This window comes from Salmo trutta, chromosome 28, assembly GCF_901001165.1.
Source record: "Salmo trutta chromosome 28, fSalTru1.1, whole genome shotgun sequence".
Taxonomy (NCBI): domain Eukaryota; kingdom Metazoa; phylum Chordata; class Actinopteri; order Salmoniformes; family Salmonidae; genus Salmo; species Salmo trutta.
In genome coordinates this window covers 42,538,550-42,666,722 of record NC_042984.1, presented here as the reverse complement: position 1 = coordinate 42,666,722, position 128,173 = coordinate 42,538,550, and the positions used below count along the sequence as shown (strand labels likewise).

At 44.1% G+C, this 128,173-nt stretch overlaps 4 protein-coding genes across 15 annotated transcripts; 3 read left to right on the top strand and 1 right to left on the bottom strand.

Moving 5' to 3' along the window:
• Window positions 1-8,184: 8,184 nt before the first annotated feature.
• LOC115166295 (myelin transcription factor 1) lies at window positions 8,185-40,368 on the top strand. Of its 10 annotated transcripts, XM_029720161.1 has the most exons (24): window positions 8,187-8,272; window positions 16,932-17,026; window positions 17,720-17,774; window positions 17,898-17,928; window positions 18,179-18,244; window positions 18,430-18,674; window positions 18,849-19,360; window positions 19,400-19,898; window positions 20,000-20,119; window positions 20,216-20,306; window positions 20,483-20,608; window positions 20,734-20,948; window positions 27,212-27,420; window positions 28,186-28,410; window positions 32,094-32,248; window positions 32,460-32,522; window positions 32,885-32,953; window positions 33,432-33,494; window positions 33,617-33,700; window positions 33,872-34,096; window positions 35,183-35,274; window positions 38,540-38,643; window positions 38,808-38,951; window positions 39,129-40,368. In XM_029720161.1, the coding sequence occupies exons 1-24, from the start codon at window positions 8,248-8,250 to the stop codon at window positions 39,270-39,272; spliced, it is 3,657 nt and encodes a 1,218-aa protein (XP_029576021.1). In that variant the 5' UTR covers window positions 8,187-8,247; the 3' UTR covers window positions 39,273-40,368. The 10 variants fall into 10 exon arrangements, with proteins under 10 accessions (XP_029576019.1, XP_029576027.1, XP_029576024.1 ...); XM_029720159.1 differs by having other exon boundaries at window positions 8,185-8,272; window positions 18,849-19,898; window positions 39,132-40,368; XM_029720164.1 differs by having other exon boundaries at window positions 8,186-8,272; window positions 18,849-19,898; window positions 28,303-28,410.
• Window positions 40,369-60,262: 19,894 nt separating this feature from the next.
• Window positions 60,263-70,570, top strand: LOC115166294 (protein-L-isoaspartate O-methyltransferase domain-containing protein 2). 2 transcript variants are annotated; one of them, XM_029720157.1, is made up of 7 exons: window positions 60,263-60,420; window positions 60,583-60,615; window positions 66,928-67,247; window positions 67,417-67,519; window positions 67,890-68,061; window positions 68,642-68,765; window positions 69,150-70,570. In XM_029720157.1, the coding sequence occupies exons 3-7, from the start codon at window positions 66,941-66,943 to the stop codon at window positions 69,581-69,583; spliced, it is 1,140 nt and encodes a 379-aa protein (XP_029576017.1). In that variant the 5' UTR covers window positions 60,263-60,420; window positions 60,583-60,615; window positions 66,928-66,940; the 3' UTR covers window positions 69,584-70,570. The 2 variants fall into 2 exon arrangements, with proteins under 2 accessions (XP_029576017.1, XP_029576016.1); XM_029720156.1 differs by having other exon boundaries at window positions 60,263-60,490.
• Window positions 70,571-72,891: 2,321 nt separating this feature from the next.
• Window positions 72,892-100,783, bottom strand: LOC115166293 (putative Polycomb group protein ASXL1). Of its 2 annotated transcripts, XM_029720153.1 has the most exons (12): window positions 100,334-100,783; window positions 89,741-89,823; window positions 89,281-89,401; window positions 88,966-89,125; window positions 87,408-87,538; window positions 87,179-87,263; window positions 84,640-84,762; window positions 83,615-83,781; window positions 83,292-83,388; window positions 77,556-77,661; window positions 76,430-77,396; window positions 72,892-76,113 (listed from the first exon to the last, which is right to left on the bottom strand). In XM_029720153.1, exons 1-12 carry the CDS (start codon window positions 100,388-100,390, stop codon window positions 73,390-73,392), a joined length of 4,821 nt encoding a protein of 1,606 aa, XP_029576013.1. In that variant the 5' UTR covers window positions 100,391-100,783; the 3' UTR covers window positions 72,892-73,389. The 2 variants fall into 2 exon arrangements, with proteins under 2 accessions (XP_029576013.1, XP_029576014.1); XM_029720154.1 differs by lacking the exon at window positions 84,640-84,762.
• Window positions 100,784-101,677: 894 nt separating this feature from the next.
• On the top strand, window positions 101,678-107,260 carry LOC115166292 (zinc finger protein PLAGL2). The gene is made up of 2 exons (XM_029720152.1): window positions 101,678-101,814; window positions 102,736-107,260. Exon 2 carries the CDS (start codon window positions 103,243-103,245, stop codon window positions 104,512-104,514), a length of 1,272 nt encoding a protein of 423 aa, XP_029576012.1. The 5' UTR covers window positions 101,678-101,814; window positions 102,736-103,242; the 3' UTR covers window positions 104,515-107,260.
• Window positions 107,261-128,173: the final 20,913 nt, after the last annotated feature.

The following is a 128,173-nucleotide window of genomic DNA, read 5'->3' as shown; positions in this document are numbered from 1 at the left end:
AGTCAGGCTCTGAAGAGGTCCACGTTTCACCTCTTTCCTGGTGAGAGAAGTTTGTCAGTGAGTGGTAAGAGAGAACATGGACATGTAACACTGTCAAGAATACTTCAAATTCACACAGATGCATATGTATACATTCAATATATACTGAGATAATATATGTTTAGGCCTGTTGCTCATGCAATATGTAATAAATTATAAGCAGGCGATATGTGATTATTAGGGTTGTTTAATTGAGTTGTTCTATGTTGGCAGTGTCTCCCCTCACCCCTTAGGAGAAAGGTACATGTGGCACATTCAACTCCAGTAAATAATCAAGCAGCCCTTTCATTCTCTTCAAGAGGTCAGCCCTGTTCCAACACCTGAGCTCCCACTGGAGGATAAAGAGAAGCCCCCTGGGGTGGCGACCTCTGTTTTCATGTACCTCTGTGTGGACAAGCAAGGGTCAAAGAAATACCAGTGCGAATGCCCATCGTGACACTGCTTCTCTCTACTCAACCAGAGCATGACCTGGAAGTGCTGCCCAGTGCCCCCAACACTCTGGCAGAGGTGTACTGTTTCCCTGTGATCTCAAGGGGTGGAACCAGAGGAAAATCTGTATCAGGAAATGGTGGAAAGGGAGTTATGATCAGAAGACAGGCTACGGTGTTTCAGATCTTACATTATTGTATAACGTTAAACATTTTTGAAAGCATTAATACATTTCCTCAATCTGTGCGATCTAGACAAACATTTCTCCACCCATTGTAATACTGTATATGAAAACATTGTATGCAATATTGTTTTGTTTATTGTGTTATTTGAGGCGTTAGATTTGTGTGTAAAAAAAAAAATAATAATGTTGGAACATGCATGAGGAAACATTTATATTTTAGTCATTTACTGGACGAATTAGGATTACGTGCCTTGCTCAAGGGCACATCGTCAGATTTGTCACTTAGTCGACTTGGGGATTTAAACCAGCAACCTTTCGGTTACTGGCCCGATGCTCTTAACCGCTAGGCTACCTTCTGCCGAAACATTAATAACAAACACACAGAAATGCCCATTTTGGGCCTCCCGAGTGGTGCAGTGGTCTAAGGCAGTGCTAGCTGTGCTACTAGAGATCCTGGTTCGAGTCCAGGCTAAGGAATTGTGTGGCCGGCAGGGATGTTCTTGTCCCATCGCGCACTAGCGACTCCTGTGGTGGGCCATGCACAATGCACGCTGACACGGTTGCCAGGTGTACAATGTTTCCTCCGACACATTGGTGCAGCTGGCTTCCGGGTTAAGTGGCCGTTGTGTCAAGAAGCAGTGCGGCTTGGCTGGGTTGTGTTTCGGAGGACGCGCGGCTCTCGACCTTCGTCTCTCCCGAGTCCATACGGGAGTTGCAGCGATGGGACAAGATACCACGAAATTGGGGAGTAAAAAATAAATGTATAAATATAAATGCCAGTTTTGAACTACTGTTTCAAATATGTACACAGATTTACTCATTTTAAGTATTTTTTTCATTTGTAACAATTTCATAATCGATATCTTAAAAATGTAAAGTGCGTCTCTGGATGACAGCCATAGAAAGCTGGTTATAATCTCACACAATTTACCTCTTAGTGCACAAGTATGGGGGAGTCCATACATCCCCTCACCCTCCATACATGATCTATATACCATTAAAGTAATTTGGATACAGATGCCAACTCAGCCCAGCTAGTTGGATGAGAAGGGGGGGGGGGGAGATCAGCACCCCTGGTTACCGATTTACGGGTGCCTGATGGCCTATACACCCAGTCCTTTGGCCCTGTGGCATGACAACAGGAATGTATAATTCAAATTACCATGGATACTTCGGTGGGTGGGCCAGTGTCACTCAATCTTTGAGGATGTCAGGACCAACAGTGATAATGTCTGGGCTTGAGCAGTCTGCAAGTAGATTTGATATTTTTCCAGAGGCTTTATTTTTTAAGGAGGGTGAATGGGGGCAGCTGTATTGCCGGGGGAAAGAAATAAAAATGATCAGGAGAACAGGAAGTGAGTGTGCTTAAATAGGGAGGTGTGAAGTGGGGTTGGGGAAGGGAGGCACTGAGCTGGATGGAAGGGTGTATGAGGGCAGGTGGCATGAACATCTAGACTAGAGAAGAAGGCAAATTGTCTTATTGGGAAGCTGAGGGATGAATAAAAAAAAGAGGACTGTTGGCACATTGTCATATTCACGCCTAGGGTTGCACATTTTGGGGAATATTCAGAGGTGAAAACTTTCCGTGGGAATTAATGGGAATTAACAGAAATATGCAAATGAATATTAATACCATTTAATTGTAGATGTTTTTTGCATTGGATATGTTTACCATATTACCTCATCATAGGTAGACATAATTGCACATTTATTAAATCCTTCCAATAGAAATAAAAAAACAATTTAGTTACGAATTGAACTTTAATTAAATGAGTTGACTCTCCACATGGGATGATTTCACTGAACAACAAAAGAATATTGAATGATCCCCAATGATCCATCGTATCTCCCAAAAACATTTTCAACATACATCTGTTAAATGATAGTCTAGAAACTAAAGCTTTGGTTGTCTTCCTCTCAGGCTTCCACGTCTTCTCCCTGCACCTCCTCAATGTCCCCCTGTTGAACATCAGACTCTGAGGCCTCATCTTCACTGTCACTTTCCAACATTGTTGATGGATGGTTCGCTGTCAGGCTCAAAAATCCTCACATTTTCCCGATGGCCAATCATTTTATATATTGGTCAACCTGTTGCGTACTTTAGTGCGTGTGTTCCCAAACAAGGACCAGTTGCGCTCTGAGGTTGGTGAGATTTGGAGGATGGTGGAGGCAACAAGGGAAAGGGCCTCAGATCACAAGCCCCTTCCACCAGGTGGTTGATGAGATATGTTGGCACGACTGCCATATTGCATTTCCATCCCAAAGCCCTTGCTTGGAAGTGTACTTCGCCAGACTGTCAAGAACCTTGCCCTCATCCAGGCCAAGGTGGCGAGACACGGTAGTGATGATACCATAGGCCTTGTTGATCAGGATGCTCTTGCCAGCATACTTGGGGTCCAACATGTACGCTGCGGTGTGTATGGGCTTCAGGCATAAGTCTTCACGCTTTTTGATGCATTTCAGAACTGCAGTTTCCTCTGCTTGTAGCAACAGTGAAGTGGGCAGGGCAGTACAGATTTCTTCTCTTACATCTGCAAGCAGAGTCTGAACATCAGACAGGATGCCATTGTCTTCCTCAATCCTTGCAATGGCTACTGCTATAGGTTTCAGGAGTTTCAGGCTGCTAACCACTCTCTCCCAAAATACATCATCCAGGAGGATCCTCTTGATGGGTCTGTCCATATAAGCAGACTGTGATATGGCCATTTTGTGGAGAGACTCTTTCCCTTCCAGGAGACTGTCAAACATGATAACACCACTCCAATGGGTGTGGCTGGGCAGCTTCAATGCGGTGCTCTTATTCTTCTCACTTTGCTTGGTGAGGTAGATTGCTGCTATAACTTGATGACCCTTCACATACTTAACCATTTCCTTGGCTCCCTTATAAAGTGTATCCCTTGCTTTCAGTGCCATGATGTCCTTGAGGAGCAGATTCAATTCATGAGCCGCACAGCCAATGGGTGTGATGTGAGGGTAGGACTCCTCCACTTTAGACCAAGCAGCCTTCATGTTCACAGCATTGTCTATCACCAGTGCAAATACCTTCTGTGGTCTAAGGTCATTGATGACTGCCTTCAGCTCATCTGCAATGTAGAGACCGGTGTGTCTATTGTCCCTTGTGTCTGTGCTCTTGTAGAATACTGGTTGAGGGTTGGAGATGATGTAATTATTCCTTGCCCACGAACATTCGACCCCCCATCATAGACGATTGCAATACAGTCTGCTTTCTCTATGATTTTCTTGACCTTCACGTGAACTCTGTTGAACTGCATCCAGCAAATGAGTAGATAAAGCATGTCTGGTTGGAGGGGTGTATGCTGGGCGAAGAACATTCAGAAATCTCTTCCAATACGCATTGCCTGTGAGCATCAGTGGTGAACCAGTTGCATACACAGCTCAAGCAAGACATTCATCAGCATTTCCCTGACTACGTTCCTCCATTGAATCAAAAAAACTTCTGGTTCTGTCACGGTCGTCGTAATGATTGGACCAATGCGCAGCGTGAGTAGCGTTCCACATCTTTAGTATAACGTGAAACTTCAGCAAAATACAAAAACAATAAATGAGCAAACGACCGTGAAGACAGTGAAGTGCAAATAGGCACCTACTCAAAAACAAGATCGCACAAAACACAGTGGGGAAATGGCTGCCTAAATATGATCCCCAATCAGAGACAATGCTAAACAGCTGCCTCTGATTGGGAACCATACCAAGCACACCAATATAGAAATAAACAACATAGAACACCCCCAGTCACGCCCTGACCTACTATACCATAGAGAACCAAGGGCTCTCTATGGTCAGGGCGTGACAATAAATTACAAATAGACGGCTATAATGACATTTAGCGGGGCGGGTGGGTCTTTGGATGGCGGCTATATGTTGTCTTACCTCCATTAGTAATATCAGTAATCGCTTTTAGTCATTGGTCCATTTCTCAATTGGCAGGATTGTCCTTCAAAAAAATGTTTACCTCTTCGGGAGTTTTGAAGTGGGCGTGACAGGTTCCAGGAGGACCATGAGCTGTTGCTATCGATAAGGTGTCTGATTCATCATTTTCACCTAGAATAGAAGTAGAGGGACTTTTGTCAGAGGTTGCTTGTTGTGAGCACTAAGGGAACTTTATGCACTTGGCCAGATGATTCTGCATCTTTGCTGCATTCTTCACATATGATTTGGTGCAGTATTTGCAAATGTACACAGCTTTTCCTTCTACATTAGCTGCAGTGAAATGTCTCCACACATCAGATAGTGCCCGTGCCATTTTCCTGTAAAGATTAGAAAAAAATGAGTAAAAAAAACAACAAATACAATTCCATGTACAGATAAATAGTTAAGCAGTTAGATTAAACAACTCCTTTGTAAGATAAATGTTTTAAAATGAAACATGTATTGAAACAGGTGAATTAACACTCCTCAGTTAGCAGGCTCAAGCAAGCTAAAACCCACATGGTAGCAAAAACTAACTGCCAGAAATTGTTAAGTTAGAAATGATTTAAACGCACCTTTCTGTAGGCTACTATTTACTAGTTAACAAATAATAATGTACGTCATGTAAAATATATTCACCCCACCCAGTATTGTAATCAAAACTTACCAGAAAGCATGTAGTCCTTGGCACAGACAGTGTAGTAGTGTGGGCTCAATAGCATCTCGTTGGTGTGCAAGATCTTGAGAATCAGCTGTACATGTGGTGGAAGAATGCACTGGACATGCAGAGGGTTGCAATTCCATTGAATTGGGGATAGTTAACCAAAATATGCCACAAGACCTAGAATTGCCTTGTGTATCCCACCCCAAAAAATTAACTGTTATAATGTAACGGTCATCGTGAACACAGGACCAAAACGCAGCGGGAATATAAATGCTCATCTTTTTAATGTTAAGAAAAGTGAACACTTACAAAATAAACAAAACAACGACTACACAGTTCCATAAGGCAAAGTAGCTATACAGAAAACATCTACCCACAAAACCCAAAGGAAAAACAGGCTGCCTAAGTATGACTCCCAATCAGCAACAACGATATACAGCTGTTCCTGATTAAGAGCCATACACGGCCGAAACAAAGAAATCCCAAACATAGAAACACGGATATAGAATGCCCACCCAAATCACACCCTGACCTAACCTAAATAGAGACATAAAAAGGTTCTCTCAGGTCAGGGCGTGACATATAAGCTAACTTTGTTGATGAATTTAAGCAAAATTCCTAAAATTTCCAGGCTTAACTTCCCATGGAAAATTTCAAGAAATATTCTAGAAATTTACCGAAAAGTTTCCGACCCTTTGCAACCCTATTCACGCACCACTAAAAAGTATACTTTGGGACATCTGCTAACCTTATTTGGCAGGGCTTGGCAGAATACTATCCACCCACTACTAAAGCTTAGAGAGCAAAGCCAAATATGCCATCAATATTTTGTCATTTTAAGTGTGGTTCATTTTTTAAGAAAATAACATTTGTCATTGTTGTTATATTCTTATCCGAATGTAGGTTTCTGTTTACCACATGGTGCCTTTTTAACCTATAGCTTTTAGAACAGTCTTCCGACTTTGAGTCACTTCATAGATTCCTACGCACAAAATCCAAAAACAGACATTTTAAAATACTCAAAGTTTTATTTTTGGGTATGTGATCTTCAAATAATAATTTAATTGTTGCAGGGATATTGATTCAGTCCTTATTTTTACATTACATTTAGATAGACTAGACTGATATTACACTGGAGTGACAGCTGTGGCAAAGGGCCTTTTTAGCACTATTCACATACACACACACACACACATGCGCAGCACACACACGCTCATTAAGCAGCCTCATGCTCAATGGCCTGGAAATCATCCTGCTGGCTCCACCCCAAAGTGTGAGCAGCCTTTGTTATGGTAATCAGACTCTTACTTGAGTGTGTGTGCAGGGGGCAGGGGGTGCATGTGTGTGCAGTACAACAGGACTTGGCCATCAGTCATCAAGCCTCCTCACAGCGCCCATCCATAGGCCCATACAACATCAGATTAAAAAAAAAGTATTTTGATGAAAAACATAAATATAGTTTCTTTACTACAAAATAAAAACAAGTTACTTTCAAGGTAATCCTAATCAGGTCTCAGCAATACATGTCTCAACTCTCAAAAGTTTGAGCCTGCAGAATGCCTTGCCGACAACCAGAAGCCCTGTCAGAAAGGAGGTGGGGGAAGGGGGGCTGCAGCCTGCAGTCATCAATATCTGCAGGCCATCTGTCATAGGGGTCTATGGGGGGAGGGGGGGCACTCAGTCTCAACTCACAGAAGAAGGACATATTCATCCCTATTTGAGTGAATTTCAACAACTTTCTGTAGCATGTTGCAGTGCTATAGTACAACATTATGTGGTGTATTACCTTGAAAGAAGAACATAACTACACTGAATTTAAGGGTATAGGGCAGGCTATCAGAATTTGTATTAGCCTATGAGTAGGCCACTAGACCTATAACTTGTTCCACACTATTACCATGTTATAACCACAAGTGCTACCAACATTATTTTATTGACTAAATTAATCTGATTGTACATTTTTGCACACAACTTCAGTATTATAATCAGTTTCATTACATACTGCAGCACCTACCTTTCACCTGCTGATACAATTCTGAGGGAGTCATTCTGAGAAATGAAAGCTTCCTTTCAGTCATTGGTGGAAAAATGACCCAATTGTCAAACTTGAGTAAAAGTAAAGACACCTTAATAGAAAATGACTCAAGTAAAAGTGAAAGTCACTCAGTAAAATAATACTTAAGTAAAAGTCTAAAAGTATTTAGCTTTAAATATACTTAAGCATCAAAAGTAAATGTAATTGCTAAAATATACTTAAGTATCATAAGTAAATGTATAAATAATTTCAAATTCCTTATATTAAGCAAACCAGACAGCACCATTTTTGTAGTTTTTTTAAAATGTACTTACGGGTAGCCAGGGCACACTCCAACACTCAGACATAATTTACCAACGAAGCATGTGTGTTTAGTAACACTGCCAGATCAGAGGCAGTAGGGTTGACCAGGGAGGGATGTTCTATTGATAAGTGTGTGAATTGGACCATTTTCCTGTCCTGCTAAGCATTCAAATAGTAACAAGTACTTTTGGGTGTCAGGTAAAATGTATGTCATTTTCTTTTGGTATGTAGTGAAGTAAAAGTAAAAGTTGTCAAAAGTATAAATAGTAATCTACAGATACCCCAAAAAACTACTTAAGTAGTACTTTAAAGTATTTTCACTTCAGTACTTTACACCACTGTTTTCAGTAACACTTTGAAAGCTAAAGCATATTTAAGGAGTTGCAATGAGAGAAAGGGAAGAAGTCGGATTAGATTTGTGACTTGCTGGGGTCCGTGTTCCTTTTCAATGAGCATTGTTTTGGAACATTGACAGTGTGCACCGCTCTCATTGGCTGTTTTAGGAAACAATAACAGGACCGGTGGCCTCTGATTGGTTCAACCCGACAGCTGCCCAATACCCCTCTCCGTCTGATAAGTTTCTCTAACCAACTTTATTTAGTATGAAGTCAAGTTGCTTGTGTTTTGAAGCAGTGTGCAAAGGGAAATTCCACCGCAAAGAAGATGAAGCTGTGTAAAACGTTTTTAGGTGAGTAGCCTATGTATTATCTGTTTTTCTCTATCTCTTCTGTAAAATATGTGTTGATGGCTAACTGAACTCAGGTTAGGAGCAGAAGTGACGGTCTAAGCATTGTTCACTAATTTATCTGTTAGGATAGGACTTTGTCCTTTGTTGTAGCCTAAACTTGCATGTTTTTTATTCAATCATTTGAATTATGTTATAGTCTGTTTATGCTGCATTATTTGATATAGGCTATAGATGTTTAATCCAATACTTGTTAATTTCGTAGGCTGTATAGCCAAGTGGCCAATTTAAAGACACAGTAGCCTATTGGTTGTAAGGAAAGTGTCAATATCTGCCTTGGTTTATCACTAGGATAGATAAACGGGTTGGTTGTTTTACCAACAAAACCGACGCGTGCGGAACAATGGGGAGAAAACAGACAGGGTTGGCTTAGAATGATGCCAACATGTAAACTAGTGAATATTTAGTCTCCACTGTTTATTGAAAACATAAATACATTTGCACAATGGGCACTTGTAGTCTCTCTCATCGTTACAGCTTTTGTTTAGCTAGCTAGCGAATGTCATTCAAAACACCTCAAAACAAGACATGGTGGCATCAAGAACAAGATTAAACGATCCAATTCCTCACATGGCAGTTTGTAATTCCTGCTAGCAAACTGGCCATCCAAGAATCACAACAACAAGCTGACTTCTGCCCCATGGATGCGCGCACGTCAATTTCGTGAAGTTGTCAGCTAACCCATCTACTGGCTAGCATCTTCCAGTCACTAGGCCTACTAGACACAAACAGGTGGCGTCAACGTTATTTAAACGGTCTAATTATGTCAAGGTGACTGCTTTGTATTTCATTTACAATAACTCATGAACTCTACTTACACAATGTAATTTTAACCCAAAATGTATGGCAGCTATAGAGTAGTGAGGAGGAGGAGTCTACCATCAGGAAGCGACTTCACCATTCATTTTCTGTATTCAGGGTTCACTTAAACATGGTTTAAGCTTTGTTGTAATATTGACAGTTACAGCTGATTTCAGGATTGTATATTGATTCCCTGTCCTTAAATATAGGTAATCTGATTTAATTCAGTCTCCGAATCGTTTAATCAAAGTTTTCGCCTCCAGCTCCAGATATCAGGGCATGACAACCACAATCTGTCTCCTGAATTGTGCACTAAACCCTAACTATTTTTCTCTGCTTTTCCCTCGTTTACAATATTTACCAAATCTACAAAATCAAAATTGGCTCTATCGTAAACATTCAGGGAAACAAAACATTTGCTTTTTGGTCTTAATTTAAGGTTAGGGTTAGGTATAAGCTTAACACGCAGTGAGGTTAAAGTTAGGGCTAGGTTTGAAATCCTATTTTAAGATGCATTGTAAATGGAGTTAATGACTTTATGGCTGTGGTAACTAGTGACGACTGTTTTCCCTGGCTAAACTAGCTGGCTAGCTGAACTGTGCTAGTTTTCGTCCTCATTTCCAAACTTCATAAACGTATACAATCATGTAACAAAACAAATCGCTGGAAATAAACTTAAATGATTTATTGTTGTATTGTTTTGATGAAGCTGGTCGGAGATATCAGTCGTAAAACGACGGTAGCGAAGGTAGCGTAGTGGTTTGGCCACTAACCGAAAGGTTTCTAGATCGAATCCCCGAGCTGACTAGGTAAAAATATGTCGTTAACCCATTCCTAGGCTGTCATTGTAAATAAGAATTTGTTCTTAACTGACTTGACTAGTTAAATAAAGGTTAAATAAAATAAATATCACTGTAACTTAAATTGGAACCAAGTTCAGATTTGAGATCCACCGGCGTTATTGGCTTAGGGTTAGCTGGACGTTTCTGACTGTTCTTGGAACTGTGGCAACGGGCAGCCTCTCCCCGCTTGGCTCGACGGGATATGTAGTGATTTTGCCAACACAGCTAGAAATGTAGGCCTACACAGTCTTGTACGGAGGAATGAAGTGCTGCCAGAGCGCGACCCTCACCTTTTTCAATTTGAGAATACACGGAGCTGGTAAAAAAAAAAATGTCTGGAAAATTAGCCTATTTCTGAATCAATGTCACGCAAGATCAAATAGGTTAATGATGAATGAGTATTTTACATAACAGAACCGAATATAATAACATGGCATAACACCTCGTTTCTAGTGAGATTTTAGGATAGTTAACTGAAGCTGAATAGTCGTATCTATTTTCTCATGCGGCTCAAAGCTCAACAGCGCGCGCCACTAGACAATATACATGCTTCGATTTGTTTGTTAACACCATCTGCTCTAACTTGCTCACGAAACAGTAATCTAAATGCATATTCGCATGAAACTGATTAAGATCAAATGATTGGCATGCAGACGCAGTTTGGGCATTTCACTGGTAAATTGTGAATAATTGTCATTGACAGTGATGATGGCCTATTTTGAAATTAAGTAGACCAATGCCGAACTTGGTGTTTGAGGGTTTTAAACATATAACATTTCTCGAGACAATATATGTGGGTACAGGCAGACATTGCAATTGGAGGATGCATTTTATGCATATTCTATAGGCTAATGATATTCAATGCTACATCTGTCAGTACAAACTTTGATTGAGAAATGATGATGAAATAAATAAATACAGATTGTACTACACCACTGCTTGTAACCTTAACCTTTTTTTAAAACTGACTATCGTATTTGTTGATGAAATCGGAATGTATTAATATCACGAGTAATCCAGGAATGTCACGAGTTAATTGTCATGAGAATATAGCAACTCGACAGAGTGCATTGACTACAATGAATGGCTAAATTACTTCCGGACACGAGGGGTCAGCGGAGCTCCTCTGTCTCCTCACCACTCTATAAAACTAGTCGACAAGGTCAATAAAAAAATACAAAAAATGAATTGCACAGTTGCTGATTTTCAGCTGTTTATGAAAAGTGTTTCTGTAGCCTACATGACCGAAATTATATCAACAGAAAAACAATGTTGAGTCCTAACCACACAAGGCCCTTTGTGCTGACCAAAGATTTCCTGAACTCACATTCCGTCCAGACACTTTGTTAGACAAAGGAAAGTTGTGTCCCTTCAGGGATTAGTGGCTCTTAACTCTGTATAGGCGACGTCAGGCTGCAGGCGTATTAAAAAAGTTTTGTGCGGGGTGGGGGAGTCTGTCAGATTGGTCCATCTGTTGGTGGGGAGTCGAAAGTGTAGCCTACCCTCTCGTCGGTCGCCCCCTATGTAATATTTATACAGCAGGGCCTAGTCACAGCAGATCCAACGCTAATTGTATCCCAGAGCAGGGCTGTCCATCTGCACTGGGGCTATAAAATGTGCCTGAGATTAGATGGGGGAGAAAAAGGCCCCAGCTGGTAACCGAAGAGGAGGTGAGTCTCTTTAAATATGCAAAACTCTTTCGAAGTTACTTCATTTTTAACAGTGCCAAAATGTGGATTCTTTTTTTCTAGATTTGCAACCGGACTCTGATGGGTATAGACTAGGCCTGCTAGGCTATAGACCTATGCCCAATAAGTAAAAACATTTAGTTACATGCACTCCAAAGTGTAAACTAATAAATCATTTTAGCCTATTCGTATTGTTTAAGTTATTGATTGGGTTTCGACATTTGTATAGGCTGCATGATTTGATGATTAGACCTAGATTACTGTCATATATTCGTGGCTATGTTAGCATTTATTAACATATATTTAAACCTTCTTCTGAAGTTGATGCTTTTTTTGCTGTTATATTATATTATTTTCATCAAAACAAAAGTTTCTCGTTTGATACTTTGGATGCCTACACAACGTGCTACGAAGACGTTGTCTATAACAGACCCCATGCAATTCGAATAAATTATTCAATGAACAAGTGGCGCAGCGGTCTAAGGCACTGCACCTCAATGCAAGAGGCATCACTGCAGTCGCTGGTTCGAATCCAGGCTGTATCACATCCGGCCGTGATTAGGAGTCCCATAGGGCGGACACAATAGGCCGTCATTGTAAATAAGAATTTGTTCTTAACTGACTAGCCTAGTTAAATAAATGATAACGTCAAAAGCCGATGTTAAGTTAAAATTTAACTTTGAAGGGTTTTCTATCGGTGTGCATTGGAAAGTGGTTTATATTGAGCTGTAAGAGTAATTACCACACTTATAAGACCAAATGTCATGTTTATGGACGTAGTTTTAGCAGAGTGGTCTAGCTACTGTCCATGGTGCTGAAACTAAGGCACGCGCCACCCAAGCGCTGTCCGGGACACTGAACTGTTCAAGATCCCTGCACGGTGCTTAGATTTGCCTCAATACTGATGTTGATTGAGGGTGTCGAGTCTAAAGATAATTTATGATTGATGCAGCATGATAAGTGATATCAAAAATTAACTGGAGTACCCGAAGCCCTGCCCCTCTTGGCCTATGTTGTGGGGTTTGCTATGGTGATGTCAGAGTATGGGGGAGGGGTGAACAAGGGACCATGAGCGAAAGGTAAGGCAATATTACGTATTCTCGCTGACAAAGGCAAATGAAGCCATGTTTTTTTGCTTATGCATTTTGGAGTAGGCTATTCTACATTTAAAGTTGGAGTAATGCCGCATTTGTAAACTGGAGACTGGCGGAAGAGCACTCAGCTCCGGATTATGTTTGATGTCTCTAACCGTCAATGAGGGCGGTGCGGGGATGTTGTGGACGTTGTATCCAATGCTGAGCAGAAGTTGTTGAAATAGGGATCAGAAAGCCCCTTTTGCCTACTTGAAAACAACGAAGCAACCTGAACCATTCAAGAATGGTAGGCTATTTATAAATCATATTACGTTTACAATTCTGCAGTATATAGTTACATTATTATGTTCCCCAAATTCGTTTGAAATCAGATTGTAAACCTATCCTTTCGCGAATATATTTTGGTTTCTATAATGGACGTCCCGGTCCTAATTCTTAAAGATGCAGTCTCTTTAGGCTGCTCATTTATATAAAACACTAATCTTATTTTACATAACCTTCAGTATCATATACATTATGGACTGAAAAAGCAGAACGCACAGTTCTGTTAATCCAAAGGTAATCCAAAGGTAATCCAAACGACCAGAGAATGTCAATTCGGACAAATGACGAAACTCTTTTGGATATTCCCCTTGAAATAAACGTTTATCGTTTTGATATGAGTTTCAGAATAAGCTATAATGTTCACAGATTGTAAAAACATTCATGTGTGATTTGTAGCCGATTTAGTGTTGCTTAGGGTTCCGGAAACTTGGAGAAAAGCATAATGTTGATAAGTTTGAAAGCTGTAGGCCTTGTACAGTAGCCTATGCCATTGTATTTTGTGGTTTACCCTTTCTTTCCATTATGAAGAGCCTATAGAAAAAGTAGGAGATACCAAATAATATTTGAAGCTAGGCATATTTGTTTCGATTTAGGGTGCTATTGTGAAAGTCCTTTATGTTTTTGCAACCCGGAGAGGCAAAGGCCTTTAATAAACGCAATGTTGCCTACTTTTCTTGTTCCTATCTCTTCTTCAGTTTTTTGTCTTTGTAGTTCAGTTGTATGCGGATGTTCACTCGATGACCAATTAAGGCCCAAACCTGCATGTTATTTTGTTACAAAGTGGCTTTGCAATGGGCCTACTTGCTGCGTAACTATATCATTTGCCTAGTGCTTTGCTACTCGGCTCGCAGGAGGTTGTGTGTCGATGACTGTAAAGTGTGTCGGTAGCAGACCGGGGGAGGTGGAGCCACATTTCCGAGAGCTCAAATGTCACCATCTCCCGGGGCTATGTGCGCTCAGATTGCCATTTATAACGAGTTTATTAATATAGTAGCACTAGAAAAACCCACCCAAGCTTGATATTTGAAGGCTCTCTCTCTACAGCAAGGACTGATTAAATCGAAGGCGTGGTGCTATAGCCTCTCATACAGAGTGAGTGTGTTAGGTCGTGTTAGCACCATGGACAGCGAGCGCCGTGGTGTTTTTGTGCAATAACGATAAACAAAGACGCGAAGCCCCGTTCTCTTTAAACCCACAATCCAATCCAAAGGTCTATTTCCATTATGTGCAATACAGAAGGGCTATGCTTTGGGTAGGCTAGCTGCTCTGGTAAGCGGATATGCATTTCCGTTGTACAGTTAAATATTTTAGCATATATGCTTCATGGCTGGTTTATTAAAGGCTATTCCTCAAATAACACAATTACCAACAGTTACATGGCTAACTCTCCATCCATATAGTAGGCGTAATCGTAGGTAGGTCTAATATGGTATAACATTTTACATATTTTTTGCACATTGCTGCATGTTTTACGCAACATGATCTTAAAACACTGTCGGCGTTCCCTTAATATCAGTGATTAACTGAGAGATCTAGTGATAACACACGTGCAGACCTTCTGTATTGTTCTCTTATATTTCTCAACCCTGTTCGTGGAGAGCTAACCTCCGGTAGGTTAGACATTTTTTTCGTTACATTTTAGTCATTTATCAGACGCGATTTACAGTAGTAAATGCATACATTTTCGTACTTGTCCCCCGTGGGAATCGAAACCACAACCCTGGCGTTGCAAGCTGCATGCTCTACCAACTAAGCCACACGGTTGTAACTAACAGTTTTAACTAACCTGATTCCGTTTATCAACCAGCTAATTATTAGAAACAGGTGCGCTAGATTAGGGTTGTAGCGAAAACCTACAGGATGGTAGCTCTCCGGGCACAGGGTTGAAGAGTCCTAATGTATGGGGAGCTCCAAGGTACCAGGTGCCCACATGAGGCAATAGCTGTGTGGATATAGTTCGTAATGTATAGTAGGCCTAAAATAAAACAGCTGGGTCGAGTGCCCATACAATACAGTACCAGTCAAAAGTTTGGACACACCTACTCATTCCAGGGTTTTTCTTACAACTTTACTATTTTCTACATTATAGAATAATAGTGAAGACATCAAAACTATGAAATAACACATATGGAATCATGTAGTAACCAAAAAAGCTTTAAACAAATCAAAATATATTTTATTTTTGTGATTCTTCAAAGTAGCCACCCTTTGCCTTGATGACAGCTTGCACACTCTTGGCATTCTGTCAACCAGCTTCATGAGGCAGTCACCCGGAATGCATTTCAATTAACAGGTGTGCCTTGTTGAAAGTTCATTTGAGGAATTTCTTTCCTTCTTAATGCGTTTGAGCCAATCAGTTGTGTTGTGATAAGGTAGGGGTGGTATACAGAAGATAGCCCTATTTGGTAAAAGACCAAGTCCTTATTATGGCAAGAACAGCTCAAATAAGCAAAGAGAAACAACAGTCCATCATTACTTGAAGACATGAAGGTCAGTCAATCCGGAAAATTCCAATAACTTTTAAAGTTTCTTCAAGTGTAGTCGCAAAAACCATCAAGCGCTATGATGAATCTGGCTCTCATGAGGACCTCCACAGGAAAAGAAGACCCAGAGTTACCTCTGCTGCAGAGGATAAGTTCATTAGATTTTCCAGGCTCAGAAATTGCAGCCCAAATAAATGCTTCACAGAGTTCAAGTAACAGACACATCTCAACATCAACTGTTCAGAGGAGACTGCGTGAATCAGGCCTTGGTGGTCGAATTGCTGCAAAGAAACCACTACTAAAGGACACCAATAATAAGAAGAGACTTGCAAGAACCACACACAATGGACATTAGACCAGTGGAAATCTGTCCGCATGTGTGCTTCCCACCTTGAAGCATGGAAGAGAAGGTGTGATGGTGTGGGGGTGCTTTGCTGGTGACACTGTCAGTGATTTTCTAGTTTGCGCTTAGTGGGACTATCATTTGTTTTTCCAACAGGACAATGACCCAAAACACACCTCCAGGCTGTGCAAGGACTATTTGACCAAGAAGGAGAGTGATGGAGTGCTGCATCAGATGACCTGGCCTCCACAATCACCTGACCTCAACCCAATTGAGATGGTTTGGGATGAGTTGGACCGCAGAGTGAAGGAAAAGCAGCCAACAAGTGCTCAGCATATGTGGGAACTCCTTCAAGACTGTTGGGAAAAAGCATTCCAGGTGAAGCTGGTTGAGAGAATGTCAAGAGTGTGCAAATATGTCATCAAGGCAAAGGGTGGCTACTTTGAGGAATCTCAAATATAAAATATATTTTGATTTGTTTAACAACTTTTTGGTTTCTATGATTCCATATGTTATTTCATAGTTTTGATGTCTTCCCTATTATTCTACAATGTAAAATAAAGAAAAACCCTTGAAACTTTTGACTGGTTTTTGTACATTGTTCACGGGTGTAACTCTGTGTCATCGTAGAATTAGAATAAGGTTCTATAGCCTAGTGGGTGCAATAACAATAATAATATAATAAGAGTCATGGTTAGTTATCACCCTCTTATGAACCATCCACCTGTTTTACCTATAGCTCTGTCCAGATTGAACATGAGATGATTTCTGGGGTGCTTTACAACGATACTTTTGTGTACACGTTAAAAAAACTAAAAAAACATTTCGTAAAAAATAAGATCAACAACAAACAACACCGCCAATCAAATTTCCATTATGTAATGAAATGAACTTGCCATACATGGAAAGAATATAGTAAGTAACGGGTTAGGATGTCACCAGTGCAGACAGTATAGGCCTGTCTGTATGCTTTATGCTGGTGATGTATAACCATGACTTTGTGTCCAATGTCTCTCCTCTCCAATAGAAAATGAGTTCAGAGGCCAGCTGCTGAACCAGAGGTGGACACGAGGGGACAGAATAAGCAGATTCTGTGAGACCAAGAGGAGCCTGCGAATCAAAGTGAGAAGCTGTGTGTGTGTGTGTGTGTGTGTGTGTGTGTTTGTGAGCGTGCACGTGTGTGCCTGTGTCTTTGTGAGAAAGAGCGAGAGAGAAATAGAGAGTTAATGCTTTGTGATAACAATGAGTACTGTCAGAAACAGTGACCCTCCCATTTCACACAAATCTATCTCACTCTACTCCTCTCTCCCACTCTCTTCCTTCCCTCCCTAAACAGAAGGAGGTCATACATTTTTCCTTTTAAAAGCTTTTATTAGAGTTGATAAGGACTCTGCTTTTGTAACCAGATCTTGCTCCATTGAGGATGAGGGGAGGTTCCACCCCACTTTGAAATCAGTATGAATGTTATGTGTATGTGTTTGGTTATGGGTGTATCTGTGCTTTAAAATACTTGTGTGTGGGAAGAGGAAGACAGGGGGAAGATAAAATTATACTGCTATGGTACTTGCAATGAGGCACTGTGTGGATTGATGATGTAGAATAATTGTAGAGAAGTCACTCAAAAAGTGAAGCTGTGTGTGTGTGTGTGTGTGTGTGTGTGTGTGTGTGTGTGTGTGTGTGTGTGTGTGTGTGTGTGTGTGTGTGTGAGCATCAAAATGTGTACCTGTGTGCCTATGTAGTGTGTGTGTGTGAGTGAGTGAGTGAGTGAGGTAAAGAGAGGTAGTGAGTGCACTGTCATGACACTTTGTGTTTCAGATGAGTCAGGAAGCAGCAGAAACAAGAACACGGACCCGCTCAAAAGGCATCAGAGGTGAGCTGGGGCCACACAAATGCACGCACAAACGCATGATACTAATGGAAACAGCTTCATTTGGAGTGCATTTAGGATAAGTGTGTCTTTTGGATGTTCACCGTTTGTCTTTTTACTCCCCAGTACCCAGTGAACTCGTGGGAACAGAGTTAAGGTGAGAGAGGACGATGTTTTATGCTACGGCATTAAATTCACAGACCCAGTTTTCCTATTACTGTATACATGTAGCCCTGCCCTGATAAATGTAATATTTAGACTGGCCCAGTGGACTTAAACCAGAGCATGCAGATATTCAGAGCAAATAAACTGGGCTGGTGATGAACTGGAAAGCACATACAGAGTTTGAACGTATCCATTGCGCAACTGAAGAAAACAAGTGTTTGTTTTCTGTTTGTATCACTAAGTAGTTGCCCCACCCCTGGATGTGATGGTTCAGGCCATGTCAGTGGGAGATATTCACGACACAAAAGGTATGATATACTAACTATACTAACTACCACTAACTCTTAGCACTCAAGTTCACAGTTTTTTTAAATAGATCTCAACTTTGGGTCATTGATTAAAAGCACCATAACAAATACAACGTATAGTGTAAAATATACATTTGAAGGGGAATTCAATAGTCTCTTACCATCTCCTCACCTTGCACCCACAGCGTTCTCGGATGCCCAATAGTGAAGAAGAGGAAACTTGCGGAGGCGGAGGCAGAGGCAGAAGAGAATCAGCCCGCCCCTAAGAAAAAGTCCCCGTCCCTGAAGTTGGCTATGGACGAGGGTTTCAACGCAGCAGACAGTGATGCTGGCAGTGAGGTGGAGCATGAGGAGGAGGAGGAGTCAGAGGATGAGGAACAGAAAGAGAAAGAAAACAACAAAACGCCAAACCCACTGGAGTCCATGAAAGGTGAGTCAAGAGAAGACCACGATCCAAGGAAAATATCACATTTATCATGGATTGTTATTGGCTATTACAGCGGTACATATTGATAATGATACTAAAGTAAGTAATGATGGAAAGACAAATATAGGGAACAGTTTTCTCTTTAGCAATAACCTATCAACTCTGCACTGTACACAGCCAATTGCGCACAGGTGTTACCCGAAGACACAGAAAAAGAGAAGTCTGTCGAGTTCGACACCATAGCTGCACCTGAAGCAGAGGCTCTGCAGGAGGACACAGAGGCAGCCACCACAACCCAACAGCAGGCTTCCACAGAGGCAGAAGGAGAAACAGAGGCAGAGACAGCGACAGACAGACGCAAAGAGGAGGTGCAAGAAGTGGCAGAGATACAGGCCGCAGAGGAGGAGGAGGAGGAGGAGGAGGAGGAAGATGAGGGGACAGTTGAGGAATACAGAACAACAGAGCAGCCCAAAGGCAACGATGAAACAGGGAGAACAGAGATTGAGGAGAAGCAAAAGGAGGAGGTAGGAGACGAGGAAGAAGAGGAAGAAGAGGGGGTGGAGGAAGAGAAAGAGGAGGAGAGGCAATGTGTGGGTCAGGAGAACTCAGATCATCAGTACTCCAGTGGAGACTACAGCAGGCATCAGGCAAAAGTTGAAGGAGATGAGGAAGAAGAAGAGGAAGAGAAGGAGGGAGAGGAGACTGAGAAGAAGGTAATGGAAGAGAAGGAGGAGGAAGAGGAGGAGGAGGTGGTCCACGTGGAGCCTGCCATCTCTCTTGCCTCTAGTACGCTTGCTCAGGGATGTGAGGATACAGAAGTGGCACCGGAGGAGGTAAAGATTGGTACCCCGTTGACAGAAGAGGAGGAAGAGGAGGAGGAAGGAGAGGAGGAAACAGAAGCAGGGGAGGTGGAAGAAGAAGACCAAGAATCTCACAAAGCCTCACCTACCACAGTGGTCATTGAGATACGATCTGAGGAGGAGGAAGAGGAGGAGGAAGATGACTGTCTCTCACAGGGTTCAGGCGTGACAGATGACTCTGAGACCTGGGATATGACCCGGGGGAACTTGGGGCTGCTGGAGCAAGCCATCGCCCTGAAGGCCGAGCAGGTGAGAGGGCCGCACGACGACCAACAGTCTCCCGAGGACCAGCGCTACCACAGCCCCGAGGACAGGGCCAGCAAACCCATGGACCCAGCCATGCGACACAGAGGACACCACAGCAAAGGTAGGACAGTTTATGGTTTATCAAGATATCTTTTAACCCACCATAGATTAATCTTCCAATTATTATCCTGCTCACTCAACTTCTCTCCCCTTTCCATCCAGACAAGAAAGAGGTGAAATGCCCCACCCCTGGGTGTGATGGGACGGGCCACGTGACTGGGCTGTACCCCCACCACCGCAGCCTCTCTGGGTGCCCTCACAAAGACAGGATCCCACCTGAGAGTGAGTACTAGCAGAATACTAATACGGTACTACCAAAGGGAAACATTACTGCTTGAACAATATGCTGTCTGTGTCTCTTTGCCTCCGTTTCCCTAGTCCTGGCCATGCACGAGAACGTGCTGAAGTGTCCAACTCCAGGATGCACAGGCCAAGGTCACGTCAACAGCAATCGCAACACGCACCGCAGGTATTATACTGTCCAACGATTATAACCTCACATTTACCTTTTATCCCTACACTTAAAGACTATCATTGAGTGTATGGTAAATGAGCTGTTGATGAGCTGTAGTTCTAGTCACAAAGTTAGTCAATGAAAAGGGAAACAATTGATTAATTATCACTATCTCTCTTTGTCTGTCTCAGTCTGTCCGGTTGTCCCATCGCAGCTGCAGAGAAGCTCGCCAAGGGGGGCCAAGTCACCCTCAGTCACCCCCAGCCTTCAGTCAGCGAGCCCTCAACTGGGAGCCCCCACTCAGACAGAGTTCTCAGGTGAGCCCCCTCTCCTCCTCCCTTTCTCCCCTTACTTAAATAGCTGTCCGTCTCCGATAAGTTTTACTCATATTTTACCCTTTCTCTTGCACATAATGTTCTGACTCTCTCTCTCTCTCCAACAGACCAATGTGTTTTGTGAAGCAGCTGGAGATCCCTCAGTATGGCTACAGACCCAACATGGTGCCCACCACACCCCGCGCCAACTTGGCCAAAGAGCTGGAGAAATACTCCAAGGTTTCCTTCGACTATGCAAGCTTCGACGTCCAGGTGTTTGGGAAGCCTATGCTGGTTCCAAAGATGCCCGCCACCAGTCAATCCTCACCCAAAGCCATCAAATGTAAGATGATCTTGGCAGAAATAATTACAAACTATGAGAATGCAGGGAAAGCAGATATAATCTTTATAGCACATTAATAATAAGGTTATTTATTATGGTAATTGAACGGTCATCAGATCTGATAACATTAAGGGGCTAAAAATGTATGTATTAGAGACAAAAGTTCTCGAATCCTCAATCTTCAACCTTGAAGGGCCTTAAGATAAGATAAAATTATTAATCCCCCAGAGGAGAAATTTGATTGCACCAGCCAATACATATATTACCAATAAATACGCCATAAAAATACAACAAAGACACAAAGACATTAAAAGCAGCACATCATCAATGGATATAAAAACCGAAGTGTTCGTGTTAAAAGCCTCATAGCATATGGTAAAAAGGATCCGCGGAAACGCTCTGTTTTAGGAAAAATAAATCGGTCTGCCATCGCACTGCGATGCTCCAGCCAGATACTGTGGAGGGCGTGGCTAGTGTTGGCCTCTATACTCCTGAGCTTCTTGAGGTTCCGCTTATCTAGGGTGGGCTCTAGATTGTTTTTAAAAACTATGGAGGTGTTCTCTTTCCACTGCAGCTTATCGTCAATCACCACCCCCAGGTATTTGTACGAGTCCACCCTTTCCACAGTGACCCCATTGATGACCACAGCAGACGCACTCTCCTTCCTCCTGAAGTCTATCACTAGCTCATTGGTTTTAGACCCATTCAGCTCCAGGCAGTTTCAGCTGCCCCATGCCACAAATTAAGATATTTCCTCCCTGTATAGGGAATCATCATCCTTTGTAATGCAGCCTACAATGGCTGAATCATCTGAAAACATTTGTAGGCGACAGGAGGCTTGGGCGTGCCAGCAGTCTGCTGTGTAGAGGATGAAGAGGAATGGTGACAAAACCGTCCCTTGTGGGGCATCTGTGTTAGTGATGATGTTGTCTGAGACCGAGTGGTTCAGTAGTCTGACCCACTGCGGCCTGTCAGTGAGGTAGTCCATGACCCAGGTGATGGTGGAAGGATGTAACTGCATGACCTGGAGTTGGCGGGCTCGAAGATGGGACTGGATGTTGTTGCACAGCACCCGGAGTCTGAATCCATAGGTCCTGCAACCTTCCTGGCATTGGTCAGTTTGAACTGTTTCCTCACCAACAGTCAGAGTAATAGCAGGACTGGTCCCAGACTCCGCTGTTGTAACCTCTCCATAGACCTCCTACCAAGGACTGTGGGCTCTCGTTCTCCATGGCCGACATGAGTCAGACATTTAAGCGTGTTAATCCTCGCAAGGCTGACGGCCCAGACAGCATCCCTAGCATTGTCCTCAGAGCATGTGCAGACCAGCTGGCTGGAGTGTTTATGGAGACATTCAATCTCTCCCTATCCCAGTCTGCTGTCCCCACTTGCTTCAAGATGTCCACCATTGTTCCTGTACCCAAGAAAGCAAAGGTAACTGAACTAAATGACTTTCGCCCCATAGCACTCACTTCGGTTATCATGAAGTGCTTTGAGAGGCTAGTTAAGGATCATATCACCTCTACCTTACCGGACACCCTAGACCCACTTCAATTTGCTTACCACCCCAATATATCCACAGACGATGCAATCGCCATTGCAGTGCACACTGCCCTATCCCATCTAGACAAGAGGAATACCTATGTAAGAATGCTGTTCATTGACTATAGCTCAGCCTTCAACACCATAGTACCCTCCAAGCTCATCATTAAGTTTGGGGACCTGGGTCTGAATCCCGCCCTGTGCAACTGGGTCCTGGATTTCCTGACGGGCCGCCTCCAGGTGGTGAAGTTAGGAAACAACACCTCCACTTCACTTATCCTCAACACACGGGTCCCCACAAGGGTGCGTGCTCAGCCCCCTCCTGTACTCTCTGTCCACCCATGACTGTGTGGCCACACACTCCAACTCAATCATCAAGTTTGCAGACGACACAACCATTGTAGGCCTGATTACCAACAATAACGAGGAAGGTGAGGGCCCTGGCGGAGTGGTGCCAGGAAAATAACCTCTCCCTCAACATCAACAAAACAAAGGAGCTGATTGTGGACTTCAGGAAGAAGCAGAGGGAGCACGCCCCTATCCACATTGACGGGACCGCAGTGGAGAAGGTGGAAAGCTTCAAGTTCCTCGGCATACAAAACACTGACGATCTGAAATGGTCCACCCACAGAGACAGTGTGGTGAAGAAGGCGCAATAGCGCCTCTTCAACCTCAGGAGGCGGAAGAAATTTGGCTTGGCCTCTAAGACCCTCACAAACTTTTACAGATGTACAATTAAGAGCATCCTGTCAGGCTGTATCACCGCCTGGTACCGCACTGCCCGCAGACGCAGGGCTCTCCAGAGGGTGTTGCGGTCTGCCCAAAACATCACTGGGGGCACAATTCCTGCCCTACAGGACACCTACAGCACCCGATGTCACATGAAGGCCAAAAAGATCATCAAGGACATCAACCACCCGAGCCACAGCCTGTTCACCCCGCTAGGGGTGAAGGCAAGGTCAGTACAGGTGCATCAAAGCTGGGACCAAGAGAATGAAAAACAGCTTCTATTTCAAGGCAATCAGACTGTTAAATAGTCATCACTAGCCGGCTACCACCCGGTTACTCAACCCTGCACCTTAGAGGCTGCTGCCCTATGTACATAGACATGGAATCACTGGTCACTTTAATAATGGAACACTAGTCATTTTAATAATGTTTACATACTGCTTTACTCATCTCATATGTATATTCTTTATTCTATTCTACTGTATTTTAGTCAATGCCACTCCGACATTGCTCGTCCTAATATTTATATATTTCTTAATTCCATTATTTTACTTTTAGATTTGTGTGTATTGTTGTGAATTGTTAGATATTACTGCACTGTTGGAGCTAGGAACACAAAAATGTCGCTACACCCTCAATAACATCTGCTAAATATGTGATCAATAAAATTTTATTTGATTTGATTTGTTGGGTCATAGTCCTGTTGAAAAGCAAATGATAGTCCCACTAAGCGCGAACCAGATGGGATTGCGTATCGCTGCAGAATGCTGTGGTAGCCGTGCTGGTTAAGTGTGCCTTGAATTCTAAATAAATCACACAGACAGTGTCACCAGCAAAGCACCCCCACACCATCACACCTCGTCCTCTATGGTGGGAACTGCACATGCAGAGATCATCCGTTCACCTACTCTGCGTCTCACACAGACACAGCGGTTGGAACCAAAAATCTCAAATTTGGACTCACCAGACCAAAGGACAGATTTCCACCGGTTTAATGTCCATTGCTCATGTTTCTTGGCCCAAGCAAGTCTCTTCTTCTTATTGGTGTCCTTTAGTAGTGGTTTCTTTGCAGAAATTCAATCATGAAGGCCTGTTTCACGCAGTCTCCTTTGAACAGTTGATGTTGAGATGTGTCTGTAACTTGACCTCTCTGAAGCATTTATTTGGGCTGCAATTTCTGAGGCTGGTAACTCTAATGAACTTATCCTCTGCAGCAGAGGTAACTCTGGGTCTTCCTTTCCTGTGGCGGTCCTCATGAGAGCCACTTTCATCATAGCGCTTGATGGTTTTTGCGACTGCACTCAAAGTTCTTGATATTTTCACGATTGACTGACCTTCATGTCTCACCTTCTTGCCACAAATTAACTTTTAACGAGGCAGACTTGTTAATTTAAATAAATTCCAGGTGACTACCTCATGAAGCCTGTTGAGAGAATTCCAAGAGTTTGCAAAGCTGTCATTGAGGCAAAGGGTGGCTACTTTGAAGAATCTCAAACATAAAATATATTTAGATTTGTTTAACACTTTTTTGGTTACTACATGATTCCATATATGTTATTTCATAGTTGTGATGTCTTCACTATTATTCTACAATGTAGAAAATAGTAAAATAAAGAAAAACCCTGGAATGAGTAGGTGTATCCAAACATTTGACTGGTACTGTATGTACATTTTCAAAGATTTCTAAATACAGGTTTTCACTTTGTCATTATGAGTTATTGTGTGTCGATGGGTGACAAAAAAACAACAATCTAATCCATTTTGAATTGAGGTTGTAGAACAAGGGGTATGAATACTTTCGGAAAGTATTCAGACCCCTTGACTTTTTCCACATTTTGTTACATTACAGCCTTATTCTAAAATGTATTAAATTGTTTTTTCCCCTTATCAATCTACACACAATACCTCTTACCGACAAAGCAAAAACAGATTTTTAGAAATGTTTATTTGTATAGAAAATTAAAAACGGAAATATTACGTTTACATAATCATTCAGACCCTTTACTCAGTGCTTTGTTGAAGCACCTATGGCAGCGATTACAGCCTAATGTAAGGGTGCATGCTGGTGGCAGGGAAGTCAGGCGCAGGAGAACAAACTTCGTATAAAACAGAGAAGCTTAATAAGTGCTAAAAAAACCTCTGAAAACCAAAATATACAAAATAATACAATTGGGTACAAAACCCATCGCACACCAGAACATATCTTGCACATAGCTTACAAAACAAACAATCACCAACAAGGACAATGACGGGGAACAGAGGGTTAAATACACAACATGTAATGAATGATTGGCTAGAAGGTCGGCGACTTCGAACGCCGCCCGAACAAGGAGAGGGACCAACTTCGGCGGAAGTCGTGACACCTAAATTCTGCTTGAGTATGACACTACAAGTTTTGCACACCTGTATTTGGGGAGTTTCTCCCATTCGCTGCAGATCCTCTCAAGCTCTGTCAGGTTAGATGGGAAGTGTTGCTGCACAGCTATTTTCAGGTCTCTCCAAAGATGTTCATTCGGGTTCAAGTCCGGGCTCTGTCTGGGCCACTCAAAGACATTCAGAGACTTGTCCTGAAGCCACTCCTGTGTTGTCTTAGCTGTGTGCTTAGGGGTCGTTGTCCTGTTGGTAGGGGAACCTTCACCCCAGTCGGAGGTCCTGAGCGCTCTGGAGCAGGTTTTCATCAAGAATCTCTCTGTACTTTGCTCCGTTCATCTTTGCCTCGATCCTGACTAGTCTCCCAGTCCCTGCTGCTGAAAACATCCCCACAGCATGATGCTGCCACCACCATGCTTCACCGTAGGGATGTTGCCAGGTTTTCTCCAGACGTGACGCTTGGCATTCAGGCCAAAGTGTTCAATCTTTGTTTCATCAGACCAGAGAATTTTGTTTCTCATGGTCTGAGAGTCTTTAGGTGCCTTTTGGCAAAGGCAGTGGCTTCCGTCTGGCCACTCTACCACAAAGGCCTGATTGGTGGAGTGCTGCAGAGATAGTTGTCCTTCTGGAAGGTTCTCCCATCTCCACAGAGGAACTCTAGAGCTCTGTCAGAGTGACCATTGGGTTTTTGGTCACATCCCTGACCAAGGCCCTGATCCCTTGTTTGCTCAGCACTAGGAAGAGTCTTGGTGGTTCCAAGCTTCTTCCATTTAAGAATGATGGAGGCCACTGTGTTCTTGGGGACCTTCAATGCTGCAGACATTTTTTGGTACCCTTCCCCAGATCTGTGCCTCGACACAATCCTATCACAGAGCTCTTCGGACAATTCCTTCAACCCCATGGCTTGGTTTTTGCTCTGACATGCACTGTCAACTGTGGGCCCTTATATAGACATGTATATGCCTTTCCAGATCATGTCCAATCAATTTAATTTACCACAGGTGGACTCCAATGAAGTTGTAGAAACATCTCAAGGATGATTAATGGAAACAGGATGCACCTGAGCTCAATTTCGAGTCTCATAGCAAAGGGTATCAATATTTTTGTAAATAAGGTATTTCTGTTATTATTATTTATATATATAAATTAGCAAAAAAAAAAAAACCTGTTTTTGCTTTGTCATGGGGTATTTTGTGTAGATTACTGAGGATTTTGTTTTCTAATCCATTTTAGAATAAGGCTGTAATTCAACAAAATGTGGAAAAAGTCAAGGGGTCTGAATACTTTCCGAAGGCACTGTATATATAGAATTTTTTTGTTTTCCACCAAGTCCAACAACCAGGGGATTAGAAATTATGCAAGTAATGTTATTTGATAGACTCCAATTCTATCTGCTAATTTCATAAGTGATCTTTCCCCTATATAAAAAAAGATGATCTTGGCATTTGTTGAATTTCTGTTGGAAACCATTCCTTAACTACCAAAACATAACTTTAATTTGTTACGTCAGTGTTCATGAGAGAAATTGGTTGGTTATAGGGAGAACTGTAATGGTAGCTTGGTGCATGTTCAACTTGGGAGGATGAATTCTCATTTGGACTTCCACCCTCTCTCCTCCACAGCTAAACCATTCCCTAAGGCCTCGTCCCCAAGCCACAGCATGTCAGGAGAATATGCAAAGAGCAGCTCCTCCTCGTCCTCCAGCGGCTACGATTACTCCCATGATGCCGAGGCTGCTCACATGGCTGCCACTGCCATCCTGAACCTGTCCACGCGCTGCTGGGAAAGGCCCGAGAACCTTAGCACCAAACAGCAGGACGCAGCCGGCAAGGTAGGCCGCCTCTCTGCTACCCAGCCCAGCCTATCCTTTTGGTAGTTGACTTTACAAAGTCTTTCCCTCTTGAAAGTATTTATTGGACTCACTGCATTACTTGACCATGCACTTTCTGGCGAATCAACCTGATCTTGAGAACTTCTAACTTTTGTCATCAATGTACATAAATATACAGGTGTCGGATCTAAATTTGACCTATATTGTCACAGCAAAATTATCCTGCAGCAACAGGATTTGAACGTTTAGTCCATAATGTTTCTTGATCTGTGGTTAGGCTATTAGCTGGCCAAAAGTAGGCTACATGAAAAGTTCAATACTGTTAATATAACCACGTATTAGTGTTTCTTTTGTGTGAAATTATGTAAATCAGAAGCTCATCTGCAGGAATTTTCCTGAGCTTCTGCGAGAAGCCCAGAAAAAGTCTCATTAACAAAATAGTGATCAAATTAGGATCCTACATCTGTACACACTAGAGGAGGTTGGTGGCACCTTAATTGGGGAGGATGGGCTCATGGTAATGGCTGGGGTGTAATCAGTGGAATGGTATCAAATGCATCAATCACATGGTTTCCATGTGTTTGATGCCATTCCATTTACTCCTTTCCAGACATTATTATGAGCTGTCCTCCCCTCAGCAGTCTCCACTGGTGCACACACACACACACACACACACACACACACACACACACGCACACACACACACACACACACACACACACACACACACACACACACACGCTAACATAGTCCTTGTACCTTCAGGAAATTGATATTGAAGTGGATGAGAATGGGACACTGGACCTGAGCATGAAGAAGCCCATCAAGAGGGAAGGGATGCAATCACCAGACCCATCTTTATCCTCCTCCTCTTCCTCGCAGCACCCGGGAGGTGTTCCCTTGTCCCAGGCCCACCTGCAGGAGGAGTGGGAAGGGCCTCTGGACTTCACCAAGCCAAACTGTCCCAAAGAGGGGGAGGAGCAAGATGAGGTAACCGCATAACGCCAAGTCCGCAAATAACACCAAAACATTGGAATTATGATAATGTTATAGTCTTGAGAGAGGTTACCCGCTGGGAACAAACTGGGAAAATACATTGGATTTGAAAAAAGTAATCAACCTTTTTTTTTTGCCTTATTTTACAAGGTAAGTTGACTGAGAACACATTCTCATTTACAGCAAAGACCTGGGGAATAGTTACAGGGGAGAGGAAGGGGGATGAATGAGTCAATTGGAAGCTGGGGATGATTAGGCGACCATGATGGTGTGAGGGCCAGATTGGGAATTTAGCCAGTACACCAGGGTTAACACCCCTACTCTTACAATAAGCACCGTGGGATCTTTAGTGACCACAGAGAGGACACCCGTTTAACTTCCCATCCAAAAGACGGAACCCTACACAGGGCAATGTCCCCAATCACTGCCCTGGGGAAAAGGGATATTTTATTTAGACCAGAAGAAAGAGTGACTCCTACTGGCCCTCCAACACCACTTCCAGCAGCATCTGGTCTCCCATCCAGGGACTGACCAGGACCAACCCTGCTTAGCTTCAGAGGAAAGCCAGCATCAGGATGCAGGGTGGTATGCTGCTTTTGAGGAAAACATTTTAAACCACAGGATTATGTCATCATGGTAACCAATTTTCAACATAGACAAACCTTGTATTAAATATGTTGAAGTTGTACCTTTGAAAGAACGTCAGATCTTCAACGTAATATCCACATGTATAGGCATCGCAGCACCTCCTACTGGAGAGTTGATCCATCTACAGCCATCCTTTCAGTCTCCCATCCAGGATTTTAACAAAGCCCAATCCTGCTTAGTTTAGATTTTGTCACTGACTAGTACCAATGTGCTATTGTGAGAATAATTGTTGCTATCGTGTTGTGCTATCGTGAGAATAATTATCAAAGTCATTCCAAATGTGTAGGTTCAACAGAGCAAATAAAGTATAACCATACTTTATCAATTATACATCATCAATGATGCTATTTAGGCCTGTATAGTATTTGGGAAGTCATCAACAGCTATTCAGCACAGGATTCAACTACATATAGGCCTAGAGTTTGGTTCATTTCAAATGGAATCTACAAGTTGATAATAAATATGTTGGATTCACGTCTCCTTCTCAACCAAAAACAAAAGTTAAAGAATTTGATTGAATCAAATCAAACTCCATTTAAAGTTTTATTTGATTTAGTCCTATACTTTAACTTAGATTTTTGGTTGAAATGGAGACGTGAATCCAACATGTAAATTATTAATATGTAGACAAACTGGAATTAAGCCAGACTCAGTGGCACAGATGGATTCGGGAAAATATTCAGACCTATTCCACCTTTTGTTACTTTACAGCCTTATTCTAAAATGTATTAAATATTTTTTCCCTCATCAATCTACACACAATACCCATAATGACAAAGCAAAAACAGGTTAAAAAAGAATTTGTGCTCCAAATTTTTTAAATTGTATTAAATATCACATTTACGTACGTATTCCAAATCAAAACCACATTTTATTTGTCACATGCGCCAAATACAACAGGTGTAGACCTTACAGTGAAATGCTTACTTACAAGCCCTGAACCAACAATGCAGTTTTAAGAAAAATGCCAAAAGAACAATAAGAAATAAAAGTAACAAATAATTTAAGAGCAACAGACCCTTTACTCAGTACTTTGTTGAAGCACCTTTGGCAGCGATTACAACCTTGAGTCTTCTTGGGTATGACGGTACAAGCTTTGCACACCTGTATTTGGGGAGTTTCTCCCATTCTTCTCTGCTGATCCTCTCAAGCTCTGTCAGGTTGGATGGGGAGCGTCGCTGCACTGCTATTTTCAGGTCTCTCCAGAGATGTTCGATCGGGTTCAAGTCCGGGCTCTGACTGGGCCACTCGAGGACATTCAGAGACTTCCCGAAGCCACTCCTGCGTTGTCTTGGCTGTGTGCTTAGGGTCGTTGTCCTTTTGGAAGGTGAACTGTCGCCCCAGTCTGAGGTCCTGAGCACTCTGGAGCTGGTTTTCATTAAGTATCTCTCTGTACTTTGCTCCGTTCATCTTTCCCTTGATCTTGACTAGTCTCCCAGTCCCTGCCGCTGAAAAACATCCCCACAGCATGATGCTGCCTCCACCATGCTTCACTGTAGGGATGGTGCCAGGTTTCCTCCAGACGTGACGTTTGGCATTCAAGCCAATCTTGGTTTCATCAGATCAGAGAATCTTGTTTCTCATGGTCTGAGAGTCCTTTAGGTGCCTTTTGGCAAACTCCAAGCGGGCTGTCCTGTGCTTTTTACTGAGGAGTGGCTTCCGTCATGTCCACCACCAATCAGAGATGGTTGTCCTTCTGGAAGGTTCTCACATCTTTACAGAGGAACTCTGATAGACAGTTGTTGGAATGTATAGACAGTTGTGTGCCTTTCCAAATCATGTCCAATCAATTGAATTTACCACAGGTAGACCACAATCAAGTTGTAGATACATCTCAAGGATGATCAATGGAAATAGGATGCACCTGAGCTCAATTTCGAGTCTCATAGCAAAGGGTCTGAATACTTATGTGAAAAGGGTATTTATGATTTGTATTTTTAATACATTTGCAAACATTTCTAAAAACCTGTTTTTGCTTTGTCATTATGGGGTATTATGTGTAGATTGATGAGGGAAAAAAATAATTGAATCCATTTTAGAATAAGGCTATAATGTGGAAAAAGTCAAGGGGTATGAATACTTTCTGAATGCACTGTATCCAAGCAGAAGATACATCTGCTTCAAAAGTTGATATTTGGGTGCGTTGTCAACCAAACACAATTCAATATTACTTTTGTAAGACAGTAAATAGCCTAATGGGCTATCTTACAAACTAATGTAACAGTATTTATTCAACCTTAAAATGTGTAACGTCCATAGCCACATTTTCAGCTTACTGTAACAATAAATTACTTATTATGTAATCATAGAAAGTGTGCATGTTCAGGGTTGCAGGTCTGTGGAAATCTTCACAATTGCTATAATAATCTGCACAGAATCTCAAAAGGCATTGATCACTTGCACCATGTACTTTAATGTAATGTCAACTAACTACAATCCAGGTCATTTAGTTGTGCTATTAGATGATGCACAGTGGTAACACGTTGTTGTTTAAATCAACACAATATCTAACATTCTACTCCCATTTGAACTTTGGTGTGCTTTTAAATTATTGAAAGCGCAGTGATAGCATATTTACAGTAGGTCACAACTTTAGAAAAAATTTGACATTGATTTTCCATTAGAATTTTGTTGTGCTTTTAGATGGTTGAAAGCATAGTGATAACACATTGGGAATTCAACAAACTTGTGGCTGTCTTTTTGAGTGGGTGAAAATATGTTGGAATCACATTGATCAACATATCTACCAACTATTACCTAATTCTCCACGTTCAAATGATGTGGTGTACCCAGTGGGTGGTGTGTGTTCTAGCCCCAGCTTCCAATGATGAACCAGAATTGGAAATATGGTGAGGCGAGACTTGTGTGACTATGTTCTGATTGCATGATTCTTTTATGCTGGAGCTGCAATCTTTGTAAAATTGCCTTTTTGTCTCAATGGAACATCCTGGTAATGAATCAGGGATGGATGAAATGACAAGCTATAATCTCTCTCCATCCTTACCTGTGTTTGTTTGACCTTCCTTCAGATGGACTTTGTGGCCCACTCCTACACCTCCTCTGATGCAGAGGATGATGACATCGCTCAGGAGAGCATGGAGGACAGGAAGTACCCAGGCGAGGTCACCACGTCCAGCTTCAAGGTCCAGTTCTCGCCCAAAGACTGCAAGAAAGAGGTTCTACTGTAAGTGTGCTCTAAAATATCTCCAGTCCAGCATTCATAACAACATTATAAGAGAAAAAGCATCCCAATTTTAATCTTAAAATTTCTATCTATGGAGTACTCTAATCTCAAGGCTGACACATAACTATTATAAAGGACATAGTTCAAAGTAGTACTGCCATCCACCCTCACGCTGTTTTCAATTAATTAATTAATTTCCAATTATCTCCAGATGTCCCACCCCAGGTTGTGATGGCAGTGGGCACATCACTGGAAACTACGCTTCTCATCGGAGGTATGACACAGCCCCACTCCCCTGCATTTGAACCAATGCAGTCGGTAGCGCTGTTTCACATTTTCCGTCTTACAACTACATACAACTGCATTTATAGTGTTTTTCAGGCACTGATTCTGAATGTCAACTAATCTACACATCTGCATTACAAATCCAGAACTTTCAATAATGACTATACTCTATTGCTCTCTTATCCTGTGCTACGATGAATCCCGTAAACAATATTCATTGTTATGATTGGGATCGAGCCCTTTCCTTTATTCTGCCCCTTATTAAATGACTTCACAATATCCTCTCCATCACTCTCCTTCCCTCTCTCTCTCTCCGCCTCTTTCTCTCTCTATATTTTCCATTTCTTCCAGTCTGTCAGGCTGTCCTCTTGCTGATAAGTCTCTTCGGACCCTAATGGCTGCCCACTCTGCTGAACTTAAGTATGTCTGTGCTTGTATTCCCCCTTCCATCCTTCCTTCCTTCCAACCCAGGGGTAACTCTGCTCATGGAGTGCTGCATGTGTGTGCAGGCATTAGTTCCAGTTCAGCTCCAACACATCTACAAACCTAACTGTTGTCTGACTTGAAGATCATGATTAGTCAAGGATTTGAATTAGGTGTGTTAGTGCTGGGCTGAAATAAAAGCCTGCACACACTGTGGCCCTCCTGGACCAGAGATCCCTATCCCTGTTCTAACCCTACTTTATACTGACATGACTGAACCCTGCTGATCTTTGTATTGTCACCACAATGTGCAGGGATGCGTCTTCCTCTGCTGCGATCTCCTGTATCAAACAAATTGCTATCCTATAGAGAAAGAGTGTTAGCTACTTTTATGAGAAACGCTTTCATATGTTCTTTACATTTGCAATGCTATGCTCACATGACTTGTGCTGACCTCTGTCTGGTTGACCCCCAGGTGTCCGACCCCTGGATGCGATGGATCAGGTCACATCACTGGAAACTACGCCTCCCATAGAAGGTACACACAGATAGTTTATTGCTTTTGTTTCTATTTTTATTTCATCCTAGACAATCCTACTGCAAGATAGTCTAAAAAGGACTGTATTTGAATCCTTATTTTCCTCTCTATGTCTCTGTCAGTTTGTCTGGATGCCCTCGTGCAAAGAAAGGTGCTGTCAAGACAACACCCACCAAGGACGACAAGGAAGACTCTGAGCTTTTAAGGTTGGTCCACGACAAACCATTTGTTTTCTTTTCTTTACGATCCACAAAATGGATTGCCCTTTATTTGGCCCACTAGCTCTCAAACGAAATACTGATTGCTTTCCTCTCTCTCTCTCGCTCTCCTTTCTCCTCTCCTTCATTGTCGACCCTGGCTTCCCCCCCCTCCATTAGTAGATGCCCGGTGCCCGGCTGTGACAGCCTGGGCCACATCAGTGGGAAGTATGCCACCCACCGCAGTGCCTACGGTTGCCCCCTGGCAGCGCGGCGTCAGAAGGAGGGGCTCCTCAATGGCTCTCCTTTCTCCTGGAAGGCCTTTAAGACTGAGGGACCCACCTGTCCCACCCCCGGCTGTGATGGATCAGGACACGCCAATGGCAGCTTCCTCACACACCGCAGGTATTACGCTCAATCAAATTCAAATAAAGGTTTTTGTTTGTGTTCTTACAAACACAATACAAACAGCTGGGCCTAAACATTAAATATTAGTAACCTACAGTGCCTTCAGAAAGTATTCATACCCCTTGACCTGGGTATGTCTGTATCAGCTTTGCACATCTGGATTTGGGGATTTTCTCCCATTCTTCCATGCAAATTTTCTCAACCTCTGTTAAAATATATGGGGAGTGGTGGTGAACAGCAATATTCAAGTCTTTCCACTGATTTTCAATGAGATTCAAGTCTGGGCTTTGGCTGGGCCATTCAAGAACCTACATATTCTTGTTCTGAAGCCATTCCAGCGTTGCTTTGGCTGTATACTTGGGGTCATTGTCCTGTTGGAATGTACATCTTTGCCCCCAGTCGTAAATCGTTTGCACTCTGAAACAGGTTCTCATCAAGCATTTGCCTGTATTTGGCTCCATTCATTGTTTATTTTATCCTTACCAGTCTCCCAGTCCCTGCCACTGAAAAGCATCCCCATAGCATGATGTCACCACCATGCTTCACAGTAGGGATGGTGTTAGACAGATGATGAGCTGTGCCTGTTTTTTTCCAGATATAGCGCTTCGCATTCAGGCCAAAGAGTTCTATTACATCATCTTTTGCCTTGTGCTTTCAGTCTTTCACGTGTCTTTTTGCAAACTCCAGGCGTGTGGTCATGAGCATTTTTCTCAGGAGTGGCTTCTGTTTGGCCACTTTCCCATAAAGCCCAGACTGGTAAAGTACTGTAGAGACTGCTGTCCTTCTGGCAGGTTCTCCCATCTCAGCCAAGGAACTCTGTAGTTCTGTCAGAGTGGTCACTGGGTTCTTGGTCACCTCCCTGACCAAGGTTCTTCTTGCCCGGGTGCTCAGTTTGATCATTCGGACAGCTCTAGGCCGATTTTATCTAGACAGGTTTTTAAAGCATGGCAAAACATATTGTGTAAAGAGAACTGATAGCATATTCAAATAAAATAAACTAACTAGTAGTTAGTCACATTGGCCCTATTCTAGCAGCGCTCCATCACCAACCTCATTTATCTTTTCCTCTTCTGTTGTTCACAGTCTCTCTGGTTGTCCCAGAGCCTCCGCTAATAAGAAGAGAAGCAGGTTTCCTGGAGACGAGTACATTACAGCAAAGTTCAGGGCCAGCGATGGTAAGTCTGGACATAACTTAAAAGCTTCATCTGACAGTAAAAAAATCTATATTAAAAAAAATCAACCCATCTTCTTTCGAGGACAAAAATTGCTTTTTTTGTTTATACAGATTTTTTGTTACATTTTACATATTACATTTTACATACTACATAAATACTTTTATATACAGCATTTACCTGACAAAGATATTTATATAAAGATATTTACAGTTGAAGTCGGAAGTTTACATACACTTAGGTTGGAGTCATTAAAACTCGTCTTTCAACCAATTAACAAACTATAGTTTGGGCAAGTCGGTTAGGACATCTACTTTGTGCATGACACAAGTCATTTTTCCAAAAATTGTTTACAGACAGATTATTTCACTTACAACTGTATCACAATTCCAGTGGGTCAGAAGTTTACATACACTAAGTTGACTGTGCCTTTAAACAGCTTGGAAAATTCCAGAAAATGTTGTAATGGCTTTAGAAGCTTCTGATAGGCTAATTGACATCATTTGAGTCAATTGGAGGTGTACCTGTGGATGTATTTCAAGGCCTACCTTCAAACACAGTGCCTCTTTGCTTGACATCATGGGAAAATCAAAAGAAATCAGCCAAGACCTCAGAAAAAGAATTGTAGACCTCCACAAGTCTGGTTCATCCTTGGGAGCAATTTCCAAACGCCTGAAGGTACCGCGTTCGTCTGTACAAAAAATAGTAAGCAAGTATAAACAAAAAAGCCAGACTACGGTTTGCAACTGCACATGGGAACAAATATCTTACTTTTTGGAGAAATGTCCTCTGGTCTGATGAAACAAAAATAGACCTGTTTGGCCATAATGACCATTGTTATGTTTGGAGGGAAAAGGGGGATGCTTGCAAGCCGAAGAACACCATCCCAGCCGTGAAGCACGGGGTGGCAGCATCATGTTGTGGGGGTGCTTTGCTGCAGAAGGGACTGGTGCACTTCACAAAATAGATGGCATCATGAGGGAGGAAAATTATGTGGATATATTGAAGCAACATCTGAAGACATCAGTCAGGAAGTTAAAGCTTGGTCGCAAATGAGTCTTCCAAATGGACAATGACCCCAAACATACTTCCAAAGTTGTGGCAAAATGGCTTAAGGACAACAAAGTCAAGGTATTGGAGTGGCCATCATAAAGCCCTGTCCTCAATCCTATTGAAAATTTGTGGGCAGAACTGAAAAAGCGTGTGCGAGCAAGGAGGCCTACAAACCTGACTCAGTTACACCAGCTCTGTCAGGAGGAATGGGCCAAAATTCACCCAACTTATTGTGGGAAGCTTGTGGAAGGCAACCCGAAACCTTTGACCCAAGTTAAACAATTTAAAGGCAATGCTACCAAATAATAATTGAGTGCATGTAAACTTCTGACCCACTGGGAATGTGATGAAAGAAATAAAAGCTGAAATTAATCATTCTCTCTACTATTATTCTGACATTTCACATTCTTAAAATAAAGTGGTCATCCTAACTGACCTAAGACAGGGAGTATTTACTAGGATTAAATGTCAGGAATTGTGAAAAACTGAGTTTAAATGTATTTGGCTAAGGTGTATGTAAACTTCCGACTTCAACTGTATATCTCTGTCAGGTGTGTGCGTGTGTGCGTGTGTATATATATACACCGTACCAGTCTGCTCATTCAGGGGATGGCAGATAGCCTAGTGGTTAGAGCGTTGGGCCAGTAACCAAAAGGTTGGTGGATCAAATCACCGAGCTGATAAGGTAAAAATCTCTCATTCTGCCCCTGAACAAGGCAGTTAACCCACTGTTCCTAGGCCATCATTGTAAATAAGAATTTGTTCATAACTGACTTTTACTATTTGCTACATTGTAGTATAATAGTGACGACATCAAAACTATAAAATAACACATATGGAATCATGTAGTAACCAAAAAAGTGTTAAACAAATCAAAACGTATTTTATATTTGACATTTTTCAAAGTAGCCATCCTTTGCTTTGATGACAGCTTTGCACACTCTTGGCATTCTCTCAACCAGCTTCATGGAGGTAGTCACCTGGAATAAATTTCAATTAACAGGTGTGCCTTGTTAATTTGTGCAATTTCTTTCCTTCTTAAGTACTTACACTGCCCCGGTCAAGTGTAAGTGCGTTATTGTGAAGTGGAAATGTCTAGGAGCAACAATGGCTCAGCTGCGAAGTGGAAGGCCACACAAGCTCACAGAACGGAACCTCCAAGCGCTGAAGCACACAGCGCGTAAAAATTGTCTTTGACTCACTATCGAGTTCCAAACTGCCTCTGGAAGCAACGTCAGCATAAGAACTGTTCGTCGGGAGCTTCATGAAATGGGTTTCCATGGCCGAGCAGCCACATCACCATTGGAAACACATTCTCTGGAGTGATGTATCACGCTTCACCATCTGGCAGTCCGATGGACGAATCTGGGTTTGGCGGATGCCAGGAAAACGCTACCTGCCCCAATGCATAGTGCCAACTGTAAAGTTTTGTGGAGGAATAATGGTCTGGGGTTGTTTTTCATGGTTCGGGCCCCTTAGTTCCAGTGAAAGGAAATCTTAACGCTACAGCATAGAATGACATTCTAGACAATTCTGTGCTTCCAACTTTTTGGCAACAGTTTGGGGAAGGCCCTTTCCTGTTTCAGCATGACAATGTCCCCGTGCACAAAGCAAGGTCAATTCAGAAATGGTTTGTCGAGATCGGTGTGGAAGAACTTGACTGGCCTGCAGTGCCCTGACCTCAACTCCATCGAACACCTTTGAGATGAATTGGAACTCCGATTGCGAGCTAGTGCTCTTGTGGCTGAATGGAAGTAAGTCCCCACAGCAATGTTCCAACATCTAGTGGAAAGCCTTCCCAGAAGAGTTAAGGATGTTATAGCAGCAAAGGGGGGACCAACTCCATATTAATGCCCATGATTTTGGAATGAGATGTTCGACGAGCAGGTGTCCACATACTTTTGGTCATGTTGTGTACACACATACACATTCGATTTTACTCCGGTATACATTATATGTAGTGTTTTCAATAATAATAATTTATCTGACAGTTTGTGCATAACGTCATAAATCCTAATTTCCATTTAATTCAAATTTCCATTGATGCCAATTGGAGACTAAGTGAAAATTCCACTTAAGTGGAAGTTAGGATTTGTCCCAACATGAAAAGTGGGCCAAGTCTTATCCAGTAAAACTGGATGATCTTTAATTATGTTTGACTGTTGCTAGTTGTTTTATTGTTTCTAACTGGTTTGCTATTAATTATATTATTCAGTTCTGGATAATGATGAAGATATCAAGCAACTGAACAATGAGATCAGGGAACTCAGCGAGTCCAATTCAGAGATGGAGGATGATATGATGAACCTGCACACACAGGTTAGTCTGCCACTTGTTAACAATAACCACTAAATACTGTCTTGACGTTCCTAATTCAATTAGAAATAAAAACAATGATTGTATAGAGAGTTTGTGGCCGTTACTGACTTATTTGTGGCTAACTGAAGAACCGTGGTTGATTGGTTTGTGGTTCTCTGCTCCAGATCTCATCCATGGAGAATAACCTGAAGAGTATGGAGGAGGAGAACAAGCAGATCGAGGAGAGAAACGATGCCCTGTACATGGAGCTGTCTGGCCTGAGCCAAGCTCTGATCCGCAGCTTGTCCAACATCCGGCTGCCACACATGGTGAGTTACACACATGGATGGATCACTCAGAGCATGCACACGCATACAAATACACACAAACACTTTCTCTTAGAGAGAAAATGTTGACATAACCTCAGTTTTACACATCTACATGCATAAACGCGCATTTTCTAATTACACACACTTTATCTAACGCGTTACTTGTGTTTACTTCAGCAGGAACCTATCTCGGAGCAGAACTTCGATACCTACGTGGACACCTTGACCCATATGTTCTCCAATAAAGATTGCTACCAAAACCCGGAAAACCGCGCTGTGTTGGAGTCCATCAACCAAGCAGTAAAAGGCATCGAAGTATAGTCTCTCAAAGGGTGATGAAGAGGCTAAATGGAACATATGAAAGAGAGAGGGAAAAGAGGCAAGAGAGCCGGGTGACATGGTGTGTGGGACTACAAAACCCAACAACTGTACAAAACCCAACAACTATAAATACTTTTGGAATATACTGTAGACCTGATTTTTCTTGTATTTGTTTTGGAGAAAATGTGTCCATTTCACATTGCTCACCCTCCCTGTTTGCATGAAGGTTATCAGGATCAATGGACACACTTGTGTATGGATGAGTACGGCAGTTTCAATTATGTCTTGAGTGTTCTTGAGTGCATTGGAGTAAAACTGTGTTGGTGTGGGTGTTTAGGAACGCTTTGAGGGGTATAATAAAAAAGCCACTTTAATGGTTCAGAACGGACTAAGAATGCAGTATGCTGGCTCCAATACTCTCCTAAATAGTGTACATGTATTCCAACCCCATTGAGTAATGTTGATAGTATTTATGAGCGTAGATGTTGCACTTCCAGCGTATAGTTTTTAGTTTCATTACTATTGTTGTGTATGAATTTGAGTCTTAAAAATGTCTGTTTAATGTATTATTTATTCATGTTGTGTTAATTTAGCTTATTTATTCAGCATTTATTTATTGACCTATTTATTTATTTTTACAAAACAAAATGATACTGAAGACATTTTTAAACAGCGATTGAGAGGAGTTTTCCTCTGCATTGTTGAAAAATAGGAAATATTTTAAAATATCAACTATAAATTGTTTTATATATCTTATTATTTATTTGAAATACTGGGATCTTTTTTAAGTGCAAATATTTTATAACCGACAAGTTTTGATAATTTTTTAAAGATTTTTCTTTTGTTTATATTATTTATTTTATTCCATAAAGTATTTTGAGACACCTTGCAATGAACTGGGAGAAATGTGTACGTATTTAATATTTATTTGATAATGAAGAACAAAGTGAATGGAGATGTTGGTGTATATTTATTTTGTATTGTCTATGTGTTAGTGATGATGGCTGTGTATGGATTAGTCTTTGCCCATATGTTGATATTGAAATAAAGAAAACCTGTGCTAATATAACTAAGCATCATGGAATGTCACAATTAATTATGATTGTGAGTAATTATTGTAAAAGTGTATATGAATATTGTTTATGGCTACAGATATGTTGTGGAATGGTTGTGGGATACAACAATTGAAAGGATGAGGACCAAGCCAGATATACTTTGCTGAACAAAAATATAAACGCAACGTGCAACAATTTCAAAGATTTTACTGAGTTCCAGTTCATATAAGGAAAAAAGTAAATTGAAATAAATCCTGTGAATGTTGTCCCACTCCTCTTCAATGTGCAAAGTTGCTGGATATTGATGGGAACTGAAACACGCAGTCGGTCCAGAGCATCCCAAACATGCTCAATGGGTGACATGTCTGGTGAGTATGCATGCCATTGAAGAACTGGGACATTTTCAGCCTCCAGGAATTGTGTACAGATCCTTGCGACATGGGGCCGTGCATTATCATGCTGAAACGAAGTGATGGCAGCGGACGAATGGCACGACAATGGGCCTCAGGATCTCGTCAAAGCATCTCTGTGCATTCAAATTGCCATCGGAAAACTGTAATTATGTTCATTGTCTGTAGCCTATGCCTGCCCATACCATAACCCCACCACCACCATGGGGCACTCTGTTGACATTAGCAAACCGCTTGCCCACACCACGCCATAGACACTGTCTGCCATCCCGATACAGTTGAAACTGCAGTCCGGTCAAGACCCTGGTGAGGACGACAAGCACGCAGATGAGCTTCCCTGAGACAGTTTCTGCAGAAATTCTTTGGTTGTTTCATCAGCTGTTTTCAGACGGCTGGTTTCAGACGATCCCGCAGGTGAAGAAGCCGGATGGAGAGGTCCTGGGCTGGCATGGTTACACGCGGTCTGCGGTTGTGAGGTCGATTGGACACTGACAAATTCTCTAAAACGACATTGGAGGCAGCTTTGGTAGAGAAATGAACATTCAATTCTCTGGCAACAGCTCTGGTGGACATTCCTGCAGTCAGCATGCCATCTGAGGCATTGTGCTGTGTGACAAAACTGCATATTTTAGAGTGGCCTTTTATTGTCCCCAGCACAAGGTGCACCTGTGTAATGATTGTTGTTTAAGCAGCTTCTTGATATGCCACACCTGTCAGGTGGATGGATTATATTGGCAAAGGAGTGGTGTAAACAAATTTGTGCACAACATTTGAGAGAAATAAGCTTTTTGTGCATATGGAACATTTCTGGGATAAGAAACATGGTAGCAACACTACATGTTGCGTTTATATTTTTGTTCAGTATAAAAACCATTCTGTACTATATCTTTGACTAAGCTACTTTCTCTGTGCCTCTAATGACATCTGTTGGCAGGTTCAGGAAATAAGAACCAAATATACTGAGATCGTTCCACTTTATGATAAAAGTATCAAACTTGGTACACTAATACTAGATACCTTAAGGAACATTTTAAAGATTGGAGGCCATCTGGATTTCCTGTTAGAAGAAAATAGAGTAAAATCATTCCAAACAATATACCATTTTTTTTGTAACGTTATCTACCCACTAACTAAACCCCACAGATAATATAGACAATAATTCTGAGCACAAAAAAATACCCTTAAGACCTTAATGGGGGTCATATTGAGGCAATTTTGACCATAGTCCAATGGCTACAGGAAAAACTAGTGGACTTTGTGATAGAGCAACCAAATTTCATAAACAGTTGGGGCATGTCTAAAGAAGTATTTTGGGCAGCAATTTATAATATGGGCACCAACCTGGCATATGGGCCATATTGAACTAGATTCACTTGGCCATTTCTTCATAAATAATTGCTACATACAGCCCAATGATGGCTTAAAATGTTTGAACAGAAAATGTAAAAAAATGTAATCTTAAAATGTCTGGAAACACAATAAAATGGCCCAGAAATGCCATATATACACATACTTTAAACTTTTTGTAGAAAAGTGGTGAAAAGGCATGCCAAATTACTATTTTTTGTAATGTTTTCATGGCTGGGAAACCTGTCTTGTACATGTTGCTTTAGGTAAAATTACATAGGAATGTATTATGTCTAGCAGAGAGGCAGGTAACCCATTCAGCCTTTAAACAAAGTAATCAAAAGTCTGAACAAAGATGTTGTCACGTCCTGACCAGTAAAAGGGGTTATTTGTTATTGTAGTTTGGTCAGGATGTGGCAGGGGGTGTTCGTTTTATGTGTTTCGGGTTTTTTTGGTTAATGTTCTATGTTAGTATATTTCTACGTTCGTTCTAGTTTTTCTATTTCTATGTTTAGTTTATTGGGTTGACCTTCAATTGGAGGCAGCTGTTCCTCGTTGCCTCTAATTGAAGGTCCTATTTAGTAGGGGTGTTTTTTCATGGGTTTTGGTGGGTAGTTGTTCCATGTGTAGCTGTGTGCCTCACAGGACTGTTTTTCGTCGTTGTTTTGTATTAAGTGTTTATTTTGGTTTTCATCTGAATAAAGAAGAGGAGTTTACACATTCCCGCTGCGCCTTGGTCCCATCCTTACGACGAACGTGACAGATGTCTAGATACAGAACCATTGAGATTTAACCTATTATACTCATCGGTGTAGTGCTGTTTTTTTAGGTGCCGGAGGGCAAAAAAAGAAAATGACGTCATAATTTCTCAATCAACGCTTGTTTAATAATATTACTTTAATATGCATAAAACACATCATCCAAATGCAACGTCTGCCAATGCCTACACACATTGACAATGTTTGTATATTTTACTCTTAATAACTATTTAATCAAACTCTGTATTTAACAAGTTTACTAAGGTCTTAGTTTTGTCCTCACACAACTATTTAAATTAAACTTTTCACCCTGGACGCTTTATCTGGACATAGATCTGCAGGACCTCTTCTGGCCATAAAAAAGAAAGCTAAGTAACATAATGCCTTCTCATTGCAGTAGCTGTACTCTTAACATACAGAAGAACTATCACCTTAAGATGAGGATAGCCAAGTTGCAAGCTCAGCTTCAGACGCAATCTTTAGGCAAAGGCTATTTAAATGTAGGAAAGGATGATACAGTGTCTGTGCCATCGGGAATACAGGTAGTGTTAAAGCCCCTACACAGTCCCCGCAGCCGGACAATTTTCTCATAACTTCTGGAAAGAAATGCTTTTGGCATGCTCAATCGGTGTCGCTAATTCAGCAGATAGAAACTGTCAACCGGTTTTCCTCACTAAGCAACTAGTCGGAGTCAGAGCCCGAGCTTTCTCAGGTCTCACCTCCAACCGTTATGAGGTCTGAGCTGCCGAAGACTCCCACCATTAGCTCTGACAAATTAAAAACGTTAGTCATTGGCGACTCCATTACCCTCAATATTAGACTTAAAAATAATCATCCAATGATCATACATTGTTTACCAGAGGGCAGGGCTACCGACGTAAAGAGTAATCTAAAGATTGTGCTGGCTTAGGCTAAAACTGGCTAGTGTAGATGGTATAGGGACATTGTTATCCACGTCTGCACCAACAATGTTAGGATGAAACAGTCATAAGTCACCAAGCGCAACATAACTTCAGCGTGTAACTTAACAAGAAAGATGTGTTGGCATCGAGTAATTGTCTCTGGCCCCCTCCCAGTTAGAGGGAGTGATGAGCTCTCCAGCAGACTCGCACAACTCAAATGCTGATTGAAAACTGTTTTCTGCCCCTTACAAAACATAAAATTTGTAGATAACTGGCCCTCTTTCTGGGACTGTCCCACAAACAGTACCAAGGCTGGCCTGCTGAGGAGTGACGGACTCCATCCAAGCTGGAGGGGTGCTCTCATCTTATCTATCAACATAGACAGGGCTTTAACTCCTCTAGCGCCACAATGAGATAGGGTTGCAGGTCAGGCAGCAAGCTTTTAGCCAGTCTGCCAGCTTAGTGGAGTCTGCCACTAGCACAGTCAGTGTAGTGAGCTCAGCTTTCCCCATTGAGACCGTGTCTGTGCCTCGATCTAGGTCAGGCAAAACTAAACATGGCGTTGTTCGCTTTAGCAATCTCACTGGAATAAAGACCTCCTCCATTCCTGTTATTATTGAAAGAGATTGTGATAATATCTCACATCTCAAAATAGGATTACGTAATGTTAGATCCATCACTTCCAAGACAGTCATACTCAATGAACTAACCACTGATCATAATCTTGATGTGATTGGTCTGGCTAAAACATGGCTCAAGCCTGATTCATTTACTGTGTTAAATGAGACCTCTCCTCCTGGTTACACTAGTACCATATACCCCCCCCCCCCCCGCGTTTTTGTCTTTTGAGCTTCTACACATGAAATCTACAGTGCACATTCTGTTACATCCTTATTCTAAAATGTATTGAATAAAAAAAATCCTTATCAATCTACACACAATACACCATAATGACAAAGCGGAAACAGGTTCTTAGAAGTTGTTGCAAATTTATAAAAAACAAAAAACAGAAATACCTTATTTACATAAGTATGCAGACCCAATTGAGCTATGAGACTTGAAATTGCATCCTGTTTCCATTGATCATCCTTGAGATGTTTCTACAACTTGATTAGAGTCTACCTGTGGTAAATTGAATTGATTGGACATGAGTTGAAAAGGCAAACCCTTGCCTATATAAGGTCTCACAGTTGACAGTGCATGTCAGAGCAAAAACCAAGCCTTGAGTTCGAAGGAATTGTCCGTAGAGCTCCGAGACAGTATTGTGTCGAGGCACAGATCTGGAGAAGGTTACCCAAACATTTATGCAGCATTGAAGGTCCCCAAGGACACAGTGGCTTCCATCATTCTTAAATGGAAGAAGTTTAGAACCACTAAGGCTCTTCCTAGAGCTGGCTGCCCGGCCAAATTGAGCAATTGGGGGAGAAGGGCCTTGGTCAGGGAGGTGACCAAGAACCCGATAGTCACTCTGACAGAGCTCCAGAGTTCCTCTGTGGAGATGGGATAACCTTCCAGAAGGAGACTAGTGGATCGAGGGAAACATGAACGGAGCAAAGTACAGAGAGATCCTTGATGAAAACCTGCTCCAGAGTGCTCAGGACCTCAGACTGGAGCCAAGGTTAACCTTACAAGAGGACAACAATCCTAAGCACACAGCCAAGACAACGCAGGAGTGGCTGCGGGAGTGCCTTCGGGACAAGTCTCTGAATGTCCTTGAGTGGCCCAGCCAGAGCCCGGACTTGAACCCGATCTGAAAATAGCTGTGCAGCAACACACCCCATCCACCCTGACAGAGCTTGAGAGGATCTGCAGAGAAGATTGGGAGAAATTCCCCAAATACAGGTGTGCCAAGCTTGTAGCGTCATATCCAATAAGACTCGAGGCTGTAATCGCTGCTAAAGGTGCTTCAACAAAATGTGGAAAGTCAAGAGGTCTGAATACTTTCCGAATGCACCGTATGCAGCTACAGTTTACAGGTCTCCTGGGCCGTTTACAGCGTTCCTCATTGAGTTCCCTGAATTCCTATCGGACCTTGTAGTCATGGCAGAGAATATTCACATTTTTGGTGACTTCAGTATTCACATGGAAAAGTTCACAGACCCATTCCAAAAGTCTTTCAGAGCCATTATCGACTCAATGGGTTTTGTCCAACATGTCTTCGGACCTACGCATTGCCACAGTCATTCTCTGGATCTAGTGTTGTCCCGTGGAATAAATATTGTAGCTCTAAATGTTTTTTCTCATAATCCTGGACTATCGGACCAGCATTTTATTATGTTTGCAATCGCAACAAATAATCTGCTCAGATCCCAACCAAGGATCATCAAATGCTGCGCAATAAATTCTCAGATTCCTAGATGCCCTTGCAGACTCCCTCTGCCTACCCAAGGACGTCGGAGTACAAAAATCTGTTAACCACCTAACAGAGAATCTAAATGTATCATTTGCACCTCTAAAAACAAAAAAAAACATTTGTCACAAGACATTAGCTCCCTGGTATACAGAAAATACCCAAGCCCTGAAGCAAAGAATTGCGCTCCACCAAACTGAAAGTCTTCTGACTAGCTTGGAAAGACTGTACCGTGCAATATCGAAGAGCCCTCACTACTGCTTGATCTGCCTACTTTTCAACCTAATTGAGGAGAATAAAAATGATCCAAAATGTATTTTTGATACTGTTGCAAAGCTAATTAAAAAGCAGCATTCCCCAAGAGAGGATGGCCTTCACTTCAGCAGTAATACATTTATTTAACTCTGCCAGGACCTAGGATCAAGAGAGATAAAGTGTTTTATTCCCCAAGAGAGGATGGCCTTCACTTCAGCAGTAATACATTTATTTAACTCTGCCAGGACCTAGGATCAAGGGAGATAAAGTGTTTTATTCCCCAAGAGAGGATGGCCTTCACTTCAGCAGTAATACATTTATTTAACTCTGCCAGGACCTAGGATCAAGGGAGATAAAGTGTTTTATTCCCCAAGAGAGGATGGCCTTCACTTCAGCAGTAATACATTTATTTAACTCTGCCAGGACCTAGGATCAAGGGAGATAAAGTGTTTTAGTCCCCAAGAGAGGATGGCCTTCACTTCAGCAGTAATACATTTATTTAACTCTGCCAGGACCTAGGATCAAGGGAGATAAAGTGTTTCAGTCCCCAAGAGAGGATGGCCTTCACTTCAGCAGTAATACATTTATTTAACTCTGCCAGGACCTAGGATAAAGGGAGATAAAGTGTTTTAGTCCCCAAGAGAGGATGGCCTTCACTTCAGCAGTAATACATTTATTTAACTCTGCCAGGACCTAGGATCAAGGGAGATAAAGTGTTTTAGTCCCCAAGAGAGGATGGCCTTCACTTCAGCAGTAATACATTTATTTAACTCTGCCAGGACCTAGGATCAAGGGAGATAAAGTGTTTCAGTCCCCAAGAGAGGATGGCCTTCACTTCAGCAGTAATACATTTATTTAACTCTGCCAGGACCTAGGATCAAGGGAGATAAAGTGTTTTAGTCCCCAAGAGAGGATGGCCTTCACTTCAGCAGTAATACATTTATTTAACTCTGCCAGGACCTAGGATCAAGGGAGATAAAGTGTTTTAGTCCCCAAGAGAGGATGGCTTTCACTTCTTTTTTAATCCTGTATCTCACAAAAAATAGTCATGGCCTTTAAACCTTCCAGCAACCTACTGGACACTATTCCAACTATACTACTGAAAGAGCTACTTCCTGTGCTTGGCCCTCCTATGTGGAACATAATAAACGGCTCCCTATCCTCCGGATGTGGACAAACTCACTAAAAGTGGCAGTAATAAAGCCTCTCCTGAAAAAGCCAAACCTTGACACGGAAATCTAAAAAACTATCGGCCTATATTGAATCTCCAATTAATTTTTTAAAATGTATATGAAAACGCTATTGCGCAGCAACTGACTGTCTTCCAGAGGACAAATAATGTATATGAAACGCTCCAGTCTGGTTTTAAACCCCATCATAGAACTGAGACTGCACCCCTGAAGGTGGTAAATTACCTTTTATCGGCGTCAGACCAAGACTCTGCATCTGTACCCGTGCTCTTTGACCTTAGTGCCGCTTTTGACACTATCGATCACCACATTCTTTTGGAGAGATTGGAAACCCTAAATCGGTCTACACGGACAAGTTCTTGCTTGGTTTAGATCTTATCTGTTGTAAAATTTATCAGTTTGTCTCTGTGGATAATTAGTCCTCTGACAATTCAATTGTACGTTTTGGTGTTTCTCAAGGTTCCGTTTAAGGACCACTATTGTTTTCACTATACAGTATATTCTACTTCTTGGTGATGTCATTCGGAAACACAATGTCAACTCTCACTGCTATGCAGACTACACACACCTGTACGTTTCAATGAAACATGGTGAAATCCCCAAATTGCCTTCCCTGGAAGCCTGTGTTTAAGACATAAGGAAGTGGACGGCAGCAAATGTTTTACTTTCAAACTCGGACAAAAATAGTTGTAGGTTCCAAGAAACAAGGAGATCTGCTGTTTGATCTGACAATTAATCTTGATGGTTGTACAGCCGTCTCAAATAAAACTGAAGGACCTTAGCGTTACTCTGGATCCTGATCTCTCTTTAGACAAACATATCAAGAATTCGTAACATTGCAAAAATTATAAACTTTTTTGTCCAAAAATTATGCAGAAAAGCTAATCCATGTGTTTGTCACTTCTAGACTAGACTACTGCAATGCTCTATTCTCCGGCAATCCTGAAAAAGCACTAAATAAACTTCAGTTAGTGCTAAATAAGGCTGCTATAATCTTGACTAGAACCCAAACATTTGATCACATGAATCTAGTGCTAGCCTGTCTACACTGGACTCATGTTAATGTTAGAGCTGATTTCATGGTTTTACTGCTAACCTACAAAGCAATACATGGACTTGATCCTACCTATTTCTCTGATGTGGTCATGACGTACATACCTACAGCTGAAGTCACAAGTTTACATACACTTAGGTTGGAGTCATTAAAACTTGTTTTACAACCAGTCCACAAATTTCTTGTTAACAAACTATAGTTTTGGCAAGTCGTTTAGGACATCTACTTTGTGCATGACACAAGTCATTTTTCCAACAATTGCTTACAGACAGATTATTTTACTTACAACTCACTGAATCACAATTCCAGTGGGTCAGAAGTTTACATACACTAAGTTGACTGTGCCTTTAAACAGTTTGGAAAATTCCAGAAAATGATGTCATGGCTTTAGAAGCTTCTGATAGGCTAATTTACATCATTTGAGTCAATTGGAGGTGTACCTGTGGATGTATTTCAAGGCCTATCTTCAAACTCAGTGCCTCTTTGCTTGACATCATGGGAAAATCAAAAGAAATCAGCCAAGACCTCAGAAAAAAAGGTGTAGACCTCTACAAGTCTGGTTCATCCTTGGGAGCAATTTCCAAACGCCTGAAGGTACCACGTTCATCTGTACAAACAATAGTATGCAAGTATAAACACCATGGGACCACGCAGCCGTCATACCGCTCAGGATGTGTTGTCTCCTAGAGATTAATGTACTTTGCGAGGGAGGAAAATGATGTGGCTATATTGAAGCAACATCTCAAGACATCAGTCAGGAAGTTAAAGCTTGGTCTTCCAAATGGACAATGACCCCAAGCATACTACCAAAGTTGTGGCAAAATGGCTTAAGGACAACAAAGTCAAGGTATTGGAGTGGCCATCACAAAGCCCTGACCTCAATCCTATAGAAATGTTGTGGGCAGAACTGAAAAAGCGTGTACGAGCGAGGAGGCCTACAAACCTGACTCAGTTACACCAGCTCTGTCAGGAGGAATGGGCCAAAATTCACCCAACTTATTGTGGGAAGCTTGTGGAAGGCTACCCAAAATGTTTGACCCAAGTTAAACAATTTAAAGGCAATGCTACCAAATACTAATTGGGTGTATGTAATCTTCTGACCCACTGAGAATGTGATGAAAGAAATAAAAGCTGAAATAAATTATTCTCGCAACTTATTATTCTGACATTTCACATTCTTAAAATAAAGTGGTGATCCTAACTGGCCTAAAAACAGGGAATTTTTACTAGGAATAAATGTCAGGAATTGTGAAAAACTGAGTTTAAATGTATTTGGCTAAGGTGCATGTAAACTTCTGACTTCAACTGTACATACTGTATATATGTATGTATGTACAGTACCAGTCAAAATTTTGGACACACCTACTCATTCAAGGGTTTTTCTTTATTTTTACTATTTTCTACCTTGCAGAATAATCGTAAAACTATGAAATAACATATGGAATCATGTAGTAACCAAAAAAGTTAAATAAAATATATTTTAGATTTTAGATTCTTCTAGCCACCCTTTGCCTTGATGACAGCTTTGCACACTCATGGCACTCATGGAATGCTTTTCCAACAGTCTTGAAGGAGTTCCCACATATGCTGAGCACTTGCTGGCTGCTTTTCCTTCACTCTGCGGTCTAACTCATCCCAAACCATCTCAATTGGTTTGAGGTTGGGTGATTGAGGAGGACAGGTCATCTGATGCAGCACTCTGTCACACTCCTTCTTGGTCAAACAGCACTTACAAAGCCTGGTGGTGTGTTTTGGGTCATTGTCCTGTTGAAAATCAAATGATTGTCCAATGCCTATGTTTCTTGGCCCAAGCACGTCTCTTCTTATTATTGGTGCCCTCTATTAGTGGTTTCTTTGCAGCAATTCGACCATGAAAGCCTGATTCACGCTGTCTCATCTGAACAGTTGATGTTGAGATGTGTCTGTTACTTGAACTCTGTGAAGCATTTATTTGGGCTGCAATCTGAGGTGCAGGTAACTCTAATGAACTTATCCTCTGCAACAGAGGTAACTCTGGGTCTTCCTTTCCTGTGGCGGTCCTCATGAGAGCCAGTTTTATCACAGCGCTTGATGCTTTCTGCAACTGTACTTGAAGAAACTTTTAAAGTTCTTGAAATTCTCAGGATTAACTGACCTTAATGTCTTAAAGTAATGATGGACTGTTGTTTCTCATTTGAGCTGTTCTTGTCATAATATGGACTTGGTCTTTTACCAAATAGGGCTATCTTCTGTATACCACCCCTACCTTGTCACAACACAGCTGATTGTCTCAAACGCATTAAGAAGGAAAGAAATTCCACAAATTAACTTTTAACAAGACACACCTGTTAATTGAAATGCATTCCAGGTGACAACCTCATGAAGCTGGTTGAAAGAATGCCAAGAGTGTGTAAAGCTGTCATCAGGGCAAAGGGTGGCTACTTTGAAGAATCTCAAATATAAAATATATTTTGATTTGTTTCACACTTTTTTGGTTACTACATGATTCCATATGTGTTATTTTATAGTTTTGATGTCTTCACTATTATACTACAATGTAGAAAATAGTAAAAATAAAGAAGAACCCTTTAGGTGTGTCCAAACTTTTCACTGGTATTGTACTGTATGTGATGGGATGTATAAACAATATGGACAGTATATGGATTAAATATGTAGTATATCTGAAGAATAGTACATGTACAACAATAGTTAAATAGGATAGGCCTTGACTAGAATACAGTATATACATATGAAGTGGGTAAAACTTTATATAAACATAATTAAAGATTATTTAACAGTCTGATGGCCTTGAGATAGAAGCTGTTTTTCAGTCTCTCGGTCCCAGCTTTGAGGCACCTGTACTGACCTCGCCTTCTGGATGATAGCGGTGTGAACAGGTCGTGGCTCGGGTGGCTGAGGTCCTTGATGATCTTCTTGGCCTTCTTGTGACACCAGGTGCTGTAAGTGTCCTGTCGGGCAGGCAGTGTGCCCCCGGTGATGCGTTGGGCAGACCGCACCACCCTCTGACGAGCCCTGTGGTTGTAGGCAGTGCAGTTGCCGTACCAGGCGGTGATACAGCCTGACAGGATGCTCTCAGTTGTGCATCTGTAAAAGTTTGTGAGGGTCTTAGGGGTCAAGACTAATTTCTTCAGCCTCCTGAGGTTGAATTGTCGCTGTTGCGCCTTCTTCCCCACACTATCGGTGTGGGTGGACCATTTCAGATTGTCAGTGATTTCTACGCTGAGGAAATTGAAGCGTCTCATCTTCTCCACTGCCATTGATGTTGATGGGTGAGTTCTCCCTCTGCTTTCTTCTGAATTCCATGATCGCGCATTCATTTTGTTGACGTTGAGGGAGAGGATGTTTTCCTGAAACCACACTCCAAGTGCCCTCACCTCTTCCCTATAGGCTGTCTCTGCATCGTTAGTAATCACGCCTGCTACTGTTGTGTCGTCTGCAGTCATGGGTTAACAGGGAGTACAGGAGGGGGCTGAGCATGCACCTTTGTGGGGGCCCTGTGTTGAGGATCAGTGTGGTGGAAGTATTGTTTCCTATTTTCACCACCTGGGGGCGGCACAACAGGAAGTCCAGTACCCAGTTGCACAGGGCGGGGTTGAGACCCAGGGCCTCAAGCTTAATGATGAGCTTGGAGGGTACTATGGTGTTGAATGCTGAGCTGTAGTCAATGAACAGCATTCTTACATAGGTATTCCTCTTGTCCAGATGGAATAGGACAGTGTGCAGTGTGATGGTGATTGCATCGTCTGTGGACCTATTGGGGCGGAACGCAAATTGAACTGGGTCTAGGGTGATTGGCTTTCCTATGTCTCTGGATTTCTGACCCCTGCCTGCCTTTGATCTGATGTTTGCCTGCCCCTATATTAGAAATAACCGTTTGTTTCTTCGGAAGTGTCTGCATCTGAGTCATACCTGAAACGTGATAGTACGAACTGGCACCGACTGATGACAGTAACCTCCCAGCCCCTCAGTTACCCGGCTGTTAGCAGTGCCGCCTCCCTGGTCACCCCGGTTTCCCGGGGACCCCGCTTTCCATCGAAGCGCTCCGGGGGAGGTGAGTCGGGCACCTGTCGGACGTTTCTCACTCAGTGTTCACTCATCATCGAGCTGTAGCCCTCCTCCTTCCCCTCGGACCGCTCTAATATAGTGTACCTCATCACGCTGATGTCCGGGAAGGCCCTCGCCTGGGCTACGGCAGTATGGGAATAACCGTCGGCCATATGCTTCAGTCTGGAGGAGTTTGTGGCAGAGGTAAAGAAAGTTTTTGATGCTCCATTGTCCGGGAGATTGGCTGCCCGGAAGTTACTCCAGCTTCGGCAAGGCTACCGCAGTGTGGCAGACTTTGCAGTGGATTTCCGCAAGTTGGCAGCTGAGAGTGCCTAGAACCCGGAAGCACTGTTTGACATGTTCCTGCATGGAGTATCGGAGGAAGTAAAGGACGAGCTTGCTGCACGGGAACTACCGACAGATCTCGACTCGCTCATCGCCTTGACCATTTGGATCGATGGGCGACTACGAGAACGAAGGAAGAAGAGGAGATTAGATTCCACTCGCCCGTCCATGGATTCCACCTCGCCTCCAAGTTATCCCTGAAATCCCCAACGGCTCCGTTGCCGAGAGAACCAGAGGCTACCCAAGTTCCCCCGAGAGTCTCCGAAGACTGACGATTCACCTCTTCTCAAGCCCATGCAACTAGGCAGAGCTAAGCTGTCTCCAGCTGAACGGCTATACAAGCTTCACACTAAGAGCTGCCTTTATTGTGGGACTACTGGTCATTTTGTCTCCACCTGTCCATTAAAAGCGAGTACTCCGGTGGGCCATACGGAGAACTTTTCCTCTCCCCTTACTCGCACCACTTTTCATGTCATGTTGCTGTGGGGGAACCAGTCGAAATCTCTCCGGGTATTCATCGACTCTGGGGCCGATGAGAGCTGTATGGACATTACCCTGGCTTTCGAGCTGGATACCCCCACTCAGTCCGTCTCCATTCCCATGGACGTTAGAGCACTGGATGGGCGCTCTATAGGCCGGGTCACCCACAATACCACCCCCATCAACCTACGTGTGGGGAACCACCACGAGACTATCCTGTTCCTGCTCATTAATCTGTTTGGGATAGGGGTCAGTATTTTCACGGCCGGATAAAAAACGTACCGATTTAATCTGGTTACTACTCCTGCCCAGAAACTAGAATATGCATATAATTAGTAGATTTGGATAGAAAACACTCTAAAGTTTCTAAAACTGTTTGAATGGTGTCTGTGAGTATAACAGAACTCATATGGCAGGCCAAAACCTGAGAAGATTCTATACAGGAAGTGCCCTGTCTGACAATTTGTTCTCCTTCTAGGGCATCTCTATCAAAAATACAGCATCTCTGCTGTAACGTCACATTTTCTAAGGCTTTCATTGGCTCTCAGAAGGCACCAGAAAGTGGAATGAGAGCTCTCCAGTCTCTGGGCGAAAAACAGCAGGAGTTTTTGTGAGTGGTCCTGCTGAGAACAATGACACTGGAGCGCGCGTGCTCGAGATGACTCCATTTTTTTCTTTCAGTGTTTGAACGAATACAACGTCGCCCGGTTGGAATATTATCGCTATTTTACGAGAAAAATAACATAAAAATGTATTTTAAACAGCGTTTGACATGCTTCGAAGTACGGTAATGGAATATTTTGAATTCTTTTGTCACGAAATGCGCCGGCGCATCACCCTTCGGATAGTGACTTGAACGCACGAACAAAACGGAGCTATTTGGATATAACATTTGTTGTTGAAGTAGAAGTCCTGGGAGTGCATTCTGACGAAGAACAGCAAAGGTAATCCAATTTTTCTTATAGTAAATCTGAGTTTGGTAAGGGCCAAACTTGGTGGGTGTCAAATTAGCTAGCCATGATGGCCGGGCTATGTACTCAGAATATTGCAAAATGTGCTTTCACCGAAAAGCTATTTTAAAATCTGACACCGCGATTGCATAAAGGAGTTCTGTATCTATAATTCTTAAAATAATTGTTATGTTTTTTGTCAACGTTTATCGTGAGTAATTTAGTAAATTCACCAGAAGTTTGCGGTGGGATGCTAGTTCTAAACATCACATGCTAATGTAAAAAGCTGGTTTTTGATATAAATATGAACTTGATTGAACAAAACATGCATGTATTGTATAACATAATGTCCTAGGAGTGTCATCTGATGAAGATCATCAAAGGTTAGTGCTGCATTTAGCTGTGGTTTTGGTTTTTGTGACATATATGCTTGCTTTGAAAATGGCTGTGTGATTATTTTTGGTAGGGTACTCTCCTGACAATCTAATGTTTTGCTTTCGTTGTAAAGCCTTTTTGAAATCGGACAATGTGGTTAGATAAAGGAGAGTCTTGTCTTTAAAATGGTGTAAAATAGTCATATGTTTGAGAAATTGATGTTTTTGCATTTTTGAGGTGTTTGTAATTCGCGCCACGCTATACCATTGGATATTGGTGAGGCGTTCCGCTAGCGGAACGTCTGTTTAAGTCTCCTCAGGTTCCTGTGGTATAGGGATTCTCCTGGCTCCAGCGACACAATCCCCTCATTGACTGGTCTGCCGGTGCCATCATGTGCTGGAACCCATTCTGCCACACCCATTGCCTGAAGTCAGCGCAGCCTGCCCGGGACATCTTCCTGGGAGCTCGGAAGTTGCCCTGGACCTCTCCGCCATTCCCGTGGAGTACCAGGACAGCTGCAACGTTTCCTGGGATTCGCCAAATTTTATCGTCACTTTATCTGGGGCTACAGCACCCTGGCTTCCCCCGTCTGAACTCACCTCTCCCAAGGTTCTGTTCACGTGGTCCCCAGCTGCTGACCGGGCATTCCGGAATCTCAAACACCGCTTCACCACAGCTCCCATCTTTGTTCATCCTGACCCGTCCCACCAGTTTGTGGTGGAGGCCGATGTTTCGGATGTCAGAGTGGGGGCTGTCCTGTCCCAGCGGACCTCAAGTTACATCCCTGCGCCTTCTTCTCCCACCGCCTCAATGCCACAGAGAGGAACTACGATGTGGGGAATCGTGAGCTTCTCGCGGTGAAGATGGTGTTGGAGGAGTGGAGGCACTGGCTGGAGGGTTCGGCACATCCATTAATTGTGTGGACCACAAGAACCTGGAATATCTTCCAGGCAGGCTAGGTGGGCCCTACTGTTCACCCGGGTTCAACTTCTCCCTCTCCTACCGGCCGGGATCCAAGAATGTCAAGCTGGATGCGCTATAGCCCCACAACTACTACCCGGAACCTGAGACCATCCTTCCCACCTCCTTCCTGGCGACGGCACTCAGCTGGGGAATAGGGAAGCAGGTTTGGGAGACGCAGCGTTCCCAGCCAAACCCCGGGGGGAGGGGGTTCCAGATAACCAAATGTTCATGCCTGACGCAGTCTGCTCCGTGGTCCTGGAGTGGGCCCACTCCTGACGCAGTCTGCTCCGCGGTCCTGGAGTGGGCCCACTCCTCCAGGCTTGCCTGTCACCCGAGCTCCCGTCGGACCCTGGCTTTTGTGCGACAATGCTTTTGATGGCCTACCATGGTTCCTGACGTCTTCGCATTCGTAGCTGCTTGCACGGTCTGTGCACAGAACAAGACTCCACGGCAAGCTCTGGTTGGTCTCTTCAAACCTCATGCCTGTCATTCACCGTCCCTGGTCTCACATCTCCCTGGACTTTGTCAATGGGTCATCCCCCGTCTGATGGCAACACCACCATCCTGACCATAGTGGATTGGTTTTCCAAAGCCGTCCACTTCATTCCTCTCCCCAAGCTACCCTCTGTCAAAGAGACAGCCCAGCTCATGATGCAGCACGTCTTCCAGGTCCATGGACTACCAGTAGACATGGTCTCCGACCAGGGTCCTCAGTTCTTGTCCCGGTTCTGGAAGGCGTTCTGCACCCTCATTGGGTCATCGGCCAGCCTGTCCTCCAGGTTCCAACCCCAGTCCAACGGCCAGTCGGAGCGAACCAACCAAGACCTTGACTACTCTGCGCTGCCTGGTCTCCGCCAACCCCACCACCTGGAGCCAGCAGCTTGTGTGGGTCGAATACGCCCGCAGCACCCTTCCCTGCTCTGCCACGGGCCTATCATCTTTTGAGTATTCCCTGGGGTATCAGCCCCCACTCTTCCCTGAGCAGGAAAAAGAGTTTGGCATACCTTCTGCGCAGATGTTTGTCTGCCGCTGTCATTGTACCTGAAGGAGAGCCCGGTCGGCCCTCCTGAAGACCACCTCCAGGTATCGACGACAAGCGGATCGCCACCGGACCCCATATCCCCAGTATCGTCTCGGGCAGAAGATATGGCTGTCCACCCGGGATCTGCCCCTCCGGGTCGAATCCCGCAAACTCTCCCCCCGGTTTATCAGCCCGTTTCCCATCTCCAAAGTCATTAGCCTCTCTGCTGTTCATCTTCTGTTGCCCCGTACCGTTCATATACATCACACCTTTCATGTGTCCAGAGTTAAACCCATGTCTCACAGCCCTTTGTCTCCTGTTTCTATACCTTGATCCCGACCTCACTGGATTATTGACCCCTGACTGCCCTGACCCTGAGACTGCCTGCCATTCAGGACCCTTTGCACCTTCTCTGGATTTCTGACCCCTGCCTGCCTTTGACCTGTCGTTTGCCTGCCCTTGTATTAGAAATAAACTTTTGTTTCTTCGACACTGTCTGCATCTGGGTCATACCTGAAATGTGATAAAACTGGTATTTTAGAATATAATAGGTTATTAAAACTGCAATGGCACTATAGCTAGACATTTTTATGCAGTAGTTTACTTACTTTGTGTAAAGGTCTCATAACAAATGGGTTACCTGTCTCTCTGCTGGACATAATGCATTCCTAAGGGATTTTACCCAAAGTGACGTGTACTGGGCAGGGTTCGTATAACATTTCTTAAAATCTACACAAAAGAGGAAATCATATTATATATTATTGCAATCAGTAGACATCAGGGAACACCCATATATCTTTTAGTGTTTACATGTAAACTTTTGGAACTTGCAATTTGATTGTCTTTTCCAGACCACCTCAAACATTTTAAGCCATCATTGGGCTATATGTTCCAATAGTTTATTGAAATATAGACATGTGAATAGTGTCCAATACGGCTCCATGCAGCTGGTTGGCAGCTGTACAAAATCCCTCAGATTGGAGGAGCATACTACTGAGATGAACTTGATCAAGTTGATTTCACCTGTTGACTCTCTCTCAATGCCACACACTTGTCACTAATTATCAGGCCTGCCCTGATAGGCTCATTCACACTTTTAGTTTGTATTTAAATCCTGTTCATTTTGCACAAGCTGGACATCCATGAATAAGAATGTGTTCTTCACTGACTTGCCTAGTTAAATAAAGGTAAAATAAAAGAAATAAAAAATCCTATTAGCGCTCTGAGATACATTGGAATAGAAATGGTCAAGATGTCATGCAACGGAGGGGACATTGAGAGGAAACTACTTCAAAAGGGAATCTTTTTGGATCCACAGCCTCAACACACTGTCTCCTCTTGGCCTTAATGAGGAGTTTGACTTTAAACTTTCTTTAGTTCTAAAAATGTCCAAACTACTGTTTTTACCTTAATTGAATAGTGTATGTATATTATTTTCAATATTTATCACATTCCTCATGTATGGTTATATATTTTGATATATTGAATGTTGATATTGTGAACCAATATGATATATTTTTACCTCCTGTTTCAGGAAGTGATGTCACTGAGCACTGTTCCTATATATAGGACCTCCCACCCCCACCTGGGATATGGATGCCTGATGAAGACCTAAGGGTCGAAACGTTGTAACAATAAAATCACCTGGGAGCATGAACAGCAGTGTGCGGCGCTTTTGTTTTTCATGTATTTACATCCTGTCAAGACTTTCCTCAGTTTCTTTCCAGTTGTATGCATCCAAGTTAAAAATAATATTTTCCATGTATAATTTAGTTGTCATAACATTAAGATGTCATGTAATGTCCTTATTTAAGGTATATTGGTTTAATAGATTCATCCTTATGACCGTTACCTTTTATTTATGCAACCTGCTTACAATGTCTCTCCTTTGTTGCAGAACCACACACAAATCCAACTTTACCATGTCCAACCACAAGCCCTCAATAAATATGTGAACTTTGGCACTGTCTCTGTTGTCTGCTTGCTCTCTGAACGGAGCCTAATTACCTATATTGGGTTTCTTAGTATATTTTTCAGCAGCCATATTGGAAATGACCTCCAGGGGGGTAATGGACAAAATCTGTGATGGCACTATAGTCAAAAATACTTATTTAGACATGCCCTAACTGTATGTGAAATTTGGTGGCTCTATCTCAAAGTCCACAATGTTTTCACGTAGCCGCTGGATTATGGTCAAAATGATCTCAATTGGACCCTCAAAGTCTTTTAGAGTACTTTATGATCAGAATTATTGTCTATATTATCTGTAGGATTTAGTTAGTCGGTAGATAACATTACAAAGTAATTTTTATATTGTTTGGAATGATTTTACCCTATTTTCTTCTAATAGGAAATCCGGATATCAGCAATTGAGTGACAGGCTTCCCAGGCTGCCTCCAACCTTTAAAATGTCCCTTAAGGTATCTAGTATTAGTGTACAAAGTTTGATACTTGCATCAGAAAATGGAACAATTATTTCACCTATGCGCTGGACTATACTATTACTACTACTAGTTTTGTTAACCATCAAAGAGTGGGTCCACCAGTCAAAATCTGGATAAATGCTCTGAAGTGCATTCCATGATAATTTCACATGCTTATTGCTATTGATTTCTATGATATAGGCATAAGGGTTACAATTGGCATATTACAGGCGTACAGCCCACATTCTGCTTTATGTTTCAAGTCAAACAAGTTCAAAAACTTTGGGGTGATATTCCAAAATTGCATTCAAAGCCTAATTTCTAAACTAGGTAAAATGAGTTTCATATCGGATGTTTGTGGATATTTCGTTTACTCTCGTCAATAGCTATTGAACCAAGCATGCCATAACTATGAAGATGTTATATTCTGAATCAGGGGTGGATGGATCAATATCCACACCTTTTTTTGTTCCTTTTTTAAAACTATTTTTAAATAAGATCTCAAGATTTCCACCTTCAATAGCTCTTAGGCAAAGCATGCCATGACTATGAAAATGTGATATTGTGAATCAGGGGAGGATGGACGCTTTGTGTAAGAGCTATTGAAGATTGAAAGCAAAAAAATGAAAAAGTGCATTTTTGTCCATCCTCCCCAGATTCAGAATAGCCCCACTAAAAAGAAAATCACAATTTCAACAACAACAAAAAAATTGATTTTTGTCCATCTTGCTTTGCCTAAGAGCTATTGAAGATTGAATGCTAAAAAAAATACTAATAAATACGAAATGTTCAACAACAAAAAAGCTGTGTATTTTTGTCCAACCTTCCCCTGATTCAGAATATATAATTTCAATAGTCAAGGCGAACTTTGTGAAAGAGCTATTGAAGATTGAAAGCAAAAACAATATTATAATAAGACATAAATAAATAAAAACAGTGGATTTTTGTACACCCTCCCCTGATTCAGAATGCATCATGGTCATGTCACTCTTTGTCTAACAGCTATTGGCTACACCGATTATCAAATTTAAAATAATTTTACCTAGTTCATTTTCCATTGGAGATTTAACATTTCGGCCAATGCAAGACGAGTACAACTCTCCCTCTGCACGGGGGTACTGACTGATCACAGTTTGGTGTTTGTGTGACGTTAGTGTCAGCTGGTCAATGTTTACGTCCAGAATTGTGGCGACATCTATTGAATGTTTATGGGGGAAAACGAGAAGGTAACAACATCTTTTTTTCGAAATACAGTTGACACTATCAGCAGCGTCAATTAACCGTCACATCCATAAGGTAAAGACCGCTGCTTCGTATTTCTTATGGCGAGTGTCTTTGTTAGCTCCAGCAAGACAATAATTTATCTTCTCTCCCGTGTACCCCTGCAGAGTGCTTCGTTGACGACATCAACAGAGACAAAGGTGATGCATGTTTATTTATGTATCTCGCGTTGAAGCAGCAGTTCGATGACATGTTTTGTTTGGTTGTTAAATATCAAATTCCCCATATCAAACTATTTGAAAGAAGATTAAGAAAAACACTATGAATGCGCAACAAATGCTTACCCAAGTGTTGGCTGCAGTACTTTTGGTGATAATAAGAATATTTATGTAAACATATACTATTTTGTTATTCAGTGGCGCAGCTGTATTTTGTGTGTGCGTTGATTGGTGGGAAATATGCATCACTGAGAGGATTCGATTATCTGGTCCGGGCGCCCTGTTATGCGTGTTTTTCATTGGGTGAAAGTAGTGCCATTTGTTTTGGAACCGGGCTGCCTCCTGGGTGTGAGCCAGGTACCTGGTTCAATGCACACGGCGAAATCGGCTCAAAACAAAAGTGATGTAATTAATCACGTTGATTAACGACTAGGATTCTGTGTTATCACATGCACAAATGATTACTTTTGATATAAACGCCCTATCTGCCTTACAATGAAACTAGTTTGAAAATGCAAAGGTATATTATATGGTAAAGAGATGCATTTCTGGACGATACACCATGTTTTCTTGTTGCCAACATCACCGAGCGTCCGAGATTATGCCGCGTTCATCTGATAGTCAGAATTAGGAAAATATGACATTTTCATTTTCTAACCGGTTGTAGTTATACACGTGCCACGTTCAACTAATCAGCAAATCGGACATTTCAGTTTTCTAGTACCGACTAGCAGATGAACGCGGCATTGATGTTCGATTTCAGATGGGCGCTCCTCCCTCACTGCTTTTGCCCGGTCACGTCAAGGGACATAGACAGGTGCTCAACGGCTCAGCATAATCGAATCCGCCTACTCCTGCAGTTACAAAGAAGGCGTCTCCACCATTACTAGGATTATCGTGTGCTGTGGCAGTGACACCGCCCAGCTACTCGTGAAAGCAGAACATAATACGAGTTTATTTGACTAGTTTGTAATATAAGAACTTAATTAAATGCCCGAAGAAAGAGGTTCTAAAACAGGCCTGTCTTTTACACACACCTTCAGACCCAAAATGACATGTTCAAAGCTCATTCTCTCTCCAACTAGAACTCATTCCAGGGTTTTTCATTGTTTTACTATTTTCTACAATCTGTAGAGTAATAGTGAATACAAACTATGAAATAACCCATATGGAATCACGTAGTAACCAAAAAGGTGTTAAACAAATCAAAATATTTTATATTTGAGATTCTTCAAAGTAACCAGCCTTTGCCTTGATGACAGCTTTGCACTCTCTTGGCATTCTCTCAACCAGCTTCATGAGGTAGTCACCTGGAATGCATTTCAATTAACAGGTGTGTCTTGTTAATTTGTGGAATTTATTTCCTTCTTAATGCATTTGAGCCAATCAGTTGTGTTTTGACAAGGTAGGGGTGGTATACAGAAGATAGCCCTATTTGGTAAAAGACCAAGTCCATATTATGGCAAGAACAGCTCAAATGAGAAACAACAGTCCATCATTACTTTAAGACATTAAGGTCAGTTAATCTGGAAAATGTCAAGAACTTTGAAAGTTTCTTCAATTGCAGTCGCATCAAGCACTGTGATGAAACTGGCTCTCATGAGGACCTCCACAGAAAAGTAAGACCCAGAGTTACCTCTGCTGCAGAGGATAAGTTCATTAGAATTACCAGCCTCAGAATTTGCAGCCCAAATAAATGCTTCAGAGTTCAAGTAACAGACACATCTCAACATCAACTGTTCAAAGGAGACTGCGTGAATCAGGCCTTCGTGATCGAATTGCTGCAAAGACACCACTACTAAAGGACACCAATAATAAGAAGAGACTTGCTTGGACCAAGAAACACGAGGAATGGACATTAGAGCGGTGGAAATCCAAATTTTCGATTTTTGGTTCCAACCACCGTGTCTTTGTGAGACTCAGTAAGTGAACGGATGATCTCCGCATGTGTGGTTCCCAACGTGAAGCATGGAGGAGTTGTGATGGTGCTTTGCTGGTGACACTGTTGGTGATTTATTTAGAATTCAAGGCACACTTAACCAGCATGGCTACCACAGCATTCTGCAGCGATACGCCATCCCATCTGGTTTGGGCTTAGTGCGACTATCATTTGTTTTTCAACAGGACAATGACCAAAAACACACCGAGGCTGTGTCAGGGCTATTTGACCAAGGAGAGGGATGGAGTGCTGCATCTGATGACCAGGCCTCCACAATCACCTGACCTCCACCCAATTGAGATGATTTGGAATGAGTTGGACTGCAGAGTGAAGGAAAAGCAGCCAACAAGTGCTTAGCACATGTGGGAACTCCTTCAAGACTGTTGGAAAAGCAGTCCAGGGGAAGCTGGTTGAGAGAATGCCAAGAGTGTGCAAAGCTGTCATCAAGGCACAGGGTGAAGAATCTAAAATATTTTGATTTAACACTTTATTTGTTACTACATGATTCCATATGTGTTATTTCATAGTTTTGATGTCTTCACTATTATTCTACAATGTAGAAAATAGTACAAATAAAGAAAAACCTTTGAATGAGTAGCTGTGTCCAAACCTTTGACTGGTGTGTGTGTGTGTGTGTGTGTGTGTGTGTGTGTGTTGCGCAAGAAAAATCTACATGTAAAGTGTTACCAAGTAAAAGGTGCATTGTGTCCCCAGAGGATACAACAAGACTGAAATACTAAACTTAGTTAATATCTAAGATCCTTCTCATCAATCATCTGTTGTGAAAGCCATTGTTGGCAACACGTTCTACTTTACCAGAGGGGCGTCAAGGAAACCTGAGGGAACATTTTCTCTTCCAATTAAGAAATCAAATCAAATTTTATTTGTCACATACACATGGTTAGCAGATGTTAATGCGAGTGTAGCGAAATGCTTGTGCTTCTAGTTCCGACCATGCAGTAATATCTAACAAGTAATCTAACCTAACAATTTCACAACTACCTTATACACACACAAGTGTAAAGGAATGAATAAGAATATGTACATAAAAATATATGAATGAGTGATGGTATAGAACGGCATAGGCAAGATGCAGTAGATGGTATAGAGTACAGTATATACATATGAGATGAGTAATGTAGGGTATGTAAACATTATATAAAGTGGCATTGTGGCTTGTGATACATTTAGTACATCAATTTTTCCATTATTAAAGTGGCTAGAGTTGAGTCAGTATGTTGGCAGCAGCCACTCAATGTTTTGAAGCACCTGTACTGACCTCGCCTTCTGGATGATAGTGGGGTGAACAGGCAGTGGCTCGGGTGGTTGTTGTCCTTGATGATCTTTTTGGCCTTTCTGTGACATCGGGTGGTGTAGGTGTCCTGGAGGGCAGGTAGTTTGCCCCCGGTGATGCGTTGTGCAGACCTCACTACCCTCTGGAGAGCCTTACGGTTGTGGGCGGAGCAGTTGCCGTACCAGGCGGTGATACAGCCCGACAGGATGCTCTCAATTGTGCATCTGTAAAAGTTTGTGTGTTTTTGGTGACAAGCCTTCTTCACCACGCTGTCTGTGTGGGTGGACCATTTCAGTTTGTCCGTGATGTGTACGCCGAGGAACTTAACTTTCCACCCTCTCCACTACTGTCCCATCTATGTGGATAGGGGGCTGCTCCCTCTGTAGTTTCCTGAAGTCCACGATCATCTCCTTTGTTTTGTTGTCATTGAGTGTAAGGTTATTTTCCTGACACCACACTCTGAGTGCCCTCACCTCCTCCCTGTAGGCTGTCTCATCGTTGTTGGTAATCAAGCCTACCACTGTAGTGTTGTCTGCAAACTTGATGATTTGAGTTGGAGGCGTGCATGGCCACGCAGTCGTGGGTGAACAGGGAGTACAGGACAGGGCTGAGAACGCACCCTTGTGGGGCCCCAGTGTTGAGGATCAGCGGGGTGGAGATGTTGTTACCTACCCTCACCACCTGGGGGCGGCCCGTCAGGAAGTCCAGGACCCAGTTGCATAGGGCGGGGTCGAGACCGAAGACCCAATTACCATTAATTGTGGAGAAGGTTAAAGAGTGGCCCACTGTGCTTTCACGTACCTCAGGTAATCCAATCAGGAGCTAACTTGACAATGCATCCTACGCAGTCATGGGTTAACAGGGAGTACAGGAGGCGGCTGAGCATGCACCTTTGTGGGGGACCTGTGTTGAGGATCAGCGTGGTGGAAGTATTGTTTCCTATTTTCTTTAAAATAACATCAAATTGATCAGAAATACAGTATAGACATTGTTAATGTTGTAAATGACTATTGCAGCTGGAAACGGCAGATTTTTTTATTATGGAATATCTACATAGGCGTACAGAGGCCCATTATCAGCAACCATCACTCCTGTGTTCCAATGGCACATTCTGTTAGCTAATCCAAGTTTATCGTTTTAAAAGGCTAATTGATCATTAGAAAACCCTTTTGCCATTATGTTAGCACAGCTGAAACCTGTTGTTTTGATAAAGAAGCAATAAAACTGGACTTCTTTTGACTAGTTGAGTATCTGGAGCGTCAGCATTTGTGGGTTCGATTACAGACTCACAATGGCCAGAAACAAAGAACTTTCTTCTGAAACTCGTCAGTCTATTCTTGTTCTGAGAAATGAAGGCTATTCCATGCGAGAAATTGCCAAGAAACTGAAGATCTCGTACAACGCTGTGTACGACTCCCTTCACAGAACAGCGCAAACTGGCTCTAACCAGAATAGAAAGAGGAGTGGGAGGCCCCGGTGCACAACTGAGCAAGAGGACAAGTACATTAGTGTTGAGTGTGAGAAACAGACGCCCCACAAGTCCTCAACTGGCAGCTTCATTAAATAGTTTCCCGCAAAACACCAGTCTGAACGTCAACAGTGAAGAAGCGACTCCGGGATGCTGGCCTTCTAGGCAGAGTTGCAAAGAAAAGCCATATCTCAGACTGACCAATAAAAATAAAATATTAAGATGGGCAAAATAACACAGACACTGGACAGAGGAACTCTGCCTAGAAGGCCAGCATCCCGGTGTCGCCTCTTCACTGTTGACGTTGAGACTGGTGTTTTGCGGGTACTATTTAATGAAAAAATACTGAGAAATAATGATTTTTCACCTAGTCGGCTCGGGAATTCGAACCAGTGCCATGTGATAACCCTCCAGAAGGACAACCATCTCTGCAGCACTCCACCAATCAGGCCTTTATGGTTGAGTGGCCAGATGGAAGCCACTCCTCAGTAAAAGGCACATGACAGCACGCTTGGAGTTTGCCAAGAGGCACCTAAAGGACTCTCAGACCATGAGAAACAAGATTCTCTGGTCTGATGAAAACAAGATTGAACTCGTTGGCCTGAATGCCAAGTGTCATGTCTGGAAGAAACCTGCCACCATCCCTACGGTGTAGCATGGCGGTGGCAGCATCATGCTGTGGGGATGTTTGCGCTCAGGACCTCAGACTGGGGCGACGGTTCACCTTCCAACAGGACAACGACCCTAAGCACACAGCCAAGACAACGCAGGAGTGGCTTCGGGACGTCTCTGAATGTCCTTGAATGGCCCAGCCAGAGCCCAGACTTCAGGTCTCTGGAGAGACTTGAAAATAGATGTCTAGCGACGCTCCCCATCCAACCTGACAGAGCTTGAGAGGATCTGCAGAGAAGAATGGGAGAAACTCCCCAAATACCAGTGTGCCAAGCTTATAGCGTCATATCTAAGAAGACTCAAGCCTGAAATTGCTGCCAAAGGTGCAAAAAAGTACTGAGGAAAGGCTCTGAATACTTATGTAAATGTAATATCATTGAAAAAAATTAATTAGCAAACATTTGTAAACCTGTTTAGTATAAGGCTGTAACATAATGTGAAAAGTCAAGGGGTGTGAATACTTTCCGAATGCACTGTAAATTATGAACGTCCTATGTCAAGTATGACTTTTTACAGATATAAATTGGATAGTGTCCTGTTCGCACAGTTGAATAAATAGTATATAATAGAACAGCAGTGTTGACTGTGTGAGTATGTGTGTGTTTATGTGTAAGGGTTGTATGTGTATGAGAGTCGGTGCATATAGTCTGTAAAGTGTGGATAGTCTCTGAGGTACAAATAATCTCTCAGGAGCAGGTCTGAGCAGGTAGACAGCAAGGGTTAGCTGTTCAGCAGTCTGATGGCCTGGTGGTTGAAGCTGTCTCGGAGCCTTTTGCCCTGAGACCCGATGTTTCGATACCGTTTGCAAGATGGTAACAGTGAACAGTCTTTGAGGAGATGAGGGGGATGAATCAATCTGAATCAATTGATCAATATTTTTAGACACCTTTTTGTCAGACTCTATCCTCATCTCTCTCTCAGCGAGTCTGTGAGGATGGGAGGAGCCGTGAGTGCGGGGGAGGACAACGATGAGTTGATTGACAACCTGAAGGAGGCTCAGTACATCCGCTCGGACCTGGTGGAGCAGGCCTTTAGGGCCATCGACAGGGCCGACTACTATCTGGAAGAGTTCAGAGACAGTGCCTATAAGGACCTGGCCTGGAGGCACGGCAACATCCACCTCTCAGCACCCTGCATCTACTCCGAGGTGATGGAGGCCTTGGATCTCCAGCCTGGCCTGTCCTTCCTCAATCTGGGCAGTGGTACGGGCTACCTCAGCACTATGGTGGGACTCATACTGGGTGAGTCAGGATGGCACAAACCTCACCTGGCCAGGTGAAACAAAATAAAACAATTATAAGGGCAAGAGTGGCTTAAAAAAACATTTTTACCATTGCTTTACATAAGAAAATGGAAAATAAGATGGAAAGTGCAAGTGTACTCGCACCTTGTTTCTCCCCTTTACTGTAGGTCCATTTGGAGTGAACCATGGGGTGGAGCTGCACCAAGATGTCATTGAGTATGCATACCAGAAACTGGAGTTTTTCATCAAGACCAGCGACAGCTTCGACAGGTAGGAGTTTCATGATGAAAATGACAATGTAGGAATTATACCAGAGTTATGAGCTATCAGGAGAATCCAGTTAATTGGCTATAACTCTGGTTTAATGCCATTTAACTGGATTATCCTGATAGCTCCTATAACTCTGGTATACCAGGAGAATCCAGTTAAATGGCATTATACCAGAGTTATAGAAGCTATCAGGAGGATCCAGTTAAACATAATTATTCTGTAACAAGCTAGTAAGATAACATACTGCAGTTATGGTGGGTAGGCTGATTCTCCGAGGAAACTGTTTCGGGAGTGCTACAGGTATCCAAGAAACATCAGACGTGGCTCTGGAATGGGGGAATCATAGGTGTGTGTGTGTGTGTGTGTGTAGGTTTGAGTTCTGTGAGCCCTGCTTCGTGATGGGGAACTGTCTGGAGATAGCCCCAGAGAGTGGTCAGTATGACAGGGTCTATTGTGGAGCTGGGGTGCAGCAGGAGCAGGAAGACTACATGAAGAACCTGCTCAAAGTGGAGGGAATCCTAGTGCTGCCATTGGAGGAGAAGGTCAGCACTCGCACATGCACACCCCCAGTGGAGACTGCTGAGGGAAGGACGGCTCATAATAATGTCTGGAATGGAGCGAATAAAATGGTATCGAACACATGGAACTCCGCTCCAGCCATTACCACGAGCCCGTCCTCTCCAGTTAAGGTGCCACCAACCTCCTGTGAGCCACACACAGACACAAAATGTGAAACAGAATGGTGAGCGTAACAATCAGGATGGTTTCACAAGGCTAAAACCAGAATAAACTTATATAAACTCACCTCTTAACCCAGTGCTATTTCTAGATATATATTTCTTGATATATTCTGGTGTCATCTTCCCTGTCATACAACTCTGTTGTAGACTTTGTTGTCTCATCTTTCTTGGTCCCGCTCCTAGAAATTGTTTGTTTGTATACCTTCTATACACATTGAGACATTTTGATACTCATTTCCTTTGTGTGTAGCTAATGCTCTGTGCTCCACTTGTGACTTGGGTTTAGAGAAAGATCCGTATATAAATACATATTTCTTAACACTGCTTACTACAAACAAATCTCCAGTACACAAACACAGTATTGCCCTTCCTCTCTCCTTAGTTGACCAAGATCATTCGAACAGGCTACAACAGCTGGGAGACCAAAAACATAATTGCTGTGTCCTTTGCCCCACTGGTGTTGCCCAAACACAGAGATAACAGCAAACCCAAAGCAGTGCCTTTACGTAAGTACTGTACTAGCACATCTGTCATATGATTGTCTATGTAACAGAGGTCGTTTTCCAAGTGAGCCGTTGTGATGAGTAACCATATCGAAGATCTGGGCCGGTATTCGCAAAGCATCTCAGAGTAGGTACTTATCTAGGATACATTTTGCCTTTTAGATTATAATAAATGACAGGGGGGGGACCTGATTCTAGATCAGCTATCCTACTCTGAGGCTTTGTGAAAACAGGCCCTGGAGACTCAGAACCACGGGGGGAGGTGACAGTTGTTGAACAATATGTTGTCTCAAATACATGTTGGACTAGTTACAAAATGGGAAGGCAGAACTTCCATCACTTACTATGAAATGGTTTCCTCTTGTCATTTTTTGTGTACCTCCTCAGCGACCATGTTTGAGGTGCGGACTCTGCAGGACTTGGCTCGCATCTCTATCCGTCTGACGTTAAAGAAGACAGTGGCGGGGCCAGGGCCATTGCCCAGGAGGAGGTTGGCCCACAACGGGGAGCAGCTCCGGCAGAGGCGGGCCCAACACTGTGGCTCCACCCTGCGCTCCAACCGCTACGTATTCATGAGCCGCCTCATCCCCGGGCCGATGGACGACAACAACAACCGCTCAGACACAGAAGAGGAGGAAGAAGAGGGGAACTGCAGGATTCTAGGAGAACCTGAGGAAGAGCAGGAGGAAGAGGGGGAGGAGAGTAGGGAGGGCGGTGCCCTTCTACATGAGGCTCCAGTGAACCTGCTAAGAGAAAGGATCCTGGGCCTGCCGCTCCCTGAGCCTCTTAAGATGTACATGCTCCACTACAGAGAGAAGTAGGGAGGGACAGGAGATAAGAAGCTGTGCTCCCATTCTCTAACTTGTTCCCATCCCTATGCTCTTGACTCCCCTTTCTGGATACAAAAGTAATTAATAGCCTGATAACTCCACGGGAAAGGCTAAAATGAGGTCCCATCCGAATTCAAAATGTAAGCCCTAGAAACTTCATGTTGAAGTGAATAACTAGAAGAATTGGATGAGTAGAAGCAATATGGTAATAGCTCCCCCTTCCCCGATAGCCCAGGTACGCCTATCTAATCTACAGAGGTGCCTAAGCGGTAGAGGTCGAGGTTGGAAAACAAGGATTTAGGGATTGGGAGCTTCCTTAGTCACCCCTACGCCCAGAAGCCCCCACCAGCCCCCTAGGACTATTCCAACAAACCCTCTGAAGACTAGTCTCATCTCACTCAATGCCCCACCCATGAACTCTATCTTGTCTTGTGCCTGACACTGGCACCCAGTCTCAAAGACCTTCTTTCCTCCCTCTTTTTGAATTTTGTAAATGTGATTTTTCTGAGAATGATGATTTTGACCGAACAATTCAGGAGAGCTTTTGAGATCAACTTACAAGAACTGAAAGCCCCAAATTGTGTGGAAATATTTGCTCATTCTGTGTACACATCTGTAAGATCTTCTCATATCTTACTGTGCTCTGCATTGAATATACTTGTTGAGAGCAGGGGTGACAAACAAGAGTCATTTAACTGAAGAGACCATTTCTGTTAAGGCAAATGTCAAGAGGGCTACAGGCATGAAAAAAGTATATTAACACATTTTTACACAGTATAGCAAAGAAATTACCACATTGTCAAACAGCATTACCCGAATTTACTCTCGTTTTGTGAATTCTTATTTCTTCAACATCAAATAATGGGAGACTTTGGACCATAGAACACCTTTGGATTAGGGGTAGAAAGTGAGAAATGTGGGAAAGCAATTTACTATTAGGTTCTCAAAGCAGATCTGTAATTAAAGTAGTAAATAATGTACAGTGAGGTCCAAAGGTATTTGGACAGTGATACATTATTTTGTCTCTGTACTCCAGCACTCTGGATTTAAAATGTTACACTATATATACACAAAAGTATGTGGACACCCCTTCAAATTAGTGGATTCGGGTATTTCAGCCACACCCGTTGCTGACAAGTGTAGAAAAGCTCTCAGAACGGGCCCGCCGAGTACTGAAACAGGTAGCGTGTAAAAATCGTCTCCTCGGTTGCAACACTCACTACCGAGTTCCAAACTGCCTCAGGAAGCAACGTCAGCACAATAACTGTTCGTCGGGAGCTTCATGAAATGGGTTTCCATGGCCGAGCAGCTGCACACAAGCCTAAGCTAACCATGTGCAATGCCAAGCTTGGGCTGGATTGGTGTGAAGCTCGCCGCCATTGGACTCTGGAGCAGTGGAACGCGTTCTCTGAAGTAATGAATCACGCTTCACCATCTGGCAGTCCAACTGACAAACCTGAGTTGGCAAATGCTACCTGCCCCAATGCATAGTGCCAACTGTAAAGTTTGGTGGAGGAGGAATAATAGTCTGGGGCTGTTTTCCATGGTTTGGGCTAGGCCCTTTAGTTCCAGTGAAGGGAGATCTTAACACTACAGCATACAATTACATTCTAGACGATTCTGTGCTTCCAACTTTGTGGCAACAGTTTGGGGAAGGCCCTTTCCTGTTTCAGGATAATGCCCCCGTGCACAAAGCGAGATTCATACAGAAATGGTTTGTCGAGATCGGTGTGGAAGAGCCCTGACAATCCCATCGAACACCTTTGGGATACATTGAAACGCCGACTGCGAGCCAGCCCTAATCGCCCAACCTCATTAAAGTTCTTGTGGCTGAATGGAAGCAAGTCCCCGCAGCAACGTTCCAAGATCTAGTAGAAAGCCTTCCCAGAAGAGTGGAGGCTGTTATAGCAGCAAAAGGGGATCAACTCCACATCAATGCCCATGATTTTGGATGAGATGTTCGACAAGCAGGTGTCCACATGCTTTTGGTTATGTAGCGTACATTGAGGTTAAGGTGTGGGCTGCCGGCTTTAATTTGAAGGTATTTCCATCCATATCGGGTGAACGGTTGAGAAATTAACGCACTTTTTGTACATAGTCCTCCCCATTTTAGAGAACCAGAAGTATTAGAATAAATTCACTTGTATATTAAACAGTCAAAAGTTTAGTATTTGGTCCCATATTCCTAGCACGCAATGATTACATCAAGCTGTGACTCTACAAACTTGTTGGCTGCATTTGCAGTGTTTTGGTTGTTTCAGTTTATTTTGTGCCCAATAGAAATTAATGGTAAATAATGTATTGCCATTTGAGTCACTTAAGAGTAAAGAATATATTTTTCTGAACCCTTCTACATTGTGGATGCTACCATTGATTACAGATAATCCTAAGTGAGTCATGAATAATGAGTGAGAAAGTTAGTGGCACAAAGATCATAACCCTAAGACATGCTAACCTCTCTCTATTTCTATTAACAGGAGATGTTAGCATTTTTTTGTGGCTGTATAATATTTATGCCTAACTTTCTCACCCATTCATGGGCACAAAATGTGAAACCAAAAACAAAAGTGCAAATGCATCCAAAAAGTTCATAGTCACAAGCCTGATATCATTGCAGGCTAGGAATATGGGACTAAACTTTTGACTACTTTAATGAGTGAATTTTCCATGTTTGCTCCCCTAAAATGGGGGGCGGGGGGAAACGTATGTACAAAAAGTCGTAATTTCCAAACGGTTCACCCGACATGGATGTATTACCCTCAAATTAAAGCTGGCAGTCTGCACTTGAACCTCAGTCATTGTATCATTTTAGTACAGAGCCAAAACAACAAGATATGTCACTGTCCAAATACATTTGGACCTCACTGTGTGTATCCACCTGTGAAGGAATTTAAGCACTTATTTGTCTATATTGGAACCAGTGTGATGGACTGTGTGTGTTATGCTCTGATGCTGTTGAGGTATAAAAAAAAACCCCGAAATAAATGTTTTGTCTGAAGTTCTCAGTGCCAAACTTATCCAGCACTCGACGGGTCCAAATGTGTCTTGCTGTTCAGTTCTACATGTCAAATTGTTAATCGAATAAAAAAATAAATGTGTATTTAGAATAAATATCTACGTGTGACAAAAGATGTAAGTTGAACTATACTGCCAGAAAATCCAAAATGAGTGCCATTGATTAACACCAGACTTCTCAATCTTAGTTATTAATTTTGAATTACTGTGCTTAGCTGCAGAGTACAGACTTGATTTTGTGCAGGGAAAAATAGAATGAAAGCACTTACAAAAAAACTGAACAATGTCATTTATGCTTGCTTTAATGATTAAAAAAATATTTCTTTGCAAGAAAGAGACAAGAACAAATCCCCCTCCAAGCCCTCCATGCAGAGCCAGAGGAAAACAAACAATAACGGCCACCATTTTCACACTGAACTGATGACAGGTGCGTCAAGATAAGATGAGGTAAATGTTTTGAGGAAAGAATAAAAAAAGGCACAATTTACAATCAACCGTGCCAAATAAAGTCACAATATTAATAATTATAACAAAATAATAATTACATCAACATAACGGCATTAGAAAAAATATGCAACAAAAAATACATACCGATTTTATAATACAAGGCAACACTTCCGAGGGTTATGTACATGTCAAAACCTGAAGTCCCACACCCTTGTTTCTCTCAAGTTTGGGGTGTGTTAGGTTAGTTAACAGTTTATACATGGAGCAGGTATGCTGAAGGTGGCACAGCATATAACATCAAACCACCAACACCGTGGCAACGTCAGAGAAAGCTCCTATCTGACCACCAGACAGGAGACACACAGTTTGGAGGGGCCGATGCAGTCGTCGTGGCAGAAGGCCCCGCAGCCCTGGCACATGATCATGGCCTTGAGGCGGCACGAGCACTTGAGGGCCACTTCCTCAGCGGCGCTGTCGGCGAACGCCTGGATGCTGAGTGTGGCGCTCTGGCTAGCGCTGTGGCGCTGACGCAGCTGCAGGACGCCGTCAGCGATGCTCCTCGAGAAGCCGCTGCCGTCCACCACAGACACGTTGGCCGTGTAGCTGAAACCGGGCGCCGCCACGCCGCCCTGCTTAGGCAGCTTTCCATAGAGCTGGAAAGGGAGGGAGGAGGGGGAAGATGAGGAGTACTGAGCTTTGCTCTGCGCCTCCTTCTTAGCCATGCGGGCTAAGGACATCTCCATGTTCAGCAGTCCCTCCATAGCCCCACCTCCTCCTACCCCTCCTCCTGTCAGGTAACCGTCCATAGAGTTCACTGCCTCCTTTTTGGTGACCACCACACCTGGCCCGCCGCCTGCCATGGGGCCAGAGGGGGAGGTTTTGGCAAGAGTTTGGCAAGAGGGCCGGGAGGTGACCTCGCTCTTCACGGGCGAGAGCTGCTGTTGGTGTGGGGGGTGGGGTTTGGAAGGGTGCCAGTTGATCTTGACGGTGGGGACCACGTCAGAGAGGCCAAGGTTGCTGTGCGGGGGCGATGGGGCTTCCGGGGTGGCCCGCGGCTGAGTGAAGTTGTGGTGCCTCTCCGGAGACTCTCTGATGACGGCCGACTCCTGGGAGTTGCGTCTGGAGGAAGAGGACGAAGAAGAGAGGGATGTAATGACGGGCACGGCCCCGGGGGGCACGGCGCCAGCTGGCTGCTGGGAGAGATACTGCTGCATGGCCGTGGCCCGAGAGGAGGCCTCCTCCAGCAGGCAGGCCATGCGGGAGGGTGCTGTGCCTGGGGGAGAGGACGCAAAGCTCCGGCCTGCTCCAGGGGAGCCTCCTCGGCCAGCAGGGGACTTCTGCTGGTTCTGAGAGGACAACTCGGGGAGCAGCAACTCCATCGTACCGGACTCTGTGGGGCCCCTGAAGCGAGTGCCTGGGTTCCTGGTCTGCTGCTGCCGGCTGAGCTGGGACTGTGGGGTTGACTGAAGCCCCTCTGGCAGGCGGTTGATCTCCAGCTTGCTAGCCGAGTGCGTCTGCGGCAGGACTTTCTCCAGCGGGAGGCTGCCTTGGAGCAGCTGGGTGACCAGAGGGTTGTTGGCCTCCACTGTAGACACAGGCCGAGCTGAACTAGGGAGCCTCTTGCAGCTAGCGGTGGGAGAGGGATTCAGCCCCAGCCTACAGTCCTCATCAGCCAAGCACCGGCTGGATGCTTTGTAGTCTTCCATGGGGTCTGTTTTGTGCCCCCTCTGGGCTTTGGGATGTGGCGCAGCGATAGCTTGTTGGTCTGGGTGGGGAGTGCGTCCAGGCTGCTGCGGCTTTTGCCCCGGCTGCATGAGACTCTGGCTGGGCAGGCCGTTAGGGAAGCAGGGCTGGATGACTGTCTGGCTGTGGCCGTGCTGGTTGGACACATGGGCCTGGATGACCGGCTGCTGGTTCTGCTGTGAAGGGGGACTGCAGATCACAGGCTGGCCATGGGCCTTCTGAGACAGCCTTTGGAGGTGCTGGATGTTGCCGTTGCACTGAGCGGGCAGATGGTGGCGCCATGTGCTCAGGTGGGGCTCCTCCTCCTGGCTCTCGTTCTCGCAGTCAGAGGCCGTCTCCGTGGAGTCGCTGTGATGCCCTGCGTCGTCCTCTCTGACTGAGGGTGGGAGATGAGGGAGGGAGGCCGTCTCTCTCTCCCTCCCCGGGGGCTCCGACTGCTGCCTTTCGCCCTGGATGCGGCCCTCTCTAGCCGGGGTGGGGGGGTTCTCCTGTGGACCCACGTGGTGGGAACCATGCTGGATGACACCCCCTCCTCCCCCCCTGACCTGCTCGGTGCCAGCCAGGGACCTGATCACATCCACTCCCTGGGCCCCGAATCTGGGCAGAGAATCTGGGATGGATGTGGGTGCCAAGGGACCGCTTTGGGTCATTGTCCTGTCACAGTCGGCCCCCTCGCTTTGCCCTTGGAGGTGGCTGGATACAGACTCAGGCTTCAGCAGCGCTGCCTTGTCCAAGAGTCCGTTGGTGGTGCCTTTGACTGGTGGTGGTGTTAGTGTAGCCCCTTCCTCCCCACTCAGCTCCCCCAGCCGCTCCTCCTGGGTGGGTAGGGGTGGAGTGGGGGTCTGCGGGGGCTCTGAAGAGGACAGGGAGGGGTTGGAGGAGGTGGACAGGGAGGGGGATGAGGCAGCTGTGTGTGGGGTGGGGGTAGAGGAGGGCTCTACATTGGACAGCTGTAGTTGTGTTCCAGGCGAATGAGAGCCCGCAGGCGATCCCTGCTCCTCCACGCCTCCTGCTCCTCCTCCTCCTCCGGGCTCGACGGGTCCTGGGTGCTCTCGAGTTCGTCTTCCACTGCTGCGATCCGGTAGCCCAGAACCAGCCCTGCCCCCGCCGGGCCCTGGCCCGTCCCCAGTGGCTGCAACAGCAGCAGCGGCCTCGCGCTGGGCCCGGGCCTGCTGGGCGCGAGCTTTGATGTCCGCCAGGGTGCGCGCCCCCGTCCCCGTGCGCCGCAAGCCCTCGCTGGCGGGCACAATGCGGGGACAGATCTGGTAGGTTGGCGGCCCTTTGACCCAGGGCGGTTTGATTCTGGAGAGTTGAATCTGGAGGGACAGAGACAAGGAGAGCATGTCAAATATGGAATTTACCAAGGCCATATACAGGACATTAGCATGCATAACTTGGCGAATAATCTCACACTGAAACCCAGACTCAATCATCTCTATTGATTTACCATCTTCAGATAAAGAAGTTGGTCTTTGTCAAGTTGATTTGAAATGTTTTGTGGAGACAGAAATCACAAAATAATCTAACTTACTTTACAGATTGTGGACTCCAGGTCTTAGGAAATTGGGTGCCTGCCACTGCACCACTACAGTCACAATAAAAGACTTACAATTACAAATGGTGACTTCATACCCGGATAGGTGGGACCTTGGGCTCCTCTGCTGTCGGCTGCGGCTTTTCCGTGTGGACCCCGTCGATTGTGGTACGAAAGGACTGACGATCTTCTATTCGCGGCCTCTTCTCGGGGAAGCTGGAGAAGGCCTGGGTCTCGTCTGGCCTCCTCTTCTGCTCCTTGGCCTGGGTGGAGGTGGCAGCAGTGGGGGTGGGGGCGGGGCTGGCTGCAGGGCTGCTCTCCTGGCTGCTGGTTGCCGTTCCCCCTGTGACCGAGGTGACCACGGAGGCCCCATCGTCCAGTGGATCGGCGGTGGCGGCGGCCGTGGAGGAGGAGGAAGAGGAAGAAGAGTCCAAGCCGGCGGTGAACGCCCCCTGCCTCTCGGAGGTCGAGGAGGGAGAGGAGGAAGGGGAGGAGGATGAGGAGGAGGAGGACGAGGAGGAGGGAGAGGAGGTTGAGGCGATGGCAGGTGCAGGCTCTTCGGGGAGCAGGCGGGCAGTGACTTCAGGCTCGTCGGTGGCGCTGATGGACGCAGGGCTGGGGGTCGGGGTGGGCTCAGGCACGGTCACAGACAGGAGCGGGGGCGCAGGGGAAGGGCAGGGAGTGGGCTCTAGGGAGGCAGACTGGGCCGCGGTCTCCAGTCCAGATTCGGCCTGTAGCACCACCTCTCCCTGCACCATGGTGGCCTCTGGGACGGGCGAGGGCGCAGAGACAGAGGCAACAGCGTCCAGAGTGAGTGTGCCCTCCGGCTGCTCGGGGGTCTGCATGGCGGGGGAGTTGGTCTTGCAGAGGGTGCGTCGCGCCCTGCGTCTCAAGTCTGCACGCGTTCGCCGTCTCATCCTGCCGTCCCGCCGCCGCCTGCCCACACCACGGCGCTTGGGCGTTCCTGCAGCCACAGATGCCACCTCACTCTCCAGGACGCTGGCGGCAGCATCGGCCTCTTCACTCATCATCAACTTCAGAGACTCTTCCCGGGTCAGGCCAGACCTGCAGCCATAGATCACAACGTTAGCGCACAGAGTATATACCATTTATAAAAAGACACTTTCACCCAATTGAAATAATTGAAGTAATTTTCTAATGGTCCATGGAATAAGAGGGAGCTTAAAAAATACAGATGTGACTGGGGGTGTTCAGGAGACTTACTTTTGACCGTGGTACTCCTCAAAGAACTTCTCCTTCCATGCCTCCACTTTCTTCTCTTTCTCCATCTCCTGGCGAAATCGCACCTGCATCTCATGGGTGAACTCCCCTGAGTAGGTCAAACAATATTGGACAAGATTAATCCATAGATATCTGGCTATCGTGTTTTAAATAATACATGAATTTGTGTAGACTGATTGTTTCCCCTGGCATTTACTAGGAAGCTATGTTGTAGTATCAATGGGCACTTCCTGGTACTGAATTCCCAAGAGAGTTACCTGCCACCCTGGGCCCACTTCAATTTGCATACTAACCCAATACCTCCACAGACGATGCAATCGCCATCACACTGCCCTATCCCATCTGGACAAGAGGAATACCTATGTAAGAATGCTGTTCATTGACTACAGCTCAGCATTCAACACCATAGTATCCTCCAAGTTCATCATTAAGCTCGAGGCCCTGGTCTCAACCACGCCCTGGCAATTGGGTCCTGGACTTCCTGACGGGTCGCCCCCAGGTGGTGAAGGTAGCAAACAACATCTCCACTTCGCTGATCCTCAGCCCCCTCCTGTACTCCGTGTTCACCCATGACTGCATGGCCATGCACGCCTCCAACTCAATCATCAAGTTTGCAGACGACAACAGTAGTAGGCTTGATCACAAACAATGACGAGACAGCCTATAGGGAGGAGGTGAGGGCACTCGGAGTGTGGTGTCAGGAAAACAACCTCTCACTCAACGTCAACAAAACAAAGGAGATGATCGTGGACTTCAGGATAGTGCAAAGGGAGCACCCCCCCAATCCACATTGAAGGGACAGCAGTGGAGCACCTCAGGAGGCTGAAGAAATTTGGCTTGTCACCTAAAACCCTCAAACTTTTACAGATGCACAATTGAGAGCATCTTCTCGGGCTGTATCACCGCCTGGTACGGCAACTGCACCACCCACAACCACAGGGCTCTCCAGAGGGTGGTGCGGTCTGCACAACCGGGGGCAAACTACCTGCCCTCCAGGACACCAACAGTTGTCACAGGAAGGCCAAAAAGATCATCAAGGACAACATCCACCCGAGCCACTGCCTGTTCACCCCGCTACCATCCAGAAGGCGAGGTCAGTACAGGTGCATCAAAGCTGGGACCGAGAGACTGAAAAATTGCTTATATCTCAAGGCCATCAGACTGTTAAATAGCCAGCCATCACAAGCACAGAGGCTGCTGCTACATGGACTTGAAATCATTGGCCACTTTAATAAATAGATCCCTAGTCACTTTAATAATATTTACATATCTTGCATTACTCATCTCATATGTATATACTGTATTTTATACCATCTATTGCATCTTGCCTATGCAGCTCATCCATATATTTATATGTATATATTCTCATTCCATCCCTTTACTTAGATTTGTGTGTATTAGGTAGTTGTTGTGGAATTGTTAGATTACTGTTTGATGCACTGTCGGAACTAGAAGCACAAGCATTTAACTACACTCGCAATAACATCTGCTAACCATGTGTATGTGACCAATACCATCTGCTAACCATGTGTATGTGACCAATAACATCTGCTAACCATGTGTATGTGACCAATACCATCTGCTAACCACGTGTATGTGACCAATACCATCTGCTAACCACGTGTATGTGACCAATACCATCTGCTAACCACGTGTATGTGACCAATACCATCTGCTAACCACGTGTATGTGACCAATACCATCTGCTAACCACGTGTATGTGACCAATACCATCTGCTAACCACGTGTATGTGACCAATACCATCTGCTAACCACGTGTATGTGACCAATACCATCTGCTAACCACGTGTATGTGACCAATACCATCTGCTAACCACGTGTATGTGACCAATACCATCTGCTAACCACGTGTATGTGACCAATACCATCTGCTAACCACGTGTATGTGACCAATACCATCTGCTAACCATGTGTATGTGACCAATACCATCTGCTAACCATGTGTATGTGACCAATACCATCTGCTAACCATGTGTATGGACCAATACCATCTGCTAACCATGTGTATGTGACCAATACCATCTGCTAACCATGTGTATGTGACCAATACCATCTGCTAACCATGTGTATGTGACCAATACCATCTGCTAACCATGTGTATGGACCAATACCATCTGCTAACCATGTGTATGTGACCAATACCATCTGCTAACCATGTGTATGTGACCAATACCATCTGCTAACCATGTGTATGGACCAATACCATCTGCTAACCATGTGTATGGACCAATACCATCTGCTAACCATGTGTATGGGACCAATACCATCTGCTAACCATGTGTATGGGACCAATACCATCTGCTAACCATGTGTATGTGACCAATACCATCTGCTAACCATGTGTATGGACCAATACCATCTGCTAACCATGTGTATGTGACCAATACCATCTGCTAACCATGTGTATGTGACCAATACCATCTGCTAACCATGTGTATGTGACCAATACCATCTGCTAACCATGTGTATGGACCAATACCATCTGCTAACCATGTGTATGTGACCAATACCATCTGCTAACCATGTGTATGGACCAATACCATCTGCTAACCATGTGTATGTGACCAATACCATCTGCTAACCATGTGTATGTGACCAATACCATCTGCTAACCATGTGTATGTGACCAATACCATCTGCTAACCATGTGTATGTGACCAATACCATCTGCTAACCATGTGTATGTGACCAATACCATCTGCTAACCATGTGTATGGACCAATACCATCTGCTAACCATGTGTATGGACCAATACCATCTGCTAACCATGTGTATGGACCAATACCATCTGCTAACCATGTGTATGGACCAATACCATCTGCTAACCATGTGTATGGACCAATACCATCTGCTAACCATGTGTATGGACCAATAACATCTGCTAACCATGTGTATGGACCAATACCATCTGCTAACCATGTGTATGGACCAATACCATCTGCTAACCATGTGTATGGACCAATAACATCTGCTAACCATGTGTATGGACCAATACCATCTGCTAACCATGTGTATGTGACCAATACCATCTGCTAACCATGTGTATGTGACCAATACCATCTGCTAACCATGTGTATGGACCAATACCATCTGCTAACCATGTGTATGGACCAATACCATCTGCTAACCATGTGTATGGACCAATACCATCTGCTAACCATGTGTATGTGACCAATACCATCTGCTAACCATGTGTATGTGACCAATACCATCTGCTAACCATGTGTATGGACCAATACCATCTGCTAACCATGTGTATGTGACCAATACCATCTGCTAACCATGTGTATGTGACCAATACCATCTGCTAACCATGTGTATGGGACCAATACCATCTGCTAACCATGTGTATGGACCAATACCATCTGCTAACCATGTGTATGGACCAATACCATCTGCTAACCATGTGTATGGACCAATACCATCTGCTAACCATGTGTATGTGACCAATACCATCTGCTAACCATGTGTATGTGACCAATACCATCTGCTAACCATGTGTATGGACCAATACCATCTGCTAACCATGTGTATGTGACCAATACCATCTGCTAACCATGTGTATGTGACCAATACCATCTGCTAACCATGTGTATGTGACCAATACCATCTGCTAACCATGTGTATGTGACCAATACCATCTGCTAACCATGTGTATGGACCAATACCATCTGCTAACCATGTGTATGGACCAATACCATCTGCTAACCATGTGTATGTGACCAATACCATCTGCTAACCATGTGTATGTGACCAATACCATCTGCTAACCATGTGTATGTGACCAATACCATCTGCTAACCATGTGTATGTGACCAATACCATCTGCTAACCATGTGTATGTGACCAATAACATCTGCTAACCATGTGTATGGACCAATACCATCTGCTAACCATGTGTATGTGACCAATACCATCTGCTAACCATGTGTATGGACCAATAACATCTGCTAACCATGTGTATGGACCAATACCATCTGCTAACCATGTGTATGTGACCAATACCATCTGCTAACCATGTGTATGTGACCAATACCATCTGCTAACCATGTGTATGTGACCAATACCATCTGCTAACCATGTGTATGGACCAATACCATCTGCTAACCATGTGACCAATAACATCTGCTAACCATGTGACCAATACCATCTGCTAACCATGTGACCAATACCATCTGCTAACCATGTGTATGTGACCAATACCATCTGCTAACCATGTGTATGGACCAATACCATCTGCTAACCATGTGTATGTGACCAATACCATCTGCTAACCATGTGTATGTGACCAATACCATCTGCTAACCATGTGTATGGACCAATACCATCTGCTAACCATGTGTATGTGACCAATACCATCTGCTAACCATGTGTATGTGACCAATACCATCTGCTAACCACGTGTATGTGACCAATACCATCTGCTAACCATGTGTATGTGACCAATACCATCTGCTAACCATGTGTATGTGACCAATACCATCTGCTAACCATGTGTATGTGACCAATACCATCTGCTAACCATGTGTATGGACCAATACCATCTGCTAACCATGTGACCAATAACATCTGCTAACCATGTGACCAATACCATCTGCTAACCATGTGACCAATACCATTTGCTAACCATGTGTATGTGACCAATACCATCTGCTAACCATGTGTATGGACCAATACCATCTGCTAACCATGTGTATGTGACCAATACCATCTGCTAACCATGTGTATGTGACCAATACCATCTGCTAACCATGTGTATGGACCAATACCATCTGCTAACCATGTGTATGTGACCAATACCATCTGCTAACCATGTGTATGTGACCAATACCATCTGCTAACCATGTGTATGTGACCAATACCATCTGCTAACCACGTGTATGTGACCAATACCATCTGCTAACCATGTGTATGTGACCAATACCATCTGCTAACCATGTGTATGGACCAATACCATCTGCTAACCATGTGTATGGACCAATACCATCTGCTAACCATGTGTATGGACCAATACCATCTGCTAACCATGTGTATGGACCAATACCATCTGCTAACCATGTGTATGGACCAATAACATCTGCTAACCATGTGTATGGACCAATAACATCTGCTAACCATGTGTATGGACCAATAACGTCTGCTAACCATGTGTATGTGACCAATACCATCTGCTAACCATGTGTATGTGACCAATACCATCTGCTAACCATGTGTATGTGACCAATACCATCTGCTAACCATGTGTATGTGACCAATACCATCTGCTAACCATGTGTATGGACCAATACCATCTGCTAACCATGTGACCAATAACATCTGCTAACCATGTGACCAATACCATCTGCTAACCATGTGACCAATACCATCTGATAACCATGTGTATGTGACCAATACCATCTGATAACCATGTGTATGGACCAATAACATCTGCTAACCATGTGTATGTGACCAATAACATCTGCTAACCATGTGTATGTGACCAATAACATCTGCTAACCATGTGTATGGACCAATACCATTTGATTTGAGTTATTGTTGTACACCGTGTTATTTCTGAAAAAATACCTGGAAATGTTCCTGGTCAAATAAATTGTTAGCCAATTAAACCCTGAAGGGAAGGAGTTCACTATGTGTGTCACTAACCCCCTCAATCACATTATATATGTATATTATAACTAACTACAGGTAGGTACTAACCCTCAGCGAGCCTTTCCTTCCAGCTCTGGGAGGCGTGAGTGAAGAATTCATTGTTGAGAGCCGAGTTACTGAGGCGAGCCAGACCGTCAGGTCCCACCTAGAGAAGAGGGAAGACAGAACATGCTGGGTTACATTCCAGACGTTGTTGTACAGAGAAATACCAGAAACAATATGGCACAGAAATGACGAGACATTATGGGCTGGACTAAAAAGCACGCTCCAATAGGGAATCTCCATTGAAAAAGCTTTTTATTCCAGGGAAAACTGTCCCTAACAGTTATAAATCATGAGTATAATGATCAATTCTGAGCGTTCGCACTCACCTGGCGGTCGACTTCAGGGAGGAGCTGCAGGAGTTGCTGTTGGTACTGGGCTGGGAAGGCAGAGAAGGTGCGCATGTTGATGAGGGCCCTGATGTTTGTGTTGACCAGGATTGAGCCAGGCGTCTCAAAGTCCACCTCCACCCCACCTCGGCTCCTCTTCATGGGCCCTGCAGACAAACACAACCCATAGGCCTGCACGGGTTAGCAAGTGGCTAATGCTATCCAACCCTGGGTTTAAACACATTCATTAAACTAACAGCAAGCACAGCGTGGCCATTCCATTGCCAGCCAGCACAACTCCAGTTAAGAGCCAGCAGCAGCACAGTAGGTGTTTTGCTTAGCAGCCAACACAACCACAACAGCTGTCAGTCAGTGAGTGGTTAAGTAAGTCCTGGCAGGATGGCTAGTGTTGGGATAGCTAGCCGACCCTGGCATTCAGTTAGCAACCTGCAAAGCACTGCCTGTTAGCATAAGCGACCAATGCAATCCTGACAATGTTAGAGACCAGTGTACCATTAGTTAGCTACCAAATCACCCTGTCCACGTTTGGTGCTTATTTGTAGATGGCTGACCTGCGCAACATCTATATACATCTAGTAGTTCTACAGATGGTGTACTATATCCTGACTATGATGTTTGGCCTTTTCCTTTGTGATAGCTAAATTCAAGTCATAAGATAAATATTTGTCAAGTTGTTTACAGTTCAGGTTCCATCAGGCATATATCTCTCTGCCAAAGGTGTCCTGAACAATGATGGGAGGGGGGGAAAAATGCTTCGCAGCTAAACCCTCCCCCCTCCCCACTGAGCTGGACTAAATAAAAATGGGACAGTCAATGAAGTGAGAAAGACATTTTGTTGAATTCAACCACAGTCTAAGCTTCCACAAATCCAGGGGATTTTTGGGTTGCTAATTGTTTAGGGTTTGATAATTGGGTGGACTTAGCGGGAGAGAGGGGTTTGGCGTTTGTGGTTACTGAGGGGGATGTTGGTTGGGGGTGATTATACCCGGGTCTAACCCCTGTACCTGAGTGGTGGCCACGAATGCTCTTGAAGTGCTGGGGGCGTTTCCAGCTAGCCAGTTCAGGGCGGGCACGGAGCGTGGGACCTGGACCCCCCCTAGAGCCTTCCCTGCGCCTCCCCGCTGCTCCTGGGGGGGAGAGGTGGGGAGGAGGGGGAGCCTGGTGAGACACTCCCGTCACGTGTGTAAGGGGGGACTTACAAGCGGGGTGGGCGGATCAGGCAGACAATCCAAAAGGGGGGACAGCAGAGCCAATAGCACGGGTGGGATGGGGGGTTGGGAGGGGTGAGCAGCACATAACAAAGCAAGAGGAGCAGTTACCCAGGCCCACAAACACAGAGAGGAGGGTGGGGGGGTAGGGTGCAGCAGACATCTGAGAAAGTGCTCACCTCACCCCATCTCATACAGAGCAATCGGGTTTACTGGGCAGTTAAATGTAAGGTAGGAGGGAGGGACTGATATTCCAGGTACACACAGAAAGAAGGAGGGAGGACAGATATTGGAAGTTGCACTCAGACAGTGAGTGCAAGTGAAGGTTATTCTGCACGCAGAGACTGACAGAACCACAAGAGGGGAGGATTTTCTGGGGAACCTCAGAATGAAAGAAATACTCAGGGTGCACACACGAGGAGCACGGTCAAACATGAGCAGCTCACAAGGGTTGGGCGATGTCTGGAATGACACATCGTCCTGTCCAAAAATCGCTGATCTACGATTTCTTCGCACATTATTTTGAGCACGGAGGAGAGAACGCAATATTAATGACATATTGCGAGGCCTAGTTATTTTATCTTGTCTAGGCTGCAGAATGATTTTCAAATTGGTAGGGCTATGATTCTCTTGTCCATAAAAATACATAAATATCAGTTATATTAGCCTACCTTTAAAAAAAAAAATATTATAAACTGGGTGGGTCGAGCCCTGAATGCTGATTGGCTGACAGCTGTGGTATATTAGACCGTATACTACATGGATGACAAAACATCAATTTTTACGGCTCTAATTATGTTGGTAACCAGTTTAAAATAGCAGTAAGGCACCTCGGGGGTTTGTGATATATGGCCAATATATAGTGGCTAAGGGTTGTGTCCAGACACTCTGCGTTGGGTCATGCGTAACAGCCCTTAGCCGTGGTATATTGGCCATATACCACACCTCAGGCCTTGTTGCTTAATTATAGCATATCAAGTCTAGTTCTTCGGTTTCAGGCCGAATGATAAAGGTGAGCGAGCAGACCTGACGAAGTCACTTGCAGCATATGCAAAAAAATAATTAGGGCAAAAGACAGACCACAAACCTGAGTTTTGAGCTGAGTTCACTAGAAAAGGTAAACATACTGGTGTTCGTTGCCAGAAACCTTTAGGTGGGCTTGAGACATGGTAAAAAAAACAACTAGACCTAATGGTTCCTCATTTCATTTTAAAAATGTAGCCTATATTCAAATCCAGATGCATCTTATTCGAAAAACAGAATATTTTAGCTTTTTTATTTTTGTATTGTGTTAAGGCTACTTTGATTTATTTTTTAACATGTAGGTCTATATTTAGGATTTGTACAGGTAAAAGGCATATCCTAATAAGCCTAGAAACAAACTATGTTTCCCCTTTTATCTGTGGATTAATTGTTGGAGAAGAGAACATAGAATTTTGAGTTTCACCAAATTGTACAAAGACCCAGGGAAAAAAAGGACCTTGTGCATTTCAGGTAAAACAACAACCCAATGTTTATATCCCAGGATAAAATGAGCAACAGCAAGCTAGCTACATGTTCATGAATGTTTCATGCGTTTCGACCTGTCTCCAAATTAACATAGTTGATTCAGAGTTCCTTTTGATATTTCAACCTGCGTGTCTGGGTCACATCTGGTGTGGATGTACAAAATCAACATGCGCGCAATGGCGCACACCCGATCTAGACAGCATGTTAGGCCCCATCTGACGTTATGCGCTGCTTTGGTGCTCTCCGCTCTTTCTACAATTTGCATTGTTCTCTTGCAATATGTTAATAGTCTAACTACCACATATGTATTGAACATTTAAGCTATGCAAATAGGGAATGGGCCATTTGGCAGGTCACCCTGCTGTGTGCTCACTGTGCTGCGCTCTTGTCCACCGCCAGACTCAACACTAGAGCACACAGGTCATCTTTTGGTGGTGCAGTGGTGACATTTGTCAACACGGCACTTACAGAAACACCAGCCATTTCTACACTCTTCCCATAGATTGTACTAATGAGAAAACAGTTTGAAGGCCATTCACAGACGGGTGTTTGTTTTACCCCAAGTTTGCTGAGGAACTTGAAGAGCTCAGAGGTTACTGTCTAAGAATGCTGCTGCAACAGTAAATAGGCAACATATAAATGACAAGATTGGCAAAAGGAGCAGAGGCCAATGCTGGGCGAGAAATGGTCCAAGACCACCGTAGGAATATGACTCAAAAGGTGTTGGTGTGTAATGCTACCACAATTTGCTGCCAAGGAAGTGTGTGTGTGGGCACAGAGAGATGGGGTTAGGGTAGCAAAGGGGCTAGTAGAGAGCAGTGCTAACCTGATGGGACGTGGTCACCATTGACCTTGAGTGGAGTGAGGACCACGCGCGGCATCATCACAGCCTTCTTCCTCTGTCTGCCTGACTGCAGCAAATGAGAGCAGGGGACATGGTGAGAGGTAATAGAATGCTAAGACTGATGTTATCACTAAGTGAGAGATAAAGGGGATCTTCAATACACAATTATTTCTTATACATCATATCCAAAACCTGGGGTGGTAAAGCATACCTGTCTGGATCGGCTTAGTCGGGTCTGTGCCTGGGCCTCGGAGCGCACCTGTCCAGAGACTCCAGACCTACTCAGCCTGGTCTGGGGCTCTGTGGAGCAGGACGCACTGGACGAGCTCTCATCTACTGACGCTGTGGGGGAAGGGGGGGGGGGCAGAGAAGGGTATGGTCAGATATCAAAATGGTTACTCTTTACTGGGTTCCAACTGGCTTAGTTGATGACAAATGGTCCATGGATCACATACACTGACTAGAAGGGTTTTCACACTGCACATGTTTCGGTTTCCGTTATCACAATTGGTGATGGTGCGTTTATCATCTAGAATTTTTCAGCCATGCACTCAGCGACTCGCATAAACAGCAGCTCGCATACAAATAAACAATAAATGCTTCTCTTAAATTCTTTTTAAAAGCACACAGACAAAAACACAGATCTAGGCCAGGGATGGCAGTGTCATGTGTGCCTGTAACCATGGCAACAAACACATGCTTAGGGGGGGGAAAAACCTGTCTCTGATTTCCAGTTTTTGTTCAAAAAGCACTCTCGTGGGCACGCTCCTTCCTCCTTTATCACAATACCTATTCCGGTGTTGTTTCGAAAGCACCTTTGAACAGGCCAGTCACAGTAATTAAATGGCATTTGATTTTTGTGCTTAATAAAGACCAGGGATGTAGTGGTAAAAACAAAATGGTGGATAAACTGTAAACGGTGGTTGAGAAAATAGGCGGTGAGCCAGGTTGCACGTTGTAACCAAACTTGAAAAACGGTCCGTTACTTCAATGTGTTACTTTTGGTTCTTCTGTCAAATGTGTCTCATGTCGATTGCTGACAGAGGATTAAGTCTGTCTAGTAATTTGCCTGAACAAGACGAGTACCGAAGAACAAATCAGATAACTATTCCACTATGAGGTTGACCTATTTACCTAGTCAGCTTGTTGTTGTGCGTGCCAAGCGAAAAGCTGTCAATGACGCACTACATTGCTTAATGCAATCGTGGGGAAAACACATTTGAAAGAAGTTTTGATGGCCTTTGTTTATAAAAAAGGGAATCGCTGCTTTCGATCGCTACTACAACTCCTAAAAATGAGCGCAAACTGCACAGTTTTAAAACGGAGTACATCAGCATGGTTCGGAGTGCATAGGGGAGACTGGTGCTAAATGTAACACTGGACAATTCTAACAGACACCTACATTATGGGAACATTAAAGTCATCAATACGTTGCTAACTGGTAACAAGATCATGTTTAGAGTTTGGGATCCAGCTAATGATTAGCCCAATGGGGTATGCATATATGCAATCCTGTGCCTCAGCCTATTTATTTAGCCATTATGCTGCATCAGTTGGGCTACAACTGATAATGCTTATTGGATTATGTATAGGCCATGGTAAAAGTAAGCCCTAAAAAGAAATCTGGTATTGTGACAACACTAGAGGTAAGTAATGTAAACTCTAACACTAATTTACAGTAGATATAAAAAATAAAAAAGGAATGTGTACATTAACCCTCCACTACATTATATCTGATAAAAGAATGTGGTGATCATGACCATACACACCGTCATTCTCTCCGCTGGCCGCAATCGTTTCCATGGAGTCACAGCTCTCTTGCTCCCCCCCTTCCGTTGGCCCTGCTGTTGCAGTGGAAGCGGTAGCCTGTGTGGCGGTGTCCGCTGTCTCCGCCTCTGTCGAACTCTTGGTCCACTGCAGAGCGTTCTTCTGCAGAGGGACAGTCAGAAAAGTGACTCCTATCAGAAACGTGTGTGCATGTGCATTCTAGGTAGAGGTTTGTATGACGTTTATAAGAGGTAGGGATAAGAGTTGTGTGTTATATGTTCAAGAGATTTGGTGAATGGAGTGGGCTTGTTCCATACCTTTAAAGTGAACAGACTCATCCTGCCAGGAAGCTTGAAGAAGATGCTGTTCTTCACTCGGTCCCCCCTCACCTGGGAGTGCAGCATGGTCACCAGACAGGCCAGAGGGGCCGTGCCACTTATGGACAGAGAAGAGCAGAGGAGATGAGTGTGAGAAGCAGCACAAGTGTGAGAGACAGACAAAAAATGTGAACTTGCAAGGTAATACTATGGTATGCAAAGAGACAGCAAAAAAAAATAAAAAAAATATTGTCCCTTTGTTATTGTGCCATCTCACCTTCTGTTTTTGTGGAACACATTGTGTATCCGGCCAGGTTGAGATCATGGGGGAATGGTGAAAAATTACAAAGTGAGTTAGACTTATTTTAAATAAAACGAGCAATAGTATTCTTGTACATACGTTACGTATTACAGTAGAGATGTGCGTTAACTAAAAAGGTGTGGGTGTGTGGTTGTTTACCTCATTTCCTTGAGTCCCTTGGTCTGGATAACATGCAGGATCTGCTTGGGCGTCATGGGGGCATCAGAGAAGTTCTCTAGAACCTGAAAAATACATTACAATAAGTAATGAACATGTTAGAGCACCACACAGAACATTTGAGAGTTGGGCCTAATCATAGCTCTGGAAAAAAGCAGTTAGCTTTGCTCACGGTTGGCTGCGGGTGAACTAGGGCTGACCATTTATTCGACTGGTCGATTGTTTAGTAGATAGGCTGTTGGTCGACAGATTTCTTTAGTCGGGCAGTAGTAAAAATATCTTGCAAATAACGTTGTATAAGACACCTGTCTGAGTGGACTGAGCCATTGTGGAGGCCGTGGGGATGGCACAATCCATCACTCCAAGACATGTTACTGAAAATGTACACCACCATTCAGAAGTTGGGTCACTAAGAAATGTGCTTGTTTTTGAAATACAGTGTAGATATTGTTAATGTTGTAAATGACATCTGTAGCTGAAAATGGCTGATTTTTATAGAATATCTACATAGGCGTACAGAGGTCCATTATCAGCAACCATCACTCCTGTGTTCCAATGGCACATTCTGTTAGCTAATCCAAGTTTATCGTTTTAAAAGGCTAATTGATCATTAGAAAACTCATTTGCAATTATGTTAGCACAGCTGAAACCTGTTGTTTTGATAAAGAAGCAATAAAACTGGCCTTCTTTCCATTAGTTGAGTATCTGGAGCATCAGCATTTGTGGGTTAGAGAGTCTAGTTTGAGAAACAGATGCCTCACAAGTCCTCAACTGGCAGCTTCATTAAATAGTACCCGCAAAACACCAGTCTCAATGTCAACAGTGAAGAGGCGACTCCAGGATGCTGGCCTTCTAGGCAGCGCTGCAAAGAAAAAGCCACATCTCAGACCGGCCGATAAAAAGAAAAGATTAAGACGGGCAAAAGAACAGACACTGGACAGAGGAAGATTGGAAAAAAGTGTTATGGACAGACGAATCTAAGTTTGAGGTGTTCGGATCAGAAAGAAGAACGTTCGTGAGATGCAGAAAAAATGAAAAGACGCTTGCCGCCATCTGTCAAGCATGGCGGAGGCAATGTGATGGTCTGAGGGTGCTTTGGTGATGGTAAAGTCAGAGATATGTACAGGGTAAAATGGATCTATCACTCCTTTTTGCAAACACCATGGCATACCCTGTGGACAGCGCTTAATTGGAGCCAATCTCCTCCTACAACAGGACAATGACCCAAAGCACAGCTTCAAACTATGCAAGAACTATTTAGGGAAGAAGCAGTCAGCTGGTATTCTGTCTATAATGGAGTGGCCAGCACAGTCACCGGATCTCAACCCTATTGAGCTGTTGTGGGAGCAGCTTGACCGTATGGTACATAAGTGCCCATCAAGCCAATCCAATTTGTGGGAGGTGCTTCAGGAAGCATGGGGGTGAAATCTCTTCAGATTACCTCATCAAATTGACAACTAGAATGCCAAAGGTCTGCAAGGCTGTAATTGCTGCAAACGGAGGATTCTTTGACAAAAGTTTGCAGAGTTAAGGACAATTATTATTTCAATAAAAAATAATGTAAAAAACATTTATAACCTCGTCAACACCTTGACTATATTTCCTATTCATTTTGCAACTCATTTCATGTATGTTTTCAGGGAAAACAAGGACATCAACTTTTGAACAGTATATGGTTAAATAACTTAAGAACAATGGTGCAACACTAATGAAAAAAATATTATTTAACAAATGCGCTTTGTCCCGCGTTGGATAGGGGATTGCCTTTTCCTAAACCATGTTGCTATGTGCATAATAGCAAAGTTAAACAGCATAATGGTGTGGAGAACAATGCGGTGGAGGCAGCAGCGGCTTTAGGAGACGAGAAAAGAGCCCATGTCTTAATTGTCTAAGAAGTGATGAGAGGAAACCAACTTAATTAGGTCTATAATTAATAGCCTAAGTTAAATGTGCCTGGCTTTATAAATCATCCATATACAGTGCATTCGGAAAGTATTCAGACCACTCGACTTTGCCACATTTTGGTCCGTTACAGCCTTACTCTAAAATGTATTAAATATGTATTTTTTCTCATCAATCTACATACAATAACAAAGTAAAAAGGTTCAGAAATTTTTACAAATGTATTACAAATATAAAACAGAAACACCTTATTTACATAAGTATTCAGACCCTTTGCTATGAGACTCGAAATTGAGCTCAGGTGCATCCTGTTTCCATTGATCATCCTTGAAATGTTTCTACAACTTGATTAGAGTCCACCTGTGGTAAATTCAATGGATTGGACATGATTTGGAAAGGCACACACACCTGTCTATATAAAGGTCCCACAGTTGACAGTGCACGTCAGAGCAAAAACCAAGCCATGAGGTCGAAGGAATTGTCCGCAGAGCGCCGAGAGAGGATTGTGTCGAGGCACAGATCTGGGCAAGGGTACCAAAACATTTCTTCAGCATTGAAGGTCGTCAAGAACACAGTGGCCTCCATCATTCTTAAATGGAAGAAGTTCAGAAGCACCAAGACTCTTCCTAGAGCTAACCGCCCGGCCCAACTGAGCAATCGGGGGAGAAGGGCCTTGTTCAGGGAGAGGAACAAGAACCCAATGGTCACTCTGACAGAGCTCCAGAGTTACTCTTTGGCGATAGGAGAACCTTCCAGAAGGGTAACCATCTCTGCAGCATTCCACCAATCAGGCCTTGATGGTAAAATGACCAGACAGAAGCCACTCCTCAGTAAAAGGCGCATGCCAGCCCACTTGGAGTTTGCCAAAAGGCACCTAAATTACTCTCAGACCATGAGAAACCAAGATTGGCCTGAATGCCAAGCGTCATGTCTGGAGTAGGAGGTTGACCGAATATGATTTTTCAACGCCGATACCGATTACTGGAGGACCAAAAAAAGCCGATACCGATTAAATCAGACGTTTTTCTATATATATTTGTAATAATGACAATTACAACAATACTGAATGAACACTTATTTTAACTTAATATAATACATCGATCAAATCAATTTAGCCTCAAATAAATAATGAAACATGTTCAATTCGGTTTAAATAATGAAAAAACAAAGTGTTGGAGAAGAAAGTAAAAGTGCAATATGTGCCATGTAAAAAAGCTAACGTTTAAGTTCCTTGCTCAGAACATGAGAACATATGAAAGCTGGTGGTTCCTTTTAAAATGAGTCTTCAATATTCCCGGGTAAGAAGTTTTAGGTTGTAGTTATTATAGGAATTATAGGACTATTTCTCTCTATACCATTTGTATTTCATATACCTTTGACTATTGGATGTTCTTATAGGGACTTTAGTATTGCCAGTGTAACAGTATAGCTTCCGTCCCTCTCCTCGCCCCTACCTGGGCTCGATCCAGGAACACATCGACAACAGCCACCCTCGAAGCATCGTTACCCATCGCTCCACAAAAGCCACAGCCCTTGTAGAGCAAGGGGAACAACTACTTCAAGGTCTCAGAGCGAGTGACGTCACAGATTGAAACGCTATTAGCGCGCACCCCGCTAACTAGCTAGCCATTTCACATCGGTTACCCCAGCCTAATCTCGGGAGTTGATATGCTTGAAGTCATAAACAGCTCAATGCTTGAAGCACAACGAAGAGCTGCTGGCAAACGCACGAAAGTGCTGTTTGAATGAATGCTTACGAGCCTGCTGCTGCATACCACCGCTCAGTCAGACTGCTCTATCAAATATCAAATCATAGACTTAATAACATAGCACACAGAAATACGAGCCTTAGGTCATTAATATGGTCAAATCCGGAAACTATCATTTCGAAAACAAAACGTTTATTCTTTCAGTGAAATACATAACAGTTCTGTATTTTATCTAATGGGTGGCATCCATAAGTCTAAATATTCCTGTTACATTGAAGAACCTTCAAATGTTATGTCATAATTACGTCAAATTCTGGCAAATTAGTTCGCAACGAGCCAGGCGGCCCAACCTGTTGCATATACCCTGACACTGCGTGCAATTAACGCAAGAGAAGTAACACAATTTTCCTAGTTTAATATTGCCTGCTAACCTTGATTTATTTTAACTAAATATGCAGCTTAAAAAAAATATACCTCTGTGTATTAATTTTAAGGCATTGATGTTTATGGTTAGGTACACATTGGTACAACGTCAGTGCTTTTTCGCGAATGCGCTTGTTAAATAACCGTTTGGCGAAGTAGGCTGATTCAATGATAAATTAACAGGCACCGCTTCGATTATATGCAACGCAGGACAAGCTAGATAAACTAGTAATATCATCAACCATGTGTAGTTAACTAGTGATTATGTTAAGATTGATTGTTTTTTTATAAGATAAGTTTAATGCTAGCTAGCACCTTATCGTGGCTCCTTGCTGCACTCGCATAACAGGTAGTCAGCCTGCCACGCAGTCTCCTTGTGGAGTACAATGTAATCGGCCATGATCGGTGTCCAAAAATGCCGATTACCGATTGTTATGAAAACTTGAAATCTGCCCTAATTAAATTGGCCATTTCGATTAATCGGTCGACCTCTAGTCTGGAGGAACCCTGGCACTATCCCTACGGTGAAGCATGGCGTTGGCAGCATCATGCTGTAGGGACGTTTTTCAGCGGCAGGGACTGGGAGACTAGTCAGGATCGAGGGAAAGATGAACAGAGCAAAGTGCAGAGAGATCCATGATGAAAACCTGCTCCAAAGCACTCAAGACCCCAGACTGGGGCAAAGTTTCAACTTCCAACAAGACAATGCAAGAGTGGCTTCGGGACAAGTCTCAATGTCCTTGAGTGCCCAAGCCAGAGCCCGGACTTGAACCCGATCGAACATCTTTGGAGAGACCTGAAAATAGCTGTGCAGCGACGCTCCCCATCCAACCTGACAGAGCTTGAGAGGATCTACAGAGAAGAATGGGAGAAACTCCAAATACAGCTGTGACAAGCTTGTAGCAGGTTTTCATGCCAAAGCAGCTTTGACAAAGTACTGAGTAAAGGGTCTGAATACTTATGTAAATTTGATATTTTCCACAAGTCAAATTTATTCCACACGCCAGACTTCCCCTTTACCTCCTGAGCAACCAGTAAACATTCCCGTTTCGAGTTTCACGTTCTCTGCATTCATTTTGCAGTCACATGTGTTACGGTGTTCAGAGTTTGTTATAAACAATTTATTGATGTGATTTTGATATGCTATAGGTCAGGCCCTATTGGTCACGTGCATGCGATGCATACATGTGCCACTTAAAGAGATATGGAGAAAGGGTTGAGGAAATTAGGAATGTTTTTTTTCTACACAAATGATGGATTTTGGTAACAGACCTTTTCAGTCAGAAATGGCTGTAATTATTTTGCATCTTCAGCAACACAGACAGCGTGATACCCTGTTGATGTTGTGTGGTGGTCGCTGCAGCAGGGACGAGAGAGAGGCAACGGGTGCTAGTCACAGTCGCTTGCTGTCTTTATTTTTTTTAACACAGCAAGTCTAAGTCCGGCCCAACACAATCAAATCAATTGCGGTCGGACTTCCTCTAGTCACGTGTGTCTTAACTATTTCAAACGGTGCGCTTAAAGCATCAGACAAGCTCAGTGCTAGTTGATTTGACTAAGACACAGGATGTATCTATATATGGAAAGATGCACATATAAAATTGGTCTAAAGAACAGACGACTATCGGTTGACCAAGGTAAAAAAAAAAATGTTACGTTCGGGACAGCCTCGCTTGCGAAACGGTTTTCAAAACAGATATATGCTGATATTCCCCTCATCTTTCATATCAGCAAGAAAGAAACTTTAAAATGAAAAAAGATACACTTACGGTAGCAGATTAGCACAGATCCATATGCTTTGTGTGCCTCCAGACAAACTACACTTCCTCTCCATTTACGCTGACACACAGGTGTTCAGAGCGTGCAAGATAGCCAATTAGCACAGGTGGCCGTCTACATCTTCCTTAAACAAGTGCTGCAACATGGAGATATGGCTGTGTGGAAACACTAAGCTTATAAAAAGGTGTGTTGTAATTTTACCTTCATTCAATTATTTCTCGATGTTGAAAGACACGTTCCTTATGTTTCCAAAACCGTAACGCAAGCTTTGTGTTTTAACGTTCAGAATGAGCATCAGGGCTCTAAACAAAACTCCCCCGGCCAGAAGATACTATCTTCAATAGGTGCTAAAGGTTGTTAGCCTCTATGAATGGGTTAGCTTTCTTCTAACTATAAATCTGTACCATACATCCAGTCAGTGAATACAGAAGCTTCAGAAATATTGGGTGCAAACGAGAAACAAAACGTGAACTGCATACCTCAAGAATGGAAGACTCAGAAAGGCAGTGCCTAAAACTTTAAAAAGCATTTATTAAAATGCTTAAAACACCCGAGTTAACCACTCAAGCTTTGTCAGCAGAAAGTGGAGATTGAAGCCATACGCTAAGACAGAAATAGTACAAAACACAATAAACGCACAACTAGATCCAATCTATCAGGCGATGTAGCTTAATATTTTTTCTAAAGTGACATCAATACATAGCCTAGTAACCTGTGGTTTAACAGCCATCTCCACTCACTTAAAAATACAGTGAATTATTGATTAATTGCAATGCTGAAGATGAAAGACCAGAGACAGATAGGTGCTTGGGGTTGTGAGATCGATCCAGCGTCTCTCTGTGTTTCGCCATGACAGGATGCATGAGAAGGAACAATACCTAATACAGACTGGGTAGTAGAGCGCTGCTTCAAATGAACCCAAGGACATACAAGCAGGAAATGGAACGGAGAGGAAGGGTATTTTGGTCAGGGAGAGACAAGCAGACAAAGCCTCCAAGTGCTCCACTAACCACGCACGCACCCTAAAGATGCAGATCCCAATAGAGAAACAGTATGCTCCATGATTAGGTGAGTCGTTGGTGAATAACAGAATGCTACGACATGTGGCAATCAATGTAACATTTCTCTTGTCCTTGTCCCAGAAGAAAATGTAAAAATAGAAAACAGTCCCTGAGGAACCAGGGGCCAGATGGTCAATAAGTTAGACCTATCAGGGTTCTCTGCAATCTGTGGATAAATAAAAGAATATATATATATATATATATATTTATATATATATATATATATTTGGAACTGGTAAAGTGTGTTCCCCTATCTTGTTGAAGATACAAACATGTGTCCACTGCCCATTCCCATCTATCTGAATGTGTTAGCGTGCAATGTATTTGTGTGTTTCCAGCCTCTGTATGTCTTGTGACAGTAATTGGTCAGTCATTTCTGTATGCCTCAGCGAATGGCAAAAGTCCTTAGTTTGAACATGCTTATTTTACACACAAACCTAGCATGGCATAGCACAAGTTTCAGAACACACTGGACTCCTGTTATTAGTCTCAGCCTACAAATATTGTTTATGCTCCCAAAAAGCTACACATTCTCCACAAGGATCGGCAGTGACATGCGGGCCGTAGCTTATAAATACATGCATTCTCCGCACAGTCAAAAGCAAAAATGGCACAGAGCATTGTAGCACTTCCATGGCGTGCAGGGATGCAGATAGGCAGAGAACAGTAAAATAGGGTCTGGCAACTGAAAAGAGCCACATCCTAAAATGCAGGCCTGTGCATCTAAGGAACTTCCACACCCATTATTAAGGAAGGTGAAATGAGCTGAAGTTGAGCTATAACGCATCTGCAGTATGCATGTACAATATAAAACATAGTAGGATTTATAGCATTTTGAACTGGATAAAATTAAATGCGTCATTAACTGCATCCAGTTCAAGATCCTCAAGAAGCACCAATGATACTGATATCAAATTTTATTTGTCACACGCGCCGAATAAAACAGGTGTGAAATGCTTACTTACAAGCCCTTAACCAAAAATGCAGTTAAGAAAATCCCTAAAAAAGTAAGCAATAAGAATAACAAATAATTAAAGAGCAGCAATAAATAACAATAGCGGGGCTATATACAGGGTGTAATGGTACAGAGTCAATGTATGGGGGGCACCGATGTTGAGGTAATTATGTACATGTAGGTAGAGTTATTAAAGTGACTATGCATAAATAATATCAGAGAGTAGCAGCAGCATTCTGGGGGGGGGGGGGGGGGGGGGATTTTGGCACCGGTCAGCATGGCCCCGGTCAGGATGCTCTCGATGGTGCAGCTGTAAAACCCTTTGAGGATCTGAGGACCCATGTCTCCTGAGGGGGAATAGGTTTTGTCGTGCCCTCTTCACAACTGTCTTGGTGTGCTTGGACCATGTTAGTTTGTTGGTGATGTGGACACCAAGGAATTTGAAGCTCTCAACCTGTCGATGAGAATGGGGGCGTGCTCGGTCCTCCCTTTCCTGTAGTCAAAAATCACCTGAGGGGCCCATGTTGAGGATCAGCGTGGCGGATGTGTTGTCAGGAAGTCCAGGATCCAGTTTCAGAGGGAGGTGTTTAGTCCCAGGGTCCTTAGCTTAGTGATGAGCTTTGAGGGCACTATGGTGTTGAACACTGAGCTTTAGTCAATGAATAGCATTCTCACATAGGTGTTCCTTTTGTCCAGGTGGGAATGGGCAGTGTGGAGTGCAATAGACATCGCATCATCTGTGGATCTGTTGGTGCGGTATGCAAATTGGAGTGGGTCGAGAGGTTTCTGGGATAATGGTGTTGATGTGAGCCATGACCAGCCCTTCAAAGCATTTCATGGGTACAGACGTGAGTGCTACAGGTTGGTAGTCATTTAGGCAGGTTACCTTAGTATTCTTGGGCACAGGGACTATGGTGGTCTGCTTGAAACATGTAGGTATTACAGACTCAGACAGGGAGAGGTTGAAAATGTCAGTGAAGACATTTGGTCAGCGCATGCTCGGAGTACATGTCCTGGTAATCCGTTTGGCCCAGCGGCCTTGTAAATGTTGACCTGTTTAAAGGTCTTACTCACGTCGGCTGCAGAGAGCGTGATCACAGTCTTCCGGAACAGCTGATGCTCTCACGCATGTTTCAGTGTTACTTGCCTCGAAGCAAGCTAAGTCATTTAGCTCGTATTGTAGGCTCGTGTCACTGGGCAGCTCTTGGCTATGCAACGCAGCCTCGTCTGGCAGTCGCAGAAGAGTGGACTGCCTCCGATTGAAATTAATGGACTTTTGCCAGATGCAGACCGTTTATAGCAGTAAATGTGCACTGTGTTAGGGCTCTGCATAACTAATGTAGGGGCCTGATCATGCTGCTCAGAATAAAGTCAATTCTGAGTGGCATGACATGAACAACCCCATGACATTCCCAATCCTGTATCCCTTTTCTCTCTCTCTCTCTCTCTCTCTCTCACACACACACACCAAATACTTTCTTATTCAATATAAATTATTTTATTTGCCTCATTTAGTAGACCTGGATATTTAGACCCCTCTACAAAGCACAGAGAATGGTGTGTATTGTAGCAGATGAAACCACGGCCGAAAAATTCATGACAAATCTAGAATTTTAAATGGTTAAGTACGGGTTAAGGTTAGGTAAGGACGTCCTAAACATCCCAGCACTAACCATAGAAAAACACTGGGTCTGTGGTACATTTCCACACATTATTTACCCGGGTTTACCCAAAAGGCTCAGACTTTTCTGTTTCCATCTATGGACCGGCACCTGCGTCTCATTGGTCCATGGCTCTGGTAGATCTGCCTGAACTTTAACACCTTCTCACAATTGTTTTGATTATGCAGAGGTTGTTGCTGCTCTTCACATAACCTCACTGTCAGCCCTAGCTAGGGATATAATTTCCCTAGTATAACATAAGGGTGTATACACTAGTGTAACACTGGTGTTACAGTCGAAAAGCAGCATTGAGGACTTGCAGTACACAAGAACACAGACATGATTTGTATACCATTACGGTAGCCTACAAGCTACTTCTTATCTGGCTTATTTATCAACATGGCTACATAAAAACATTTTCACGCATGCACCAGGTTAGCTATCCAAAAACGATGGTGATGGCTACATAAAGATGGCTTTATCCATCTTTATATGGTTGTAGCCACCTAGCTAGCTAACATTAGCTAAACTGGGGGTGGTAACGTTAACGTTATGCCCCCCTGACCCTTGTTGACTCCAGCCACAGAGGGGCCTGGCTAAATGTGTTCAAATACGAACAGATAACGCTAGTGTGATTAACGTTAGCTGGGAAAACAGTTTTGGTGGTTAACTAGTAAATATATATGTAGTTACATGTGCAATAAATGGTGGTAGTCTGGCTAACGTTAACTTGCTAGCTAGCAAACAAAGGGTCAAACGGGAAGGCAGACGTTAGCCAGCTAGCTCTGCGCCTGTCAACAATGAGGGTTCGTTTAGCTACAGCCACACGCGGAATGGCAAATCAAGAGAATAAAAAAAACTGCATTTCGTTATTAGGGGCTCAATGCATGCATTTATTCCATTGTTAACAATTTGGCAATTTAATGTTGGAGCACTCCCCGCCAGCTAGCGTTAGCGGGCTGCGTGCGGTGCCAACCAGACTCGGAACAATCTTTGTTCGGTTGCCGACAGTTGTTCGTCTACCCTGTCGCACAGGGGCTGTCAGTACATTACACAATTACAACTACTAATTAGTAGTATATTACCATGCGAGCCGCCTCAGCCCACGTGCGTTCCTTCTTTCTCTTCTGTTTGTCCTTCATTTCCTCCCTCTAGTAGCTAGCTATCCTCCCTCAGTTGCGATAGCTTCAATGGGTCAGGAAACCCCGAACTAGCAAGCTACGTTAGCTGAGCGGTTTCTCTCCGTTTCACTAACTTAGCCTTCCCACCACGCAGTTGCTCGTTTTCTCGCTCGTCCTGTGCTAGGGTAGGCACGTCCCTTGTTGAGCTAATTCATTTATATAAACTATTGTTGTTCTACTCTAGTGCACTGTAACGTGACAGTACGGGGAGCCCTAGCAGCTACGAGCGCCTCTGGTCTGCTGCAGGAAAACCTCACACTTTGGAATGCAAGGCGGAGAGAACACAACAACGAGGTCAAGGGTCAAACACACTGCAGGAACGCAACACAGCTCTCCCCACCCCCTCTCTATCTAAGCCACTCTGCTACAAACCAACGCTAGAGGGAAGGAAATGACGGAGAACAACACATTGTGGCTCTACTATCTGCAAAATGAGCCACAATGGCGTCAACATGTAACCTGCCAGAGATCTACCTGAATCAAAAATATGGAAGAATCAAAAATCAGATACCACGTTTCGATTAAAAACAATAACGTCAATTCCAAAATTGTACTCATAGGCTACTCTTTAACTACTCACATACATACCATAAGGGAACATAATGCTGCAGTGTTTACAACAAATGCGTTCTGATACCAAACTGATTACAGTCTATAATACATAGAGTGCTAATAATTATGATTGTCCGTGTCCCAAAACGAAGTTACACAGAGAACATCCACATTAAAACATACATATATTTACCTTAATAAAATAGGTATAACCTGTCATTTCGACAGCCTGATCCTGACACATTGTTTTGTAAACTGAGGGATGGGGCTAAGGAAATGTCACCACATTTGTAGATGGAGCTATGGATGCAAACCTGGATATAGAGTTTGTGAGATTGACATGGTGATATAGTTGGAAGCTATACGTTATAGAAGAAAATGACAAAAACTTGATCAGTAGGCTATGCAAACTTACTCCACAACTAATGCAACCTAAAACCATGTTGCTAACAGTTCAACAAAGTTCTTCATCGAGGAACTGTTTGCCACATGGATTTAGGTAGTATTACCAGATTCTGACCAGCAAATCAGATGGAAAACATCATCTCTTCTTATATAGTATCATGATATGGGGCCCATAATGTCATATTGTCATAAGTGTTCAAGTTTAATATGAAGTATAGTATTGCATACTTGGTCAGTGTTGGTGAAGCGTATTTAGCAACCACTGCAAAAGTTTGTCAAAGCGGTGTGTCTGACGTCACACTCCCATAATGCACGCGCTCTGAAACTCCAGCGCTGCACTGGAAAACCCAGGCCCTGAAAATAATAAAATACTTTGACAAAATATCTCAGAGAAAAGCAACAAGAACCGATTCCCGAAAGTTTTAAAGGTACGTTAACGCCAATTTTGAACAGAAAAGTCCCAAATATAAGTCTGCCAGCCTGATAGTAAAAATCGACTCATGCCGAGCAACTTCGTGACATGAACTTGCTGAATTTCTTTTGCAGTTTTCAAATAGTAGTGCAATATGTCTATTTCTGTTAATTACTTAATTACTAGCTGGAATAATGAAAAGCATAACTGTTTCCTGCTGGCGCTCACCAAATGTTCAGAATACAAGTGTTAAAAAGTAGTTTTTTTATGCTAGTCCTTATCTTCGCACTACGTGCCACCATTACGGTTTTTTTCGATCATGAATTACATTAGCTAGTCCCGTTTATTGAGTTTTCTGTTTTCTCTATATATTCAAATTGACTAGCGTTGCGTGAATTAGATAGTCGTTTAAAAAGCACATTTCTGAAACACATCATTAAAGATCATACACAGGTTGAGCAGCTCGAGTTGATGATTAACCATATGTTCGTTGTATTCAGACACTTGATTGGTTTTCAAGTGTCACTAACATACCTTGTTTTACATTGTGTTGAGATCAGAGACGGTTTTAGAGCTAGAATTTTCTAATATAGAAAACCTTGGCTCATCATGCCACCCAATTTCCACAAGAGGGCACTATGACTAGAACGTTGATCTGCAGCACTTGCACAATTATAACCATAGTTGTACTAAATCCTTAACTTAAATTTATTGCGACAGTTTTCCTTTTTTCACCTGTGTAATTGCAAAAACCGCGCAACTCCATTACATTACAATTTCAAAGTAATTACTGAAGTACTATGTAATTACAGTGTTACTACCAATGACATATGTCTATGGTTATTACATGGGGTGTATCAGGCACCAGCATGACTGTAGGTCATTTCATCACACAACAACTATAGGCTGATCTGTGCTTATTTGTGCTTATATATAGGGCTGTAATCATGCAGAGCTGCCTTTCACATTCAACCCCTTCTCTGGCTGGTGTGGCTGGATGAGACCGGGAGAAGAACCACACAACTTACCCAAGAATTACCCTCTGGAGAGACACACACACACACACACACACACACATACAACTCACACAAGCTCAGGTACGCTCATACACATCCAGTCCGAGCTTTACCGGCTGAGTGTTTGACTCCTCTCCTTTCATCGCCCAGGCCCTATTGGGTTGCTATGGCAGCTGCTGCTGCAGAACCACCCCATCTGATAGAAGCTTGCACAGGAAAGGGAGACAGGCGGACAGACCCTCGCCTGGAGAGAATACGAAACACTCCACTAACAGCATTCAGCAGCACTCAACACCCCACTCTCCATTAAGGGTGCAGCCAAGGTTGTCAAGTTTGAAGGTCCTCTCTTAAAATACCCCATGAGTCTGCTCAGGCTTATGGCCTGCTGCCTTCTGCAGAAGACCCAGCGCTGTTCCCTCTGCTAGAAGATGTTCCAACAGAAGGAGCACCTGAAAAGCCACCTGCAGGCCCATGACGCCAACAGGCAGGTGTTCCAATGCCAGGAGTGTGGCAAACAGTACAGCACTCAGCTAGGCTACCGGCGCCACCTTCTGGCCACCCACACCCCCACCTCCCTCTCTGGTGAGCTCCATTTCCAGGAGGGGGAGTCCACCCTGCTAGGGAGCCACACCGACAGGCCTCAGCCACTGGGGGGTGCCACCGACGGCATCAGGGAGAGGAAGTATTCGTGCGAGCATTGCGACCGACGTTTCTACACCCGCAAGGATGTGCGGCGCCACGCGGTGGTGCACACGGGCCGCCGGGACTTCCTGTGCCCGCGCTGTACCCAGCGCTTTGGCCGCAGGGACCATCTGACACGCCACCTGAAGAAGAGCCACGTCCAGCAGGCCACACCCACCACCCCCACAGCCACACCTGCCCCCACCACACCTGGTCCCGTAAAGGAGCAGAGTCCTGTGTCATGTGCCATGGGGCCCCCCTCAAAGGAGCCCATAGAGACCTTCCCCATGGACATGTACAGCAGCTACCCCCTGCAGACCATGTCCAATCCAGGCATGGGCCACCACCACCACTCCCTCATGCAGGTTTCCCTGTCCACGGCCATGGGGGTGGGCCGCCACATGCCGGACCCCGCTCCCCATCTCCATCTCCACCACCACCTCCCCCAGCCCCAGCAGCAACAGCAGCCTTATGGCCACATGCCCAGGTACCAGCATGGATCTACCTCATACCCCCACCCTGACACGGAGAGCTTTCTCATGGACCTGCAGAGTGGGCTGCCCCCACACCTGACCGCAGCCTCCTCTACCTCCTCCTCTCCTCAGAGGGAGGTGCTCTCAGAAGCCCAGGGTGGGCCAGGGGCCGGGGACCCCCACATTCTGTCCAGGAGCCCCGCTCTCTCCTCGGCCGAGCTGTCATGCGCTGCTAACATGGACCTGGGTCCTCTCCTGGGCTTCCTGCCGTTCGGCCTGCCTCCCTACAGTGCTCATATGAGTATGGGAGGTCTGGTGATTGGCTACCCCTCTAGCTCCACCTCCACTGTGCCGCCCTCCTCCTCCAGTCCCCTGCCTTCTCAGGCCCCAGGAGGCCTTACCTTCCTGCAGCCTCCACAACCGCACACACCCCAGGGCCCCGGAACCCACAACCACAACATCAACCAGCTACCTCAGGGGTTCAGCAACCCTGGAATGAGCACTTCCACCTCCCTACCTCACTACTACCAGGCCTTTCAACAGTGAGCAGCCTGATACCATGTGACCTAACACCAGGCCAAGGGACACTTTAAATAGTCATGAATAAAGCCTCCGATACAATATGAGTGTTTAGAACAGGGATGGGCAAGTGAAATTTTGTTGTCTCCCTCTTGACAGCGGAGAGGGGGGGAAAAGGATGTTTTAAAGTTAACACGTTTTGCAATGGGGCAGAGTGAAGATTTAGCAATTTTATAACAAATTGTATGCAATTCTACAAATTTGTGCATTGACGCATTGGTGCATTGATGCGCAGGTCACTTGCCCATCCCTGGTCTAAAATGACCAGAATACACAAGTGATACATACACTATATATACAAAAGTATGTGGACACCCTTCAAATCAGTGTATTGGGCTATTTCCGCCACACCTGTTGCAGACAGGTGTATAGAATCGAGCACACAGCCATACAATCTCCATAGACAAACGTTGGCAGTAGAATGGCCTTATTGAAGAGCTCAGTGACTTTCAATGTGGCACTGTCATAGGATTCCACCTTTCCAACAAGTCAGTTTGTCAAATTTCTGCCCTGCTAGAACTGCCCCGGTCAACTTCCAGACAGCAGGTGTCCACATACTTTTCATCATGTGGTGTATATGCTTTCAATGTGCTTGCATTTTAAAAAAAAAATGTTTTTTTAATTGCATGAGTTCTCAGTCTTTAAAAACGATGCTCATAAAGCTTTCGGTGGCAATAATTTCCATTATGACGTTGAACACAATGAACCACCTCATCAGTATTACCTCATCCGATTCAAATCAACTTGAGCAGAAGGAGAATAGGGAGTGTCTTTTAGCAACCCAAATGTTGTTTAACTGAAACCTGTTAGAAATAGGCCAAGTGGTTGCACTTTGGAAAGTTCGCGTCAGGTCTATACAATGTGGACATAAGTACTACATGACACCTGCCACTCATCTTGATTTTTTATTTTTTTTCAACAATGTGATTTACTTTGATGACAATAGTTATGTTAGATATATAACAGCAGTTTGCATAACATTGTACTTTTGTGTCATCGTGTAATGCTTATTTATACAAAAACTAGACACGTTTCATTTTTAAGTTCCTTTTAAAGAAGTTTTCTCTTCCCAGTACCCCATTCCACTTATTTGGTCTGTTCCAGACGTATTAGCACACTGGATCAAGTAATCAAGGGCTTGATAACTATAATAAACTGGGCGGTTTGAGCCCTAAATGCTGATTGGCTGAAAGCCGTGGTATATCAGACCGTATTCCACGGGTATGACACATTTATTTACTGTTCTAATTATGTCGGTAACCAGTTTATAATAGCATTAAGGCACCTCAGGGGTTTGTGGTATATGGCCAATATACCATAGCTAATGGCTCTATGCAGGCACTCCTTGTTGGGTCGTGTATAAGATCAGCCTTTAACCGTGGTATATTGGCCATATACCACACCTCCCCGGGCCTTATTGTTTAAGTTGACCATTTAAATCAGCTGTGGTTGTTCTGGTATAGACCAAATAAGTGGAATGGCAGGGGGTACTCGAGAGGTTTGGCAAACACCTCTTTAGAGAGTTACTGAAATGGGTTTCATATTACTGCATATCATTGACTGTATCCTGTATTCAGTCAAATGTCGCACCGATGTCTTAAAAAATGCTACTGTTGTGCCTCTTGGATGTCTACTCTCGACTGTGTTGAAGCACTTATGACATTATGAAAGGAGAGAATTGATGTCTTAAATTTTTTGTTTGTTCCTTTTACCTCAACAACATGCTCTCCTAGATGAACAGCTAAACAGAATTATGTCCTGTGGGCTTAGGGTAGGTCTATATCTTTCCAATTGACTTTGGCTCTGAGTTGTGCCATTAGATCTAAAGTGAAAATGTAGGTTTTATGAATCTAGTTGCTTTTTATTTTGTTGATACAACACACAGTGATATTAATTGACCCATATTCTTTGTACCTCTATACTATTATAGTATATGTTATTTTATTTTGCCATATTCTGTCACCGGTGTAATCTAAAAATATAACAAGAAGTGTAACAGGCAGTACAGAAAATGTTGTATAACATGTCCTCCTGGAACATTGTCTCTTTTACCAGTTCTCATGTATTATATCCTATCCTGATATGTACATCTCTGTTCCACGCCCATGTTTATTGTTACTTGTTTGCCGCATTCCAGACTGACTACATTGCAGATGCCTGCCAGATCTCACAACGCCTGGATAGGTGTTTTAAGACATCTGCCAACCACATCATATGATATAGTAATCTGATGCCCGGCTGTACAGTCGATGACGTAACATGCAACCATTGGTTGATGCAATGCACCTGTCTGCAATGTAGTCGGCCTGGAACGTGACTGTTGACTACCTCAGAAAAGAGCTACTTGTTACTCTTCATATCATTGTGTAGAGTTTATGTTTGTCAGTTCAACGAACTTTAGTACTAGATTTGTTTTGAGGTTAGCTTAGCATATTGACGGAAGGATGTTAGCACAATAGTTCAGTTCCCATTATATTAAATGGCGATTTTATTGTATTGAATTGCGGTGTTGCCTGCAGTAAAATTAGCTACTATTTAGGCAAACATCCCCGTTAGCTCTTAGGACTACGCTCTAGCTGTTTGTTCCATCACCCTGTAGAAGAAGTTCCAAAATAAGAATTGTTCTTATATTATCTTTGAAGCATTTTGTTATTGTCAGAATTTGAACAATAAAGTACCCCATAGGTTGATTGATTTTTCACTACCGAACACATTTCCTCTATAGATGTAATGTCATTTGTTTTGGCATGAATTTGCTTCCATACATTTACACACGAAAAGGTACAAATATTAAAGAACATTTATGTACATTTTACCAGTCAAATAATGTAGCGTAGCCACTATTTAATCACACACCAGTTTATTTTACACAGACAGACCAAGTTGAGGATCTTCTGACTGATTGTGAGGGAAGTCTACAAGAATGCAGTCCAACGGAAGAGGTACGTTGGACTGGTCAGAAGAGGTCAGAAGCACATTTACAACATAGAGTGAGCAAGGCAGGAAGCTTGCGCTGCATCTCATCAACTGGTAGACCAGAATCAATTTACATGAAGTTGATTGCAGTGCAAAGACGGTACAACTACTGTAATGGGAACAATGTGTCTTCTAACCACAAAATGAACCACAGTAAAATGTGTGGTGTAGGAAATCTTTTGAACTGATGATCTTCCATAGTCTCTTGGCCAGGTATTTCTTCAGCAGGACCTGGGACTTCAGTACTATATTGCTGCCCTTCCCTGCAATGTTGTTGAGCCACGGGTGTCTTAGACACTGCAGCATTTATTCGCCCTCTAGCCAAACAGCGAAACGGGTAGAAGAATTACTATTAAACTGTAATAATCACATACTTTTGTTGATGTAGTGTATATTAGACTCGCAGCATATAAGTGATGACCCCTAAGGTCCACATGTCTGTGGGGAAGGACACAAAGTCAAAGTTGACCACCTCTGGGGCCAGAAATTCAGGGGTTCTAAAATTGAGAGCTTTCCCGAGGCCTGTATCTGAATCCCAGGAAGAAAGAACATTCATTTTCAAGGTTATCTTTGAGAGAGCTGCTACCAATGCTCACAATAAAGCCCCCAACACACAGAGCTGTGGAGAAAGGAGACATTACCTTCTGACCAGCCCAAAGTCGATAATCTTCACCTGATGGCCAGTGTGATTCACACAAAGGATATTCTCCGGTTGGAAACATTGTAGTGGATAAATGAGCCATTGATTACTTTTCATGACACCGACACATGCATGAGTGCCTCTTTGATTCATGGTGAGTGACCATGCAGTGCTTCAAGTGGTGATTAAAATGTGTCTGTCATTTGTGACAGTTGGTGGTGGGCCTTAAAATCTGGTTTGAGACAATGCATATCGAGTCCACCATACTCACTTTCAGGTCGAGGTGGAGGACGTACATCTGATGCATGTAGCTGACCCTTTCACAGATCCGCTTGGCAAACACCATGGCATCCACCTCGGTCAGCGGTGTACTCTCATCCACGATCCTTTCAAACAGCTCTCCACCCTCAACACTGCCACACACAGACAGCACGTTGACCAACTCCACTGCTCCTTTCCCCTTTCCATTGTGTTCTTTTATCTGATGGATGTAATGCACTTTGTTTCGTCATGTATCCATATTTGTGGTGATTTTGGCTACTGTATGTATGTCTCTGAATGTCTGTATTTTGTACTTTAGTGTATGCTGCCAGCAAACCAAATCTCCCCTCACGAGATCAGTAAAGTATATTAATGAATTGTTAATATATTGATCCCTGTTAAATTATATGTAGAATGTTGGGAAGCACTACAGTCTAATGGAGTTCATGACAAGGAATATCAGAAGGGAATATGAAGGAATAGTAGCAAATTACTATTCCAGAATTAACACCAGCTGGGGCTTGGCCTCAAAGACCTCGTAGAGCTGGAGGATGTTGGGATGACTCAGCTGGTTTATCGCCTGCACCTCGTTATTCACCTTTTTTCACAGGCAAATGTAAACATACAAATATATATTTATTTTTTACAGGTACATATATATACTGCTCAAAAAAATAAAGGGAACACTTAAACAACACATCCTAGATCTGAATGAATGAAATAATCTTATTAAATACTTTTTTCATTACATAGTTGAATGTGCTGACAACAAAATCACACAAAAATAATCAATGGAAATCCAATTTATCAACCCATGGAGGTCTGGATTTGGAGTCACACTCAAAATTAAAGTGGAAAACCACACTACAGGCTGATCCAACTTTGATGTAATGTCCTTAAAACAAGTCAAAATGAGGCTCAGTAGTGTGTGTGGCCTCCACGTGCCTGTATGACCTCCCTACAATGCCTGGGCATGCTCCTGATGAGGTGGCGGATGGTCTCCTGAGGGATCTCCTCCCAGACCTGGACTAAAGCATCCGCCAAGTCCTGGACAGTCTGTGGTGCAACGTGGCGTTGGTGGATGGAGCGAGACATGATGTCCCAGATGTGCTCAATTGGATTCAGATCTGGGGAACGGGCGGGCCAGTCCATAGCATCAATGCCTTCCTCTTGCAGGAACTGCTGACACACTCCAGCCACATGAGGTCTAGCATTGTCTTGCATTAGGAGGAACCCAGGGCCAACCGCACCAGCATATGGTCTCACAAGTGGTCTGAGGATCTCATCTCGGTAGCTAATGGCAGTCAGGCTACCTCTGGCGAGCACATGGAGGGCTGTGCGGCCCCCCAAAGAAATGCCACCCCACACCATGACTGACCCACCACCAAACCGGTCATGCTGGAGGATGTTGCAGGCAGCAGAACGTTCTCCACGGTGTCTCCAGACTGTCACGTCTGTCACGTGCTCAGTGTGAACCTGCTTTCATCTGTGAAGAGCACAGGGCGCCAGTGGCGAATTTGCCAATCTTGGTGTTCTCTGGCAAATGCCAAGCGTCCTGCACGGTGTTGGGCTGTAAGCACAACCCCCACCTGTGGACGTCGGGCCCTCATACCACCCTCATGGAGTCTGTTTCTGACCGTTTGAGCAGACACATGCACATTTGTGGGCTGCTGGAGGTCATTTTGCAGGGCTCTGGCAGTGCTTCTCCTGCTCCTCCTTGCACAAAGGCGGAGGTAGCGGTCCTGCTGCTGGGTTGTTGCCCTCCTACGGCCTCCTCCACGTCTCCTGATGTACTGGCCTGTCTCCTGGTAGCGCCTCCATGCTCTGGACACTACGCTGACAGACACAGCAAACCTTCTTGCCACAGCTCGCATTGATGTGCCATCCTGGATGAGCTGCACTACCTGAGCCACTTGTGTGGGTTGTAGACTCCGTCTCATGCTACCACTAGAGTGAAAGCACCGCCAGCATTCAAAAGTGACCAAAACATCAGCCAGGAAGCATAGGAACTGAGAAGTGGTCTGTGGTCCCCACCTGCAGAACCACTCCTTTATTGGGGGTGTCTTGCTAATTGCCTATAATTTCCACCTGTTGTCTATTCCATTTGCACAACAGCATGTGAAATTTATTGTCAATCAGTGTTGCTTCCTAAGTGGACAGTTTGATTTCACAGAAGTGTGATTGACTTGGAGTTACATTGTGTTGTTTAAGTGTTCCCTTTATTTTTTTGAGCAGTGTATATTTATTTATATTTTACAGGTCATATTTGTATGTTGACATTTATATATGTATATCATGTTGACATTTATGAACATGGTAAAAGACCATGCAGTGTATACATTTAACCATTCACACAATGAGGAAACAGACTCAAAGTAACTTAGCAGTGACAAGTGAGGTCCTGCCTGGCAGAGATGCTGTCCTAGGTAGTGGCTTGATGGGTGGGGCTTGGGAAATTCCCAGGCAGGTGTCATGACTGTCCTGATCAGGTCAGGGTACAGGAGACCACCACCCTACAGATTATCTCCCAAACCCCCAACAGAGGAGGAGAGATCTAGGGGTCTGAAGATGTGGGGGTGTTATGACACCTCATGCCCATAATAAACCTTAGGCCACAGAGAAATTCCTTTGTCCTGACAATGGAGAACTGGCCTCAGAACATTAAACATGCAATAAAGGGACTTTGGAACAATGGTTTCCGTCAGCCACAATGGTGGTCATGACGAGAGGTGGAATATTAAAATGTATGTAACTTTTGTATTGTTTTTAAAGGTTAAGAGATGACGTTATTATGAAAACAGTGTACCTTTAAGAGTTTTCCCAGTATATGCCTGATGTTTATACATTGTACGTTGTGTGGAAAATATCCAAATCAAACAGAATGTTTTGGTAAAGATGAAATGTGAAGTTAGTGTCTAAAATTGGATTTTAGTCAAATCCAGGCCTTGCCCCTTTACTTGGTCCGCCCAGAGAATTGCCCTAAAGGCGGTTACACCCACTTCTGACCCGAGGGTATAAGACAGGAGAGTGAAGAATTAACATATCAGACTAATTGACCCCAAGCTGCAGCGAAGGTCTAACAAAGTCAACGAACCCCAAAACGAAACACAAGGTTCAAGACAAAGAAATCTTTTCTACACGAGCTACGGACGAGTAGCTGTGTCTAAGCGGGTGAATTCAAGCCGAACCACCCAGCCTCCACTCCCCATTAAATCGTGGTATCGACACCGTTCGAGTACGAAGCTGTGAGCTCTGAGCTACAGAGCTGTCTGTCCTCAGAAGACCCTTTTCAGATCAATGGTGAGGGATCAGACCACTTAGCCAAGAAGGACACTGATATCGTGAGGACAACCAGAGAGTTGCGCCGGAGAAGTGCGTCATTGAGAAGCCTAAACGACCCACGCGGAGCTTCCCACCTGAGACCTCCAACACGTAATTGCATCATTATATTCTGACCCATAAGAGCGGCAGTTCGGGGCAAGGCTAGGTTTAAATAAGCATAGCTGACAAATGAACCCAAATGTATATTTCTCTCGTGTACTTCCTTTGTTTCTCTCTCTTTTAAATCCCCATTTTGGGTAACACGCGCCATAGTGTGTTGGCCCGTTATACTAAGTCCTAATCAATAGCTAGACTGTGTTTTGTGTATGTGTATTTTTATCATCATTTTAGCTTGCTAGTAAATAAATAATCAACTAAGATTGGTGTGGTAAACTCATTGGTGAAGCCCGGGTCCGTGCAGATTCCCGGATTATGCGACGTTCAGAATGAGACTGTAGAGGAAATGGATTAATTTAGCGACTGTTGTAAAATCGATATTCTGATATCCTTTGAGTTAATTTGGGAAATAGAAACTCAATCAAAATAATGTTCCCATGGTGCCCCAGGTTAATGAGTTAATAATTGCTTGATTCATTGCTTAATTCATTTAATCACGCAATTATAAACCGTTAATCATTCGATGAGCAACAGTCGTCACATTAACTAATACAACGTCACGACATATGGTGCCCCCTGTGAGGAGTCTAAGATAGGACTAGGCCGCACTGTTGTGTTATTCCATATCAATTGTGTAGCAAGATATATACATTCCATTAATAGCTATAGGCAGGACTAGTGCGGGAGAGAAGTGTGTGTGTGTCGTTCCATTTCACCCAGATACTGGTCGGGAGAGAACGACCCCTGTTGTATATCTGACCAAAGCCAGTGTGAAGGGGGGTCTACTGAATGCTACGAGCTAGGACATATGTACCAGCCGATGTAGGCATTCTGAGAAATAATACTAGTTGGGCCAAATGTAGTGTTATTTCTGTCGATCGCTTTCAGGAGTGATCTGACTCGGTCATAAGTAATTCCTACAGCAGAGGACATATGAGCCAGCCATTACGGAAATTAGAGTAGATCTATTCGTTTGACCGAAGCAAAGTTATTATCTCTCTACCTCTCGCGTTTGGTAACGGGAAGAGGTTAAGGGTTGAACGTGAGACGTCACCAAGTAAACCTGTTCCCTTGTTGGAGGGAACATCCCTTGTGCGGCGAGGGGTAAACCCCGCACAAGGAAAGCTAAGCATTGCGCCAGATGCTAAGCTAACAAAGGGGAGCAGCCATTTTTGTTTTCCTCTTTGTTCATAGTGAATTCCCGCGTTAGGCGGGAATCCTGTGAGATCTCAGCTTGGGCTATCCGTAACCTCTGGCGAAGAATCGCCAGTCATTTTTCGTGAAATAAGTCAGGTTACGCTGTAGGATATCAAACCAGTCTTAACTGATTAGATATCATTGTCTTGTTCAATTTTATACATACATTAAATTGATACACTACCTTTCCAGGTTGGTTATGGGAATAATACACACACGAATGTGCCATAACCAATGAGACATGGTTAAACTGTTCCACGTTAACTTAGATATAGCAACTATTTCAGGTTAATTAAAGCTAATTCCTTTAGCCTATACGGGGTTGACTAATCATTCAAATTGATTAATAGATTAAAGCTGTTTTACCAGCTTAATGGTGTTTAGGTAGACTTTTTAACAGTATTGTAAAATTCTATTTTCACTGGTACCCTGTCGATTTTAGCTTGTGTTAACAGTGACCTCCGGTGGTGAAGAATCACCAGTAATTATTTTTAATAATTCAGGTTATGCTGTACGATATCTAACCAGTCTCAACTGATTGGATATCATTGTCTCGTTCAATTTAATATACATTAAATTGCTAAACTACCTGTCCAGGTTGGTTATTGGAATAATACGCAAACTAATGTGTTCTAACCAATGAGACATAGTTAAACTTTTCAACGTTAACTTAGAGATAGCAACTCTTTCAGGTGAATTAAAATTAAAATTCCCAAATAGCCTATACAGGTTAGATTTATCATTAAAATCGATTTAATCAATTAAACCTGTTTTGGCAAGTTCAGTAATAACCAACTCACATTACTGACCCAGTCTTGATGATTCATTGACGTTTACAAACTGAGTTAAATCGTGTTTGCAGCCTCCAACTAAAAACCCCAAACATTACGTAAATTGAAATAACTGACAATCATAATAATGAGCAATCCATCAGATGGGTTTCCACCCATTTCCCCTCTAATCAGTGGACCTTCACCCACGGAAAGATTGATCGCGGACCTCAGCAACGATGCAAATCCTAACTATGCCGAGGAGCTGAAAATGTTAGATTTCAATGCCATAAGCGAGAAAAATGCAGACATTGCGACAGACGCTCTTCAAAATAGACCATCAGGCGGAGGCCTTGTGAAGGTTCTCTCCAGTTTAGCCCTCAACTATGCCCACCAGCAGAGATGGACAGTGCACCAGTACCTCAGTGCCCAGCAGAGGCACGAGCAGGAAGCTGGGGAGTTCAAGGTACAGGTGGAGAGAACCAGGGAGCTGGCATCGAAAGCCGAAAAAGATAAGCTACTGCTAGCTGAGGAACTGTGTGTGAGAACAGATAAATTGGAAGATCTGTCTAACACTTATAACAAAGAACGCGAACAAACTCTTGACCAAGTCCGTATTCTAAAAGAACAACTCGGTTTAGCCAAATCTAAATACGATGAAGTCCACGCGAAACTAGATGAATCGGACGAGCTAGCTAGAAAACGGGGCGAGCAAATTGATGCCCTACAAACAGTTGTGAATGAAACCACTCAAAGCAATAATGCTCTATTCCAAAAGCTGCAGACCAAAGACGATCAGTTAATGAACACAATGACCAAGTTGGAGGACAAAACAGCAGAACTCATTGAAGTCGCTGATTTAATGAAGGATGAGAAAGACCAGGTGAGAAAGTTGGAAAATGTGACCTCTAAACAAAAGGAGGACATCGCATCACTGGATCTCTCACTCCACACTCGCGACCTCTCCCTGCAAACCATGACAGATAAGTATGAGGCCGAGCGAAGCAAGGGTGACACCTACGTGTCGAAAATAAACACCCTCAACTCCCAGGTGGACTCTGCGATGCAGCATAACACCACCCTTAGGTATCATCTGGAGGAACTCCAGAACAGTCACGCGCTATCGCGGGACAACCAAACCAAGCAACCTAGCTCACATCCGGAGCTAAGAGAACGAGGGAATGTAGATGACAGGAGATTTCAGCCTCTTTCTCTTGGCCATTCGGCCCACAGTGAATTGGGGCCTCCTCGCCAACACAACCACAGCTTGACTTTTCCTCTTGGACTCTCGGCCCACAATTCTCCACGGGAGAGTGCAGATGCTCCCCGCGCACTTGGCGGGGATCGCCTTGACAAAATCGTCAATCGACACTGAGACATTCTTAGCAGACATAGAGGACGCCTTGGATGGCTACCCAAACGCTACGAATGCAGACAGGCTCTATCTTTAGAAGCGAACGTCACTGAAACAGGAATGGAAGACCTATTACCGTTCAAACAACTTTTTCTGTCAAACATGTCTCCCAACTTCATTAACTACTTGGGCTCTACTGCCCACGTCGGGTTGCCAATCTCGACGCTCCGAGAGCTGGCAAGCACGGCTATTGAAGCATCAAAAGCAAGCCGGGCTAAGAGCCCGGACACCTCGACTTTCGAGCTTAGGCGGGAACCATCACTCGAATTAGAAGGGGCTGCATCAGGGACATATGCTGTAAAAGAGGACGATCAAAGGGGGTGGCTACCAAGTAACCACCACCCCGACAACCACCGCCGTAACAATAGCTACGATGAACGTCCCCAATCTAACAGGTCCCGTAGAGATCAACCTAGCCGACATGCCCCTCCGCCTAACTCTCACAAAGGGTCAGGACACAAGGGTAACAAGCGTAACAAGGGCAACAAAGTGTTCAACAATGATTTAAACGCTAACCGAAATGATATAGAAGCTCTGATAAAAGATGTACTGCATCGTAAGAAATTTGAGAAAGAGGACAAGGATAAATCTTCATGACTAGGCGTAAAATCGTTGGAAACCGAGTCCGCCGAAATTCATGCAATTCAAGAGGACGCAAACATTTCCATTACCCCCGCCCCCACTCAAATCCCTGTCCAGGTACCGCCCGTTCTAGACACAAGCCCGCAGGTTTTGTCTACAGACTTGGACACGGAGGTGGAGATGCACGAGATAAGCAGCTTTGCAACAGATGATTCCTCTCCCATTCCGATAGAGGACCCACTGGGTCACGTAGGTGACTTATCTGTCTTGGAAATCGACGCAGATTACAAACCGCTCCGTTCTCCCAACCCACTCCATTTTGTTAGGGATATGACGAGAAAAACCAACTCGAACAGGCCATACCTTAGAACAGTCCTGGAGGACTGTGTGACCTGTCACGCTCTGATAGATTCGGGTTCGACAATTTCCCTCATATCCGAAACCTTGCTGGATGAACTAAAAAGGGCAGTGGACCCAACAAAACGTTGGTTGAAAACGGAACATTGCGATACGAATCTTTGAAGTTTCACTCAAGCTACCTCGCCCCTAACCAAACCTCTCCTACTTAAACTCAACTTCGAAAGCGTGTCACTGATACACACCGTGTATGTGACTAGCATCGAAATCGAACGAATGCTTATTGGGAGTGATTTAATTGACCGTTTGGTACCACTAATGGATTGGAAAACCAATCAAATCTGGTCACAAATACCTATGCCAACTCCGTTGACTTCGCCGCATTCTTCCAAGGCTACCTGCCATACATTGTGCAACGACGTGGGTCCGACGTCAGCATCTGACGCAAACCCTGTGAACTTGGCCATGAGCCCGCCATTTGTGGCAAATGACAATGTGAGTTCGACTCGGAACTTAACCGAACATGTGGTTTTCTTGTGCGGCTTGGGTGATTCACCAGCCGACACTTACCGCCCTCCTCTGATAGGGGGCGTGTGCCTAAACGGCACTATGGCTGAGGATACCAGGCTGGCCACCTGGTCAGAAAAATCCGCAATCAGTTTGGAAATGTTCAACGAAATTTCGAAAACGGCTAACTGCCATCCCCTTGTGCCGAAAAATTTTAGATTTCCACTGGGAACGACTCCCCAGACAACACTCACCGCAATAGGGGTGTGTGCGCTGTCGATCCGCATTGGAACCAAGGAATTATCCCACTACCTACTGGTTGTCGCGGACCTCCCACATACAGTCTATGTGGGAGCGGACATTTTGGTAAGATTGGGTGTTAAACTTGATACCATACACCAAGTTCTTTGGTCTTTGGCGCAGCCAAACCAACATGCCTTGTCTTTCGACCCGGTGCGAATGGCTTCCGGGCAGACTATTCCTGAAGCTTGCAAGGCGATAACTGAGTCCGCCATGTTGATACCGGCAAGAACCACAGAGGTTTCTGTAAGACTGAACCTGGCGCCCGGATACCGGATGGAAGGCACCACTGCGTTCTTCCAACCCTCTCCAAAACTATTCGACTTGGGGCTAACTATCAATGGCAACCCACGGTTGGAACTAACCGCTAGATCCACTTACCTCCTGGTACAAAATCTGACTCAAGCGGATATTTCCATTCCTCGGCACACTCAGCTAGGAACATTGATCGATTACGCCTTCCATGATTTTGAACTAGTTGTTCCTGTGATTGGGCCTCTTCCGTCCTCCCTAGACCTAGATGGCGAGGGAGGTACGCTGTTTACTTGTCAGTCAAAAGCAATAGCACTAACTCCCGTATTGCCACTGGACGACACATCGGCATTCCGGCTGGATGTCGATCCTGACAGCAACCTGTTAATATACTCCATCGTCACGGAGGATGATATTGCGTCTCCTCCTGCATGCGAAGTACACTCTTGTGAGGTAACAACCGATGACTCTTCCAAAAGTGACATGCCGTCACCACCCGATGAAGACCTGTACAATGTCGCCGAACCATATCCTGGTTTCCATGCACAGGTAATACAACTACTGTCGGAGGCTGATGCTCTTGTCAATGACACTGAACGCCATCAGTTGAGAGAATTGTTTAACAAACACAGTGAGATCTGGTCGACAGACTCGCTGGATTGCGGGGTTACGGGTATCCATGTGGTGCGTATTCCTACGCCACCCGGAGCAACTCCTACGTTTGTTAGACAATACAAAATCCCGCTCGCAGCATACGCAGCAGTACAAGAGATTATCGATTCTTTATTAGCTAAACGGATAATCAGGGAATGTAACAGTACGTACAGCGCTCCCGTGTGGCCCGTTCTGAAACCAACGGGTAAATGGCGTCTTACCATTGACTATAGACAACTCAACAAACTGGTTCCGTTGTCTCGTTGGCCAATGACACAGCTCGACCAAGAGTTGCCAAAGGTGGCAAACGCCAAGTACTTCTCCACCGTCGAAGTGGCAAATGGTTTCTGGACCATGACAGTCGACCCGCGTGACCAACACAAGTTGGCTTTCTCTTTCTCGAACAAGCTCTTCACGTTCAATCGTTGCCCATTCGGGTATGCGAACTCCCCCTCAGAGTTCAACATCTTGCTGCACAAGGCGATGCCAGACGCAGCCTCTAGGGGGACGATAATTTACGTGGACGACGTTCTCATGAGAAGTGAGACTTGGTAACATCACCTCAATGAAATGGACCACGTTCTCACCCAACTCGGGACTGCAGGGGCTAAGTTGGCCATCATGAAAGGACAATGGTGCAGGACCAAGGTAAACTACGGTGGGCTTCTGGTGGGTGCCGAGGGCATCCTGCCACAGTCTAACCGAATCCAAGCAGTCCGCAACATCAAAAGACCTACAAACCTTCACGAGGTGCGCAGCTTCTTGGGAGTATGTAATTACTCCCGTCAATTCATCGAAAACTACGCCGACTTGTCAAAACCGTTGACTCACCTTCTTCAGAAAGACACCCCATTCGTTTGTGATGCCACTCACAACGAAGCGGTGGCTTCCTTGAAAAACCTGCTTTGCGAGGCACCCTGCCTGGTATACCCCAACAAAGACAAGACATTCTTTTTGGAAGTCGGTTTCTCAGAGCACTGCCTTAGCGCTGGGTTGTACCAAAAATACGACCAAGACAAACGTGTGGTTGCTTACGTGAGCAAAACACTCAACCCCGCCGAACACAAATACTCAGACTGCGAAAAAGCGCTGCTGTCGACTGTCTGGGCGATCAAACACTTCACCAGTTATGTCGGCGGACAAAAGGTGATCATAGAAACATGTCACCAGCCTGTGACTTTTCTGAAAAGCCAACGAATCCGTGAGGGTGCTGTACACAACAGCAGGATAGCGGCTTGGCTCATGACGCTGCAGATGATGTAGTAATCAACTACGCAAAAGCGAAGAACCTGCCTTTGGGCAGTGCTTTGGCGGTGTGTCAACACTGTGGTGATGATGAAACCGACTCCGGACCACCCCCGCGTGACATCGCTCCGCCATTGCCTTCGAACCATCACTATTTCAAAGAGAACGTGTGTCTCGACATGCCGATGGCATTTGTAGATGGCTGTTCTTTCCGCCATCTAGACCACTTGCAAGCTGGGGTGGGATTGGTATGGCACAACGACATTCCGTGCAAACCACTTCAATTTCAGCTTGGCAACAAGACCAGCCAGTTTGCAGAAGTGGCTGGCGTGCTGATCACCCTGCAAACAGCGGTGAAACACGAATTGGCAGAACTGGCGATCTGCACCGACTCAAACTACGCGAGACTCACCTTCTTATGCCACTTGCTGTTTTGGAAACAAAAGCACATGACTACTTCAAGTGGTAAAGAGGTGAAAAACAAAGAGCTCATTCTAGCTTGTGATGACCTCATCACCAAACACGACATACAGGTGTATTGGAAGAAAGTCAAGGGACACACCAAATCACCTGGTCGTGACAAACTTGGCAACGACCATGCTGACAGCATGGCGAAATCTGGTGCAATTCACGGCACCCCTTGGGTGTTTGCTGCTCGAGACGAAAAACCCACTGAGGAAGCTATGGTGTCTGCGGTAACGCGTAGCCATGTAGCACCACGGAAAACGTCGTCGCACAAACATAATGTGTTGCTAACGCATTCATTCATGAATGGCGACCTGGTAGCAATGCAACACCAAGATGAGTCCCTCGCCACTTTGATGGCATTCCTGTCGGATCCTGTCAACCAACCAGTGTCCGAACTGGCTTTGGCAGGTTCACACGACTTGCGTTCGCTGTACGCAACTAAACAGCACCTCACACTTGTAGATGACCTTTCGGTGTATGTTTCAGAAACCGACACCGTGCGAAGGTGGGTGGTTCCTAAAACACAGAGGGGGATAATGATAGCTCATGCCCACGACGAGCCATGTGGAGGCCATAGGGGGGTCAAGGCTACATGTGAAACATTGCGACAGGTGGCCCACTGGCCTCACATGGAACAAGACGTGGCACGATACGTGAGGGGGTGTCTAGTTTGCTGCCAGTTTCAACCCACCAAGCCACTTCACAGAGCCCCCCTGCAACGCAAGGGTGTGTCTTACCCCTGGAGCTCGATCCAGATCGACTGGGTCGGCCCAGTTGCCAGGTCTGCCAGAGGCAACAAGTACCTCCTCACAGTGACTTGCGCATTCACAAAGTGGGTGGAGTGCCTGCCGGCGACCAATGACACAGCGGAAACCACTGCCGTTCTTTTGCTAAACCACGTTTTCAGTCGTTTCGGCCTGCCAGGAGAAACCGTGGACAGCGACAGAGGAACCCACTTTTCGGCAGCTGTAATGACCGAACTGTGGAAGCTCCTGGGAGTCAAAGCTAAACTCCACATCGCGTACCACCCTAGGAGCTCGGGGGGGTAGAAAGGAGCAACCAATCAATTGTCAGAATCTTGAGGAAATATGTGGCAGCCAACCACAAAGATTGGGACCTCAAACTCCCATTGGTACTGATGGCAATCAGAGCCACACGCAACAGGTCTACGGGAATGACACCCTTTGAGATGATGACGGGCCGGCAAATGACCCTTCCACTGCATCTCCTGTACCAACCGGGAGATGTCGCCGCAGCCACCGCCTACACGGCTCATCAATACGTGACCGACTTGCGGAACCATCTCCAGACTACCTTTGCGTACGCTCAAGGACAATTGGAAAGAAGTGCAGAAGGTGACAAGACCTATTACGACAAAAAGCCTCACACCAGGTGTTCGAGGTCGGAGATAAGGTGTGGTACTACATATACACCAAACCCGCGGGCGTCGCAACAAAGTTCCTGCCCCACTGGACGGGGCCACACGAGATTGTGGTGAAGCTATCACCTGTAGCTTACCAGATCAAAATCAGCAAAGGTCGACAAAACGCCACATCAAAATGGGTCCACCGGAACCAAATCAAGTTGTACACTCCCCCCATGGGAATAGAAGGGGTGCTAGCCAGCACCGAATAGATAAAAACCCTAGCAAAAAACCAGAGGTACTAAGAAAATTCTTAAGTACCCTCAGCTGATCCCTTCCAGGAGACCAGTACGTTGCACCTAATATCTTTTATTCTCTTCCCAGCTACCAGATATACATCTGTTGTCACTAGTGATATCGTCCTGCGCTGTACTGATTAAAAGTAAGAAAAACAGAAAAATAGTTGTCAAAACAATTTTTGTTTACGAATTCAAATAACTGAAATAATCCAACAATCTCTGATTATGTGTTTCTGTAGGATGGAGTTCCTTTGGATGATCCTGACACTCTGCGCCCTGGTCAAAACCAACCCAGCAGACGTAATCACGAACGGACCCCCTACGGGAATCGTTCTCCGCGACGATCCAGGACTCCTCATAACTAACTGCAGAGTACACACGCAGAGGGTATATGTCCGCCTAGATGCAGAGAATGTGTACCGCCAACACATTTCACCTGCGGCGCATTTGAGTTGGGCCGGGGCTGACTGTACCAGCCAGGCAATTAAGCACGCCCAGCTAGACACTGCCCATATGTTGGCCCAACTCCAAAAGTTCACAGTAACCCAGTCAGAACTAGCTGACCCCAGGCGAGAAAAACGATTCGTCGGGGCGCTACTATCGATAGGGGCAGCCGTAGGGTCACTATTTGCCCTAGGTACCACTGCCGTCAACGCAGTCAGTCTAGCCACAGTCAAGAGGAATGTTAGGGAGATTACTGAAGAGATGCCACTTATCCAGCAGCAGATGAAGGCACAGGCCCTTAGGTTGCAACATGTGGGAAAGTCTCTCCAGGACACTATTCTGGTGGTCAACACACACGCTACTCTCCTGAACAAAACTATCCTGTCTGTAGGAAAGCTAGCAGAGGTCATGAACCATGACTTTGCCCATGTCCAATTGGTTCGATTGTTACTGGAGGATTTTCTCTGTGAAGTTAGCTCTTCTATGGACCACTTGGCCATGAATAGAATCCCCTCATATCTAGTGCCCCTCTCAATGGTGCACGACATATTGACCTCAGCTACTTCAACCACACTAAGGCCGTTACAATCACATTTGGCCTATAGTCTGGGGTCGGCCATCCCAATACACGTTGATGTTGATCGTAATGAAGTGGGTTTTCTACTGACGCTGCCGGTTGTTGAACTGGAGAATATCTATAGATTGAAAACGGTTCTCAATGTAGGATTTTGGCGCGACAGTACCCACGTAAAGATTGCCACGCCCCCAGTTGTAGCTTACCAGGAAAACAACCCAGATTTCTATCTCACCCCTAACCTGCTAATGGGTACTCTAACCAAAGATGTCCACTACCTTTGTCCTAGCAAACCATTTGTCAGGGATAACACTGAGCGTCTTTGTGGTATTAAAGCTATCACCAGCGAAGAACGCTGTAGAGCCAAACTAACAGCCAGGGATGGGGCCACCACCACACAAGTGGAGGTGGTAGGGAACCGATGGTTGGTCAACACACCGTTCGCATCCGCCACTATGACTTACGAACGCCATGACTCCATCACCCAATTGAACCTCCCCAACCAGACTGTTTTTGTTACGGTACCAGAGGGGGCGATTATTCACGTAGACGACCTCGCTCTATACCACCTTCCCGACGACCGGATAGACACAGAGATTGAAATGCCGGACGCTTTTGCTAAACGTTCCCTTGAGTTACCACAAGCCATTCAATACCAAATCCAGTACGAGGGACCCATGACTGTTGATCTTAGCGTACTGGATGAGGCACTGTTAGTCGACCCGACTGACTACAGACCAAAAGATTGGTCTGTCACCCGCTCTTGGACGGTGCCGGACAGTATCCTGACTGTTACCATGATCCTTGGTCTCATTTCCCTTGGCGTGTGCACCTACTACGTACACAGGCGCACACGTGCAATGGAAGACCTAATGAGGTCTTATACTAGGATCACCCGTGGGACGGAAGCGATCCCGATTTTTGGAAAGTTGGCAATGGATCCGGAAACCCTCTTACAGGGCCCAGTCCCAGCCTCCTCTCCCGAACTCACTAGGTCAGCCCAGTAATGTCCCTAATGTAAGCTTTGGCCTTCAGGGGCCAAGTTTTTCCAAGTGCCTTAACTACCCACCTGCAAGTAGGATCACCCTAGACATGACATTAGAGACAATGCCATGATAGAGCTATTTAGCCAAGACCTTGGACATATATAGAACATAGTCCATATTAGATGATTAAGGTGTGGTAGACATATTTTGTATACTTTTATGTTTTTATTCCAATTTTTCGTTTCATTACCTTTGACACTTAGGAAGCCTTAGAGCCAAGACGCCGCTCGTTTGGGGATGAAATGTAATGATGTATTGCCTGAGTGTTGTGCGTTATTAACGTCTGCCAAGTTACTGCCTAGGTCCACTAACCGGGATAACCGGACGACGGGCCGGAACACAGAGCCCTAGGTCCATTCTGGTGGTGATCCACAGCTTGCGGAAAGCCTACCAGGGTGAACCACCAAAGGGGGGGGGGGCTGCTCTGATGATCCACAGACCAGGACATCTGATGGTCATTCTTATGGTGGGTTGCAACATGCAGAATCATTCCAAGTTGAACCTACCAGAGGGGGACTGTCATGACTGTCCTGATCAGGTCAGGGTACAGGAGACCACCACCCTACAGATTATCTCCCAAACCCCCAACAGAGGAGGAGAGATCTAGGGGTCTGAAGATGTGGGGGTTTTATGACACCTCATGCCCATAATAAACCTTAGGCCACAGAGAAATTCCTTTGTCCTAACAATGGAGAACTGGCCTCAGAACATTAAACATGCAATAAAGGGACTTTGGAACAATGGTTTCCGTCAGCCACAATGGTGGTCATGACGAGAGGTGGAATATTAAAATGTATGTAACTTTTGTATTGTTTTTAAAGGTTAAGAGATGACGTTATTATGAAAACATTGTACCTTTAAGAGTTTTGCCAGTATATGCCTGATGTTTATACATTGTACGTTGTGTGGAAAATATCCAAATCAAACAGAATGTTTTGGTAAAGATGAAATGTGAAGTTAGTGTCTAAAATTGGATTTTAGTCAAATCCAGGCCTTGCCCCTTTACTTGGTCCGCCCAGAGAATTGCCCTAAAGGCGGTTACACCCACTTCTGACCCGAGGGTATAAGACAGGAGAGTGAAGAATTAACATATCAGACTAATTGACCCCAAGCTGCAGCGAAGGTCTAACAAAGTCAACGAACCCCAAAACGAAACACAAGGTTGAAGACAAAGAAATATTTTCTACACGAGCTACGGACGAGTAGCTGTGTCTAAGCGGGTGAATTCAAGCCGAACCACCCAGCCTCCACTCCCCATTAAATCGTGGTATCGACACCGTTCGAGTACGAAGCTGTGAGCTCTGAGCTACAGAGCTGTCTGTCCTCAGAAGACCCCTTTCAGATCAAGGGTGAGGGATCAGACCACTTAGCCAAGAAGGACACTGATATCGTGAGGACAACCAGAGAGTTGCGCCGGAGAAGTGCGTCATTGAGAAGCCTAAACGACCCACGCGGAGCTTCCCACCTGAGACCTCCAACACGTAATTACATCATTATATTCTGACCCATAAGAGCGGCAGTTCGGGGCAAGGCTAGGTTTAAATAAGCATAGCTGACAAATGAACCCAAATGTATATTTCTCTCTTGTACTTCCTTTGTTTCTCTCTCTTTTAAATCCCCATTTTGGGTAACACGCGCCATAGTGTGTTGGCCCGTTATACTAAGTCCTAATCAATAGCTAGACTGTGTTTTGTGTATGTGTATTTTTATCATCATTTTAGCTTGCTAGTAAATAAATAATCAACTAAGATTGGTGTGGTAAACTCATTGGTGAAGCCCGGGTCCGTGCAGATTCCCGGATTATGCGACGTTCAGAATGAGACTGTAGAGGAAATGGATTAATTTAGCGACTGTTGTAAAATCGATATTCTGATATCCTTTGAGTTAATTTGGGAAATAGAAACTCAATCAAAATAATGTTCCCATGGTGCCCCAGGTTAATGAGTTAATAATTGATTGATTCATTGCTTAATTCATTTAATCACGCAATTATAAACCATTAATCATTCGATGAGCAACAGTCGTCACATTAACTAATACAACGTCAGGACACAGGTGTGGGGGCCCCTTTGCTCCAGACCTAATTTACAAGACAAAACAGAATAGTCCTCAATGGAAATTGGACACATTTCCTACAAGCCTCTCATTTTCACAATAGCATGATGGTTGTTGTAACATCAACATTGAGAGAGCAAAATCATTGTAATTTATATCCACTTCACAGCTATTCATCTCCTTTCAAATTCTGTTTGAAACTTTCATTCAGATTAATCACATGGCATTGGTTGAGACATTGAAATACAACCTTTTTGACCTGTAGTGAGCTCAGTCAAACTAAGTCTGTGAATAATGATACAATACTTCCATGTGTCATTGAACACGTTACCTTTGGTCAGGCCCTCTAAAGTCCTCTGCATTTTACTCATCCTCCTCTCCAAGTTGGTAGGCCTGATCACCGACAACGACGAGACAGCCTATAGGGAGGAGGTCAGAGACCTGGCCGGGTGGTGCCAGAATAACAACCTATCCATCAACGTAACCAAGACTAAGGAGATGATTGTGGACTACAGGAAAAGGAGCCCCGAGCACGCCCCCATTCTCATCGACAGGGCTGTAGTGGAGCAGGTTGAGAGCTTCAAGTTCCTTGGTGTCCACATCAACAACAAACTAGAATGGTCCAAACACACCAAGACGTGAAGAGGGCACAGGAAACTAAAAAGATTTGGCATGGGTCCTGAGATCCTCAAAAGGTTCTACAGCTGCAACATCAAAAGCATCCTGACCGGTTGCATCACTGCCTGGTACGGCAATTGCTCGGCCTCCGACCGCAAGGCACTTCAGAGGGTAGTGCGTACGGCCCAGTACATCACTGGGGCAAAGCTGCCTGGCATCCAGGACCTCTACACCAGGCGGTGTCAGAGGAAGGCCCTAGAAATTGTCAAAGACCCCAGCCACCCCAGTCATAGACTGTTCTCTCTACTACCGCATGGCAAGCGGTACCGGAGTGCCAAGTCTAGGACAAAAAGGCTTCTCAACAGTTTTTACCCCCAAGCCATATGACTCCTGAACAGGTAACCACTTTGTGCACCCCCCCAACCCCTCTTTTACGCTGCTGCTACTCTCTGTTTATCATATATGCATAGTCACTTTAACTATACATTCATATACATACTACCTCAATTGGCCTGACCAACCAGTGCTCCCGCACATTGGCTAACCGGGCTATCTGCATTGTGTCCCACCACCCGCCAACTCCTCTTTTTACGCTACTGCTACTCTCTGTTCATCATATATGCATAGTCACTTTAACCATACCTACATGTACATACTACCTCAATCAGCCTGACTAACCGGTGTCTGTATATAGCCTCGCTACTGTTATTTTCAAATGTCTTTTTACTGTTGTTTTATTTCTTTCTTTCTTTATTTTTCGCACTATTGGTTAGAGCCTGTAAGTAAACATTTCACTGTAAGGTCTACACCTGTTGTATTCGGCACATGTGACAAATAAACTTTGATTTGAAGTTCTCAAGCAACCTGGAATGGGCCACAAGCTGTCTCTCTGTCGCCTCTCGCTGGTCGCTGTGCAGACTGCAGGTGGAGCAGATGGAGCAGGCACTTATTCCTCTGGAGAGCTCATCCAAGTGATCTACTTTGGCCTCTAGGACAGGTAGGTTTGTAGTAAGTGAGACTGGTGGCGGACAATGCACTGAACCCATTATTTACGAACAGTGGCCCTCAATAGGCCTCTGCAAAACCAGCCTTTAGACTAGAAGCAGAGAGGCAAGAGTCACACAAGACAGAGGCACAGATTTGAGGCAGTTATCACAGTTATCCTCAGGAAATGGAAGTGATCGTTACAAATGCTACAAATTGTTACTAGTTACATATGCTACAAAAGTCAGCACAGTTGGTTACAGCTCCCTCAACAAATATAAAGGTTGGCACTCTTCAAATTCTACCTCTTAGATCAATGAAAACACTAGAAGGCAGAGTAGGAAGAATAAAGTAAGATCAGGTACACAACGAGCAGAAAGACCAGTACTGGTTAGTCACAGTGGGGTTGGTCTCGTCCAGAGGAGAAAGCCGCAGTGAGCTGGTTTTCTCTGTTATCTCTTCCAGCCACCGCCTCATGGCCCAGAAATAGGCAAGAAAGGGGCAAGGGTGCCAAGGGTTGGGAAACAGTAGCAGATAACCAAGGTATGCATGATAGGCCAGACAGACATCAAGAGCAGGACATAGATGCAGTTTATCTGACGGAGAGCATGTGCACACATAATCAAGCCAGTATTTGTACACAGAAGACGGTGATCCAGATGTCTGGGTCTTGGCTAATTGTCTCAGTTTGGACCAATCTTCTAGGAAAGACTTTTCCAGACTCCTAAATAGCATACCCATTGGTTTTGTAGCCTCTCACTAAACTATCGGATACTGTTCCGCCATAATACTCGTCCTGTTTCAGATACTCTTTCCAATTTGTTTTGGTGTTTGTTGGTTATGCTGTTTCATGTTACCTTGTTTCATTTTGGAATTTAAACATACAGGTTACTGCCAAGATAATAGAAATACAAGGATACAAAGTATATTGCTTCTACACAGGTTCAGTTCCTGAGTAAACAATTAACATCCCATCAAGCTTAGGGTCATGTACAAAAATGCTGGGCAGGCAATTATTCAGGAAAATATCTTTGGGCTTAGCTGTGGTCAATTTGCAGTGTACAAATAATTGTTTTGGCCATCTGCGCCAACAAAAAAATATACAGTACCAGTCAAAAGTTTGACACACCTCATTCCAGGGCTTCTTTATTTTTCCACATTGTACAATAGTGAAGATATCAA

Bases quoted from the DNA above. Each gene is read 5' to 3' on its own strand.
- LOC115166292 (XM_029720152.1), top strand. From the start codon at position 103,243: ATGTTCCAACAGAAGGAGCACCTGAAAAGCCACCTGCAGGCCCATGAC.
- LOC115166293 (XM_029720153.1), bottom strand. From the start codon at position 100,390: ATGAAGGACAAACAGAAGAGAAAGAAGGAACGCACGTGGGCTGAGGCG. The intron at 89,824-100,333 runs GTAATATACTAC...TGTATTTTTCAG, and splicing joins GGGCTGAGGCGGCTCGCATG to GTTCTAGAGAACTTCTCTGA. The intron at 77,662-83,291 runs GTTAGTACCTAC...TGACCTACTCAG, and splicing joins GAAGGAAAGGCTCGCTGAGG to GGGAGTTCACCCATGAGATG.
- LOC115166295 (XM_029720158.1), top strand. From the start codon at position 8,248: ATGAAGCTGTGTAAAACGTTTTTAG. The intron at 17,929-18,178 runs GTGAGAGAGGAC...TGTATCACTAAG, and splicing joins CTCGTGGGAACAGAGTTAAG to TAGTTGCCCCACCCCTGGAT. The intron at 27,421-28,185 runs GTAGGCCGCCTC...TTGTACCTTCAG, and splicing joins AGCAGGACGCAGCCGGCAAG to GAAATTGATATTGAAGTGGA.
- LOC115166294 (XM_029720157.1), top strand. From the start codon at position 66,941: ATGGGAGGAGCCGTGAGTGCGGGGGAGGACAACGATGAGTTGATTGAC. The intron at 67,248-67,416 runs GTGAGTCAGGAT...CCTTTACTGTAG, and splicing joins TATGGTGGGACTCATACTGG to GTCCATTTGGAGTGAACCAT. The intron at 68,062-68,641 runs GTCAGCACTCGC...CTCTCTCCTTAG, and splicing joins TGCTGCCATTGGAGGAGAAG to TTGACCAAGATCATTCGAAC.